This window comes from Mustela lutreola, chromosome 6, assembly GCF_030435805.1.
Source record: "Mustela lutreola isolate mMusLut2 chromosome 6, mMusLut2.pri, whole genome shotgun sequence".
In the NCBI taxonomy this organism is placed as follows: Eukaryota; Metazoa; Chordata; class Mammalia; order Carnivora; family Mustelidae; genus Mustela; species Mustela lutreola.
Genome location: NC_081295.1, coordinates 47,418,829 through 47,563,007, shown reverse-complemented (window position 1 = coordinate 47,563,007; position 144,179 = coordinate 47,418,829). Strand labels below are relative to the sequence as shown.

Genomic DNA, 144,179 nt, shown 5'->3' with positions numbered 1-144,179 from the left:
AAAGGCTGATATCCAAGATCTATAAAGAACTCCTCAAACTCAACACACACAGAACAGATAAGCATGTCAAAAAATGGGCAGAAGACATAAACAGACACTTCTCCAAAGAAGACATAAATGGCTAACAGACACATGAAAAAATGCTCATCAACATTAGCCATCAGGGAGATTCAAATCAAAACCACATTGAGATACCACCTTATACCAGTTAGAATGGCCAAAGTCAACAAGACAGTAAACAGCAAGTGTTGGAAAGGATGTGGAGAAAGGGGAACCCTCTTACAGTGGGAATGCAAGTTGGTGCAGCCACTTTGGAAAACAGTGTGGATATTCCTTTATAAATTAAAAATAGAGCTACCCTATGACCTTGCAATTGCACTACTGGGTATTTACCCCACAGATACAGATGTAGTGAACAGAAAGGCCATCTGTACCCCAATGTTCATAGCAGCAATGGCCACAGTCACAAAACTGTGGAAAGAACCGAGATGCCCTTCAATGGATGAATGGATAAAGAAGATATGGTCCATATATACAATGGAGTATTGTGTTTCCATTGGAAAGGATGAATACCCAACTTTTGTATCAACATGGACGGGACTGGAACAGATTATGCTGAGTGAAATAAGTCAAGCAGAGAGAGTGAATTATCATATGGTTTCACTTACTTGTGGAGCATAAGGAATAACACAGAGGACCTTGGGAGATGGAGAGAAGTGAGTTTAGTGACTCACTTCTGATAACTGAAATTCTGTGTAAGTAATGCTGCATGATTTCCAGTACCAGGTCATAATGTCAATAGAGTTTCAGACTGATGTTCTCCTCTACCCTGAATGACCAAATATGAAGCCCAGCTACTATACTGGAGATATCATGATGAGAAATCATGTAGAGATAGAGGGAGAGGCCTAAAGTCCAGCTTTTCCAACCCTAATAACTTCTGTCTAGGCACCAGATATATGAATAAGTCACCTTCATATTTTTTCAACTCCAAGGCTTTGAGCTAAACCTATGGTGAATGGAGCAAATAGAAACATTCTGATGAACTGCCTAGCATGAAGATTCATGAGTAAAACATAGGCCATGGACTTGTGGGATAGTTTGCTACACAGCAAGGAGAAGTAAAATAAGTAGTCATACAAAACCTAGCTGTATTAAACTATTTTAAATTCCCAGGTGTTGCTTGGTCTATTTTGTGTACTTCATACCTGGAACATTCTCTTTTTTTCTCTACCCTTTTAGCTATATAATGCTTCCTTTTTCCTTCAGGATTCAGTATAGAAATTGCTTTTGAGCCTTTTCTAATTCTATCAAGATTGTGTTGGTTAATTCTATGTGCCTTTATAACATCTATATTTACACCAAATATTAATTATAATTCTAAAAGATATTTAAATTGCTTTAGTTCTTTTAAGTCTGTATGTTCCATGAAGTCTGGGACATCACTGTATCTCTAGAAACTAGCAACACTGCCTGAGACCAAAATTATTGTTGGATAAATAAATGAAAATAGATCACATGTAAAATTGGGTTAAGAAATTCAAGTAATGCTTAATACCAAGATGAAGATTATTGCAAAATTAATAAGTTAATAATAACTCGCATCACCAGTGGAACACCTGCTACAGATAAGTTGCCATTACAAAAGCACCTTATAGGAACTATCTCATTTAAATTGTAATTTGATCCTATAAAAAGGTATAGGCTCAAGTATAGTCTTTGTTATCTTGGTTCAAATCCCAGTTTCACTCAACTTTTTTATCTGCAAAGCACTGATCAAATCAGTTTAATTCTCTTAGTTTTCTCATCCATAATACAAAAATAAAACCATTTTAATATGAGAACTAAATGAAAGCATGTATATATTATGCCCAGTATATGATAGATACTCCATGAATTATATTTACTATCATTCTCATTTTTCAAATGAAGAAACTGAGACAGGCAAAGATATATAGAAAGTTAAATAACTTTCCCAAGGTCATATGGCCAGTAAGAGGCACAGCTAGAATTTCATCCTAAGTCTATCAGACCTAAGTGCATGCAACAAGCCAGTATGCTGTACATTACACTCATTCTTTCCCAATTTAGCACTTAGACATTTACTCATTACATGCCCTATTCTGGCAATTCATACTTTTAAATGACAGCCTTATTGAACTTCAAGGGGAGGAGAGAACAATTAAAGAGGAAGATGTTAATGCAGAAGCATTAACTCACTGAATGAGGGACTCTAAATAAAAGTATCGTACTAAGGTAATGTACCCATTGGCTAAAAAGTAAACAATACTTGAATATTATAAAAATTTATTTATTTTCATTTTTTTCTTTCTCTTTGTTAAGGCATATTTTTATTTAAATTCATTATTTAACATAATGTATTATTAGTTTCAGAGGCAGAGGCCAGTGATTTATCAGTCTTTTTTTTTTTTATTTTGTTTAAGATTTTATTTATTTATCTGAAAGGAAGAGAGAGAGAACACAAGCAGGGGGAGCAGCAGAGGCAGAAGGAGAAGGAGTCTGATATAGGACTCCATCCCAGGACCCTGGGATCATGACCTGAGCTGAACACAGAAGCTTAACAGACTGAGCCACCCAGGTGCCCCCCATCAGTCTTATATAGCACCCAGTGCTCAACACCTCATGTGACCTTCTTAATGTCCATCACCCAGTTACCCCATCCCCCAACCCACCTCCCCTCCAGCATGATTCCTATGATTCCATCATGATTCCCATGATTTCTATGGAATCAAATCCAGTTTGATTCCTATGATTAAGAGTCTATTACAGATTGTCTCCCTCTCTGATTTTGCTTATTTTATTTTTCTCTCCCTTTTCCTATTATCCTCTGTTTTTTTTTCTTAAATTCCACATATGAGTGAGATCATATCATTTTCTTTCTCTGAGTGACTTATTTCACTTAGCATTATACCCTCTAGTTCCACCCACATCCCTATAAATGGCAAGATCTAATTTTTTTGATGGCTGAGTAATAATATAGCATGTGTGTGTGTGTGTGATATATATATATATATATATATATATATATATATATATATATATATATTATCCATTCATCTGTCTGTGGACATATGGGCCCTTTCCATAGTTTGGATATTATTGTGGACATTGCTATTATAAACATTGGAGTGCAAGTACCCCTTCAGATCACATTTCTATCTTTGGGGTAAATACCTAGTAGTGCTATTCTGGGTCATAAGGTAGCTTTATTTTCAAATATTTGAGGAACCTCCATAATGTTTTCCAGAGTGGCTGCATCAGCTTCCATTCCTACCAACAGTGTAAGAGGATTTCCCTTTTTCCACATCCTCACCAACATCTGGCATTTCCTGACTTGCTAATTTTAGCCATTCTGACTGCTGCAAGGTGATATATCATTGTGAGTTTCATTTGTATTTCCCTGATGTTGAGTCATGTTGAGCAGTGTCTGTTGGCCATTTGGATGTCCTCTGTGGAGAAATATCTGTTCATGTCTTCTGCTTATTTCTTGACTAGATTATTTGGGGGTTTTTGGGGTGTTGAGTTTGATAAGTTCCTTATAGATTTTGGATACTAACCCTTTATCTGATAAAGTATTTGCAAATATCTTCTCCCATTTTGTCTGTGGTCTTTTGGTTTTGTCAACTGTTACCTTTGCTGTGCAAAAGATTTTTATCTTGATGAAGTCCCAGCAATATATTTTTTTTTTCCTTTTTTTTCCTTGCCTTTGGAGATGTGTCTAGCAAGAAGTTGCTGTAGCCAAGGTCACAGCTGTTGCTGCCTGTGTTCTCCTCCAGGATTTTGATGAATTCCTGTCTCATACTTAGGTCTTTCATCCATTTTGAATCTATTTTTGTGTATGGTGTAAGTAAATGGTCCAGTTTCATTCTTCTGCATATGGCTGTCCAATTTTCCCAACATCATTTGTTGAAGAAACTATCTTTTTTCCACTGGATATTTTTCTTGCTTTGTTGAAGATTAGTTGACCATAGAGTTGAGTGCCCATTTCTGGGCTCTCTATTCTGTTTCACTGATCTATGTGTCTGTTTTTGTGCCAGTACTGTACTGTCTTGATGATTACAGCTTTGTATAATAGGGCTTGAAGTCTGGAAATATGGTGCCACCAGCTTTGGTTTTCTTTTTCCACATTCCTTTGTCTTTACAGGGGTCTTTTCTGGTTCCATATAAATTTTAAAATTATTTGTTCCAACTCTGTGGAAAAAAAAAGTTGATGATATTTCAATAAAGATTGCGTTGAATGTATGGATTGATTTGGGTAGAATAGACATTTTAACAGTATTTCCAATCCATAAACATGGAACATTTTTCCATTTCTGTGTCTTCTTCAGTTTTTTTATGAGTGTTCTATAATTTTCTGAGTATAGATTCTTTGTCTCCTTGCTTAGGTTTAGTCCTAGTTATCTGATGGTTTGGGGTGCAATTGGAAATGGGATTGACTCCTTAATTTCCTTTTCTACTGACTCGTTATAAGTGTATACAAATGCAACTGATTTCTGTGCACTGATTTTATATCCTGCCATTTTGCTGAATTCCTGTATGAGTTTTAGCAATTTGGGGGTAGAGTCCTCTGGGTTTTCCACATAGAGTATTATAGTATCTGCAAAGAGTGAGAGTTTCACTTCTTCATGCTGATTTGGGTACTTTTATTTCTTTTTACCATACAATTGCTGAGACTGCTTCCAGTATTATGTTGAACAACAGTAGTGATAGCGGACATCCCTGCCATGTTCCTGACCTTAGAGGGAAAGATCTCAGTTTTTCCTCTTTGAGAATTATATTCACTGTGGGCTTTTTGTATATAACTTTTATGATATTAAGCTATGTTCCCCTATCCTATACTGTGCAAATTTCAATGAAGAAAGGATGTTTTATTTTGTCAAATGCCTTTTCTGCATCTATTAAGAGGATCATATGGTTCTTGTCCTTTCTTGTATTTATGTAGTGTATCACATTAATTGATTTGCAGATGTTGAACCACCCTTGCTAAATCCAGCTTGATCATGGTGAATAATCCTTTTAATGTACTGCTGTATCCTATTGGTATTATCTTGGTGAGAATTTTTGAATCCTTGTTCATCAGGGATATTGGTCTGTAATTCTTTTTGGTGAGGTCTCTGTCTGGTTTTAGGATCAAGGTAATGCTTGCCTTATAGGAAGAGGTTGGAAGTTTTCCTATCCTTTCTGTTTTTTGAAACAGCTTCAGAAGAATGGTATTAATTCTTCCTTAAATGTTTGGTAGAATTCCCCTGGGAAGCGTGGCCCTGAACTCTTGATTGTTCAGAGATTTTTCATTACTACTTCAATTTCCTTGCTGATTCTGTGTCTGTTCAGGTTTTCTATTTCCTTATGGTTCAGTTTTGGTAGTTTATACCTCTCTAGAAATGCATCTACTTCTTCCAGATTGCCTATCTGTTGGCATATAGTTGCTCATAATATAGTCTTATAGTTGTTTGTATTTCTTCACTGTTGTGATCTCTTCTCTTCCATTCATGATTTTATTTATTTGGGTACTTTCTCCTTTCTTTTTGATAAGTCTGGCTGGGGGGTTATCAATCTTGTTAATTCTTTCAAAGAACCATCTCCTAGTTTCTTTGATATGTTTATTGTTCTTTTGTTTTCTGTTTCATTGATTTCTGCCCTAATCTTTATTCATTCTTTTCTTCTGCTGGGTTTAGGCTTTATTTGCTGTTCTTTCTCCAGCTCCTTTAGGTGGAAGGTTAGGTTGTGTATTTGAGATTTTTCTTGTTTCTTAAGAAGAACTTCTGTTGCTATACACTTTCCTCTTAAGACCATCTTTGCTGCTTCCCAAAGGTTTTGAAGAGTTGTGTTTTCATTTTCATTTGTTTCCTTGAATTTATTAAATTATTCTTTAATTTCCTGGTTGATCTATTCATTCTTTAGTAGGATGCTCTTTAGCCTCCATGTATTTAAGTTCTTTCCAAATTCCCCCTTATGACTGAGTTTAAGTTTCAAAGCATTATAGTATGAAAATATTCATGAAATGATCCCAGTCTTTTGGAACTGGTTGAAACATGATTTGTGGCCCAGGATGTGATCTGTTCTGGAGAATGTTCCATATTCACTCAAGAAGAATGTTTATTCTATTGCTTTGGGATGAAATGCTCTGACTATATTTGTGAAGTCCATCTGATCCAGTGTGTCATTCAAAGTCCTTGTTTCCTTATTGATCTTCTGCTTAGATGGTCTATACATTGCTGTGAGTAAGGTGCTAAAGTCTCCTACTATTATTGTATTATTATCAATGTGTTTCTTAAACTTTGTTATTAATTGGCTTATATAATTGGCTGTTCCCAAGTTAGGGGCATATATATTTATAATTGTTAGATATTCTTATTGGATAGACTCTTTAATTATGAAGTGTCCTTCTTCATCTTTTATTACTGTCTTTGATTTAAAATCTAATTTGTCTGATTTAAGAATTGCCACCCCCAGCTTTCTTTTGATGTCCATTAGCATCATAAATGACTTTCCATCCACTCACTTTAAGTCGTTGGGTCTAAAGTGAGTTTCTTGCAGATCACATATAAATGGGTCTTGCTTTTTTGTCCAGTCTGATTCCGTGTCTTTTAATTCAGCATTTAGCCCATTTACATTCAAAGTAACTATTAAAAGATATGAATTTAGTGCTGTTGAATTACCTGTAAAGTCACTGTTTCTGTATATTGTCTCTGTTCTATTCTGGTTACTTCGGGGCTCTCTCTTCACTTAAAGGATCCCTTTTAATAAATATTTTTTGTAGGGCTAGTTTGGTGACCAAAAATTATTTTAGTTTCTGTTGTCCTGAAAGCTTTTTATCTCTCCTATTTTACATGACACCCTAGCTGAATAAAGTATTCTTGGCTGCATATTTTTCTCAGTTAGCAACCTGAAAATATCACACCAGTCCTTTCTGGTCTGCCAGGTCTCTGTGGCTAGGTCTGCTGCCAGTCTAATGTTTCTACCCTTGTAGTTTATGGGCCTCTTGTCCTGAGCTGCTTTCAGGATTTCCTCTTTGTTCTGAGATTTGCACATTTCACTATTATATTTTGGGGTGTTGACCTATTTTTATTGATTTTGAGGGGGCTCTCTGTGTTTCCTCAACTTGAATGCCAGATTAGGGGAGTTCTCTGCTATAATTTGTTCCAGTATGCCTTCTACTCCTTTCTATCTTTCCTTTCTCCTGGATCTAGTTATTCTAATATTGTTTCACTTTATTGTATCACTATCTCTCAAATCCTCCACTCGTGATACAATAGTTGTTTATCTCCATTTTTCTCAGTTTCTTTATTCTCCATTATTTTGCCTTATATATCACTAATTCTTTCTTCTGCCTCATTTATCCTAGCAGTTAGAACCTCCATTGTGTATTGCATCTCATTGATAGTCTTTTTTATTTCAACTTGGTTAGATTTTAGGTTTTTTATTTCTCTAGAAAGGGATTCTCTAGTGTCTTCTATGCTTTTTCCAAGCCCAACTAATATCTTTACTATCATTTATTCTGAATTCTAGTTCTGACATCTTACTTATGTCCATGCTGATTAGGTCCCTGGCAGTCAGTACTGCTTCTTTGCCTCTTGTTCTCTTTTTTGAGGTGAGTTTTTCCATATTGTCATTCTGTTCAGAGAAAATAGATGAACAAGAGAATAAAATAGTAAAATGGCAATGACCCTAGAGAAATATACACTAAACAAATCAGAAGAGACCCAAAAATGAAAAAATAAAAATAAATACATTAAAATTGCTTTTTTTACATTGTTTAACCTGTTTATTTTTTTTAATTTTTTATTTTTTTATAAACATACATTTTTAAAAACAGAGAATATAAACAGAAAGGTGAATATAATAAAGCAGTAAACTAGGTCCTGGGTTAGTACACTAGGTTAGAAGGAACTGTATCCCAAAATTGTAAAGAAGGAAAACCTTACATATATACAAAAATAAAATTTAATTCTATGAAAGGATAGAATGTAACAGTAAAAATGAAAATTAACACATGTTTTAAAAAAGAGTTGATAAAATAAATTGGTTTAAAAAGGAAAGAGAAAAATTAAAACAAAGAATAAAGAATTATGGGGGGGACATGAATTCTAAGTGCTGTATTCCCTTAGCACTGTAGTTTTGCATTCTCAACTATTGGTAAATTTGGCCTTTGCTACATGTTCTTGTTGATCTTCTGGGGGATGGGCCTTTTGCACTGGTTCTCAAGTGTTTTTGCTATGGGCACTTGAACCACCATTGCCAGGGGGCAAGGCTAAATAATCTGTTCTGCATTGCTCTCTGTGGCTTTTGTTCCCTAAAGACTTTCTGTACAACTTTAGAGGATGAGAATAAAAATGGCAGCCTTCCAATCTCCACCCCTGGAGCCAAGAGCATGGGGCCCCACTCCTCAGTGCACTCTCAGGGAAAAGCTGTCAATCATTCCTGCCTCCTTGGTCTCCATCAGCACTCTGTGCTCACCCAGCCTGTGACTGAGCATTTGTGTCTCAGGCATAGGACCCCATTTCCATTCTCTAGATCCTGCAGACTCCTGTAGTGCACACCCTTGCCACTCCTCTTGGGAGACAAAGGGATGTCTCAGCAGTTCTGCCACTTGTTTGGGCCTATGCTTGGAGAACAGTCACCCAACTATGTAGTGGTTCATGGTTTATGGCACCCCCAAGCTGAGAGTCCACTGAGCTCACTGATTTAAGCCAACTTCCCTGCTTTGATGTCTGGGAACTCTGCCATACTCAGGCATCCCCAGTCTTCCTGTGACCCCGAGTATCCCGAGACCACACTGTCCCTCCTAGAATTCCAATCCATTTTTTCACCTGAGTGCCTTTCAGGCAAGGACATCCCTCAACAGAGCAGACTTTTTTTTTTTTTAAGTTGTGATTTTTGTGCTTCTCTGCTATATCACTTTCTGGCAGCCAGCTTATGGAGGCTCCCTCCCTCTGTGTTTTCTCTTCCTATACATCACCTCAGATTTACTTCTCCAAACCTCCCACCTTGCTGAACATGGTCACTTTTCTATTTATAGAGTTGCAGCTATACTTTTCTGAGATCTTCTGTTGAGTTTGCAGGTACTCAGAATGATTTGAAAGCTATCTAGCTGAAATCATGAGACTGGCTGAAACAAAGGTCTCCCTCCCCTCCATCATCTTAGACTCCTGAATGTTTTAAAAATTTAAACACTAATTTGACCCAACCAAAATTCTAATACTGCTATGTTAAGAGGAGATGGTGCTAAGGGAATGAGAAGTATTTCAACATGATAAGCCCTCTCTGTCATGGAAGGAAGTCAACATATGATTTCTAAAGTCAATAAACTAAGAAATAGCTATACATACATATTTTTTAGAAATAAAAGTTAAGGATGTTTCCAGTCCAAGGCAATGGTATATAAGGTTCCTGAACTTACCATTTCCAAGACACACCAAATTTATAACTAGATTTGAATAAATTCCCTCTGGAAAAGCCCAGAAACTGCTAAGTGATTCCTACACATTGGAATTCTAGAAAAGCAATTCTACCATGTCCAATCTCTCAGGCTTCTTTAGAACTTAGATTAATATAAAAATAGTCATTGGATGCACACCCAATTTTAGCTGACCTCACAAAAGGATCTTTTGGGCTATTAAATGTCAGACAACTGTATATTTCTCAATTTAGTGTCCAAAAGACATTCATGTGGCAAATCTCAATGTGTATATACTGATTGACAAGATACAATTACTTTTTGTGTGGAATCAATTTAATAGATAACTGAAGATTATATTACCCAAATAGTCATTAGATAATACCATAGTGCTAGAAGGTAATATAAGCTGTGCCAGTGGTTCATTCAAGTTTTCATCCATAGGAAATCTAAATTTATTAGGTCATTCTACACATACTCTCTCCAGGCCTTTGCCTGCAGTTTCAAATTAAAAAGAAATTTAGGTTGTTAAACTCAATAATCTTCATAACTTTACAATAATAAGTGCAATTTCTATGATAAATCTAAATATGTGTATAATCTGATGGGTCTGAAATATCCATACATTTATGAAACTATTATCACAACCAAGGTAATAACACAACCAATAACATCCAAAAGTTTCCTTCAGCTAACATGGAAATCTTAAAAATCAAAAATTTGTATTATCTTGGAGAATTCAGGTAAGTAAAGGTACAAAGGGGATGGTTAACATTTCTATGATTTCACAGTACAAGAGAAACTCTTTGTATTTTATAGATTCCAGAAACCCCCTCATTTGAAGGATGTGGGGAATATATAATTATAATTTATCATTAATCTCATAAGAAAGAAATATCCCCTAGAAAAAATCTTTTGATACAGCCTTGGCATCTACCCAAAATGGATAAATGAAGCATTCCCAAGCTGCTTTAAAAAACTAATCCTAAAGAGATGGTTAAGTATAATTTCCTGCCTGATACCAAAACGTGAATTCCTTTATCTTCTCAAATTAAAAATATCCAATCTCTAAGCTTCCTGCAAAGGATTAGTTGATCTATGAGAATTCATTGTCTCAATTTTAATTTCATTTTATAATATAGATGAAAAAACAAACACATACAATAAAAACTAAGATTTCTAGTTAAGCTGTTGCTTTCATATACAAAAAATTTTAACTAATTACAAAGACAATGAGCTGATTTCAAAAACAAGCACTCAGTTATCTGTGTTTTATTTCATTAAACATAATGAATCTGCAAACTTGAGAGTAGGCAAAAAAAAAAAAAGAGAGAGAGAGAGAGAGAGAGAGAGATTCTCTATTCTCTATTCTCTATAGATTCTCTATTGTCTATTCCCCAGCTCAGAGAAGCACACATCCATTAACCTGGTAAGTGAGCAGTGCTTCTCTATCAACGTTTAGCCAAATTTCTGAATCAGCCAAAATATCAATTCTCATCCCATACCACACTCCTACCCAGTAAAACTATAAAAATACTGAGCAATTACAATGTGCATCAGAGAAATAGACAATGAAACAGAAGAGTTTCTATCTCATGCCAACAGAGCCTCATTAGAGAATTGTTTTGGGCTAGGCATTTGGTGTGTCACATCATCCTACAGCTAGAGATCTAAGAATCTACAACTCCCAAGTATTCAATGATTAACACACACATTGTGTAGCCAAAAAAAGAGATAGAGAGAGAAAGAGGGAGAAGGAGATTAAGGGGGAAAAAAAATCCCTGAAGCTCAAATGAATACTATCTGATTCTCCTTAGTTCTAAAAGAATAAACTTTAGATAATAAGTTATAAGATAAAAACCAGAAGAAATTTTTAGAAAAATGTTTGGATTCCATAATAAGGTGAAAGAAGATATGGTTTATATGATGAAAGAGTAGAAAGGGATAAGGAGTAAAATAGACTTAGATTTAAAGATAAGGGAGTGAGATATAACGAGTTCAAGTAAGAAAATTAAATATGCAATAAATAAAAAGTAGGTACAGCAAAAAAATGGCATAGTTTAAATAGAGTAATCAATGAGAAGAATAAACTTGAGAATATGTTTCAGAATGTAAGGGAGAATAGTAAATATTGAGTCAATATGGAAGAAAAATAATGTATGTATTCATTGTGTGAAGTCTAGATGTTCGTAAGAAAGTTATAAGAGTAGGAAGAAGTAAGAAGTTAGAAACAAAGAGTCACCAAAGGTACAGTGAAAAACAATCTTCCGAAACTAAAAAAAAAACAATGTGTGAATATACATTCATTTATTACTTACATAATTATTTGGGGTCCCATTCTACAAAATACACAGGATAAATTAAACAAAAGAGATATGTGCCACATTCTTGCCTTTGTCAGTAATTGGAGAGAAATACTGATAATCATATAAATAATGTAAAATTACAACCAGGTCAGAAGCAGATGGTGTATAAGAATATGTGATGGAAGGATTTGACCTAGTCGGGAAGTCAGAGGTTTCTCTGAAGAAATTTCATTTCATATGAGCCCTGAGAGGCAGTGGGAATTAACCAAGGAACTGGAACATCCCAGACAGAGAAATAAACTATGTAAAGTGTTTTAGTAAAAATGAGCATAACACGGTTGAGGGACCATAAGAAGCCCAATGAGACTGGGGCCAAGAGACTCAAGAGGAACATGTATAAGATGATAATGAAAAAGTAAGTAGGGTCTGCTGTAGATCAGAGACTTCAGCCATTTATTATTATTATTATTTTACCATTTTCTTTCTTAACAAAAAAAAATACTTTTTACACCATAGCCCAGTACACATACCCATATGTATATATATAGAAATCAATTTGCTAGTTCATGAAAGCATTAAAAAAACTATGAAATAGAACAGAATATGGCAGGACATATCAGAGTAATTTTTTCATGGTAAGAGTAGGCAACAGCTGATAAAAACTTTTGTTTAGATTTATGTACATTATGTTTTATGTGTGTGTACATACATTATATGTGTATATACATACATATATATACACATACATTCACATATGTGTATTTCATTGATATAATTATTTTCAAGCTCTTATAATTTAACAAATTGACCATGTTAGAAATTTTGCTTTTTCTTCAAAAGCCATTGAGGTCATTTAAGCAGATATGTGAGGTGAACAGATTTGAATTTGGGGGAAATAGTTTATCTTGCTACAATGCAGAGTTTTTTCTAAAGAATCAAGTCAGAGGCTCTTACAGTGAGAGTCCAGGTAAGAGATAAGAATGGCTCTTTTTGTTTTAACCTTGATGGGTAGCAGAGGAGACTGAGAAAGAGTCCAGAGATGATTAGGAGTGAAAAATCAACAGCACTTTGTGATAAAAGAAATGTGGACACATTTGTCAAAGATGACGGTTTGGTTGAAGTGGGCCTATAGTATTATTGAAAAGAAATCCAAGAGTAACAAAATATTGGACTTAGAAGAATAAACAAAACAATCTATGGGGCGCCTGGGTGGCTCAGTGGGTTAAAGCCTCTGCTTTCGGCTCAGGTCATGATCCCAGGGTCCTGGGATCGAGCCCCGCATCGGGCTCCCTGCTCCACAGAGGAGCCTGCTTTCCTTCCTCTCTCTCTGCCTGCCTCTCTGCCTACTTGTGATCTTTGTCTGTCAAATAAATTAAAAAAAAAAAAAAAAAAAAAAAAAAAAAAAAAAAAAAAACAATCTAACAAGAATAAATGAAACGATGGGATTGGGAGGGAGACAAACCATAAGTGACTCTTAATCTCACAAAACAAACTGAGGGTTGCTGGGGGGAGGGGGTTTGGGAGAAGGGGGTGGGGTTATGGACATTGGGGAGGGTATGTGCTTTGGTGAGTGCTGTGAAGTGTGTAAACCTGGTGATTCACAGACCTGTACCCCTGTGGATAAAAATATATGTTTATAAAAAATAAAAAATTAATAAAAAAAAAAGAAATTTTCCAGAAAGCACATGTTACTAACAAATACAGTGAAATTGGGTTGGCTTCAGACTATTCTTTTGTAATGTGAAATGCCAAGAGGTAATGAAAAAAAAAAACACAGAATAATTTTGAAGGAAAAAAAGTTGATGAGCTAAAGAGGTTATGCTAAGCCAACTTCCCATTCAGGCATGAAGGAAATAGAAAGTTATTATAAAATACAGACATATTGAGAAAAATGTATCATCCACAATCGTGAAAAGAAATTACTTGAAAATATGCTTCTACTAAGAAATAAATCCCAATTTAAAAATAAAGAATAAGAGTGGTGAAAGTGGCCTTCCTGTTGAGATCAGGAACAAGACAAGGATGCCCACTTTTACCCCTCTTGTTCAACATAGTATTAGAAGTCCTTGCAACAGCAATCAGACAACAAAGAGAACTAAAAGGTATCCAGATTGGTAATGAAGAAGTCAAACTTTCTCTCTTCGCAGATGACATGATTCTTTATATGGAAAACCCAAAAGACTCCACCCCCAAACTACTAGAAAGCATACAGCAATTCAGCAACATGGCAGGATACAAAGTCAATGTACAGAAATCAGTGGCTTTCTTATACAGTAACAATGAAAATACAGAAAGGGAAATTAGAGAATCGATTCCATTTACTATAACAACAAGAACCATAAGATACCTGAGAATAAACCTAACCAAAGAGGTAAAGGATCTGTACTCAAGGAACTACAGAACACTCATGAAAGAAATTGAAGAAGACACAAAAAGATGGAAGACCATTCCATGCTCTTGGATCAGAAGAATAAACATTGTTAAAATGTCTGTACTGCCTAGAGCAATCTATACTTTTAATGCCATTCCGATCAAAATTCCACTGGTATTTTTCAAAGAGCTGGAGCAAATAATCCTAAAATTTGTATGGAATCAGAAGAGACCCCGAATCACTAAGAAAATGTTGAAAAACAAAAATGAAGCTGGGGGCATCACGTTACCTGATTTCAAGCTTTATTACAAAGCTGTGATCACCAAGACAACATAGTACTGGCATAAAAACAGACACATAGACCAGTGGAACAGAGTAGAGAGCCCAGATATGGACCCTCAACTCTATGGGCAAATAATCTTCGACAAAACAGAAAAAATATACAGTGGAAAAAAGACAGTCTTTTCAATAAATGGTGCTGGGAAAACTGGAAAGCTAAATGTAGAAGAATGAAACTTGACCATTCTCTTACACTGTACACAAAGATAAACTCAAAATGGATAAAACACTTCAACATGAGACAGGAATCCATTAGAATCCTAGAGGAGAACATAGGGAGTAATCTCTTTGATATCAGCCACAGCAACTTCTTTCAAGATATGTCTCCAAAGGCAAAGGAAACAAAAGTGAAAATAAACTTTTGGGACCTCATCAAAATCAAAATCTTCTGCACAGCAAAGGAAACAGTCAACAAAATAAAGAGGCAATCCACGGAATTGGAGAAGATACTTGCAAATGACAGTATAGACAAAAGGTTGATATCCAGGATCTATAATGAACTCCTCAAACTTAACACACACGAAACAGGCAAACATATCAAAAAATGGGCAGAAGATATGAACAGACACTTCTCCAATGAAAACATACAAAGGGCTATCAGACACATGAAAAAATGTTCATCATCATTAGCCCTCAGGGAGATTCAAATTAAAACCACATTGAGATATCACCTTACACCAGTTAGAATGGCCAAAATTAACAAAACAGGAAACAACATGTGTTGGAGAGGATGTGGAGAAAGGGGAACCCTCTTACACTGTTGGTGAGAATGCAAGTTGGTGCAGCCTCTTTGGAGAACAGTGTGAAGAATCCTCAAGAAATTAAAAATAGAACTTCCCTATGACCGTGCCATTGCACTCCTGGGTATTTACCCCAAAGATATAGATGTAGTGAAAAGAAGGGCCATCTGTACCCCAATGTTTATAGCAGCAATAGTCACAGTTGCCAAACTATGGAAGGAACCAAGATGCCCTTCAATGGATGAATGAATAAGGAAGATGTGGTCCATATACACTATGGAGTATTATGCCTCCATCAGAAAGGATGAATACCCAAATTTTGTAGCAACATGGATGGGACTGGAAGAGATTATGCTGAGTGAAATAAGTCAAGCAGAGACAGTCAATTATCATATGGTTTCACTTATTTGTGGAGCATAACAAATATCATGGAGGACAAGGGGTGTTAGAGAGGAGAGGGGAGTTGGGGTAAAATGGAAGGGGAGGTGAATCATGAGAGACTATGGACTCTGAAAAACAATCTGAGGGGTTTGAAGTGGTGGGGGTGTGGGAGGTTGGGGTACCAGGTGGTGGGTAGTATAGAGGGCACGGATTGCATGGAGCACTGGGTGTGGTGAAAAAATAATGAATACTGTTTTTCTGAAAATAAATAAATTGAAAAAATTTTTTTAAAAAACAGGAAAAAAAAAGAATAAGGAGGTTATTGTAAAAAAAAAAAAAAGAGCAAACAAGATTAACAGTGGATAATGAAACCAATGTAAAATAGAATTGAATTTAAATGATTACTAAAACTAAGGTAAAACTGAACACAGAATAAGAAAAAAAAAAAAAAAACTCCTGAAAGAAAAAATGTATATTATAAAAAATAATGAAATTCCAACAGTTAGAGAATAAAGCATAAAATATATTAACAGATGGTTAAAAGTATGCTATATTCCTCATCAAACAAAAGAATAACCCAAAAGATGAAATTACACTAGACTCTGATGATTAGACAAAAAAACTTAGGGCATATTTTTGAATAAGTAAAAGTATAGCTACACATCAAATGTAAAACATAGTGGAAATCTTTAAAATATCTGAAATTGAAGTTTATAATAATAAAAAAGATAGTTTAAGATAGTGAAAAAATCTATAAAAAGAGAATGGGTGCATTAAAAAAGCAAATAAGGGAAAAACGAAACAAAAACACTTAACACAAGACAAAAAGCATCAAACATATCACCTACGAAAAGCATATCACCTAGAAACCCCCATTTTAAAGACAAGGAGACTGGGGGCACCTGTGTGGCTCACTGGGTTAAAGCCTTTGCCTTCAGCTCAGGTCATGATCCCAGGGTCCTGGGATTGAGCCCCACAGAGAGCCCAACATAGAGCCCCACATCAAGCCCCACATCAAGCCCTGCATAGAGCCCCACATCACGCTCTCGGCTCAGCAGGGAGTCTGCTTCCTCCTCACTCTCTGCCTGTCTCTTTGCCTACTTGTGATCTTGTCTGTCAAATAGATAAATAAAATCTTTAAAAAAAAAAGACAAGGACACTTAGGTTGTTCTAAATTCAGTTATAAACTCTTTACAAACTAACATAAATGAATATTTACAAAAATTAACTTTAAAAAATTACTGAGGTCCAAACAATTTACCAGTAAAATCTTTCAAGTATCCAAGTTATAAAGATTAACTGATTGCCCTTTTATGCATAATATTTGGCTGCATTAAAAAAATTAAAAAGGAAAAATCTTTCAATAAATTTTCTGAAGCCAACAAGATTTTTTGTGGCACAGTTTAATATGTCAACACTTTAAATCACTTGAGAAACTGATTTAGAAAATAGTGAGGATGGGGTGGCTGGGTGGCTCAGTTAGGTAAGCAACTGCCTTTGGTTCAGGTCATGATTTCAGGGTCCTGAGATTGAGCCCCACATTGGGCTCCGTGTTCAGCAGGGAGTCTGCTTCTCCCTCTGCTCCTTCACCCCCACACCCATTCATGTTATTTCTCATGCTCTCTCTCTCTCTCTCTATTTCTCAAGATGAATAAATAAAATCTTAAAAGAGAAAAGAAAAGAGGAGAAAAGAATGAGGATGGACATGAAAATAGAAACTTTAGATATATGACCAAATTTATTTATGAAGACAATGTCCAGGGTTTTATTTAAGCTCAAAAAGTCAGGAGAACAACAAAAGAGAACATAAGCAAAGTTGGAGAAAAAAAATTAATTAAAATAATTGCTTAAATTTGAAAACAATAGAAGTTGATTTTAAAATTTCAAAATTTGACTCTCTGTAAAAACTAACACTCTAATAAATTTTAGCAGAAGAGAACAAAATACAAAGATAATTAGAAATGAGGAAGCATACTGGAGGAGATGGTAAGGGAATCCTGAGCTTATTTTGTTCCACAGACATATGAAGGCAACAGCTACATTTATGCACCCAACTCTGAAAATGACCTGAAAACTGGGTGAAGAGATTTTTACATATAATCCTAGGGAGAAGCCCACACTGAAAGGAAGAGGAGAGGCAGAGATGTGGTTGACAATCAAATCCCCAGCATGACTAACAATAAACAGGAAGGACATCACAAGCATGGAGGAGTAAGAATATCAGACCCCATACTAGAAACCCTTGGTCCTATGAACTTGCACTGGGAAGACAAGTCTCCATAATATCTAGCTTTGAAAAGAAGTGCAGCTTAACTCCAAGAGCTTTGAAAATTAGTGAGATTTAGGTCTAGGAAATCTGAGGCCAACAGGAAAATGAGTCCCCACTTTTTTTTTTTTTTTTACATTTCAAATCTTGCTTTTATTTTATTTTATTTCTTTTTGGTGTTCCAGAATTCACTGTTTATGCACCATGCCCAGTGCTCTCTTAAAGAGCAAGTAAACTAAATAACTCAGGTCTGAGATAGCACAGAAGCAACAGTTTGAAACATGCCCAGGATACACATGAAGGTGATTTATTGACTAATTTTAGAATGTGTGCCAGAAGGCAGAGATCTGCAAGAGATTTTTTGAGATCATAGGTGCTAGTAAATGCCATTTTTCATGCCCTCCCCCAGCCTAGATATCAGGATGCTTGCAGGAGCCAGTTCTAACATGCTCCATCTACCCTGCCAGTACTGTGTGCCATTCCCCAGCAGACCCATTCATCCAACCCATGAGCCTAGACAAGCATCTCTCCTAAGCAGCCCCTACCCCACCACACTCAGACTGGGACTGGTGCCATTTCAATTACTCCTGCTCTAAGGAAAGGAAGAAACAACCTTACACCCAGTGCACCCACAGTTCCTGCAGGTAAGCCTCATAGCTAACTGTGTGGTGGCAAGCCCTGCCCTTTATCTCCAGATGTAACAGAAGCTAATTGCAGACAGTTTGAATGTTGACCCCTCCCACGAATTAGCTCTTAGTGACTGCAGCCAATCCTCTCAACTGCATAAAATAAACCCAGTATGCCCACAGCAGGCAAAGTGGGTCATTAAGGCAAGTTGGGCTAAAGTCAACTGTGGCTCAGCCACAACAGGAGGGCATACACAGTCCACACAGGGTTACCCCCTTGTTCTGGTGATTAGGTGGTATTGTGCTGTGGGGTACCTCAGTTCCTTTCAGTACATGGCTACTACTTTAATATCAGAAAACAGAGCTGACCCACCTAACAGAGCAGAGAAATTATAAAAAGTCAGGGCTAAAGAATACAATAACTAAAATGGAAAATATGTGAGAGGAAATCAATAGCAGCTTAGAGGATATAGAATGGATACATGATCTGGGAGAAGTGTGATGGAAAGCAACTAACCTGAACAGCAAAAAGAAAAAAAAAGAGTAACAAGAAATGAGAATAAGTAAGGGAACTCTGTGACATCATCAAGCATAATAACATTTGCATTATAAGGGTCCCAGAAGGAGAAGAGAGAAAGAAGGGGGCAGAACACACATTTGAAGAAATAATAGCTGAAAACTTTCCTAATCTGGAAGAAGAGACAGACACCAGGTCCAGGAAGCATGAAAAGCTCCTAACAAATGAATCCAAAGAGGTCCACACCAACACAAATAATAATTAAAATGGCATCAAGTAATGATAAAGAGAGAATCTTAGGGCACCTGGGTGGCTCAGTTGGTTAAGCATCTGCCTTCAGTCCAGGTCATGATCCCAGGGTTCTGGGATCAAACCCAACATCAAGCTCCCTGCTCAGTGGGGAGCCTGCTTCTCCCTCTCTCTCTGCTTTTCCCTCTGCTTATGCTCTCTTCCTCTCTCTTTCTCTCTTTCTCTCTCTCTAATAAATAAATAGAGAGAGAGAGAGAGAGAGAATCTTAAAATCAGCAAGAGAAAAGAAAACAATTACATATATGGGCAATCCCAAAAGGCTATCAGAGAGAGAGAGAGGAGGAAGCAGGCTCCCCACTGAGCAGAGAGCCCGACGCGGGACTTGATCCCAGGAACCTGAGATCATGACCTGAGCCGAAGGCAGCGGCTTAACCCACTGAGCCACCCAGGCGCCCCAAAGGGAATTCTTTAACTGAAAAGAAAAGCCCATAACTAGAAGAAAATTGGAAAGGAAAAAAAATTTACAGCTAAAAGCAAACATAGTAAAGGTAATAGATTAATTATGTATAAGTCAGTATGGAAGTTAAAAAAAAGTAGCAAAATCAATTATATCTACAAACATTATTCAAGGAATACACTAAATTTAAATGTATTATAGGTTATCAAATACATAAAACTTGGATGGGTAGTAAAAATTTAGTGCTTTTAGAATGTGTTTGAACTTAAGCAAACATCAGCTTAATATTGACTGCTATATACATTGGATGTTATTTATGAACCCACCAGTAGCCACAAATAAAAAAAATTCTGTAATAGACACACAAAAAATAAAGAGGAATCCAAGGATAATATTAAAGAAAGACAAACCACAGGGAAAGAGAACAAGAGAAAAACAGAGAAACAGAGAAGAACTACCAAAAAATTTTAACAAAATGATAGTAAGTACATACCAGTCAATAAGTACTTTAAATGTAAATGAACTAAATGCTCCAATCAAAAGACATAGGATGTTGAATGGATTAAAAGAGAGAATGTACTTCTGTGCTGCCTACAAAACACTCAATGTTAGACCTAAAGACACCTACAGACTGAAAATGAAGGGATGGAAAAAAGATATTCCATGCAAATGGAAGCAAAAAATAATTAATAATAATAATACAGAGTAGTGATACTTACATCAGAGAAAATAGCCTTTAAAATGAAGACTATAGCAAGAGACAAAGGACATTACACTATGATAAAGAGAACAATTCAACAAGTGGATATAACAGTTGTAAGTATCCATGCACCCAAAATAGGAGCACTTAAATACATGAACCAAATAGTGACAGAAAGGAAAAAACTGAAAGTAACACAATAATGGTAGGGGACTTTAACACCCATTTACATCAATGGAGAAATCATTCAAACAGAAAATCAACAAGGAAACAATGGCTTTAAATGACAGATAGGTTTAACAGATATTTACAAAATTTTCCATCCAAAAACATCAGAATACACATTCTTTTCAAATACACATGGAACATTTTACAGAATAGATCACATTGGACCACAAAACAAATCTCAATAAATTTAGGAAAATTAAAATAATATCAAATATCTTTTCTGACAATGGTATAAAACTAGAAATCATTTACAAGAAAAAACCTGGAAAAGGCAAACACATGGAAACCAAACAACATGCCACTAAGCACTCAATGGATCAATGAAGAAATCAAAGAGGAAATTAAAAAATACATAGAGAAATGAAAATGATAGTGCAATGGTCCAAAATCTTTGGAATGCTGCAAAGCAGTTCTAAGAGGAAAGTTTATAGCAACACAGGCCTACTTCAAGAAACAAGAAAAATCTCAAGCAATCTCAAACTAGAGATTGCTTCCTAGCTCTTTCTAGGAAGAGCTATAGTTCCTAGAAAGTTCCTAGTTCATAGTTCCTAGAAAGAGCACATAGTCAAGCCCAAAGTTAGTAGAAGGACAGAAATAATGACCAGAATGGAAACAAATAGAGACCAAAAAAAAAAAAAAAAAAAAAAAAAAAAAAAAAAAAAAAAAAAAGAAAGAAAGAAAGAAAGAAAAGAAAGGATCAATGAAAACAGGAGCTCGTTCTTTGAAATTGATAAAGCTTTAGCCAGACTCATCAAGAAAAAAAAAATGAAAAGAACTCAAAGAAAATCAGAAATGAAAAAGGAGAAATAACAATCAACACCATAAAAATATGAAGAATTATTAGAAAATGCTATAAAAAAACTATAAAAATTATGCCTACAAATTGGACAACCTAAAAGAAATAAATAAATTCCTAGAAACATAAGCTTCCAAGAATGAATCAGGAAGAGGTAGAAAATTTAAAGAGAACAGTTACTAATAATGAAATTGAATCAGTAATCAAAAAACACCCAATTAAAAAAAAGTCCAGGATGAATGGTTTCACAGGTGAATTCCACCAAATATTTAAAGAGTTTATACTTATTTTTCTCAAATTGTTACAAAAATAGAAGAGGAAGGAATGCTTCCAAACTCATTCAATAAGACCAGAATTAACCTGATACCAAAACCAAAGACACAACAGAAAAAACCACAAGTCAATATCTCTGATGAACAAAGATGCAAAAATCCTCAACAAAATATTAGCAAATCAAATTGAACATTGCATTAAAAGGATCATTTACCATAATGAAATGGGATTTATTCCTTGGATGCAAGTCCAGTATTCACAAATCAATCAGTGTGATACATCATATTAACAAGAGAAAGGATAAAAACCATATGATTTCTAGATGCAGAAAAAGTATTTGGCAGTACAGCCATCTATTCATGATAAAAACTCTCAATGAAGTAGGTGTAGAGGGAACATACTTCAAAATGATAAAGGCCATATGTGAAAAACTACCTCACAGCTAACATCATACTCAATGGTGAAAAACTAAGAACTTTTCCTCCAAGACCAGGAATAAGACAAAGATGTCTGCTCTTGCCACTTTTATTCAACATAATACTGAAAGTCCTAACTGCAGCACTCAGACAAGAAAAAGAGATAAAAGGCATCCAGACTGGTAATGAAGAAGTAAAACTGTCATTATTTGCAGACAGCATGATACTATATTTAGGAAACCCTAAAAACTCCACCAAAACACTATTAGAACTCAAAAATTTTATAAAGTTGCAGGATACAATAACAACATATAGAAAACTGTTACATTTCTATATGCTAATAACAAAATAGAAAGTGAAAATAACAATCCTATTTACAGTTGTATCAGAAAGGAATAAAATGCATAGTAATAATTTTAACCAAGGAAGTGAAAGACCCAAACTCTAAAAATTGATAAAATTTATAAAAGAAATTGAAGACAACTCAAACACATGGAAAGATATACCCTGCTCATGGATTAGAAGAATTAATGTTGTTAAAATGTCCATTCTAGGGGTGCCTGTGTGGCTTGGTGTGTTAAGACTCCACCTTCAGCTCAGGTCATGATCTCAGGGTCCTTAGATCAAGCCCCGCATTGGGCTCTCTGCTTGTCAGGGAGGTTGTTTCCCCCTCTCTCTCTGCCTGCTTCTCTACCTACTTGTGATCTCTCTCTCTCTCTCTGCCAAATAAATAAATAAGTAAAAATGTCTATTCTACCCAAAGCAATCTATGGATTTAATGCAATTCCTATAAAAATATCAATAGTATTTTTCACAGAACTAGAAGAAATAAATAATCCTTAAATTTTTATAGAACCACCAAAGACTTCAAATAGCAAAAACAATATTGAGAAGAAGAACAAAGCTGGAGATAGAAATCACAATTCCAGATTTCAGAATATACTACAAAGGTACTGGCACAAACACAGACACGTACAGCAAAAAGAACAGGCTAGAGAGTACAGAAATAAACCCACATTTATATGGCTAATCTATAGGAGACAAAGGAGACAAGAATATACAATGGGGGAAAAGACAGTCTTTTCAATAAACGATGATAGGAAAATTGGACAGCTGTATGCAAAAGAATGAAACAAGACCACTTTCTTTCACCATACACAAAAATAAACCCAAAATGAACTGAAGACATAAATGTGAGACCTACAACCAAAATACTTAAAGGAAAACATAGGCAGTAATCTCTTGGAAATCAACCTTAGCAACACCTTTATGGATGCCCCTCAGGCAAGGAAAACAAAGGCAAAAATAAACTATTGGGACTATACCAAACTAAGAAGATTTTGCATGGTGAGGGAAACCATCAACAAAGCAGAAAAGCAACTACTGAAAGAGAAAAGATATTTGAAATGATATATCCAATCAGGGGTTAATATACAAAGTATATAACAAACTCATACACCTCAAAAGAAAAAAAAATCCAATTTAAAAATGATAAAGTGAAAGACTTGACTAGACATCTTTCCAAAGACAACATACAGGAGGCTAGCAGACACATGGAAAGATGCTGAAAAACACTGTTCTTTAGGGAAATGTAAATCAAAACCACAATGAGGTATAATGTCACACCAGTCAGAATGGCTAATATTAAAAAGAGAAGAAATTACAAGTATTTGTAAGGATGTGGAGAAAAAGAAACCATTATTGATGGGAATGTAGGTTGGTACAGCCACTATAGAAAACAGTATGGAATTCCTCAAAAGTTAAAAATAGGGGCGCATAGGTGGCTCAGTGGGTTAAGCCTCTGCCTTTGGCTCAGGTCACGGTCTCAGGATCCTGGGATCAAGCCACGCATCGGGAACCTCTACTCAGTGGGGATCCCGCTTCCCCATCCCCTCTGCCTGCCTTTCTGCCTACTTGTGATTTCCCTCTCTCTCTGTTAAATAAATAGATAAAATATTTTTTAAAAATAAAGTAAAAATAGAAATATTGTATGACCCAATGATTCCACTGGGTACTGAATATTTACCCAAAGAAAATGAAAACACTAATCTGAAAAGCTATATGCACTCCTATGTTTATTAGAGCATTATTTTCAAAGGCCAAGATATGGAAACAACCCAAGTTTCCATTAATAGCTGAATGGATAAAAAAATATTGTATAGAAACAGATAATGGAATATTACTGAGCCATAAAAAAGGGATCTTGTTGCTTATTTGCAATAACATGGATGGGCCTAGAGTGGATTATGATAAGTGAAGTAAGTCAGGCAGAAAAAGACAAATGCCTTATAGTTTACTTACATGTGGAATCTAACAAGTGAAATAGATGAACAAATAAACAAAAACAGATTCTGAAGTACAAAGAACAAACTGATTGTTGTCAGAGAGAAGGTGGGTTGGGGGATAGGTGAAATAGGTGATGGAGATTAAGAAGCACAAACTTCCAGTTTTAAATAAATAATTCAAGAGGATGAAAAATACAGCATGAAGATATAGTCTATTATATTGTAACAGCATATGGTGACAGTTGGTGACTACATTTATTGTGATGAATAATATATTTTAATAAGACATTTATAAATATGTTAACAAAGAAATGTCATAAATTTCTATTGTTTTCATTTCTCACTACATTCCCATCTCATAACATAATCTGGTTCAGCTCCCGCTGCTTCACTGAACCTGTGCCCTTAGGACTGTAATTCAGCTCTTCATTGCTATCCTCAAAGGCCCTGTTTCAGCCCTTTTTTTCCTTATATTCTCTGTGGCTTTTAACATGTTTCCTCCTGAAGTAATCTGTCAGTCTCTGGGCTGAAGCAGCATTACCTTTATGCTTTGTACTCTGTCTTTTTGGTGACTGTTCTTATCAATCCTTTCCCCCCAAACACAAGTTTTTTACAAGTTTGCAACCTTTGCCCCTTCTTTCAACTAATACTTTCTCTTCTGAGAAACTTATCAACTCTTAGTAATACCGGAACTATCTATCATTTCTAGAAGGATAACTCCCATATTTTTGGCAATCATTGACTCTTCTATTAAGATGCAGGCCCACATCTTCAAAGGCCCAGTTGATGCTTCACATGAATATCCCACCATTGCTTCAAGGACAAGAGATTTAAAATAAAATCCCACATCTTTCCCAACCATGTGTTCACTCACCTGACTTTCAGTTCATAGGTCTTTCAAACCCCCAGACCTGAAATCTGAAACCTACTCTTCAAACCCTTAGGTCTAGCTCTTATCTTCAAGTAGGTTAGTTAACTTGGCTTCTTGAGTATTCTTAGTCTTGATTTCCTTACCCGCAGAATGCGGTTAAGGTGAAACTGAAATGAGACGAGAAGATGTGGTCATGGATGTTACTGTGATCTGTAAATTTAGACTGCTATGTGCATGCTATGTACAACTATTTTCTCACTCAGCCTAGAACATGGCATATAGTAGATACTCTGTAAATATTTGGTGACTTACTGAAATAGTGAATGAACAAATGGTTGAACTATTGCAACCTGTACTTCTTTTGAATGCCTATAACATTTACTGTATGCTGTATCATCCTTTTGGCTCAGATTATGTACTACCCAGTCTTTTGTTAGGTACATATTCACTATATGTGTCCTGACTTCTTGAGCAGATATTCAGATCCCTTGTCTTTCCTTATGTTACTCCCAGGGCCCAGCAATATCCATATACAGAGCAGATATGAACTAGTAATATTTGACTTTGCATCTCATTTATAAATCTTAAGTATATATCAACTAAATTTTTCCATTAAAGGGAATCGATGCATGTTATTTTGCAAGCCCATATTCTTCAGGATTTATTTATTCATATTTTAAATCTTGACTCATATCGTATGGTTCAGAAACTAACACTAAACGGTGATTTTAATGGCATGGTGAGATAGGATTTCGTCAAGGCTCCTCACTTTTCAGATTTGCTTCAGTGCGGTCATAAAATTCCTTCCTTGTTGACTCTCAGTGGCCAAGGGCATCTTCACTTTGATATGTGTAATTTAATCAAGCTGCTCAGGCTATGTTAAACTAATCTATGTGTGGAATTGCAACTACACTTTGTACCAGAAGTCGGAGCAATTTTCTTTCTTTCTTTATTCACAGTGGCATTTCCACACTCAAGCAATAACTTTGCTGTCTTTTCTCCCCTTTTCTTATGGAAACTTGTTCCCAGAGGGACAAACAAAGCAAAGAAACAGTCCCTGCACACTGACCAGCAGGGCAATTATGACAGAAGGGGAAATATGTTATGTCAAACTGCACAGCCTTTGGGTTATCTCGTCTCTGTGAAGAGGATTTTACAGCTGGATTTGAGTGGGTGAAATTGGTATATCACCCACAAAAGTATTTTTATTACCAACTTCCCAGCAGACTTTTACTCATAGCTCTGTCTTTATTATTCTGAATATTGGCACATTAAATGCACTAAGGTTTAATGAAATAGAAAGGAATGGGTGATGGACACTTCTTTGTCACATCTGAGCCAAACAGGGTTTTACATCTCATAAGTTATAGGTGACTGCCACAGGCTTGACTCATCAAATACAGATGAGATACATTGAATACAGATGTCATAGGCTAAAGGCTCAGTATATTTATTAGTCTGAATGACTCTTTAATTTCCCTTTCTCGAATAAACTCCTCCAGGGATGTGGCTTAGACAATTTTTAGTCCCTCATAACTTGTTTTAAAATCACCCAATATAGAATTTTCAATGCAGAATTCTCAAGGGTTTCACTATGAAAAGCATAGATTCTTAAGTTATAAACCTGTACTACTTTTCTAGGGCTGCTGTAGCAAAGTACTACAAACTGACTGGTTTAGACAACAGAAATTTATTTTCTCAGAGTTCTAGAGGCCAGAAGTCCAAAATTAAGTTGTCAGCAGGGCCATGCTCTAAGGAAGATTGGTTCCAGGCCTCTCGCCTAGCTTCTGTTAGTTCCCTGGCTTGGTGGCAGCATAACTGTGATGTTTACAATCCCTATGTGGATATATCTCTGTGTCAAAATATCCCCTTTTTATAAGAACACTAATGATCTCATCTTAATTTGATCATCTGCAAAGGCCCTATTTCCAAATCAGGTCACATTCACAGGTCTTGGTAATTAAGACTTCAACACCTTTTTCAGGGACACAATTCAACCCATAACAGCTTCATGCAGTCACTATAGTAGATGCCCTTCTTTGAGACAGAGCAACAAAAGTCAGCTTGAGCACCACAGGAATCCAGACAACCTTGGATTTGAAGCTCCAGAAATGGCAATACTTCCATCTTCCAAATCATAATTCATATTTTTAGGTTATATCACATATGGGTTTTTTTTCTTAAAAGGAAGCAAAATGTCCAGACGAGAAATGTTGATCTACAAATAACCATACAAACTAGCTTTTTCCATTTTTTTACCATGAGAAGAAAGATTTGGACATTACCAGCTATACCTAAAGGTTATATACTTTAAAGGTTATCTAAAGGTTAGATACTTTAGAAAACAAATAAGCAGAAAAGATGCAACTCTACCTGACATTATTTCTTAGGGGAAGGGGGCAAAGCCCTTCAAGTTAACAGGATGCACGCCAAAGTAGTAAAGGACAACATTTTGAAAAATGGACTTTTGATTTTTTTTTTAATTCAATTTAATTTTTTTCAGTGTTCCAAAATCCATTATTTATGCACCACACCCAGTACTCCATGCAATACGTGCCCTCCTTAATATCCATCCCCAGGGTTCCCCTCCAAAACCCTCAGTTTGTTTCTCAGAGTCCACAGTCTCTCATGGGTTTGTCTCCGGCTCCGATTTTCCCCCAACTCACTTCTCCTCTCCATCTTCCCATGATGTTTTTAATAAGTTTAACACTTAACATTGTGGAAACTTTCTCCTTTGAAACATGTAGTTTATTGTCTTTTTCATTTTTATGGCCTCTAGAATATTATATTCAACTCTAGAGCATATTGTGATTCAGGTGGTTTCCCAAGCTAAATATGTTTGTGATAACAAATACAATAATACAAAATAATTCAAAGTAATAATTAACATTTTGTTCTTCCCATGTGCCATGCTTAGTGATAAATTTTTTGCATGTATTAATTCACCTAATCCTCACTGCAACCCCCTAGATAAAGCATCAGTGTTTATCACCATTTTACAGAAGAGGCACAGAACTAACTTCCCTAGGGCCACACTACTACAAAAAAGTGGAACTGAAATATGAAGCTGGAAAGTCTGGCTCTGGAGAATTGGTATATTAACTTCCAAATCTGTAATTTTTAAATGTTCCAGTAAGCCAAATTACAAAAACTGAAGTTCTTCTTTTAATTTGCCTTTTGAAATTATCTTAGATCTTACTGCCACCTAGATGAAATTGTTCACTGAAACCATTACAATTTTTTATTAACCATGAGTATAAGGTTTCAGTTTGTTCATATTCACAATTTGGGTTTGTTTTTGTTTTTGTTTTTGTTTTTGACTTTATGGTACTCTTAACTGGGTAGACCTGACTAAAGTAAGGCTGTTTTGAGGTAGGTTGGTTACTCATATAATCCTCAGGGCAGGGGGAGATTTTATATATATGCATATATATATATATATATATATATATATATATATTTTTTTTTTTTTTTTTTTTCCCAATCAGAGAAGTGAAAACATACACACAAACACATGGACACAGATTTATTCAAAATAATTCACTTGTGTGATTTGGGTGGTTGGCTGAGTAAGTTCAAAATCTGTAGGACTGGGCATCAAGAAAGGGAGATCACAGAAGGTGGAACTCACAGCCTCAAGTTGAAGCAGCTGTCCACAGGCAGAATTCTTTTTCTCAGGGAATCCTTAGCCCTGCTATAGGATCTTTCAGGCACACTGTCTAGGATAATCTCTCTGAGCTAAAGTCAAATGATCATAGATAATAATTACAGCTGCAAACTCCCTTCAAAGCAACACCTAGATTAGTGTTTATTTAAATGGTTGAGGACTATAGCCTAAAGTTGACATGTCAACACACACATTTTTACATATTTATATACACATGTACAATATGTATTTGTATGTACATGTTTATAAAAAGAGAGAAAGTTACTTTTTCCATTTGAAATTGGGTTTTTGGACTGTATAATTAATAATACAAAAAGACGGTTTGGGCATTGTCAAGTGGAACCACTTCTTAATGAGAAAAGGGTGCTTTTTTTTTTTTTTTTAAAGTTTCCAAAGAGGAAGTTTTATCCAAAACTTTTTTTTTTTCAAATAAAAGTATTTAGATGAAGAGGACTCAGTTGTAAATTCTTCTAATAGAATTTTAAAAATTGCTGTTTCTCATATAATTTTACTTACAAAATCTTTTCCAGGAAAATATTCTACAATGCAGATAAATTTAAGTATTACCAGTTTATGGAATAATCTGGACTTGGTGGGACTCTGACAGAAAACAACTTTCTTTCACCTGTCTTTCCAAATCATCTCTTTTGGACCTCCCATCTACACCCATGGGTGATATCTCAGACAGACCTCATAGCTCTTCCAGTCACTTGCAGTCCGATTTTCTGATATTAAGAAAACCATTCCAACCTCTTGACCTCTCACCCAGTAGCTGCCTCCAGCAGCTCCTGGATGGGAAAAGAGAAAGAGTGAAGAAGTCTGAGATGACTGCTGCTATTGTTTCAGCAGATCTCCAGATGCTAGCTCTTCCTGTCATGGGATCCTTCATAGACCTCTGATGCTGTATTCCTCCAGGTAACAAGCTGCAATTTCAGTCTGGCTTACTTGGTTCTCCCTCACTTATACCCTAAACAATGTAAACTCCTATAACTGGGGTCGCTTCCCCTCATCTGGCAGTGCTCTAGGAAAGTGTCCTTTCGGGATGGCTCTAGTCCAATCAACTTCCATATGATCTACCTAGCTCATGGGAACATTCAGCATCTGGGGTAACATACCATCTCCAAAGTAGCCTTTCATCCTTGCTTTGCCATTAGCGAAAGCTACAGCCAGCCCCTGGATGATAGGCTACTGCAGACAAGTGACAAATACCAGACACTCCAAATTCTAGGACATAAGATTAGGTCCTCCCAAAACTTTCCAACAGTGTTCTCTTCCCACTTTCCCTTAAGCCCAGCAAGGGTTGAGTGGTGAGCTGTTGGCTCCTTTCTTATAGATAATCTCCATACATGGTGCTCCTAAAGCATCAACTGTTTGGCTTGTGGGGGAGGGGTGATAAGCACAGACCTTCCTACCAAGCCTATAGCTTTCTTCCAAGAAATCCACCCCTAGTCTATCACCTCTAGATCACCATTTTTCTTATTATTAAACTGGAGGTGAATGATAGATCACAGAACCACTCTCACCATCTCTTAGCAAGTTCTGTGTGCATAGTCTATCACTCTTTAGAATCCATGGATGTTTGACACTGTTGACTATTGCTTGGAGCCTCAAGCAGGACTCTGGACTATGGGATATTCCCACTTAACTTCCTTCCATAGTTTAAGGAAACAATTATATTTTGAATAATAAAAAGTATTTCTTTGCCAATTAATCTTTGATATATCAATACATATTGTATCTACAAACATAGTTCTGAAGTAAATCTTTCATGACATTATGAGGAGAAACTTTTGTCTGTTCTTTAGGAATAAAGTGGAATAAAATATGTTCATGCTTGGGGAATTTTTTATGGCACTTCTGGGCTTGTTATGGACTGAAAGTTTGTGTCCTCTAAAGTTCATGTGTTGAAGCCCTGACCCACAGTATGGCTGTAATTGGAAAAGGGGTCTCGAAAGAAGTAAGGATAAATTAGGTCATAAGTGTGAGGCCCTTATCTGATAAGATTAGTGGCATTATAAGACCAGAGAGTTTGCTTATTCTCTCTCAACCTGTGTGCACATAAGAGGTCATGTGAGTGTGCAGTGAGATCGCAAACACTTACTAAACCATAAAAAGGAGATTCATAATGAAACCTACCTTGATGACACCTTGATCTTAGATTTCCTAACATCCAGAACTGTGAGAAATAAATTTCTGTTATTTAAGACACCCGATTTATGGTATTTTGATATGGCAGTCTTAGAAGAACTTAGAGGGCAATTCGCAGCTCCACTTGCTCATTCATATTTTCTCATAATAATTGTGTTTCCTGGATCACAGATTAAGAGGTCTCCATCATCATACTAGACTAATCATAAATGTTTATCCTATAAATACAGTCTTGATGACACATTTCCTCTAAGAAAAAGTTATACATGTTACATGAAGAAGATCAAATAGCAAAGACTCATTTCAGAAAGTAAATCACTTACCAGTTAATCCAAACTGCTAGCAGTATATGAAAAAGAGACTTAATTTGGGAGCAGAGAAATCAAAGTACTAGGAAGAATAAAGTTAGGGCACATAATATTTGTGTGACTTTAAAGAGGCAACCATTCTGTGAGTTTTTTAAAAAAGAATTTATTATTACACAACCAAACCCATGGCACATAGTCTAGAAAAATAGGAATGTAGGCAGCTGCCTCCGTTGGCATCATTCTGTGACCACAGCCAAAGAGGGTGATGAGTAGTTAACTCCTGTTGTTATTTCTCTCTATCAAAATTAGTCCCACTAATGGTCCATCATACTGGACGATGATTCTAAAAGATTCTGTCAAAAGAGAATCTCCTCTACTACTCACTGAAAATACTACTCATCCTTTCTAGTTACTCAATGCCAAATCAATTCTGGTTCAAGACCAAAGCTAATATTAGAAGAAAAAAAGTCTTCAAGTGTTTGTTTATTTTAAAAGAACAAAATCTACCCTAGGGAATAGTGGAAAGTGTAATCCTTCGGTCCACAGGGGTGTGGTGGTAGGTGTTATGTGAGGCCAGGCCTGAGACAAAAGACAAGGAATGTTTTTTTTGTTTTGTTTTGTTTTGTTTTGTTTTTTCCCCCATTTTCAGACTAGCCATCTGTGACTTAGAAATAAAAATTTTTAAAAAGGGAGAGAGAGAAAGAAAAAAAAGTCTTTAGGAATCTTTGGCTTTCCTTTTGCCAATATCTTTGAGAGTTCACTTTCTGTTCAAAATGTAAAAGGGACATAATTATTTCCATGTCTGACTAATATGCACTTGTTTGTGAAGGGTTATAATTCTGTAACCCATGTGGATCATGGTCTTGGTGTGTACTGAAAGTAAAAAATGAGAGCTGTTTTCATCCTGGCTCCTCTGCTGACTGAGTCACCATGTCCTTGGGCAAGTTATTTCCTCTCTGTGTACTTGCTTTTAAAAACAGAGAGATAATCGTGTTCCTGACCTCCTTACTTCACTGAGATGTTGTCACCATTAATAAGCAATAGACCCATATTTTTAGAATAGTAATGAAATTGCTTAAATTTTAAAATACTTTCTCTCCCATAGGTTTATTTTGTACATTTTAAAATTCCTAAATGTATCACAGGGCAGATTTTGTGAAGCAAAGGGCCTCACAAAGGCAGAGTTATAGTTGACTTTGTGGGACAAATCACTGGAATCTTTTCAGTTTCCTTATGAATAGAACAAAGACTGATGACATTTATTTATTTTAAAGACTTTTTTTCAGAAAGTAACCTCCCAAGTAAATTTTAAAAATTAGAGAATGAGCTAATAAGAAAAAATTATCACATTATAGTAAAGATAACACTAAACTAAGAGTTGGGGGACATAAAAATCTAGATTCTAGATCTTGATTATTAACTTACTTAAGTCAACTTAGCTTCCTAACCTTGGTTATTAGTGTAAGAAATGAGAGCAGATGATAATAGTTATTAGGTCTAGAATACTAAATAGAACAAGGTACAAATGAAATAATATATGTTTCCTTAAAATGATAAAACATCATGTAAATGCTTTAGGTTTTGTTGCTGCTGCTGAGCCAACCAACCCCTTTCTCTGGTCACCACAGCATCACCTCATCTGCTTCAAGGACAGTGGTTACACCAATTTTCTTGGGCATAAAAACAGTGCCAACATGTTCCACATAATTGGAGCTCCCACCCAGCCATTTTTCACTTTGACAGGGGGAAAAAAAAAAAGGAAGGGAAGGGCCATGTTTCATGGTTAGGCCAACCTTTGATTCAGATGTAAAATGAAAGCTTTGAAGCAGAGGTGATGGGTCTGTGCTGGCTAGGAAAATGAACTGTCTCCCTCCAAGAAGCCTTAAGTTTACCCTATTTCAGGGTGTGTCACAAAGACATAAACAGACAGTCAATTTTCCATACAATAAGGTTTGGAGTATTGCCAGTCTAGTCAAGGGCCAAGGGAAAGATTTGTGGAAGAAGGGCTTTCAACATTTTCAAACATTGAATGGCAAGAAAGCATTTCTTTCTGGATAAAGCTCAATTAGTCTCTGAATCAGCAAATTAAAAAAAAATAATAATAATAATAAGGAAGAACATGAAGTCTCCTTGATTCCTTTGCCCTCTGTTTGAGACCCAAGCATTCTGAATCATCTCAGAAAATAACGTATTTTCAGTTCATCAGAGTCTGTCAGCCTGCCTTAGCCACTTTAGGCCATCCTTACAATTTTTTGTTCTTTATACTGCATTCCTCTAAATTGTACACTTAATGATCTCTTTTCTTATGCCATTGTCTGTTATTTCATGAGGACCCATCTTTGTAACCAGATTATAAAATCTGTGGGTGTAGGAATCATGCTTCTGGCTTTTCATATCACTTTGTAACCTTAATTCCCTGAGACTCAGAATTGGTGGACTCAACCCTTCCAGGGTAGGGCTCTGTGTGTTTTTGTCTTTCTTTTACTGTTCCCTGAACATCACTCCCCATGACTGACAGTCACACATTTCCTTTGGTGCTTTGTTCTCCATTCCCCTCCTCCTGACTATGTTTTATGCTTTCAGACACATAAGTGACATCCAGATCATTACAGAATTGCCCTCTGGGAAGTGAGCCCTGAGATGCTGGCTATGGTGGATCTAGAAAGAATAAAAATATACTCAGTATGGAAAAAGAATTCCAACAATCACCCCATGGTGAGAAATAAATAATGGCAACAGATATAGAAAGGAAAAAAGAAACTATCTCTCAAAACTTAATATTGAATGGCAACTGTGCATTATTTTAAGTATGAGGTGATTCCAAGAACAAACAGAGAACAGAGAACTTTTAGAAGTTGGGGTTTAGTCTACGGCCATACCACCCTGAACGTGCCCGATCTCATCTGATCTCGGAAGCTAAGCAGGGTCGGGCCTGGTTAGTACTTGGATGGGAGAAGTTGGGGTTTAACTCCCATATTTTTACCCTACCACTTTCTACAGTTGCATTAGGCTCTTCAGAGTAGATTACCAAGGTCAAAGAATACTCAGTAAGGGGTAGGAGAGTGTGAGAAAAGAAGAAGCAGAAATGAAGGAAAGATCAGTCACTCTCAGCTGTTCAAAATACTATGTATATCTTCTTTTCCACTGGAGCCAGGACAATGACAGCTAACATAATGCAAAAAGCCAAAAATTTTAGCCCTTGGATGGAATAGAGTAGATTAATAGTTCAGCTTTATGCAGAGTTACTGAGACAAGGATGCAGGTGTCTAGGACTAAGGACTAATTTAGCATAAGGATGTGCTAGACTGATGACTCCAAATGTTCACATCTTCTTGTCATCTGTGCCCTTTGCGATACGCCTTTGTACATTTTCCTTTTTATTAGGTGAGATCTATTTTTTCATCTCTTGAATCTGGGCTGACTTTGTGACTTGCTTTGGCCCATAAAATGGCATAGAAGTAAGTGATGGCTTGCTAGTTCTAAGCATAGGCCATAAGAAACCTTTGCTTTACCTCTTCCTCTTGGAATTGGCCTACCAGCAGAAGGATAAGACTGGGTTGGCCTGCTGGATGAGAAAAAAACACATAGCACAGTCTTCTACCACATCACCTGAACTATATCAGCTGACCACATGAGTGAGATCTTGCTAAAACATTCTATTCCTAACCAATCCAACAATATATGGAAGATGCATTAGTGAACCAAGTGATTAAGCAGTGTCCAGAACTACCTAGTTAGCCCCTAGATTCATGAGCAATAATGAATACAGTAAAAGAGGATACAGAGTCTTTCAATCAATAGTTTGGCCAGGAATTTTGCCTATAGGAAGAGGCACATACATAAATATGAACATAGCCAAGAGCCTAAGCAAGTTACTTTCAGAGTTCATACTTTTACCAGGAATCCAGAGTGGGTTGTTGCAAAGCAAACATTTTTAATAATAATAATAATAATCTTAAAAGCTAACAAATGCTTATTTCAAGGCCACCATGTTCTCTGATTTCTACAGACATGAGATGCTATTACCCTGGTTTTAGGAGCAGAAGCTGAGGGTAAGAGAAGTAGGTGGGTACCAAGAGCTAAGATGGAAACTGTGGTTGTCTGATGACAAAGCTCAGTTTAGGAACACTACACAATAGTGTCACACTGGGGAAGTGACAGTATTGTCACAGCTTGGTCCTTGCCAACCAAGGACCAAGGTGTGAGGCAACTGTCCTATCCACGGTGGGAATGGGGTTTGGGGTAACTAACTAGGCTTATGCAAAATTCAAGGAGACAAGGGGGCAGCTGGAAAGAAGGCAGCTGTGTAACACCTGTCCGATATTATTGCAGCAATAAACAAGCCCAGCAAATCCTACTTCTCTCCAGAGAATATTTGTCTCCATGGTGAAATAATGCAAAACTGGGCAAGAGTCAGTCAGAACCCGGGAGGAGGGAGGACTCAGGGTCACAGAGGCTTAGCAGATTGCTCTTTACTCTCTGCCTCTGACTCATCAATCCCAGAGGAGTAGCACTTGCTTGCTATCAGCTTTCCCAGTCATCTCAATAGACAACAGGAGGGGGGAGCAAATCTGGAATAAATCTTATTCCATTGGAAAACTCTTTGATTTGGTTGGGGATTTCTCAGTCCCCCCTGTAAGCATGGCAAAATATATTTACCTGTTTTCTGTATGTTTAACCTTCACTCATGAAAATTACTATGTTGAGTGCTCTGGAATATCCTTTTTTCAAGAATCAAGTATGAATTTATTCCCTTGTATAAAATTAATAGCTAATTTTGCTGTTAGCAGCAACCCTGAGATATGCATTAGTATTCCCATTTTACAGATGAAGAAATTGAATTTTGGGGAGAGGGTAAGCAACTTGCCAAAAATCATAAAGCTGAGCTCCAGTCAAACCTATGTTGGCAACTGTCATAACTCATGCTTTCAACTCTTATCTATTGTCTACAATAACTAGTATGCCAATGGAACTTTTTTTTACTATGCCAATAAATATTCTGGATATGTATTCTGGAGTCAAGGATAAGACTCATTTTGAACTCTTATCTTTCTTCTCTTTAAGTAACAATTTGGAAATGGCACTGAAGATAGAATTCCAGAGTTGTCAGCACTCTGACAGGTAAGTCCTGTGCATCTCAAGAATTATTTCACTTCTAACATCATCACACTTCCAGATTGCTTATAGCAAATTTCAATTGTGGTGAAATGCAACAGCAAAACCATTAGATTTTTCTCAGGTGTTTATTTTTCAAAATTAATACTCAGGACACAGGTTCCCATTTATGAATCAACCCCACCATTGTTTCTTCTGAGCTATATTGGAAATCTGGGATATGACTTCACCCAGCCAACTTGCTGTTGCTTAGGACACAGTGACAGGGTGCACTCAGACAAATGATGCAGCTATGGGGGGAGGGGCCAGTCAAGAGACTAAGCATGTTCTGTGGATTATTTTCTTACACTCAATTCTGTTATGGTGAGTTTCTATGTATAGAATGCCTGGATGACAAGTGGAGGAATATGAATGCCAGATCTTCAGAAAACTCATCATTTTCTTATCATTTCCTTTTTCCTATGCCTTTGCACTTTAAAGTGTTTGAAGTTCATGTTTCTGTCCAACACAAGTCTCGCTGTATCTGACCAGAGCAGTGGCATCCAAGTCCTCTATTTCAATCTTCTCCAATGCATGGAGTCTACCCACTGCACTCTTTTAGGAGATATATAACTTTTGTTCAAATATTTTCAGTGACAGACAATTCATTAACTCACAGGAAAGTCCAGTTAATTATTTGAATCATTCAGTTTACCAGTGTGACAGATATTAAAGGTCTCCTCTATATGTCAGGCATTGCCCAGAGATGATAAAACATCCTATGTTCTGGAAATTGAGAGTCCAACATTAGAACCATAATCAGCCTCCCTTTAGCATCTAGCCCTTGTTTTTTTTGTTTTGTTTTGTTTTGTTTATTTGTTTGTTTTTGTTTTGTTTTTTTTGTTTTTTTTCTTCTCTCTTTTAAGGAGTGACAAGGTACGTTCAGCTTTAGACACCTGTCCCTGCAAAGTAATGATCCTTATGCCCCTGGGAGAAACTCAATGTGAAGTTAATATCCGTCACATACATCTTCCTGACAGTGAGTCGTAAAGCTTTTCCTTTTGACAGGGTGGAATAGGAAAATAGTTTCTGACCAAGAGAAAATAGGAAGGGAGATCTACTGGTGCTGAAAATGTTTATCATGGCTAGACTTTATTGATTTAGCATCAGTGTTAACTGTGCTACAGAATGTGAAAAGAATAGGATTTGTTATTAGCATACCCCTCATGCTAATGACCAGCACTGAATCTTCCATGACTTCTACTGACCACTTCTTACTTCTTAAAATTTCCTTTTCCTTTGCCTCTGTGATTGCTCCTTCTCAACTGGCTTCACTGTTTTTTTTCTGCTGTTTGGTTACTATAAAACTTAGTATTCTCCAGTATATTAAATTTGTCCCTATCTTTTCTTATACATAAGTTCTCTCATGTGGTACCCATTGCTTCCACCAAATCTAAAAGCTGACCATTCTACTCTTCAGTTTGTATCTGCAGCTCTCATATCTCTCGTGGGTTCCACAACTATATTTCCAATTTCCTAATCCACTGTATTTCCTTTAGGCTTATCAAGTTATTCCCTTTTCCTGTCTCCTTTTCAGTCTGGCAAGCTCATATTCATTTTCAAAATTCAATCCAAATGTTGTATCTTCTGGGAGACATTTTATGATCCATCCAGGCAGTTATTAATGTATTCCTATGCATTGGTGAATGGTCAGCAGTAGGTGCATCGGACATCAGACATGGTAGATGTGTGCTGAATAATGAATTTACCACATTTAGGAGGATCCAAAGTCTGTACTCCATAGGGTATATAATCCAGAAGAGAAGACAGAGGATGTACATGTTATTTAGGTACATTGATTTTTATAAGGAAGCTATGTGTTATGGTTACCTATACTATAGCTAAGACTATCCAATATCATATTCTGTATCTGTGAAATGTCCTGTATTTGCACAGTCCAATATGATAGCTACTAGCTACACATGACAAATAAATGAAACATGTCTAAGGCAAGTGAGAAATTAGATTTTTTAATTTATTTGATTTTAATTTATTTAAATTTAACTGTCCAGCTAGTAGCATCTATATTGGAAATGTAGTTCTATATGTTGAGGAAGTTTTCTCTGAAAGAATGAAATTTATTTTTGCACATGAAGGGATGAACAGATCTAAAGGGCAGTTAAGAGGTGGAAAGAATATTAGAGTGTAACACTGTAAAGGTCCCAGTCTCACAAATTCATGTTCCTCTATTAATCCCACACCCTACCCCCTAGCTTTTGTAAACTTAAGATAGTTCCTGACACATAGTAAGTGCTCAACATGTATTTGCTATTATTATTATTATTATTATATTGTTCTGGTTTATAGACTTCATAAGTTTTATTATATGAGTTCTCCATTTGTGTACTGTTAGTCTCCATCAATTTCATAAAAGTGGGAACTGTCTCAAATTCTTTTCTGTTCTGCCAAAGCATCCTAAAGAGTTCTGTGCAGGCAAATTCACTCTCCATCTGAAACATGGTACATTTTAAGGGAATTAAATTTCAATGAGGACATAAAAATTCAAGGGACGATCATCTCCACACACCAAGCTTCGGAGCCTTACAGCTCCCAAGGTCAAAACATAGAGTTAAGCTAATCAATTCTGAGAACTTTCAGTTAGTGCTTAAACTAAGTGTTATGCCTCATGTCCTCTGTAGTCTTGGATTCATCTGCAAGCTACTTTGCAGTGAAAATTTTGCCTCTTACAAGAAACGTAATCCCACCTCACACCCTGCTCCACATTGCCATTGAAAAGAAAGCATTCCTGTCCCTTTTGTACAGATACAATTTTACCTTGTTCCTGTATGCTATTTTATATATAACATTGGAAAGGTGTGGGCAAAGGAAGTGCTATTTTGGAATGCATGCTTATCAACATATAACAGGTGTACTATGAATGCTGGAGGAGCTGTTTTAACATAGTAAATTCTTGAGAGTACCTGCCAAAGCCAATAATGCAGGTGGCTTGGCCATCTGAGCAGCTGACTTCACAACCTCATCCCCAAACCTAAAGAAGGGCTTCAGCTTATTCTTATTCAAGATATCTGTATAAAATATCAAGAGCTATAGATAAATGAGAAGAAATTGGATACAGAGAACTGAAAAAGGGAATTATCAACAAACTGCAGGTGAGAGAGAGGCAGAAAATGACTGACAAGACCACAGCAAGGTCCTTCCCACTACCAAACCTGATTCTACCATTTGTGGTTAAGAGAGACTTCTCACCAAATTTTACCCAGTGTTTAAGACCTCGTTTAAATCCCATTTTTCCCTAAAGATCAATGAAGACCTGTTATTGCTGAAACACCAGGATATTTTTAATTTGTATGTTGGCATTTAATTATACATTGTCTTATATTATTCATTAAGATTTCATGGGCTTGGGTTTAGCTCCCCAACCAGAATATAAATTTCACAGGATGAAACAACTATGACATAACTATCCTGAATTCCCAATGTCCTAGCATGAATCAGGGACCTTCATGGAGCCCTTGATAAAAATCTTCTGATTTGTTCAATTATATGCTAGAAGGCAGACCAAGCAGTGAGACCAAAAAAAAAAAGGGGGGGGGGGGACAGGGTTCAGGGCTTGCCCTAATGAAAGCAGCTAAACTTTCCTGAGATGACTCATACAATAAGAATGCCAACACTAATGAGCGGAAGTGGGGTAAATGGCTTGGACACTTGAACTCTGCTGTTCTCTTATTATTGGCTGACATATGGATTACATTGTCCCCTGACAGTCTATAAGGGGCCAAGTTCTTGGAAAAGAAACATCTATTCCAACATTAAGAAAAAGTCTATATAAAAGGGTTTCTCACTCCAGAGCTGGTGAAAATTACTAATCAGGCAAGTTGTCTGACCTATGGTCCCAGAATATTAGAACTATAAAGAGAGTCAGATATAATCTGACCCCAGTCCCATTTCACCATCAAGGAAACTGAGGTCCAGTGATATGAAATGATTTGTTCAATGTGATATACCTAGTTAGTGGCAGAACTGAATCTAGAACCAAGGATTTCTGGTTTCTAAAACCAATGATCTTTCCACATCAGTTTCATGAGGAGAAACAGAATTCTACTGGCTTAGTTAAGTAAAAACTACCTATGGTTAGTCTGTTTTTCTCCTCACTTGATTTCTTTCTTTAACCAGCGTGGACCCCAATCACCTAAACTATTCTCCCACCAAATCTGGATATCAGTTTCCTCATCTACATGTCCTATTGTCCCTGCCCCCAAAACCCTACACAAAGTGAACCCAATAATCTTCCTGTTCCTGTACTTCCTATGGCTCCAACTCTCAGCAGCTATTCCAAACCTGGAGCTCTCTCCTTTGCTTCACATGCCTCACTCTCATTAGCAGCCTCACCTAGTACTTCACAGAAGAAATGGATATTTGTCATGTAAAATTCCTCAAACTTTAACCCAATCCACAAATTTACATTGTCTCCACTAAACCTTACTTCCTTCCCTCCATTTTACATCTTCAGGGCCAGGTACTATCAACCCCCTTTCTGCTATATAATCAACCTCTCTCTCTTTGTTGGCTTCTCTTCAGCACATAAATATGTTCAAATATGTCAACATGTCTTCGATAAACCCTGTCTTGACTCTGTATTATGCCTATAGCTGTCATCCTACATATCCTTTTATTCAGAACCCAAATCCTATGGAGGAGGCTATTCTTGGTGACTCTAATTCCTTGCTTCCCATTTTCCTCAGAGCACACTGTAAACTGGTGATTCTTGCCCTTAATTCTGAAAATTACTAGAAAAGATCACCTATAATATCTTAATGCGCAATAATCATTTTTATGCCTATTTTTAATTACGGCAAATATATGTAACATAAAATTTCTCATTTTAGTCATGTTTAATGTACAATTCTATGGCATTAAGTATATTCACAGTATCATACAAAGCATCACCACTATCCATTTCCAGAAGTTTTCATCATCACAAACAGAAATTCTAAATACATTATACAATAACTCCCATTCTCCTCTACTCACAGCCCCTTCTTCTTCTACCTTATGTCATTAGGAATTTTCTTATTCTAGATAACCTCGTGTAAGTAGAATCATACAGTATTTGTCCTTTCGTGCCTGGCTTACTTCATTTTGCATGTTTTCAAAGTAGACCCATGTTGTAGCACATTACCAGAATGTCATTCCTTTTCAAGGCTAGATTATTCCATGCCACATTTTGTTTATTGACCCATCAGTTGATAAACATTTGAGTTGTTTCCACCTTTTGGCTTTTGTGAATTATAGTTATGGACATTGGTATACAAGTATCTGTTCTGCTTTCAGTTGTTTTGTGTACATATGCAGAAGTGTAACTGCTGGATTGTAAGATAATTCTATGTTTAACTTTTTGGGAACTACCAAATTGTTTTCGACAGCAGCTGCACTATTTTGGTTTTGACCACCAATGCATACAACTTCCAATTTCTCCACATCCTTGCCAATGTTTATTATTTGGGGGAGTTTTTTGTGGGGGTCTTTTGTTATTTCTTTGGATAACAGCCATCCTAATATGTATGAAGTGTTATCTTACTGCTGTTTTGATTTGCATTTCCCTAATGACGAGAGATGTAGAACATCCCTTCTTGTGCTTATTGGCCATTTGTATCTTCTTTCAAGAAATGTCTATTCAAGCCCTTTACCCATTTTTGAATTGTATTGTTCAGTTTTTTGGTTGCTGAATATTGTCATTTTAGCCCTTTTCTTATTTGATCTCTCTATAGCCTTTGCCCGAACTCTAACTAGAATGACCCCTCCCTCTGACTATATAACTTCACTCTTTCCTTTTCTATCCCTACTCTGATCTTTCCATACTGATATCCACACTAGCTCTTGTAGTGTGGATATCAACATTTATTTAGCACTTTGTATGTACCAGACACTTTGCTAAGTGTTTAACATATATTTTCTCCCTTTATGTTTAAAATCCTGCATCAGGTATGTGGGATTACTAGAAACGCTATTCTATAGATATGAAAACTGAGCTCAAAGAAATAAAGTACTTTGCTTAAGTTTACTAAGGTAATTAGTGACAGAGCTAGTTTTTAAATCCGAGAAACTGATTCCAGAATTTGTAGTCTTTTCCTATCCACTTTTTTTTAAGTTTTTTTTTTTTTTTTTTTTTTTTTTTTTTTTATCAGAGAGAGAGAGGGGGAGAGAGCGAGCACAGGCAGACAGAATGGCAGGCAGAGGCAGAGGGAGAAGCAGGCTCCCCGCTGAGCAAGGAGTCCAATGTGGGACTCGATCCCAGGACGCTGGGATCATGACCTGAGCCAAAGGCAGCTGCTTAACCAACTGAGCCACCCAGGCGTCCCCCTATCCACTTTTATTAAAGCATTAACTACTAAATTAAGCTGATACAACCCTGTATATGTAAGTTGTGTAATTGAATTGTGTGGTTGCAAGCCAATAGAAACACTTTGACAACTTAAAGTGGAAAGAAATTTGTGGTAAGGTTATGAAGTAATTTGCATAATTGGAAGGAAAGCTGGAGAATTTAGTTTAAGAAGAAAAACCTGGATAGATTGCAGCACTAGGGTTGTAAGAAGTAAGGGACAGTATTCTCAGGGCCCAGTAACTTAAATGAGTTGTTCCAGCAATGGGGTCAAGACTGAAATTCTAGAGAATGAGCATCATATTGGTCTGGTTGGGACATGCGCTAACCCAGGTTACATGGGTAGGGGAGACAAGAATAAAACATGGTGATTGGCAGTCTAAACCTGGATGTGCCCTGTGCCCAAAGGGGAAATGTTCACACCCCCAGAGCAAAATAAGAAACAATGATTAAGTGGATGCAAAATCACACATCTACTATACTCCTAATCTTTTACTTTCGCTGAGACCTCTCTCATAAGCTCCAAACCTAAATATCTGATGATGATATCTCTACTTAAAAGTTGTTAACACACACTGATAACTACTTGCTCCTCCCAGCTGGGTAGAAGCCTCCCTTATAAATAACTCTCTTGCTGCATTTCTCACTCTGGACCAAAAATATATGTCCATTTCTCTCTCTCTTTCTCTCTCTCTCTCTCCTTCATGAGACTATGAGCCCCTCCATTGTGTTATATTCTTCTTTCTACCCTTAGCACTAAGCATGGTGTCATTAATGTAGCCAATACTCAATAAATTTTTCCTGCCTGATAAATGAACCTATAGACTTGAGGGGAACTAGAGTATCAGACATTTATGTAGCAAAAGATCTTGAACAAAAGAGACCTTGAAGTTTTAGTTAAATGCAGGTACAATACATACCAGAAATATATTATAAGCTGTCAAAGAGTGAAGCTGATGTTAATTGTGTCAATAGAAATATTATATATATATATATATATATGGTGTGTGTGTGTATATATATATATACACATATATATATACACAGACAGCATCTGCAGCATTATTACTATTTCTTGTCACCACATTATATGATGGATATTGAAAAACTTGAAATGTGTGGAAACTGTATCACATGAAAAAAAAGTTAACTGAATAGGGAATATTTATAATGGAAAAAAGAGGAATTAAAAGATTTGATCACTATAATTATTCAGCAGGCCCATGAAAAACAGAAAATTAGACTTATTCTGTATAATGCAGATAGAATCAGGATGAAAATGTAGAAAAATAATCTGCAAATAGTTGATAATAAATGGAATAAGTGGAGAAAGACAACTATCATATGATCTCCCTGATATGAGGAAGTGGTGATGCAACATGGGGGCTTAAGTGGGTAGGAGAAGAATAAATGAAACAAGATGGGATTGGGAGGGAGACAAACCATAAGTGGAATAATCTGTTTTATAACATAATAATACTTCTATAACTGGAAATACTCAGACAAAAATTATGTTGACAAACCTTAACATATTGTTTACATAATAACTTTATTGCTTAGTACATTGACTAGATTAGATATCACAAACTCAAATATCCTTAGAAACAAGGCAGCAATTAGTCAGCACAAATGAAATAAGTTGAGTATCAGACAGAAGATGGTAGGGATTGACAGGGGATTAAATAACGTGCCTACCTGAATGTGTTTGAATTTATACATTTTTATAGCATGAAGAAGGTCAAATAGGAACATAAAGAATAGCATGGAGGACATTAGGAGAAGGAAGGGAAAAATGAAGGGGGGGAATAGGAGAGGAAGATGAACCATGAAACTATTGACTCTGAGAAACAAATGAGAGTTTTAGAGGGGAGGGGAATGAGGGATGAGTTGCCCTGGTGGTGGCTATTAAGGAGGGCATGGATTGCATGGAGCACTGGGTGTTATACACAAACAATGAATCTTGGAGCACTATATCAAAAACTAATGACGTACTGTATGGTGACTAACATAACATAATTTTTTAAAAATGTGAGAACTAAATTAGATACTTAAACTGTCAATTTGTACTCCACTAATTTTTTAAGATAAATAAATAAACTTAATACTTAATTTTTAAGATAATTTCCAACTTGAAGATTCAATATTTTTTTTAGGGGGATAGGTGAGCTTGGTGGGTATTAAGGAGGGCACATATTGCATGGAGCACTGGGTGTTGCAGATAACATACTTCTTAAACAGATTATTATTGATGTTTAGATATGCAAAAATTTGTGAGGTAGAGAATACCACTGAGAAATGTAGTGGTAAAAAGAGAAGCTATTAGGTTCACTATGGATTCTTTTTCTTTGTTTTAGTTTCAGATTTTTATTTAAATTCTAGTTAGTTAATACAGAGTGTAATACAGGTTTCAGGAGTAGAATATGTAGTGATTCATCACTTACATATAATATCCAGTGTTCATCACAAGTGCCCTCCTTAATACCCATCACCCACTTAGCCCATCCTCCACCCATCTCCCTTCCAGCAATCCTCAATTTGTTCTCTATAGTTAAGTCTCTTATGGTTTTCCTCCCTCTCTTTTTTTAAAATTCCTTTTAATCCCTTCCTCTATGTTCATCTGTTTTGTTTCTAAATTTTACATATGAATGGAATCATATGGTATTTGTCTTTTCTCTGACTTATTTTTCTTGGCATAAGACACTCTAGCTCCATCCACATCATTAAAATGTCATTAAAAATGTCAAGATATTCTTTTTGGATAACTGAGTAATATCCCTCTGTGTGTGTGTGTGTGTGTGTACACCCCGTCTTCTTTATCCATTCTTCATTCAATGGGCTCTTTCCATGATTTGGCTGCTACTGATAATGCTGCTATAAACACTGGGATGCATATATCCCTTCAAATCAGTATTTTTGTATCCTTTGGGTAAATACATAGTAGTGCAAATGCTGCATCACAAGGTAGTTCTATTTTTAACTTGTCAAGGAATCTCATACTGTTTTCCAGAGTGGTTGCACCAATTGGCATTCCCACCAATAGTATAAGAGTGTTCCCCTTTCTGTGCATCCTTGCCAAACTTGTTGTTTCCTGTGTTGTTGATTTTAGCCATTCTAACAGGTGTGAGGTGAGATTTCATCATTGGTTTCATTTGTATTTCCCTGATAATAAGTGATGTTGAGCATCTTTTCATGTAGCTGTTAACTGTATGTATGAGAATGAAGACACATCAGTCCAAAACCTATGGGATACAGCAAAGGTGGTCCAAAGGGGGAAATACAGCCATCCAAACCTCACTCAATAAAACTGAAAAATCCAGAATTCACCAGCTCTCTTTACACCTTAAAGAACTGGAGAATCAACAACAAATTAAGCCAACCCCACACACAAGAAGGGAAATAATCAAGATTAGAGCAGAGATCAATGAGATAGAAACTAGAGATACAGTAGAACACATCAATGAAACTAGAAGCTGGTTTTTTTAAAGAATCAATAAAATCAGTAAATTACTGGTCAAACAAATCCAAAAGAAAAGAGAGAGGACCCAAATTAGTAAAATTATGAATGAAAAGCGAGAGATCATGACTAACACTGAGGAAATAGAAACAATCATCAGAAATTATTATCAACAGTTATATGCTAATAAGTTAAGCAGCCTAGACAAAATCAATGCATTCCTGGAAACCAAGGTCAAAGAGATTGCCGTCTGTGTTCTCCTCTAAGATTTTGATGGTTTACTGTCTTGCATTTAGGTCTTACATCCATTTTGAATTTATTTTTCTGTATGATGTGAGAAGGTAGACCAGTTTCTTTCTTTTGGATGTTGCTGTTCAGTTTTCCCAACACCATTTGTTGAAGAAACTGTCTTTTTTTCCAATGGATGTTCTTTCCTGCTTTATCAAAGAATAGTTGACCTTAAAAGAGCACTATGGATTCTAATGAAATTGCTAAGAGTTTGATAGATGTAAGGATGCTGTGGTAGGCAGAAAAATGGTGAAATAAAATGTGAATATGTTACATTAGATAACAAAAATCTTGTTAGATAACAACTTTTCAGATGTGAATAACTTGCAGCTAATTAACTCAAGTGGCTGGACTTTGATTATCTTGGACTATCCAAGTGAGCCCAGTCTAATCACATGAGTTCTTAAAGGTGGAGAAACTTGTGGCTATGGTCAGCAAGAAGGGGATGTGACTTAACAATAATCAGAGAGAAGAAAGATCAGCAACATTGTTGGCTTCGAGAGGAGGCCACAAGCCAAGGAAGATAGGGATCCCTAGAAGCTGGGGAAGGCAAGTAAGAAGTTTCTCCCCTAAAACCTCCAGAAAATAATGCATCCCTTTCAAATCCTTGAGTTTAGATTTGTGAGATTCCTGTGGTACATCTGACGCACAGAAGTGCAAGATAAAAAAATTTTGTTGTTTTAAGCCTGTAAGTTTGTAGTAATTTATTATAGAACCAATAGAAAGCTAATATAGACGCTGGAAGTTAAAAGGATAACACATTTGAGAAAAGAGTCATTTACTGTATAAATGCTTGGCAAACAAGACTTTAGGTTACACTTAATACACTGTTTTTATGTGGTTTTTTGATAGTGGATACATACCCAAGACTGGCAATAGCATCTAGTTGTCTAGAAAAAAATTTAACGAAATGAGTATAAAGTATGACGTCTGCTTTGCTCCCCAAAACCATATTTTTACATAATAGTTTATAAAACAATATAATCAAAGGCTAAATTATGTATTATAGCAAAATAAATGTGATTACTTAACATATGAGGTTTTTCAAACTAAGCTAAATTTAAAATGTCCTGAATGGCTATAGATACAACTTTAAAAAGGACTAGAAATTCCTCTGTTTTATACATAAAATTTACTCCTGCTCTGGAAATGACACACTGTTTGTCAGACATGTCCAGCTTTTTGGCTTAGAAGCTATAGTCATCAAAATGATAGGAAGGTGAGAGTGAAGTTTAATAGGACTGGAGATGTCAGAGAAGTGTGTGGGTGTGTTATGTATATATGTAAAAGAACAGAACTTCAGTACAGATTAAAAATTAATCTTTTGGAAAAGGAAATACACCTCCTTGCCTGATTTTTTTTTAGGAAACAGTGAGCTTTAAATGACTATAAGTAGAAGATAGAGTTGACTTGAAAAAGAAATACCTAATACAGTTTAGTAAGTGAAAATAATAATGAATTATGTTTGTGAATTTGCAATAGATTATCTTTTTTATTTATGAAATAGTAGGTTCCCTAAGTTGTAAGTCTACAGAACTGAAATTTTGAAACAGCTTGTTTGGATTTTTGATTAGAAGAACAGTAAATTTCAGCAAAATGAAAACAGAAGGATATGAATTTGTATTGAGTTGTATTATATGTTGTATATGTATTATATGTTGTATATGAGTTGGTATTATATACTGTAGGTTTCCCAAAGAATTGCGGAAGTTGAATGAGGAAAACATTGAAGTTTCCCACATAAGACAAAAAAGAAGGAAAGTAGTCCAGAGCTATGTAAAGGACCACGCTGACAGAGTTGATGCTGCTCCAGAAAGAGCAGAGAATATATATTAAGGAAAACATAAGGACCCAAACTTTGGAAAGTAAATGGCATTTAGGACTCTTGTAATCTCTAAAAGTTAATTGTAGAGTACAGAGTTCAGTCAAATCGCGGTTGTTAAGATGGACAAAATAACAAAGGATGTTTTCATTCACTTTAAGCTGGAGACTGTGCAAGTACTTGAAATGATTTCAAAATGATCTTTATTTCTGTTTAATTCCAGAGTATTACAGATGAAAGCATGATAGACACTAATTTTTAGTGAGTATTTAACCAAGAACTATTTAACTTGGTTTTCCACTGCATCTCCAGTCCTCATATTTGTACTGTCTAGTAATGAAAAGTCAACCTTGGTAGTCAGCTGGATATCCCTGCATCAATAAATCTAACTTTTGTGGATTGCTGTTGATCTTCAACTTGTCCTTCTTTGGCTATAACTAGTACTCACCTAGGTCCCCATTACTGAGTTATTCTTCCTCTAAGACTATGGATGTGCCACCACTTGCACAGACTGCCCTCTGCTCTGTAGTTCATCTCAACAACCTTGATCTTGGTGAACCCTCTCCCCTAAAATTAGTTTTTAGAGATCATAGGACTTGTGAAAGAAAAACTTAAAGTAAATGAAAATGCCCCAGTTGACACTAAATGAAAAGGGTGTGGGTCAGATTCAGAAAATTTCCTTGAATTGATCTATACTTGTGCAGTCAGAAGCTTTTTCAAAAATGCCATCCTACTCAACATTCTAAAAGCATGATTTTTTTCATTTTTTTAATATAATTTTTTATTTTTTATAAACATATATTTTTATCCCCAGGGGTACAGGTCTGTGAATCAACAGGTTTACACACTTCACAGCACTCACCAAAGCACATACCCCCCCCAATGTCCATAATCCCACCCCCTTCTCCCAAACCCCCTCCCCCCAGCAACCCTCAGTTTGTTTTCTGAGATTAAGAGTTACTTATGGTTTGTCTCCCTCCCAATCCCATCTTCTTTCATTTATTCTTCTCGTACCCACTTAAGCCCCCATGTTGCATCACCACTTCCTCATATCAGGGAGATCATATGATAGTTGTCTTTCTCTGCTTGACTTATTTTGCTAAGCATGATACGCTCTAGTTCCATCCATGTTGTCGCAAATGGCAAGATTTCATTTCTTTTGATGGCTGCATAGTATTCCATTGTGTATATATACCACATCTTCTTGATCCATTCATCTGTTGATGGACATCTAGGTTCTTTCCATAGTTTGGTTATTGTGGACATTGCTGCTATAAACATTCAGGTACACGTGCCCCTTTGGATCACTACGTTTGTATCTTTAGGGTAAATACCCAATAGTGCAATTGCTGGGTCATAGGGCAGTTCTATTTTCAACATTTTGAGGAACCTCCATGCTGTTTTCCAGAGAGGTTGCACCAGCTTGCATTCCCACCAACAGTGTAGGAGGGTTCCCTTTTCTCCGCATCCTCGCCAGCATCTGTCATTTCCTGACTTGTTGATTTTAGCCATTCTGACTGGTGTGAGGTGATATCGCATTGTGGTTTTGATTTGTATTTCCCTGATGCCGAGTGATATGGAGCACTTTTTCATGTGTCTGTTGGCCATCTGGATGTCTTCTTTGCAGAAATGTCTGTTCATGTCCTCTGCCCATTTCTTGATTGGATTATTTGTTCTTTGGGTGTTGAGTTTGCTAAGTTCTTTATAGATTCAGGACACTAGTCCTTTATCTGATATGTCGTTTGCAAATATCTTCTCCCATTCTGTCAGTTGTCTTTTGATTTTGTTAACTGTTTCCTTTGCTGTGCAAAAGCTTTTCATCTTGATGAAATCCCAGTAGTTCATTTTTGCCCTTGCTTCCCTTGCCTTTGGCGTTGTTCCTAGGAAGATGTTGCTGCGGCAGAGGTCGAAGAGGTTGCTGCCCGTGTTCTCCTCAAGGATTTTGATGGATTCCTTTCGTACATTGAGGTCCTTCATCCATTTTGAGGCTATTTTTGTGTGTGGTGTAAGGAAATGGTCCAATTTCATTTTTCTCCATGTGGCTGTCCAATTTTCCCAGCACCATTTATTGAAGAGGCTGTCTTTTTTCCATTGGACATTCTTTCCTGCTTTGTCAAAGATTAGTTGACCATAGACTTGAGGGTCTATTTCTGGGCTCTCTATTCTGTTCCATTGATCTATGTGTCTGTTTTTGTGCCAGTACCATGCTGTCTTGATGATGACAGCTTTGTAATAGAGCCTGAAGTCCGGAATTGTGATGCCACCAACGTTGGCTTTCTTTTTCAATATCCCTTTGGCTATTCGAGGTCTTTTCTGGTTCCATATAAATTTTAGCATTATTTGTTCCATTTCTTTGAAAAAGGTGGATGGTACTTTGATAGGAATTGCATTAAATGTGTAGATTGCTTTAGGTAGCATAGACATTTTCACAATATTTATTCTTCCAATCCAGGAGCATGGAACATTTTTCCATTTCTTTGTGTCTTCCTCAATTTCTTTCATGAGTACTTTATAGTTTTCTGAGTATAGATTCTGTGTCTCTTTGGTTAGGTTTATTCCTAGGTATCTTATGGTTTTGGATGCAATTGTAAATGGGATTGACTCCTTAATATCTCTTTCTTCTGTCTTGCTGTTGGTGTAGAGAAATGCAACTGATTTCTGTGCATTGATTTTATATCCTGACACTTTACTAAATTCCTGTATAAGTTCTAGCAGTTTTGGAGTGGAGTCTTTTGGGTTTTCCACATAGAGTATCATATCATCTGCGAAGAGTGATAATTTGATTTCTTCTTTGCCAATTTGGATGCCTTTAATTTCCTTTTGTTGTCTGATTGCTGAGGCTAGGACCTCTAGTACGATGTTGAATAGCAGTGGTGATAATGGACATCCCTGCCGTGTTCCTGACCTTAGCGGAAAAGCTTTCAGTTTTTCTCCATTGAGAATGATATTTGCAGTGGGTTTTTCATAGATGGCTTTGATGATATTGAGGTATGTGCCCTCTATCCCTACACTTTGAAGAGTTTTGATCAGGAAGGGATGTTGTACTTTGTCAAATGCTTTTTCAGCATCTATTGAGAGTATCATATGGTTCTTGTTCTTTCTTTTATTGATGTGTTGTATCACATTGACTGATTTGCGGATGTTGAACCAACCTTGCAGCCCTGGAATAAATCCCACTTGGTCGTGGTGAATGATCTTTTTAATGTACTGTTGAATCCTATTGGCTAGTATTTTGTTGAGTATTTTCGCATCTGTGTTCATCAAGGATATCGGTCTATAGCTCTCTTTTTTGGTGGGATCCTTGTCTGGTTTTGGGATCAAGGTGATGCTGGCTTCATAAAATGAGTTTGGAAGTTTTCCTTCCATTTCTATTTTTTGGAACAGTTTCAGGAGAATAGGAATTAGTTCTTCTTTAAATGTTTGGTAGAATTCCCCCGGGAAGCCATCTGGCCCTGGGCTTTTGTTTGTTTGGAGATTTTTAATGACTGTTTCAATCTCCTTACTGGTTATGGGTCTGTTCAGGCTTTCTATTTCTTCCTGGTTCAGTTGTGGTAGTTTATATGTTTCTAGGAATGCATTCATTTCTTCCAGATTGTCAAATTTATTGCCGTAGAGTTGCTCATAGTACGTTCTTATAATAGTTTGTATTTCTTTGGTGTTAGCTGTGATCTCTCCTCTTTCATTCATGATTTTATTTATTTGGGTCCTTTCTCTTTTCTTTTTGATAAGTCGGGCCAAAGATAGTCTCTTCAATAAATGGTGCTGGGAAAATTGGACAGCCACATGGAGAAAAATGAAATTGGACCATTTCCTTACACCACACACAAAAATAGCCTCAAAATGGATGAAGGACCTCAATGTGCGAAAGGAATCCATCAAAATCCTTGAGGAGAACACAGGCAGCAACCTCTTCGACCTCTGCCGCAGCAACATCTTCCTAGGAACAACGCCAAAGGCAAGGGAAGCAAGGGCAAAAATGAACTACTGGGATTTCATCAAGATGAAAAGCTTTTGCACAGCAAAGGAAACAGTTAACAAAATCAAAAGACAACTGACAGAATGGGAGAAGATATTTGCAAACGACATATCAGATAAAGGACTAGTGTCCTGAATCTATAAAGAACTTAGCAAACTCAACACCCAAAGAACAAATAATCCAATCAAGAAATGGGCAGAGGACATGAACAGACATTTCTGCAAAGAAGACATCCAGATGGCCAACAGACACATGAAAAAGTGCTCCATATCACTCGGCATCAGGGAAATACAAATCAAAACCACAATGCGATATCACCTCACACCAGTCAGAATGGCTAAAATCAACAAGTCAGGAAATGACAGATGCTGGCGAGGATGCGGAGAAAAGGGAACCCTCCTACACTGTTGGTGGGAATGCAAGCTGGTGCAACCTCTCTGGAAAACAGCATGGAGGTTCCTCAAAATGTTGAAAATAGAACTGCCCTATGACCCAGCAATTGCACTACTGGGTATTTACCCTAAAGATACAAACGTAGTGATCCAAAGGGGCACATGTACCCGAATGTTTATAGCAGCAATGTCCACAATAGCCAAACTATGGAAAGAACCTAGATGTCCATCAACAGATGAATGGATCAAGAAGATGTGGTATATATACACAATGGAATACTATGCAGCCATCAAAAGAAATGAAATCTTGCCATTTGCGACAACATGGATGGAACTAGAGCTTATCATGCTTAGCAAAATAAGTCAAGCAGCGAAAGACAACTATCATATGATCTCCCTGATATGAGGAAGTGGTGATGCAACATGGGGGCTTAAGTGGGTACGAGAAGAATAAATGAAAGAAGATGGGATTGGGAGGGAGACAAACCATAAGTAACTCTTAATCTCAGAAAACAAACTGAGGGTTGCTGGGGGGAGGGGGTTTGGGAGAAGGGGGTGGGATTATGGACATTGGGGAGGGTATGTGCTTTGGTGAGTGCTGTGAAGTGTGTAAACCTGTTGATTCACAGACCTGTACCCCTGGGGATAAAAATATATGTTTATAAAAAATAAAAAATTATATTAAAAAAAAAGTGAATGGTAAGGAATGGGAACCAAACAATGCAGACTGAAATACTCAGAAAGGAAATAGTAAGATAAACTAATGAATAGCACAAGACATTAGTAGGGGTTTGTGTTGGTGGTCGTCGGTATTATTATTATTTGCTTTTGCCTTTTGTTTTTTAAGTATAAAGGATATTGGAAACCTTGTATAGGTTGTGGAGAAAAGACACTTAAAGGATGATAAAAAACAGATATAAGTAAGGATAGGGTGAGAGAAAAGATGACTTACAAAACAAATAAATGTTCTTGATGAAGTCCCAAAAGTTCATTTTCACTTTTGTTTCCTTTGCCTTTGGAGACATATCTTGAAAGAAGTTGCTCTTGCCGATGTTGAAGAGGTTGCTGCCTATGTTCTCCTCTAGGATTCTGACGAATTCCTATCTCACACTGAGGTATTTCATCCATTTTGAGTTTATCTTTTTTTTTTTCTTACAGCTTTTCCTTGTTGATATGTATTTAAGAAAAATTTCTTTTTTTTAAGAGATTTATTTATTTATTTATTTATTATTTTTTTTTTTAGCATTTTTTTCATTTATTTTTTTTCAGCATAATAGTATCATTGTTTTTTCACCACACCCAGTGCTCCATGCTATCTGTGCCCTCTATACTACCCACCACCTGGTACCCCAACCTCCCACACCCCCGCCACTTCAAACCCCTCAGATTGTTTTTCAGAGTCCATAGTCTCTCATGATTCACCTCCCCTTCCAATTTACCCCAACCCCTTTCTCTCTAACTCCCCATTTCCTCCATGCTATTTGTTATGCTCCACAAATAAGTGAAACCATATGATATTTGACTCTCTCTGCTTGACTTATTTCACTCAGCATAATCTCTTCCAGTCCCGTCCATGTTGCTACAAAAGTTGGGTATTCGTCCTTTCTGATGGAGGCATAATACTCCACAGTGTATATGGACCACATCTTCCTTATCCATTCATCCATTGAAGGGCATCTTGGTTCTTTCCACAGTTTGGCGACCATGGCCATTGCTGCTATAAACATTGGGGTACAGATGGCCCTTCTTTTCACTACATCTGTATCTTTAGGGTAAATACCCAGGAGTGCAATGGCACGGTCATAGGGAAGTTCTATTTTTAGTTTCTTGAGGAATCTCCACACTGTTCTCCAAAGAGGCTGCACCAACTTGCATTCCCACCAACAGTGGAAGAGGGTTCCCCTTTCTCCACATCCTCTCCAACACATGTTGTTTCCTGTCTTGCTAATTTGGGCCATTCTAACTGGTGTAAGGTGATATCTCAATGTAGTTTTAAATTGACTCTCCCTGATGGCTAGTGATGATGAACATTTTTTCATGCGTCTGATAGCCATTTGTATGGCTTCATTGGAGAAGTGTCTGTTCATATTTTCTGCTAATTTTTTGATATGATTGTCTGCTTTGTGTGTGTTGAGTTTGAGGAGTTCATTATAGATCCTGGATATCAACCTTTTGTCTGTACTGTCATTTTCAAATATCTTCTCCCATTCTGTGGGTTGCCTCTTTGTTTTGTTGACTGTTTCCTTTGCTGTGAAGAAGTATTCAATTTTGATGAAGTCCCAAAAATTCATTTTCGCTTTTGTTTCCTTTGCCTTTGGAGACATATCTAGAAAGAAGTTGCTGTGGCTGATATCGAAGAGATTACTGCCTATGTTCTCCTCTAGGGTTCTGATGGATTCCTGTCTCACATTGAGGTCTTTTATCCATTTTGAGTTTATCTTTGTGTACGGTGTAAGAGAATGGTCAAGTTTCATTCTTCTACATATAGATGCCCATTTTTCCCAGCACCATTTATTGAAGAGACTGTCTTTTTTCCACTGTATATTTTTTCCTCTTTTGTCGAAGATTATTTGACCATAGACTTGAGGGTCCATATCTGGGCTCTCTACTCTGTTCCACTGGTCTATGTGTCTGTTTTCATGCCAGTACCATGCTGTCCTCGTGATCACAGCTTTGTAGTAAAGCTTGAAATCAGGTAACGTGATGCCCCCAGTTTTGTTTTTCTTTTTCAACATTTCCTTAGTGATTCGGGGTCTCATCTGATTCCATACAAATTTTAGGATTATTTGCTCCAGCTCTTTGAAGAATACTGGTGGAATTTTGATTGGAATAGCATTAAAAGTATAGATTTCTCCAGGCAGTATAGACATTTTAACAATGTTTATTCTTCCGATCCAAGAGCATGGAATGGTCTTCCATCTTTTTGTGTCTTCTTCAATTTCTTTCATGAGTGTTCTGTAGTTCCTTGAGTACAGATCCTTTACCTCTTTGGTTAGGTTTATTCCCAGGTATCTTATAGTTCTTGGTGCTACAGTAAATGGAATCGATTCTCTGATTTCCCTTTCTGTATTTTCATTGTTAGTGTATAAGAAAGCCACTGATTTCTGTACATTGACTTTGTATCCTGCCACGTTGCTGAATTGCTGTGAGTTCTAGTAGTTTGGGGGTGGAATCTTTTGGGTTTTCCATATAAAAATCATCTCATCTGCAAAGAGAGAGAGTTTGACTTCTTCATTACCAATTTGGATACCTTTTATTTCCCTTTGTTGTCTGATTGCTATTGCTAGGACTTCTAATACTATGTTGAACAAGAGTGGTGAGAGTGGGCATCCTTGTCGTGTTCCTGATCTCAACGGGAAGGCTGCAAGCTTTTTCCCATTGAGGATGATATTTGCTGTGGGTCTTTCATAGATAGATTTGATGAAGTTCAGGAATGTTCCCTCTATCCCTATACTTTGAAGCGTTTTAATCAGGAACGCATGCTGGATTTTGTCAAATACTTTTTCTGCATCAATTGAGAGGACCATGTGGTTCTTCTCTCTTCTCTTATTCATTTGTTCTATCACATTCATTGATTTGCGAATGTTGAACCATCCTTGTAACCCAGGGATGAATCCCACCTGGTCATGGTGGATAATCTTTTTAATGTGCTGTTGGATCCTGTTTGCTAGGATCTTGTTGAGAATCTTAGCATCCATATTCATCAGTGATATTGGTCTGACATTCTCCTTTTTGGTAGGGTCTTTGCCTGGTTTGGGGATCATGGTAATGCTGGCTTCATAGAAAGAGTCAGGAAGTTTTCCTTCAGCTTCAGTTTTTTGAAACAGCTTCAGGAGAATAGGTATTATTTCTTCTTTGAAAGTTTGGTAGAATTCTCCAGGGAATCCATCAGGTCCTGGGCTCTTGTTTTGGGGGAGGTTTTTGATCACCGCTTCAATCTCGTTACTAGATATTGGTCTATTCAGGTTGTCAATTTCTTCCTGATTCAATTTTGGGAGTTTATAGTTTTCCAGGAATGCATCCATTTCATCTAGGTTGCTTAGCTTATTGGCATATAACTGTTGATAATAACTTCTGATGATTGTTTCTACTTCCTTGGTGTTCGTTGTGATCTCTGCCTTTTCATTCATAATTTTATGTATTTGAGATTTCTTTCTTTTCTTTTGGATTAGTGTCGCCAGTGCTTTATCGATCTTATTGATTCTTTCAAAAAAACAGCTTCTAGTTTCATTGATACGTTCTACTGTATCTCTGGTTTCTACCTCATCGATTTCAGCTCTAATCTTGATTATTTCCCTTTGTATGTGTGGACTTGGTTTGATTTGTTGTTGATTCTCCAGTTCTTTAAGGTGTAGAGACAGCTGGTGTGTTCTGGATTTTTCAATTTTTTTGAGGGAGGTTTGGATGGCTATGTATTTCCCCCTTAGGACCGCCTTTGCTGTATCCTATAGGTTTTGGATCGAAGTGTCTTCATTGCCATTGGTTTCCATGAATTGTTTCAGTTCTTCCTTGATCTCCTGGTTGATCCAAGCATTCTTAAGCAAGGTGGTCTTTAGCTTCCAGGTGTTTGAGTTCCTTCAGAACTTTTCCTTGTGATTGAGCTCCAGTTTCAAAGCATTGTGATCTGAGAATGTGCAGGGAATAATCTCAGTCTTTTGGTATCGTTTGAGTCCTGATTTGTGACCCAGTATGTGGTCTATTCTGGAGAAAGTTCCATGTGCACTTGAGAAGGATGACTATTCTGTTATTTTAGGGTGGAATGTTCTGTATATATCTATGAGGTCCATCTGGTCCAATGTGTCATTCAATGCTCTTGTTTCTTTATTGATTTTCTACTTCAATGATCTGTCTATTTTTGAGAGAGGCGTGTTAAGATCTCCAACCATTAGTGTATTCATATCAATATGAGTCTTTATCTTGATTAATAGTTTTCTTATGTAATTGGCTGCTCTCATATTGGGGGCATAGTTATTTACAATTATTAAATCATCTTGGTGGATAGTCCCTTTAAAAATGATGTAGTTTCCTTCTGGATCTCTGACTACAGTCTTTAGTTTAAAATCTAATTTGTCTAATATGAGAATCGCTACCCCAGCCATTTTTTGAGGCCCATTGGCATGAAAGATGCTTCTCCATCCCTTCACTTTCAGTCTGGGAGTATCTTTAGGTTCAAAAGGGGTCTCTTGTAGACAACATATGGATGGGTCCTGTTGTTTTATCCAGTCTGCAACCCTGTGACATTTTATGGGCGCATTTAGGCCATTCACATTGAGGGTGATTATTGATAGATCCGTTTTTATTGACATCGTATTACCTTTGAAGTCTTTCTGTAGATTGTCTCTATCTTTCTGTTCAATGCTATCCTTGGGCTTTTTCCTCCTTTAAAGAAGACCCCTTAATATTTCCTGCAGTATCAGCTTAAAAGACTGCATAGTCTTTTAAGCCTTGCCGGTCCTGGAAACTCTTTATCTCTCCTTCCATTTTGAATGTCAGTCTTGCTGGATAAAGTATTCTTGGCTGCATGTTCTTCTCATTCAGTACCCTGAATATATCTTGCCAGCCCTTTCTGGCTTGCCAGGTCTCTGTGGACAGGTCTGACGTTATTCTGATGGGCTTTCCTCTGTATGTAAGGATCTTCTTTGTCCTAGCTGCTTTCAAGAGGTTCTGCCTACAATTACTTCATTCTTACTATTAGGTGTCTCGAGGACTTTTGAGAATCTGTAATCTTGGGGGGAAACCTTTCGGCCTCTAGTACATAAATGCTGGTTCCATTCACAAGATTTGGAAAATTTTCATGAAGAACTTGTTCCACTATATCTTCTAGACTTCTTTCTTTCTCCTCCCCTTCAGGGATCCTGACGTTGGAAGGTTTCATGGCATCATTTATTTCCCTGATTCTGTTTTCGTAGCTTCTAAGTGTTTGTTCCAGGCTTCCTCCTGACCCTTTCTCTCTATGTGTTTGTCCTCCAGATCACTAATTCTATCTTCTGTCTCAGTTACTCTAGCCTTGAGAGAATTTAGATTAGATTGGAACTCATTGAGAGCATTGTGAAGCTCATCCCTGGTAGCTCTTCCCTAATATTGAAAACATGATCTCTGGTCATTTTCAGTTCAGCCCTAGTCAATTCCGTTTGGTCACCTATGGCTTTCTCCAACCTAGCTATTGCTTGGATAATTGTTAGCCTGAATTCTCTTTCCAACATATTGTCTATGTTGATATCCATTAGCTCTGTTGCAGAAGGTCCATCCTCTGTATTTTTCTTCTGTTGGCCATTCCTCCTCCTAGTCATTTTGGTGAGAGATGGCTGAACGGGTGTAGCTGGGTGTATCGATTGTGGTGCAGTCAAGGTGCACCCTGGAATGCTTCTGAGCAATCAGGGTTCCCTACCCAAATGAGAGGAAAACCAAAAGGAAAAGAAAAAAAAGAGAGAGGGAGAGAGACAGGAAAGAAAGGTGAGATAAAAAAGAAGGTTTAGCCCAAATGGGCCCCAAGGAAAGATTTATGAAGTATCTAAACAGACACAGACAAACAAAAAGACTGTTAAAAGTATATGACAAGAGAAAAAAAATAGATATATATATATATGCAAATAAAGGAAGAACCTCGTCAAAAAGAACCCTGAGTGTAAGATTTATATATTATCAGGACAAACACAAAAACACAGAAATACTGGTGGAAGAAAAAGATGGGAGAGTGGTTGTAAATTCTCAGTGTGGGTGAGGAAGGTTGTTTTGATTCTTCCTGGATGTATCTTGATATCTTTGTTAAAGGACTCAACTTTCCTAAGATAAAGGGGGATTAGGAATTGGTTTACCTATAGGGGTGGCATTGATTGGGGAAAGGGGATTACCTTGAAGTTTAACTCTATATGAATATTAGAAAATAAAAATTTAAAAAAGGAATAAACTAAACTAAACTAAAATTTAAAAAAAAAGAAATTTAAAAAATAGAAATGCAAAAGGAAAACACAGGTGTATGTATCAAAAAGTTCAGGTTAGAAGGTTATTATGGAATTTGATGTACTAGACATCTTACTGTGACGGTAAATAGGTTAAAAATTATCTATATAATAATAAAAAATTAACTATATTAAAAAAATGAGCAGGAATAGCGGGATCGAATTAATAATAAAAATTGTCCTGTGAAGTAGTGGTGGTTGTTCTCTTGTCGTCTCTCTTTTTTTTTTTTTCCCCCCTTTCCCGGTTGGTTTTCTGGGGGAGGGGCCTGCCACGTGGGTTTTCAATCCCCCTGAGTTCTCTCAGCTAAGTCCTCCCACCCCCCTCAAGGGGGTGGGCTCTGAGGAAACTGTCTTTTTCAGGCTTTTGTTCTCTGGAGGTTTTTATATTTGTTCACTTTTGTTTTTCTCTCTCGCCTTGACCACTTTTGATAGGTTTTGTAGGTTTAGAGGAAAGCAAACTGCGCCCTGACCTCCCTTTCAGAGAGAAGCCTCTGTCTGGCTGCAGAGCCCATATAAATCCCCCCTTGGTCGCTGGCAGAGCAGGTTCCCAGTCGCGGTCCCTGGGGACTCAGGATTTTTTGCTTGTACCCAAAACCACAGCAGCAGCGGCTGTCTGGGCAGCTCCAGACTGCCAGAGAATTTCCAGGCCTCGATCACACACTGAGATTTTCCCGCTGGCCTGGGCTGGGAGTGGCTGGTCTTTCCAGTCCAAGAGCACCTGGCTGGCATTTGTGTGCACCTCTCTCAGGGGAGGGCGCGAGGCATTACTCGGACTCTGATGGCACATCAGGGCACTCACGTGGGGACTGCCAAAAGGCTGTGCTTCTTTTGGCTGGCGAGGCTCCCAGCCCCCTCACGGGAGCTGGGGGCCACGCACTTTCAGGCGCGCTGGTGGTTCAGGGACCGAGACCTGGTTTCTCTGCCACACTCTCTCTGGCTCTGCGCCAGGGGTGGCTGTCCTAGGTCTGGGTACTTAAGCCCCGACCCTAACACCCCGATTCCTGCAATTCTCTCCCTCCTCCTGTGATCCTTTGCTCTTTTTGAGTGCTTTCTACCAGATTCCCAAGTTAATGCTGGTTCCCAGGCGCAGGGCACTCTCGTATTGGGATATTACTTTCCAACAGGTCGCCTCTGGTGTCTCCCTCCCCCTTTTGTTTATCTTCCAATATCAGTCTGACTTTCCCACTCCACTTTACCTGCCCACTGGCATCTTCTGCTCCAGTAGAGATACAGACGTGTATAATTCTGATCTCGGGCTGATTTCGTGGGTGATTGGAGATCTTTGGAAGGTAATCAGCTCACCTTAGGGTGCAGGTTGAACGGGCGCCTCCTCCTACTTCCCCGCCATCTTGTCTCCCCTTGAGTTTATCTTTATGTATGATGTAAGCAAATGGTCGAGTTTCATTCTTCTGTATATAGCTGTCCATTTTTCCCAGCACCATTTGTGGGAAAGACTGTCTTTTTTCCATTGATTGATTAGTTTTCCTGCTTTCTCAAAAATTAGTTGCCATAGATTTGAGGGTCCATATCTGGGCTCTCTATTCTGTTCCCTTGATCTATGTGTCTGTTTTTGTGCCAATACTATGCTGTCTTGGTGATCATAGCTTTGTGATATAGTTTGAAATGAGGCAATGTGATGCCCCCAGGTTAGTTTTTCTTTTTCAACATTTCCTTAACAATTCAGGGTCTCTTCTGGTTCCATACAAATTTTAGGATTGTTTGTTCCAGCTCTTTGAAAAATGCCGGTGGAATTTTGATTGGGATGGCATTGAAAGTATAGATTGCTCTAGGAAGTACAAACATTTTAACAATGTTTATTCTTCTGATCTATGGAGCATGGACTGGCCTTCCATCTTTTCGTGTCTTCTTTAGTTTCTTTCATGAGTGTTCTGTAGTTCACAGATCTGAGTACAGATCTGAGTACAGATCCTTTACCTCTTTGGTTAGGTTTATTCCCAGATATCTTATGGTTCTTGGTACTATAGTAAATGGAGCACTGGGTGTGGTGCATAAACAATGAATTCTGGAACACTGAAAATAAATTTAAAAAGAAAAGAAAATTTTTTTAAAAATTACAACAAAAAGAAATAAAATAAATTAGAATTCACTCTATTGAATTATTCATAGAATTCACTTCATTGAATATGCTTGCAATGAAAAAAAAAAAAAAAAACAACCTCTCTGTCTTGAAAAAAAAAAGTGCTTTTTTCCTGAGGCCAAAAAAAAAAGAAAGAAAACAAGCTGAGGGTTACTGGAGGGGAGGTGGATGGGGGGATGGGGTAATTGGTTGAGGAGCATAAAGGAGGGCATGCGATGTGATGAGCACTGGGAGTGATACCCAGCTGATGAATTTTGGGGCACTACATTTAAGCTAATAATGTACTGTATGTGGGCTAACTGAATTTGAACAAAAAAACACAATCCAAGGTTCTATGTTTTCTTGTTTTCCCAAATAAATAAATAAATATCCAAAGAAGATCAGAAAACATGAGATAGAGCAAGTCATCAGAAAGGAAAAGTGATACTTATTCTAAACAAAGAAAGGAGACATTTTTATGTTAAAAAAAAATCAACATATCTTTGGAACATAAATCTTGAGCTAGATACAGAGAAATCCTGAGATGGAGAATTATATAATTATGTTGGCCTTGACTTCCCATGAAAGAAGGGAATGAGAAATTATACAGAGTTGAGGTTTGATGATTAAGAAGAGTAGGAATGATTAAGAAGCACTATCTTGGAAATACATTTAAGATTTATAATACAGAGTTATTAACCCTGAGGGCCATAGGTGATGACAAAGGACTTTGTGAATTGTAGGAGGTTCAATCAATGTGTTTTGTGACTTCCTCCATGAAACAGCTCAGGGATTTGTTAGACAGGTACATGCAAAGGTCACAGAATGAGGGGCCTCAGATCATTAAGGAGAGAAAGCCAATTGGTAATAAGAAGAGCTAGAATTTCTCAAAAATTAACTTTAATAATTACTTGCTTAGCAATGATCTCTCCCAGTGAAGTGTAAGCCCCATATAGGCAGGGTACAGTGCCAATTCAGAGTCAGCCCTCAAAATATAGTTGCTGAAGCACAGAAAAGAGACAAGAGGAGAGGGAGAGGAGAAGGGAGGAGAAAATAAGGAAGAGTATTAGGACTTTTAGACCTTTTGTTTAGAATGAATGGTCATGTTGTTCTTCATGTTATTTCAAAGAATGTTCCCTTTGTCAAGAGGAACACCCACTATACATTCAGAGCACAAAATAATGTGCTGAGAACTATTTTACATTCTTTCACTTACTTTAGAAGAAGAAGCTAAAAGCATGTTGAGTGTATATTAGCTAGAGAAAAGTCATATAAGGCAGTCAATAAGATGCCCATTAAGTTTTCATTCCTAAGAGAAAGTGAACTCCCTTTCTGACAGCAATATCAGATTAATCAAGAAGTCTGTTAGTGAAAATAACAAGAAAAATGGCACAATTTACTATTACTCAGGACATGTTCAAAAATAAGCCTATCTCACCAGATCTTTGAGTAATATCAGTTATCTACTATTGCAGTCTCAAATACTTGATAAAATGTGTCCCTGCCTCTCAAATATGTTTTCAGATAATTCTTCAGAGAAAAGTGGTGTTAGTTACTCAGATGATAACCACCTGCATAAGGGGACAGTTCAGTGAGTAATTTTTTACAAATACTTTTTAGCCAAGTTTGTAACTATAAAAAAATTTAAAAGTAGTCACATCCATAATTAAAGACTTATGCAGGCCAGAAGGTGTCTTAGTAATAGAAAAGGAGTGTGGAAGTAGCTATGATCATACGATCAGTAACATCATGGGAGGACTTCAGGTTTTCCCTGGGTCCCTGCATTTCTCAAGGTTGAAATCTTCCAAAATTTTCTGAGGGACATGTTATTTCTTTTGACTCATCTTCTAGTCCTAGAATCTCCCAGGAAGGACCTATGGAATATACCACTTTAATGGGTAGGTCTAGCCATCTAGTCCATAATTGATGCTAACAGTTGCAAGAGAAATAATGCAGATGATTAATAGTGACTTAGAAAAATCAACAGGTGCAATTCTACTCCAGTTCCTGAATTAAGAAATATAGAAACATCCTTGGCATACCCCATCAACTTGTCCCTCACCACATGACACTTTTGTCCATTCTGGCCATTCTGACTTAAAACTAGATGCCCTGGCCAGCACTTTAATCACAGTTGAACCTAGGCTATGGTAACAAAAGGCTGACCCCTAAGTGCCTCCTATGCTACTTTAGTAACAACTCAGCACACCCAACAGAGATCCCCATCCTAAGATCTTTCTATGTGACCACTTCAATATTTATTCTGATGCCTTCTTAGGGTTCTAGCTTCCCTGAGAGGACTGTAGTCCTGCCTTTATCTTTCCAACATTCCTTTCTCAGGGAGTAAAGATCTGACCCTCAATACCACCCAAGTGTTTGTGTTATTTATTACCTACCTGGATCACCAGAATTTAGCACAATGTCTGGCACATAGCAGCTACCTTGTAAATATCTGTTGAACAGAATTGAAACATGACCTGCTCTTGGTTTCCTAGGTCCAATGCCAATCATTTGTTTGAAGTGTGCCTGGGGACTATCACTTCCTACCTGCCCTCTGTGCTGTTTCTTGCTTGGCCAACTGCAGCTCTGCTGCCAGTCAGGCTGCCATTGAGTGTGGAAGGCCTAATGTCAGGTTTTAAACATCTGGTTGCCACATCCTACTTTAGGTAATAGTCAGGCCTAGCCAATAATTTCCAAAATTTGACAAGGGCAATCTACTCCCAGGTCCAGTGCCTCTTACAGATACTTTCCCATTAACAAAGAACCTATTTTGAACTTGATTCCCTAAGTCAAGTCAAATTTTATGTGATGCTCCTCAGATGACTAAGCCTTTAGGTATTTTCCTGTATTATGTATAGACTTAGTTCTTCTGGTATGGTATATAATTCTCACATGCAATGCATATGACAATGCATGTAACTAATATTTTAGTATTGACCCACATTCTGTCCTCTTCTAAAAGTTATCTAGTTAAAATGTACTAGGCTATTCCAGGACATTCTGAAATTTTATCAAGTAGACACAAGTCTTTCTTGGCAAGAGAAACTGTAGTCAACCTCCAGAAAAGGATGTTTAGAGAAAATATTCAATTACTGATCCTTGTGTAAAGTAAAAATTTAAGCAAGAAAATATGTGATAACAGTAGCTGCTCATCTACAGAATGGCATATGTGTCAAAATGCTTGTTATTTCACAATGTAAGAAATTTAAGATGTAATTATTATCAGATGTTTATACATGCATAGGACTTTAGTTTAAACTCATGCTTTCATCTTCTCTGTCAAGAAGAGCAGTCGTCAGCTTTAAAAGGTCAGAAAAAACAATAAGAGAGAACTAAAACCAAGATAAATGTAGAGATGATAAGTGTATAATTGTAAAAGAACTTAAGTCTCATGGTCTGGACAAAAATGTATATGGATATTTCAGGGGAAGGGAAGTAAGACGGGGAGATGTAAACAAATTCTCTGAATTAAATCTATGAGGAGCCAGGAAAAACAGAAGATGAGCCACTGTGGTTCACATTTCCAAAGAGGAGAGACAGATTTTACAAAACACAAACCAAAAGATTTGATAAGTGTTTTGGGCAAAATTCTTGACTGAATTACTAAAAACTGGGTTTGTAATACATGAAAATAAAACAGGGATAATGAAGAATAAATCATCCCAGATTAATTGTTGGTAGAGTTACTAAATTCGCAAGAAAGAATGATATAAACGTGGCATATCGTAATTGCAGCAAGATGTTAGACAATGTCTTTTATAAAACTTTTCTTGTGTTCAAAACAAAGAACTATAAACTGGATTACAGAAATTAGTTAGCTTTAAAATGGGGTTGAAAAACTGCAGTTAAAAAAAAAATCAGTGTCAACATAAAGGAAATTCCAAGAGGGTCTCTTGTATCTCATTCAGTGCTTTTAGCAGTGGTTTGAATAAGAATTCTCAGCAACTCTCAGAGTACCTATGCTGGGACAGATAGCAATTACCCACATGACAGAAACAGGGCATGAAAGAGCTCATTTGGCTTCAGTATCGAACCAAATCAAACAAAAATGAAACTTAGACAAAAGAAATAACTTTTCACATGGATTTGAAGGGCCAGAACATTATTATGAAAGAAGGTATTGAGAGAGATGGAGTAGGAAATAAAAAGCAGAGAGCTTTGGTAAAAGGACAGTGTATTAAGCATCCTAGGACAGCCATAACAAAGTATCAAAAACCAGGTGACTTGAAACAGAAATGTGTTGGTCTCACAGTTCTGGAAGCCAGAGGTTGAAATCAAGGTATCAGCAGAACCAAGTTCTGATGTCTCTAAGGGAGAAATCTTTCTTGCTTCTTCTAGCTTCCTGCCAAAAATCCTTGGCATTCCTTGGCTTGTCCATGTATCATCGTAATCACATGACAATCTTCTTCCTGCATCTTCACATCATCTTCCTTCTGTGTGTGTATGTCTCTTTGTCCTAACTTTCCCTTTTCATAAGGACAGCAGTCACATTAGATTAGGGCCTGCCCTAATGACCTCATTTTATTTAATTATCTCTGTAAAACCCTGATTCCAAACAAGGTCACATTCTGAGATATTGGGAGTAGGACTTCAATATATCTTTTATAGGGGGACACAATTCAACCCATAACAAGCCACTCAGTATGAATGAATAGCAATGTGGTTAACATGGAAAGCATGACTGCAAAGATCAGGAAGAAAGGAAGTTCTGCCTCCCTGGTCAGGGCTCACCTACAGAACTGAGATCGATTCTGGGCCCTTTAACAAAGTGATCAGGATGATGAGGATACTTAAAACCAAATTTTTGGACCATGTTTTAGAGGAAATGGGAATGTCTAGCCTGAGGAAGAACAGGCACAGGGGGAAATGAAAGCTGCTTTCAAATACATGATCAGCTGGCTGAAAGTAGAACTAGAGTTGTTTTTTATGGCTCTGAATTCAGAATTATATTACTAAGAGAGATTGATTCAACTGGATGAAAAGAAAATTCTAAAAGGTAGTGTGTCCAGAGGCAGTTAGAATTTTATAGAAATACTGGATTCTCTATCTTTGGATGTCTTCAAGAAAACCTTGAACACAGAGGGAGGGTTGTTTAAAGGGAATGATAACATTGGAAATTAGCTTGGATCATGAGTCTTCTGACTTTGATATTCAAGTAGTCTAAGAAAGAAGTTATTCTTTTAACTAAAAAATATTAACACCCAGTCACACATAATATCTTCTAAGGAAATGGAATATATAACCAAAGTTTAGGATTATCTTCTATTAAAAAATGTGAAGGAAAGAAAAAGGAAAGGGATCATATATTTTAATAGTATAAATAAAAAATAGATGGTGTAAGTAAATGAAATAAGATCAGTAAGAATATAAAAAAACCACAGAATCAAATAAGGGAAGCAGAAACCTTATCCAAGTCACAAGAATTTTAAAATAAAAGCATCATTTCAGTTTTTATAGAAGTAATGTAAAAGATGAAATATAGAACAAGAAACAGAAAATTCAATAAGGACTAACATTTTCTACCCCAATACCCAGGAGCATAGAGAAAACAGGTAGAATAGATACTCTGATGAAGTGAATTGATTTCTCTAAAGAGGTTGGGAGGGAGGAAGAGATCAGTGAAAATGAGCTAATAGAAGGAGGTCATGTGGGTAATGGTAATGGTACCAAGTTTGGAAATAAGTCTGAAGACCAGCTGATCTTGGCTTAGCCACCAACCATTGCACACAGTCATAAAAAAACACTTCTCTCCTCCTCAGTTTGCTCTGTTATTAAAAAACAAACAAAGAAGAATCAGACGATGTTTTAACAATTCCATCCAGCTGTAAGTTGTGACTCTGATGACTATCCACAGGTAGGGAGTGAGGAAATACTTTAATACAATAAAGACTTAAGAACATACAACTTTAAAACACTGAAAGCAAGAAACAGCAAATGTATCTGTGTAAAGGACTGGAATCCTTTACAGGATTGAAACAATAATAATGATTATTGCAAAGGACTGCAAAGGATTGAAACAATAATAATGATACTGTAAATGGGGATGTGCCAATAAGCCAAACATCTACATACAGAGACTCTTTGAGTTTCAAGGAAAATAAAAGGGAAGTCATTAAATAGTTAACGTCATAACTATTACACTTAAGTGTTAGCTTTGCACTACCAGTGAACTTATGAGTACCTTGTATATAAGTGACAAATATTTCTGTAAACTCACTCATTCCTAGTACATTGCTTTGTAAGATCCAAGATGTAATATACCCACAAACTGGAGACTATGTGTTTGGCTTCCAAGTCTAATAATGTCAATTTCTAGGGAGCATAATTTATAATTAAGTTCTCAGTTACTTTTTTTACAATAGCAATTTTGTAAAAATTCTTCACATTTGATATGAATTTAATGGTTACTATAACCCTTGGTTTTTAAATCTAAAGAAAGACATGAATCAACTAATATTCATTCATTCATTCATTTATATTATGTTCAGTTAGCGAACATATAGTACATCATTAGTTTATGATGTAATCTTCAATCACAGCATGTACCCTCCTTAATACCCATCTCCCAGCTACCTCATGCTCCCTCCCCGCTCTCCTCTGAAACCCTCAGTTTGTTTCCCAGAGTCCAGAGTATCTCATGGTTTGTCTCCCTCTCTGATTTCTTCCCCTTCAGTTTTCCCTGTGGTCCTCCATGATATTCCTTATGTTCCACAAATAAGTGAAACCATATGATAATTGTCTTTCTCTGCTTGATTTATTTCACTTAGTATAATCCCCTCCAGTTTCATCCATGTCACTGCAAATGGTGGATATTCATCCTTTCTGATGGCTGAATAATAATTCCATTGTATGTAAACAGTTATTTCTAATTCAGAATAAAACATACAATAAAACAAAAGGATTCAACATACAAAAAAGGTTTAAGTTGACAGTGTTACATTGGGATCTTGAAGGATAAGTAGGAGGAGTTTGGTGGGGGTTTTTTGCATTTTTTAAAATTTCTTTTCAGCGTAACAGTATTCATTGTTTTTGTACCACACCCAGTGCCCCATGCAATACATGCCCTCCCCAATATCCACAACCTGGAACCTCCAACTTCCCACCCCCTGCCCCTTCAAAACTCTCAGGTTGTTTTTCAGAGTCAATAGTCTCTCGTGGTTCACCTCCCCTTCCAATTTCCCTCAACTCCCTTCTCCTCTCCATCTCCCCATGGCCTCCATGGTATTTGTTATGCTCCACAAATAAGTGAAACCATATGATAATTTACTCTCTCTGCTTGACTGATTTCACTCAGCATAATCTCTTCCAGTCCCGTCCATGTTGCTACAAAATTTGGGTATTCATCCTTTCTGATGGAAACATAATACTCCATAGTGTATATGGACCACATCTTCCTTATCCATTCGTCTTGTGAAGGGCACCTAGGTTCTTTCCATAGTTTGGTGACCGTGGCCATTGCAGCTATAATCATTGGGGTAATCAGATGGCCCTTCTTTTACTACATCTGTATCTTTGGGGTAAATACCCAGGAGTGCAATTGCAGGGTCATAGGGAAGCTCTATTTTTAATTTCTTGAGGAATCTCTACACTGTTCTCCAAAGAGGCTGCACCAACTTGAATTCCCACCAACAGTGTAAGAGGGTTCCCCTTTCTCCACATCCCCTCCAACACATGTTGTTTCCTGTCTTGCTATTCTAACTTTGGCCATTCTAACTGGTTTAAGGTGGTATCTCAATCTGGTTTTAATTTGAATCTCCCTAATGGCTAGTGATGATGAACATTTTTTCATGTGTCTGATAGCCATTTGTATGTCTTCATTGGAGAAGTGTCTGTTCATATTTTCTGCCCATTTTTTGATATGATTATCTGTTTTGTGTGTGTTGAGTTTGAGAAGTTCTTTATAGATCCTGTACTGTCATTTACAACCTTTTATCAGTACTGTCATTTACAAATATCTTCTCCCATTTCATGAGTTGCCTCTTTGTTTTCTTGACTGTTTCCTTTGCTGTGCAGAAGCTTTTGATCTTGATGAAGTCCCAAAAGTTCATTTTCGCTTTTGTTTCCTTTGCCTTTGGAGACATATCTAGAAAGAAGTTGCTGTGGCTGATATCAAAAAGTTTACTGCCTATGTTCTCCTCTAGGATTCTGATGGATTCCTGTCTCACATTGGGGTCTTTTATCCATTTCGAGTTTATCTTTGTGTACAGTGTAAGAGAATGGTCGAGTTTCATTTTTCTAAATATAGCTGTTCAATTTTCCCAGCACCATTTATTGAAGAGACTGTCTTTTTTCCACTGTATATTTTTTCCTCTTTTGTCGAAGATTATTTGACCATAGACTTGAGGGTCCATATCTGGGCTCTCTACTCTGTTCCACTGGTCTATGTGTCTGTTTTCATGCCAGTACCATGCTGTCTTGGTGATCACAGCTTTGTAGTAAAGCTTGAAATCAGGCAACGTGATGCCCCCAGTTTTGTTTTTCTTTTTCAACATTTCCTTAGTGATTCGGGGTCTCATCTGATTCCATACAAATTTTAGGATTATTTGCTCCAGCTCTTTGAAAAATACCAGTGGAATTTTGATCGGAATGGCATTAAAAGTATAGATTGCTCTAGGCTGTATAGACATTTTAACAATGTTTGTTCTTCCAATCCAAGAGCATGGAATGGTCTTCCATCTTTTTGTGTCTTCTTCAATTTCTTTCATGAGTGTTCTATAGTTCCTCGAGTACAGATCCTTTACCTCTTTGGTTAAGTTTATTCCCAGGTATCTTATAGTTCTTGGTGCTACAGTAAATGGAATCAATTCTCTAATTTCTCTTTCTGTATTTTCATTGTTAGTGTATAAGAAAGCCACTGATTTCTGGACATTGACTTTGTATCCTGCCACATTACTGAATTGCTGTATGCGTTCTAGTAGTTTGGGGGTGGAGTCTTTTGGGTTTTCCATATAAAGAATCATGTCATCTGTGAAGAAAGAGAGTTTGACTTCTTCATTGCCTACTTTGATACTTTTTATTTCTCTTTGTTGTCTGATTGCTGTTGCTAGGACTTCTAATACTATGTTGAACAAGAGTGGTGAGAGTGGGCATCCTTGTCGTATTCCTAATCTCAACGGGAAGGACGTAAGCTTTTTCCCATTGAGGATGATATTTGCTGTGGGTCTTTCATAGATAGATTTGATGAAGTTCAGGAATGTTCCCTCTATCCCTATACTTTGAAGCATTTTAATCAGGAACGGATGCTGGATTTTGTCAAATGCTTTTTCTGCATTGATTGAGAGGACCATGTGGTTCTTCTCTCTTCTCTTATTCATTTGTTCTATCACATTCATTGATTTGCGAATGTTGAATCATCCTTGATTCATTACCCAGGGATGAATCCCACCTGGTCATGGTGGATAATCTTTTTAATGTGCTGTTGGATCCTGTTTGCTAGGATCTTGTTGAGAATCTTAGCATCCATATTCATCAGTGATATTGGTCTGACATTCTCCTTTTTGGTAGGGTCTTTGCCTGATTTGGGCATCATGGTAATGCCGGCTTCATAAAAAGAGTCTGGAAGTTTTCCTTCTGCTTCAATTTTTTGAAACAGCTTCAGGAGAATAGGTGCTATTCTTCTTTGAAAGTTTGGTAGAATTCCCCAGGGAATCTGTCAGGTCCTGGGCTCTTGTTTTTTGGGAGGTTTTTGATCACTGCTTCAATCTCATTACTAGATATTGGTCTATTCAGGTTGTCAATTTCTTCCTGGTTCAATTTTGGGAGTTTATAGTTTTCCAGGAATGCATCCATTTCATCTAGGTTGCTTAGCTTACTGGCATATAACTGTTGATAATAACTTCTGATGATTGTTTCTACTTCCTTGGTATTAGTTGTGATCTCTCCCTTTTCATTCATAATTTTATTAATTTGAGATTTCTCTCTTTTCTTTTGGATTAGCATGGCCAATGGTTTATTGATCTTATTGATTCTTTCAAAAAACCAGCTTCTAGTTTCATTGATATGTTCTACTGTATCTATGATTTCTACCTCATTGATCTCTGCTCTAATTTTGGTTATTTTCCTTCTTATGTGTGGACTTGGTTTGATTTGTTGTTTATTCTCCAGATCTTTAAGGTGTAGAGACAGCTGGTGTATTCTGGATTTTTCAATTTTTTTTGAGGGAGGCTTGGATGGCTATGTATTTCCCTCTTAGGACTGCCTTTGCTGTATCCCATAGGTTTTGGACCAAAGTGTCTTCATTCTCATTGGTTTCCATGAATTCTTTAAGTTCTTCACAAAAAATGGGGAAATATTCCAAACAGACCATTTAAAGCCATGGAAGTAGGAAACAAAATGAAAGATTCAGGAAATCACAACTGGCTAAGTATTTCTGAAACAAAGTACTAAAGTAGACAGTAAGCAAAAGGTGAAAGAGAAGGAGATAATTAGTTCACAAAGGACTTCCTGGATCACTCTAGCAGGGAAGGTCTTTCTTAAGGGCAATAAAAAGCCACTAAAAGACTTGGCGCATTTAAATGATAGGTACAACTGGTATTTTGAGGAAAATTATTCTGGCTGCAAAGTGGAGTGGTTATATGAGCTGGAGAAGAAGTGAGAGAGGCAGGGAAATGAACTGAATTAAAGCCATAGCCAAGGAGGTGGGGCAGAGAGGCTTTAGGAGTGAAATTGGTGGGATTTTGGTAACCAATGAGACATTTCAGACCTTCTATAGAGCTAGTCATAGAGAAAGAACCACAAAAAGAAAAACAGGTTTGGGGGAGGGAGGTCCAGTTTGGACCATATTGAATTTGAGATGTTCAAAAGACAAATACACACACCTCTATATCACCTTTTTCTTTTCTAGCCCAAACACATTTAAAAAGTCTAATTTTAGACAATACAAAACCTAATTATCTGATTTATTTTGTTAGTTAAATCTCTCTGTAAGAAAATAAAAGAGGGGTGCCTGGGTGGCTTAGCTGGTTGAGTGTCAGACTCTAATTTCAACTCAGGTCCTGATCTCAGGGTCATGGGATTGAGCCCCATGTCAGGCCCTACACTCAGTTTGTCCCTACCTGTCAGCTCCTCCTCTCTATCTACCTATATCTATCTCTAAAATAAATAAATAAAATCTTTAAAAAAAAATAAAAGAGAACTGTTTTCCTCCAGACTAAAATCAAACCCCTGTGATGCTCTAGGGAATGACAGTTTCTAAAACAAAACCTCCCCTAATGCTATAAAAGGTAATACCCAATCAAAGACCAGTTAATCAAATGCTTTGTCAATAAAAAGTAATTGTATATGTCACACCTGGATCATCAAAGTTTAAGGAATGGGAATGCAAAAGATATGCTTAATAACAAAACTGAACACAACCTCATCTTCCAGGATTCAAAGATTCTTCAAGTAAATGTGGTCTTTGCACCTTACTTAAAACTGTGCATAATGTGCAGAAATGTTTTTGCCTTTGCTGGATAGCCAAGTCAACTATCCTGCTCTGTGTAATGGCTTGCACTTGGTTTGGATAGAAGAATCTGAGGAGTGACAACATCTGTAAAAAGGAAGGGGACAGTAGGCCAAGTTTGCATTCTCTTTTGGCAACATAGGGCCAGACTCATAAGAATGTGGTCAAGACATAATGTAACATTTAACTAATATTTAACATGCCATAGTTGGGAAGGCCACAGAGTTGCTGAAGTGTGTGTCAATAAGCCCTATGAGAAAAACAGACTGTACAAATGTTATTTCCAAAAGTCACACACTGGCAGGGTGACAGACACTAACACATTTGGTTAGCAATAGCCAATCCAAGGTTTTCTTGCATAATTAGTAGATTTGGTACTCTTTAAAAAAGGACATTTTCCATGAAGAACTTGCTTTGAAGGCAGACTTTCACTGCCAGGTCTCCTGGGAGAATCATTTTTTCCAGCTCTCACTTTTGCTATCTCTGACTCATCTCTCAAAGTTTAAGGAAAAACATTCTTATGGGGGGAACATGTTGGGGTCAAGATAGAACTTTTTGAGTGTCTGCAAATATCCACTATTATCAGAGCCTCATGTAAGTTTGTGAAAGCTCAAGTGTGGTGACCCCAGTTTGGGGGTCCATCTTGGTTATAGGGGCAGCTTGACATGCAGCACCAATGGTGTGCCAATAATATTTCATATCATGCACCAATAGTCCCTAAGATCCACAAACCCTGTCATTCTTGGGAGGAAGTAATGATTTACTCTTGAAAGAAGAAATAGGGATAAAGTTCTGGATAATGTAGGGTAGACAGTCAGGAGGAAGAGGAGGAAAGGGAGATCATCCAGATCATCCAGACACTTTGAGAAATGACTAGAAAGTATCAAACAAATTTGGGTGGCCTTCCTAAGCCCCTGCAAAAATAATCCACCCCCCCCGAATTAGCTATGATAGAAACAAATATGGCCCAGAAGAACAAACTTTGGCTGCCTTGGCCTCTTGGATTGTAAAAGCATTTGAGGGAAATAAATTGACCCTTTGATGCTGTAGTGATTAAATATGGAATTATCTTGGACTTCTTGTTGCAACTGGTTCATCTTTCAAATTCTTTCTCATTCCTTATCAGTACCTCAGGTTTAAATTGATCAAATTGTGAGTAGGGGATATATAGGGGCAGATAATGGCAGCTAGTTCTTACCTGGTGTGTTAAATATGACCCACACTCCTAACCAGCGGACTCGGCTTCATACCATAGAGCAGTAAACTCTCAAGATCTTGGTTCAAGCTATCAGTAGCCTCAACTAAGAATGATTCCTTTTACCAAGGTTCAGGGAGATAATTAGAGTTCTCTCTGTCAGGTGAGCTTGGCAGAGACTGGCCAAAAATGTCCCAGCCTTGACATTGACAGTGTAGCCTGCCTCTGCCTCTGGAGGCCCCATCACTAGGGTTCACACAACTTTGGTACTACATAAGTTATATACAAAAAAATAAATAAATAAATAAATTCTTCTTTGAGGTGGGGACGGTGCTGATATTTTCTGATTTTTTTTTTTTTTGTAAGAACAATTCACCATTCTATAAGCAATCTTCTATGGCCCTGGTTTTATCTTAATTACATATATCCATCTTCATTTCGGTTTTTTTTTTTCTTCTCCCAAACCTGGGCAGTAAAGATTTACACATTTAAAGAAACCACATACAGACAGAAACCACATTCTTGGAATGAAACACCCTGAAATAGCATCTACATGTTTCTTTTGATGGATGTTGATGGCTTCCCCAGGTTTAAAATTACTCACAACAATTGGGGCAGCTTTTAGGGGGTTGGGAGACTGCCCACCCTTCTTCTGCAGGATCTGATATGCTTCTGACCTACTGTCTGTGAGCAAGGCAGGGCCCAGGAAATTTTTCTTGGGGTTCTGGTTTACTTCCTACCAAAATATAAAAGATTCTGATATCAAGTTTGTAAGTCATAAGAAAATGCATGTTCTTATTGGAGTCCAGGGATTGGAATGAAAGGCTGTATCCTCTTGAGTTCAATTTTACATATGAAAATTTATAAAATCAAATACATATGGACACACACACACACTTTTATGCTTTTTGTTAGAGTTAAACTTATTCATTCCTCAAAGGCCATTATAAAAAATATCTGATGAACATATTATTCCTATTTAACTAAAAATATAAATTTGAAATCAGAAGGTTCTCTCAGTACACCTCCTCGGGAACAGAGTAGTGACTGCCCAGAAAAAGCTTTTATTGGTAACACTTTAGGGGGCAAAATCCTTGGAGAACCATACCATGGAGGGTTGTAGCAGACAACTACAGGAGCCCCAAAAGGGATAAAATCTCCATATGGCATGGGTTAGAGTAACCCTTTATGCTCCCAAAAGGCTCTGGAAGAATGTACAACTTTGAGCTGTGACATTGCTGCACCTCTGGAGAGATGCCATTTCTAAGTGATGGTCATGGCCCTTCCACAAGAGACAGCCTGTGTCTCCCAGACCACCGCAATTATGCCTCTACTCTCCTGGCCTCTGCCCGCAGCATGGGTCAAGATGCCACTATCCACTTAGAGCACTCTCGTTTACAGTCCCAAGGGGATTGTGAATACTACATATGTGAATTTTGGGGACATGCACTAGGGAAAAAAACCCAGCTTGATTCAGAAATAGTACAACAGTAAAACCCCAATATATAGTCAGTATTTTTCAGGGGTTCTATATAAGTGAATGTTCCAGAAAAACAAAAATAACTTTTTAAATCTCAAATGCTTTTAAATGATTGATTTAATGAAACAAAATCCAAAGTACTATTATGCTCTTCCTTGTCTTCTCAATTTTTGGATATAACTTTACCATTATTAATAAACTGAAATCAAAATTTTCTATTATTAAATATACCTGATTCGGTGCCATATGCATTCTATTTTGGTCTCTTACCCCATCCTCACATAACTTGAGCTTTAGATAAAATGGACTATTCTCTGGTTGCCTTTATATTCATCACTTTTAATACTTCAGCCTTAATTCAGGCATGTTTGTTGAGAACGACTCTAGTTCTTCTCTGGTTCCCATTTCCACAGCTCTTCCCAACTTTCCTGACTTACTGCATTAGGTGGTCCCCTCTGATCCACCTTTTTGCACAATACTGGAAATAATATTTCCCTAATTTAATGTCAATTTTTGAAATTTTTGTTGTGACATTTGCTAGTCTTTTTCATGATTATTTATATACTTATTTATGTGAATATAAGTTGTTGAGATCAACAGGCATATTTTATAGACCTTAGTTTACCCTGTTGTGTTTTAAAACAGTACCTGACATGAACAGATATTTTAAAGCCATTTGCGGAATGCGTTTATAGTAAAGGTCTTGGCTGGCCAAAAATGAAATTTGTTATAGCTGGCAAGTGAAGCTAAGTGAACCTCCCTCCATTCCCAAACCAAATTCCTTTGTCTATTCTACAGTCATTGATCTAAGTAGAGGCTGAGAGTTTCCTTAAAAAAAAAAAAAAAAAAAAATAGTCTAACCCTATCCAGAATTGGAATCCATTTCTTACTTCTAGTGCATGTTCTAGTGCATGGAATAAAACCTGCCTCATGGTAGATGTTCAATAAATAAATAAACCAAATATTGTGACAGAGCCAGGCTTGCTGACTTTTCCTTGGCTAATTTTAATGAAGCATATCACCTCATCTTACAAGAGATTTTAGTCTTCACCTGCAGGAAGAATAAGGATATTGGTGACTGACAAGACTATCAAGGAGGTAAAGCACGGGCCTAGTGTCCACTATGGCCACTGTGTCGCCCTAGCCTGCAGTGGCAGCCACTATATCTTGACTCCTTGGGCTTCAGCTCAGGAGAGATAAAGGCACTTATGGAAGAGTATTCCCAGCTTTTTGGAGAAAAGAGCATCAATGAAGGAGAATCTCAGGCTCCCTCTATTCCTCGAATAGCAGTGGAAACAGGAATGATTCATGTGAATCATGAACCCACAGAAGAATCAGAATATATGGGCATGATTTACAAGAGCAGTTGCTACATAAAAAGACTGCTGTCATTAGCTGGTAAAATTTGGTCTTATCGTTTAAGATGATATTATTTTGCCCAAGGATAGGTAAGGAACCACTTTGGAAATGAATAACTGACTGACTGAAGGAATGAATGAATGATCACACATAATAAAACTGAATTCTTAGAAAACTGTTTCCCTGCCCCCAAATATGTTAAATATTTTACTAAATCCTAATAGGGAAATATTTAAAGTCAACAAGTATCAGAACTAATGGGGACCTTAGCAACCAACCAGTGTGGAGCTCTGATTTGCTGATGAACCTCCAGTCTTATGGCTTGTTGTTGACCTAGTTGGGACCAGTAGCCAGGCCTGCTGAGGCCTGGGACTGGAACTTTCTCTGTACCAGAATAGACACTCCCTAAAGCATGAGGAGGAGGCAGTTTTTCTTGGAGCCAAACTGGGATAAGGAAAGATGTCTATACTAAGAAGAATCAGGCTTTGAGCCCTAATGTTCAGGTCACACTGACCAGTATCAGTGGCTCCTACTAATGAACAAGCCAACTATTTTCCATTCCTATTAAGAGAAAGAACTACATAGTGTATCAAAAATTTGATCTTTTGTTTAATAAAAGCTACCACAAAGACCATACTTCCCTTGAACCATCACATCTCAAAGTAAAATGACTTTGAATTGCTTGAACTCTAAGAGTCATTTATTTCCATGGTTGTTTTTAATTCAGGAGTGGAGGGAAAAGAGGAAAAATTCATGGATAGCAATAGAATAAGGATAAGTGTATCTGGAAACTTTCCTTTAGCAGCTAAAATTCTGCTTAGAAACGTGTGTGTGTGTGTGTGTGTGTGTGTGTGGTTTGTGTGTTCAATTACAAAGTCTTTTTAGTTGTAATGATAGCCTTTCATCCATTCAGCAAATATTTATTAAGAACCAACATCTTGTCAAGAATTATGCTAGAGATAGAAAAATCACAAGGACCTAAGAGCCAAGTGCAGACCACATGGACAACTTACCTAAGGAACTGAGTCCTAAGTATTCTCAGCTTTTTGGAGAAAAGAGCAGACAATAGTTTTTAACTCCATGAGGCCTGGGAATAAGGACACTGCAGACTGGGGCAAAAGAGAACATAGTGTTCTTGGAATAGAAAGCTGTCCATGGAGCCTGGATTACTGAGTGGGGAAAAGCGTGCAGTAACAAAGGAGGCTGATGAGAAGGAAAGATCATCTTAGGGGTTTGAGCTGTGTCTCACAGGTGATGGGGAGCTATGAGAAATATTGAGGAAGTGTTACATGATCTGATTCATTTTTAAGAAGTCAATCTTAAATGGCCTTTAAATATAAGAGAATAAGCTCTGTTTAATTTAGAGATACTGCTTATTACCTATTGGATTAACAAAAACCAAAAATTTTACATAGGGCAGAGAAACAGGCCCTTACCCATATTTTTGGCAAGAGTAATAACAACTTGACTACACACACTAAAATTACAAGTGCACATACCTTTGACCCAACAATTCCAACTCTCAAAATCTATCCTGCAATTACTCTCATGCCAGTATAAAGTGACATGTGTAGGACTTCCTTCATTGTAGCACTGTTTGTTATAGCAAAATATCAAAAATTATTAAATGTCCATTAAAAGCTGACTGGCTAACTACATTTTATTATCTTCACATTATGGACACTTTGCACTTTAAAAGGATAAATAACTTCTTTATATGGAAAGGTTACCTAGATACATTGTATATTTTAAAAGACAAACACAAAACAGTGTGTAAGGCATGGCATCTATATGTAAATAGGAAAGACATATTAATATATTTTGTTGTATATGTATAGAATATCTATGGAATAACGTTAAAAAAAAAACAATCCTCACCATGATTGTGTGGAAGGAAACTGAGTGGCTGGAAGACAGAGTTGGGAGGGATGCAATCATTTGTGATCTTTGCCCAAAGAGTTTTCATAGAGTGATGTGGGCAGAACCCAAACCACAGATGAGGACTGGATAGATGAGGGGTGATGGATATATAAGACCACTTTCAAGAAGACTGGTTGTGGAGCGGCTGAGACCAACAAGTCAGGGTTCAGGGTGGGACTAGGAGAGCAATATCAGACCAAGAAATGTCTCTCTTGGACTAGAAAAACAGACTTGAGGTTGTTTTCAAATGCAGACACAGAGACCAAAAGGTGAAAAATATAGAATAAAGAAGGAGACATTGATGATATGAGGCAAGTGAAGAGACAAAAATATAATGAATTTCCAAACAAGATTTAAAACCACAAGTCCAAGGACAACACATTTTTTTCAACTTTTTTCATTCTTTTCTTTTGCTTTCTACTCTCTATGGTCTTTAGAATGGTTGTTTGTACCAAAAAAGACTCACTAAGTGTTTATTTACCATCCAATGTCATGGCGCCCAAACTTGTGTCTTATAATGTTTCTTTTCACTGAACATGGCTGCCACATGGCACATCCAAGAAGATACTCTATAGCCAACAGTATATGCATGTATTAAAGCAAAATCAAAGTGACATGCACCCACTTTAGAAAGTATAGGCAGGAATCCTACCAACCCTACATCCCTACCTGTCTCTGGAAGAATGAAGAACACTGCTCTTCCCTCCATCTCCCTGGCCTCCACTGTCAATCCTGCATAGAGCTCCTAGCTCTGTGTGGGTCCTCCACCACAGGCTGTTTTCAGCAGGTCCAGACCCACATTCAGTGTACAAGTCAGGATAAAGCTCCACAAATTCCTTGCTAAGTTTTTAGTGTTTTCTATACCCCAGCCTTCCAACTCCCCCTTCCTGACTTTTTTCAAAGTGAAAAATTTGACTTATACTCCCCCTAGTGACAGCCCCAGGAATGCCTTTCAGTGACCTAAAGCATCTCAGGCTGGCATTGCTTTCTGTGATTGGAAAGAAATATTCAGCAAACTGAATAGTGAGAAACAATAGATAGGAGAATGACTTTCAGTCACGGTGTAATGAATACATTGTGAAATCTTCCTTGTTCTGTGAAGAGGAAAGTATTAGAAGCAGAAAGGCTCTGGATATGCAAAAAGTAGAGGAGAGAAACATGGAATATGCTGGATGTACCCAGTCTGTTTTTTATCACTGCCACACACAGGCTCAATGGAAGAAGACAGAAATCATAAGGCTTAGGGCAGTGAGGACATACAGCCTGTAGAAAAGACAGCTTAAGAAGACAGTGATAGCAGTGATTAAATATGTGCAGGCTGACATGTGGAAAATTAAACTTTCTTGTTCATAACAACTCAAATTAGTGGCCCTCAAACATTTAAGGGTCAGTTTGAGAACTTGTCAGTCTATGAACTTTCTCTCCAGAAAAGCATACTTTCATAATTCACAAAGAATCATAGGGAAAAATTAATGGCTAATAAACATAGAGACAGGTGTTAAGTCTATTTAAAAGTCTGGGCAAAAATATCCGGGATATACTATTTTTTACCTGTCAATTTGGAAAAGATCAAATAATTCAATAATGCAAAGTGTTGTCCAAAGTGTTGAGAAACAGGCATTCTTACACTATTGATTTATTATAAACTGGCACCATCTTTTTTGGAAGATGCTCTATGTGTTAAGTATCTCCCCATGCTATAATTACAGTTCCCATCTTTATGCCTATGGTTCTCTAATTTATATCACCGATGCAGTTCAGGCATCTCTTTGAGCTTTAAATATGAATAATGAATTGGCTTCACTTGACTGTCTCAAGGTTCTGCAAACCCAATATGTGCAAAGCAGGATTAAAAACTCCCACAAACATGGTCCCCTGGTACTGTTCCCTGCTGCTCTTTAACACCCCCATCCACTTAGTTGTATTAGTCAGAAATCCCAGAGGCACCATTGACATTTTCTGCAACTACTTCGGCCTACTTGCCATGTCACCACACCACTTTAAGCCTTCATCATGTCTCACCTGGAATAACTGTAATAATCTAACCTGTGTCCTGACACCTACTTTGTTCCTCTGATGGCTACAGTCAGAGTAATCCTTTCAAACCTTAAATCTAATTATGATAATCCCCTTGCTTAAAGTCCTGCAACTGCTTTTAAGATAAAGCAATCTACATTTACAGAATCCTAAATGTAGCCTGGAGACTCTATAATGTCTCACTTCTTATTACATTTCTAGGTCCCTTTACCCCATACGCTCCTTTATTTCCGCACTCCTGCACTCTGACACACTCCAGCCCTCTGACTTCTTTCTCTTTCTTTAAAACTCCTTTTTTCTCCTTTATTATATGTGCTTCTTCTATCTCAAATGATGTTCTCCTCTCTTCACCTAGTTAAGTTTTACTCAGGATATAATCTCAATCTCTAAAGAAGTCATCCCTGTCACCCCTGCTCAGCTCAGTTTTCTTTTGTTATTTTGTATGTAAGAGCATAGAACTTTGTGGGTTTTTTTATGGCACTTATAACAATTTGTAATTATGCTCTAATCTATGTGATTATTTTAGTTCTATCTTTTCCTGCAACTAGACTGTAATCTTTACAACAGCAGAACCCTTGTCTTTCCCAAAGTGTGTTAGTGTGTCTTGAAATAGCAAGACATTGTGTGTGTTTTGGCACTGTGTGTGAGTGTGCATTTGAAAATGTGAGGAAGAAAAGATGCAACAATGTTAACAGTGGTTATTTCTAGGTGATGGCCTTATGCATGATTTTTGTCCTATTTTATTTTTCTGTTTTTTAGTATACTTTATACAATGGGCATGCATTTATTTATAACCAGACAAAAATCAGTATTGTATTATTAAAGGCCTAATCAACTGAATTTCAGAGGAAATGCCAAATATGAGTAGATCATAAAAGATTACCAGAAAAAGTATGGAAAACTAACAGCATAAAAGGGAGTCTAAAGGGGCACCTGGGTGGCTCAGTGGGTTAAGCCACTGCTTTCAGCTCAGGTCATGATCCCGGGGTCCTCGGATCGAGCCCCGCATCGGGCTCTCTGCTCAGCAGGGAGCCTGCTTCCCCCTCTCTCTCTGTCTGCCTCTCTGCCTACTTGTGATCTCTGCCTGTCAAATAAATAAATAAAATCTTTAAAAAAAAAGAAAAGGGAGTCTAAAATGAAATTGTTAAAAAAAAAACTAACTTTGGGGTAAGCAACAGAACAAAAGAGGTTGTTGTTATTTTTTTTTTAATCTGAATTAGCATCCTCAGAGACATTTGAAGAATGCTACTTTTATCATAAAAAACGGCTATGAAAAAAGAGGGCAATCAGAGAACAAGAACAAGATTGATATAATTAAAAATATATTTGCAAAAAGTAAGTGAATAAGCTTCATGATAAAATATACACAGCTGAAGTTCGTGAGCTAAAAGATAAATCAAGTCAGTCTCTCAAAACAGGAAATTTAAAGTGCTGGAGACTATGAAACAATTGTTAAAAGACATGGCAGGTAATCTAGGTGGTTCAATCTATGTAGAAGGTTAAAAACAGAAATAGTAGAATAAAATTTATCTGAGCTAGAGACAAAAGGGATTTTAAAACTGAGTTCTAGAATGTACCTATGTTTAGAAATCAAAGACATAAGAAGAAAAGAATGAAGAAAACTGAGAGGTAGTAATAGGCAGAAAATCATGGGAGTATCATGTGCCAGAAGCCAAGGGGAAAACATGCTTCAAGAAGAAGAGGATAATCAAAACTGCTGACGGGACACATAAGATGATCACTGGATTTAGCAACATGAGTGTAGATAGTGACCTGGACACAAGTGGTTTCTGTAGAACCATGGGAAGAAATTGGAGACAGTGAGCGAATATAAGTAAGGCTTTAGATTTTTCTTACTATAAAAGGAAGAAAGAAGTGAAAGATAACTGGAGGGGAAAGTAAGGTCAAGAAACAATTCGTTATGAAAAATAACAGCGTCTTTGAAGGTTAATGGAAAATCCAGTAGCGAGCAGGAACTTAAACTTGATGAAGCAGGAATGAAAGGGGGAATAACCGGAGCCATGTCCTTGCACAGACAAAAGGAGATGGGATGCAAGGCCGAAAGAGAGAAGCTGGGCTTGGCAAGGAGCTTGGAGAGTTTAGTTGAGAGCAGCAACAAGAACTACTTCAGGAGATGCGGGGTGAGCAAACGAGGTCCCGGGAGCCTGTGGAAGTGAGAGTCTTCTCTTTCCACAAAGCCTTTGACTTAACAATAAGGACAGAAGAATGGAAAAGAGAAAACAGTAGCATCTACGTGTGACTCAGAGAAGACCAGAGATAGCAAGAAAATCCACTTCGCCTTGATGCTTACAATAATCTCCTTCAATGAACTCAACTGGGACAGCAGTTGTTTGTGTAAAAACTCACTTTTCCTTTTCTGTGGGTTTAAGCACATGACTTGCTTCTATAGTGATACTATTACTATGGAATATTACTATACACAGAGGTTATAGGTATGTGTATTTTTTAAATGTCATTCAGTAGTCTCAACATTTAGAAACCATATACAAAACCTGAAGCCAAATATAATTAAAGAGCATAATGAAACTATTATAAACCTTGATAATATAAAGACAATATGATAAATAGAATCAGGGCAAGGGAATGAGGTAGATGTAAAGTATGCTAAAACTCTCATTTCTGTGTAGAGTTAATAGATGCTGTGTAGAATTTATATATCAAAGGGGCGCCTGGGTGGCTCAGTGGGTTAAGCCGCTGCCTTGGGCTCAGGTCATGATCTCGAGTTCCTGGGATAGAGTCCCACATCGGGCTCTCTGCTCAGCAGGGAGCCTGCTTCCCTCTCTCTCTCTCTCTGCCTGCCTCTCTGTCTACTTGTGATTTCTCTCTGTTAAATAAATAAATAAAATCTTAAAAAAAAAATTTAGCCCTTAAGGCAACTACCAGAAAAAAAAAACCTGAAAATAATAATATAACACACTTAGGAAACAGAAGGAAAGATAGAAGTTGGTTAAAGTTCTTTAAATTCCTCATCTTATAAATCACTGGGTTAATATATCTATATACTCTAGCTTCATAAATCAAGAAATTAAAGTGTAGTTTAAAATTATATTGGTCAATTCCCAAAAAAGTGAAGAGCAATGTGACTACTTCTATAGTATCATTAATTGGAGAGGAGATAGTAAGGAAGACTTACTTCTCATACATTTCAGTATCATTCGATTTACCTGTGCATTAGTACACATGGATTATTTTCAAGATGTTAAAAAGATTAAGTAATTTCAGGAGCCCTGAATGCTATTTTTAAATCAAGTAGGACCTCCAAAAGATTATATAACTAAATATTGGTGAAATCTAGCTCCTTTCAGACTTGACTCCACCAAGTACTAACATTAATGTGCTAGCTTTCATCAAAGGGTTGCTTTGAAAAGTAATCATTAAAAAATATTTCCTGTTTATTTTAAAGCTGTTGTTGAGGTCATTGTTTATCATATGATGTAACATTCACTCTAGAGACTTTCAAGTTAGTGTCTTTTAATTTCAGTGCTAAATAAAACTAAATAAAACTTTGCTTCTGCTGAAAGTCTGTCTTACTTTTGTTGGTTGTTGGTTTTGTTCACCTTTTTGACCAACAATAAGACTGGAAGCCTTATCCCAACAATTGTGTTACTCTGTATAGGTGGCATATTTGTATTTTCCTTCTCCTTGGTTGTTTTCTGTTTATATTTTATCTTTTAATTTTACCTATTTGGAACTGTATGATGTAACATCATTTGTAAATTGAGGTAGGGCAAAATAAGTAAAGTTTGTTACATAATAAAATATACTGTGTTTGACCATTAATCAAATGCCGTAGTCCTTCTACTTTCCCAAACTGCCAAATCATACACGAGAGGTTTCCATCACCCTAGAGGTTCCACTGGCTAAATTTAGGTGCAATTTTACGAAGTACAGACCAGTATGTCTTCAAAGTTTTTCAAATAAACTGGACAAAATTTTCAAACACACATACAGAGAGAAAGCTTAAATACAATGAATCTAAATACCAAATATAAAAGAACATTTCCAAGTAGTCAGAGCCATTCAAAGATGGGAATGGACTACCCTATCTTCAGCAATATGTCCTCTCCTAGGACTCCATATTTCTTTCTGCTGGAGTAAGGGAAACACATGTTTAGGTTCCCCACACCAGGAACACTGTCCAGTATTCTCACCTCTGATGATCTCAGTGTTGGAAAACATCACTGGATTATATATTCAGGATAGGAGACTTGATGTCTAAATCTCTGCCTTGTCCTTTCCCTATCCCTGAATCGAAGACAAGTATTAGTTTCATTGGCCATTGGCTCAGTCAGTCTGAGTCACCATGAAGGAATGTCGACTTCACCTGTAGCCTTGGTCCCTTTGGAGACAGTTTAGTTTTTGGCCTCCTCCCATTAAATGAATTAGTAAGAAGATGACTGCAACGGACAAAAGTACTAACTCAGCAGCCTTAAATGTAGTTTGGGAAGCTACAATGTAAGCATATACAACATTAAAATTGCCACTCCATGAGCTCACCTCATTGTCAGATTCAGCTACAGAGCCAACACCAATGCTGGGGTGCCTGGATGTCTCAGTCAGTTAAGCAACTGACTCTTGATCTAAGCTCAGGTCTTGATCTTAGGGTTGAGAGTTCAAGCCCACATTGGGCTCCTATCTAAAGAAAAAGAAAACCTAATACAGAATCCAGCTACTTTGTAAGCAAGTCATGGTAATCATCTAATACTTATAACCATGGGAACAATTTGTAATCATCTATTTTCATACATTGCTGAATCATATACAGTACCCATTTTTCCATTATTTTAGGGATTAAGCAGACATGGTTACTCAGCATTACAAACCAGAATCTTTTCTGAGGTTTTGATGAGTTGGGAAATACTCAGGGAACAAATTTCAGAGGACTTGAATCATTTAAAGAATTATGCAGAGCAATACCATATAAGGTCATATAACAGAGAGTGCCTGGATCACCACTGACTTTAATTCTCTGAGGGTAGAAACTTTAAAGACTCATTCAAACCAAAAGGGGCTTCAGTGTCTGATGTCCATAATATCTCCTCAGAGCTCAAATTGCAACCCTGTCCTTGGGTAGAAGTGAAAGAGCCAAGGAAAGAAGACAAGTTCTGGGTTAAAAATGAAATGAAGGAGGGAAACTCAGGACTTAACAACACCTACATTGTCACCTAAACCAGACACATCTAGATCTGTGTTCAGATCGCATCAAAAAACGGTCTGCAAAATTTCATCCCTTTCCATGATTTAGCTATTTTGTAACTTTTTCTTAGTTCTATGTAGAATTGTCATGGTAAAACACTAAAAAATTATAGATATTACACAAATGATAAATTAGAGGGTGAGTCTCCACTTTACAAAAGGATTATTGGCTTCACAAAAGAAAAAGTCGTAGCATTTTAAAAATGACTACCTCCCATTTTAGACCTAAAATATATCATTTCGATTTAGTCAAGATCCCAACAGAAAACACCACACTCAAACCAGGATCATTTATTATGCAAAATCTCTGTAGCTCAAGCTCAGCTCATTATTACCTAAAGTCTTGACCTAAAATACGCTCAGTGTTATGCTAGATGCTGGAAGAGATTCAGAAGTATACAATATTCCTTTCTTTAACTCCCTTAAAGTTTAATGAAGCTTAAAGTTTTGTTAGAAGGACAAGACATATGTATATGAAGTAGTAATAACCACTATAAACAGAACTTGTTTTAAATTTTGTGGTGTGTTTTGCAAAAGCTGTGGAAGACTGCAGAAGCTATGATGGCTAAAATGATCTAGGGAGACTTCATGGAAAAAATAAGAAGTGTATAACCAGAATGGGACAATTTCTCCAGCTAAAGAGAAGAAATGGAAGTAACACAAAATGGGAACAGGTATATATGCTAACAAGATAGTCTGCAGACTGAGAAAATAAGTTCCGGAATACGAGGGAGATCCTCAATACTAGTGCTTCTTTTAAATGATGGGCCATATTTTATATCTAAGCCCTATTTTAGATCCAAAAAGATCCAAGCAATGTGAGATGATAATCCATGCCACCTCTACTCACTCACATAGACCTCCCTCCAATAGTTCTGAAGACAGATGGATGAAGTTAGAAAGTTAGAAGGAAGTTAACTGATAGATCCTATAAGACTACAGCTGCTGACTAGACATGCAAAAAGAAGCCTCCCATTTCACCAGTTACATAATTGTCTCCCTTTTCTCCACTAGCAACCAAATCAACCCTGATGGCAGGTCACAGCAAGTTTCCTGGCTATGGTTCACAAAGATTAACTTCTGATTGTGTATGAGTTGAAGAGATACTACGTTTGAAAATGAAAAAATATGTTTTTCCCTTACCTATGATATCAATTTAATGCTTGTTTGTTTGTCCAAAATACCATTTCTTGCTAGGTGAAGTGAGTCCTTACTGGGTGGCTCAGTCATTAAGTTTCTGCCTTCCACTTAGGTCAGGATCCCGGAGTCCTGGGATCAAGGCCCACGTCAGGCCACCTGCTCGGCGGGGAACTGCTTCTCCCTCTCCCACTCCCCCTGCTTGTGTCCCCCACCCCCCGTCAGATAAATAAGTAAATAAGAAATAAGAAACATCACATCATCAAAACTGTCCCACTAAAGTGCCCTGAGGCTTCCCTGCCCTGTAGATAAAAATCTTAAAAGAACATTTTGACCTGGAAATCAGGAATATACAAGCCAAACCTGCATGTGGACAAATAGTAGGGTGATAATGTAACTTAGTCTCCATCTTTCCTTTCTCCTCCCTTTCCTTACTCACACTCCTATTTTTTTTAAGTGGCTGTTCCATTGCCAGTAAAATCAAGGATGATGGAGAAATCTCTTTGGGGGTATTCCCAGTTACTGACCTCACTGAAAAGGAGTGGGTGGGAATCCCACAAAATGCTGAAAGGAGCCCATAATCCTAAAGGAATTCTGTTCTCCCCAAAGCAAAAGTTTGCATGACTCACCAGGGTAAAGTCGAAACCGCCATCTTTCTTTCCATAGCTGATGTAGTCACAAAGAAAACTGATTGGAACTACGCTCCAGGATAGGATAGAAAGTTTGATGTTTTATGTACCAAGATAAGATCTTGAAAATTGATGAATTCGTATGCTTTCTTCCTATCCTGAGATCTCTGTTTTTGATTCCTGTAGTTCTCAGCCTGGCTATACCAAACAATCATCTGGGAAGCTTTTCAAAAATGCTGACCTCTCTACACATTCACACACAAAAACACCCCAAACCTTCTTTCAGGGTTTGTTCTTAATCCTTGATTTTCTATGGTTTGAAAATGAGATGCCTATGTGTAGTTTTTTGGCATTTATCCTTGCTTGGTGTTCTCTTAGATCTGTGGTTTGGTGTCTGACAATAACTTAGGGAATTTTCACTCATTATTGTTTGAAATATTTCTTTTGCTCTTTTGTCTCTTCTGATGGTATTGCCGTTACATGTATGTTATACCTTTTGTAGTTCTATCATCCTTGGATATCCTGTTCTAGTTTTTTTTTTTTTTTCAGTTTTTATTCTCTTTGCTTTTTGGTTTTTATGGACTTTATTAATCTATTGTCCAGTCTACTAAGCCCATCAAAACCATTCTTCATTTCTATTACAGTATTTTGCTTTATTTTGTTTTTATCTCTAGAAACTTAGGGGGTTCTTGCTTAAAATTTGCATCTCTCTACTTACATTGCCTGTCTGTTCTGGCATGCAGTCTGTCCATTAGACACCTTAGCATATTATTAGCATATTAAATAAAATTAGCATATTAATCATAGCTGTTTTAAATTCCTGGTCTGACATATTTCTATGACGTTGGACATTTTTCTCATGTTCCCTTCCAGCCAATCACCACATTCCATAAGCAACAAGTTGTGACTTAAATCGTATGGCACATACTCTTGTATATGATTGCTTATGCTCAAAATAATGTTTTTGAGATCCATTCATGTTAGTGCATATAGAAGTCATTCATTCCCTTTCCTTTTTAATATACAATTTGCTGACAGTCACTGCATTTGTTGTTATGCAACCACCACCTCAATGTAGTTCCAAAATAAGTTTTATTACCTCAAAAGAAAGCTCCATATCCATTAAACATTATACCCCATTCTCTTCTTCTTCCATCCCCTGGCAATCACCAGTCTGCTTCTGTCTGTATGGATTTACGAATTTCATATAAATGGAATAATATAGTATATGACTTTTCACGTCTGCCTTATTTCTCCTAGCATAATGTTTTCCAGATGCATCAGCATTGTTGTATGTATCAGTACTTCCTTCTTCTATGGTTGACTAAATTCCATTGTATGCAAACACCACATTTTGTTTATTCATTCAGTGGTTGATGGACATTGTTTCTACCTTTTGGCTATTGTGAAGAGTGCTGCTATGAACATTCATGTACAAGTATTTAAGTATCTATATTCAGTTCTGTTGGGAAATATCTAGATGTGGAATTGTTAAGGTAATTCTATGTTTAACTTTTTGAGGAATTTCCAAACTGCTTTCCACAGAGGCTGCACCATTCTACATTCATACCAACAACATACAAGTATTCCAGTTCTCCACATCTTCACCAACAGTATTCATTCCCACTTATTCCTGTGAGTGTTCCATTGCATAAATATACCACAATTTGTTTATTCCTTTTCTAATTGATCAACATTTAGGATATATGGGTATTATGAATAAAAATACTCTGGACTTCCTTGTATAAGTCTTTTTGTGAGCAAATATTTTCATCTCTTTTTGGTAAATACGTAGCAGTGGATTTGCTGACTCATAGGATAGGCATATGTATGTATAACTTCATAAAAAATTTCCCAACAGTTTTCTGAAATTGTTATTCCATTTTACAGCTCTGTCAGGAGTCTATGATAGTTCTCAATTCTTTATATTATGGCCAACATTTAATGTTGTCAATCTTTTTAATTTTGGTCATTCTAGTTGGTGTAGAATGTTATCTGTGGTATCTCATTGTGGCTTTAAAATTCATTTCCCCAAACACAAACAATGTTGAGCACCTATTCTTCTGCATATTGGTCATTTGTATATCTTACTTTGTAAAGTGTATAAGTTTAAGTTTCATCCATTTTTCATGAGTTGTTTGACTTTTTTTATTGATTTGTAAGAGTTCTTTATATTTAATTATTTTTGAATATGCATTTCATAAATGTGTTTTTCGGATCTGTGGATTGCCTTTTCATTTTCTTAATGGTGTCTTTTGACGTTCAGAAGTTTTCTATTTTGATCTTCAAATTTTTTTTTCTTTATAATTTGTGCCTTCTCTGTCCTAAGAAATTTATACCTACCGCAATTTTGTGAAAATATTCTCATGTTTTTAGAAACTTTTTTAAAATTTAACTTTTTTTTTTTGCTATTTTTTTTAAATTTTCTATAAAAGGTTTAATTGCTTCCTCTGAATTTCAGTGCTACCTTCATGTTGCTGTGAGTGCTGTGAAGTGTGTAAACCTGGTGATTCACAGACCTGTACCCCTGGGGATAAAATTTAACTTTTTATTTAAATCTATGATACTTATCGAATTGATTTTTGATTATTTTATGGAATGGTGTCAATAGAGTTTTTCCATAAAATTAGACATTTATTCTAGCACCATCTGTTGAAATGGTCCACTAAGTTATTGATTTCTCTAATTCCTTCTTGCTCTCTTGGGATTTCAGGAGCAATTGTACCATATGCTAGGAATGGGCAATAAACCCACAGTATCTTCAAGGTATTCCTGTATCTCCTTCTAGATGGCAGAGTGTGTGTGTGTGTGTGTTTTCAAATGTCCTTGACAATGTTGGTGCCTATAAGCTCCTAGCTTCTCTGTCCTATCCAGCCTTTTCCTGACCCCTCTGAGGCCAAGACTGGTAATATAACAGTAGGCACAGTTCCCACCAACTGGTGGGATCTGGAACTCATCTCATTACTGTGGTTATGTGATAGCCAAGATGAGCCTTGGCCTCCTGTGAGTATATGGAGTTACAGCCTTCCCAAGTCCCACTGGGTTTACACAATCCACAGGACTGGGCAGTTGGACTGCCTGAGTTTTCTGATAGGTTTTTGTTCTCCATCCAACCTTGGGAATGCTGTTCCACTGAAACTCCTCAGTGAGGTCCCAATAGTCAGCTAGCTCTTGCCAGTGTTTCCCTTCCTACGGGACTCTAAATTGGATCCTCAGCCCTTGGCTGCTGTGCCCATCTGCCCAAAAGCATTCCCCGGAAATTTCAAGCATAGCAATCCACCATCAAGATCAAACTCCCCCGGGGTGCGAAAATCACCAGGCATTGTCGACACTGGATTTGGGTCACTTTCATCAGCAATCAAGCCTAGAATGGTTTCCCCCACCTTTGAAGTACCCTGGTCCCAGGAGCTCCTCTTCCCACCATTCCACCTCAGTCAACTCAACATCTGGTTTACTGCATATTTACATGTTCAGCTGTTTTGAACCACTTCTTTTCTTCTTTTGCTTAAAACTAATTACCCTTTACTGAGCACTGAGTTTTTTAAACTGCAGTAGGGGGTGACAAGATTTTAATTAATTTACTTACCAATGTTTCAAAACAATGAAAACTTACTTTTCTGCCCACCCTTTCCTATGGTTGGCTCAGTACCCCTTGCTGTGAATTAACTCTCACATTATAGCCCATTCGTCCTTATCAGAAGGAAAAAGAAAAGAATGGAGAAATAACCAAAGGAAATTTATTTATATCATGTGTACTCCTTTCAGGGTGGAGAGGGTAAGATGAGCAGTATCCTTTAATCCACTGATGTCAAGATGTCTGCCTTTCTTTTTTTTTATGTGTGTTTTCATTTGATCTAAACAAGTGTGCTGGGCTACATCTTGTTGCTTTCATATATCAGACAACAACCCCTCTGTAGTAACAAGGTGGAGAAGCCTACAGTTCTACTTTGCCCAAAGTGACACATATAGGAGATTATTTTTATTTTTTTATTTTTTATTTTTTTTTAATTTTATTTATTTGACAGAGAGAAATCACAAGTAGGCAGAGAGGCAGGCAGGGGTGGGGAGGTGGGGACAGGCTCCCCGCGGAGCAGAGAGCTCAACTCGGGGCTCGATCCCCGGACCCTGGGATCATGACCTGAGCTGAAGGCAGAGGCTTTAACCCACTGAGCCACCCAGGCACCCCTAGGAGATTATTTTTAAAATGGAAAGGCATAGTTGCCTAATAAATAATCCTGGGCAAGTTTAAGTGGCAGGCTTGTCTTTCAAAGAAGGAAAATCATCAAAAATATATTTTATGACATGCTGAGCCATTATTCCCTAATGTCACATTTTTTTTTTCTCAAAGACAACAGTATTTTTGATATCATGTAGCTAATGAGCACACAGTATTGGAGGGCAATGAAGGAATTGTGCACATTGTCTCAATTTCAGCTGCCACCTCCCAGTTTGAAGGAAGCCATGTATCAAGCTAAAAACAAAACACATTTCATAGGCTGAGAAGAAGACTGGGTACAAAGCAGGAGAAGAAATGGAGCCTTAATCACCTTGGGTTTTGCTATTATATGTAATAATTAAGGTAGAAGAGTAAAATTCAGAAGACAAAATAAAATTCATAAAGGCAATTCTCCTTTATATACAAGCCAGACCCTACATATAAAAAGAGTGTAAAAAAAAAAAAAAAAAGAGTGTGTAACTAATCAGTTGAATTGAACATGATTATGTATTCCTGTTTTTCTAGCAGTTTACAGTGCTGTCAAATTCCTACCATAGGAGATGGAACAGAGGAGCAAACAAAGCAAACCCAGCCCCTCCAGCACTGGGCAGGGTGAGGTGAACCCATTGGGGATGCTGGTAACCATGAGGGCAGAGTCCTTTTCTACTATCTGATAGGCCAGCTGCTGCTCAGCCCCAGCCTAGCAAGGCCATATGGGAATGCCACCCCAGTGTTGACAGATACTCCAAGGCTTTTCAAGAGAAGTCAGAAATCTGGGTATTTATGAGAATTCTCTAGATTTCTAAATATTGGCAATTGGCTTAAAGAATTTTCAAGCCCCCAGTAAACCCAACAGTAAACATGTGCACACCAGATGCTACTTTCAGACTTCTGGTTTGTGTGCTGTGTTCTAGAGCATGGGAAAGAGTGGGGAGGAAGAGGCATATGTCAGGCTGGGTGAAGTCCTGCAGAGGTGAGATGAGCACAGCCCTTTAACAAAATCATATGTGTTTAATATTTTATTTATTTTTTAAAGATTTTTTTTTTTTTTTATTTTTTATATACATATATTTTTATCCCCAGGTCTGTGAATCACCAGGTTTACACACTTCACAGCACTCACCAAATCACATACCCTCCCCAATGTCCATAATCCCACCCCCTTCTCCCCAACCCCCTCCCCCCGGCAACCCTCAGTTTGTTTTGTGAGATTAAGAGTCACTTATGGTTTGTCTCCCTCCCAATCCCATCTTGTTTCATTTATTCTTCTACCCACTTAAGCCTCCATGTTGCATCACCACTTCCTCATATCAGGGAGATCATATGATAGTTGTCTTTCTCTGCTTGACTTAAAGATTTTATTTATTTATTTGTCAAAGAGAGAAAAAGCAAGCACAAGCAGGGAGAGTGGCAGAGGCAGAGGGAGAAGCAGACTCCCTGCTGAGCAAGGAGCTGATCCAGGTGGGACTCCATCCCAAGACCCTGGAATCATAACCTAAGCCTGGGAACTGACTGAGCCACCCAGGTGTCCTATTTAATATTTTAAATTTAATATATTATATATATATATATATATATATATATATATAAATGTTTAAGCCTTTTGTATCAATGAATATATATATACATATATATATATATATATATATATATACCCATATATATTTATAGAAATGGTCTTTCATTCATTATTTATCTATGTATACAACATCATTCACATTGCCTTGCATATACAAGGGAGCTGTTAAATGTTTGTTCAAAATGTACTTATTGAATACCAATACATGCCAAGAACTGTTCTAGGATCCTGAGACAAATTAGTGAACATAGCAGACAAAGATTCTAATTCTCAGGAGGGGTCAGTTTCAAGGGGTGGGCAGTCAGGTAATCAATGAACATAATAAGTCGATTATATTTTGTGGTAGGAGGTAGGAAGTGCTACAAAAAATGAAAGTAAAGTAGGTGAAGGGGGCTAGGATTACTGGGAGTGGTACAGCTTGCTGAGATTATGCTGAGTGAAATAAGTCAAGCAGAGAGAGTCGATTATCATATGGTTTCGCTTATTTGTGGAGCATAAAAAATAAAACAGAGGACAGGGGGAGATGGAGAGAAGGGAGTTGGGGAAAATTGGAGGGGGACATGAACCATGAGAGACTGTGGACTCTGAAAAACAATCTGAGGGTTTGGGAGGAGCGGGAGGTGGGAGGTTGGGTGAGCCTGGTGGTGGGTATTATGGAGGGCACATATTGCATGGAGCATTGGGTGTGGTGCATAAACAATGAATTCTGGAACACTGAAAAGAAATTTTAAAAATGAATAAAAATTTTAAAAATATATATTAAATTGGTTAAATTTCTTTTTATTCTAAAAAAGCTAAATGGGTTTTTCTATTTTTATTTTAATTCCACTATCTTTAACATATAGTGTTCTATTCATTTCAGATATGCAATGTGGTGATTCAGTAATTCTATATATTACTCAGTGCTCATCATGGTGAGTGTACCTTTTAATTCCCATTACCTGTTTTAACCATCCCCCACCCACCTCCCCTCTGGAGTCATCAGTTTTTCTCTATAGTAAAGAGTCTGATTCTTGGTTTCTTTTCTTTCTCCCTCTTTCTCTCTCTCTCTCTCATTTTTCCCTTTTGCTTATTTGTTTCTTAAATTCCACATATGGGTGAAATCTTATGGTATTTGTCTTTTTCTGACTGACTTATTTCACATAACATAATATACTCTAGCTCCATCAAGGTTATTGCAAATGGCAAGATTTCATTCTTCTTGATTGGCTGAGTGCCATCTTCTTTTGTAGATGCACCATATTTTCATCATTCATTCATCAATCAGTGGACACTTGGGCTGCTTCTATATCTTGGCTATTGTAAATAATGTTGCAATAAACATAGATGGGAATGTATCCCTTTGAATTCATGTTTTTGTGTTTTGGGGGTAAATACATAGAAGTGCTATTACTGTATTGTAGAGTATTCTGTTTTTAACTTTTTGAGGAACACTCCATACTGTTTTCCACAGTGGCTGCTCCAGTTCCCAGTCCTATCAACAGTGCATGAGGGTTCTTATTTCTCCACATCCTTGTCAACACCTGTTGTTTCTTGTGTGTTTTTTTTTTTTTTTTTAATTTTAGCCTTTCTGACAGGTGTGAGGTGATAGCTCATTGTAGTTTTGATTTGCATTTCCCTGGTGTTGAGTGATGTTGAGTATCTTTTCATGTGTCTACTACCCATCTATATGTCTTCTCTGGAGAAATGTCAGTTCATGTCTTCTGCCCATTTTTAAAAAGATTTTATTTTATTATTTACTTTATTTTAGAGAGAGAGCACAAACAGGAGCAGAGGAGCAGAGGTGGAGAGAGAGGGAGGGGGTTAGAATCTCAAGCAGACTTCACACACAGCGTGGAGCATAAAGTGGGGCTCAGTCTCATGACTCTGAGATTATGACATGAGCCAAAATCAAGAGTCAGATGCTTAACTGACTGAGTCACCCAGACAGCTCTCTTCTGCCCATTTTTAAATTGGTCTATGTTTTTGGGGGGGGTTATTGAGTTGTATCAGTTCTTTATATATTTTGGATACTAACTTTTCATTGGATGTGTCATTTACAAATATCTTCTCCCATTCAGTAAATTGCCCTTTAATTTTGTTGTTTCCTTCATTATGCAGAAGCTTTTTATTTTGTTGTAGTCCTAATAGTTTATTTTTGCTTTTATTTCCCTGGCCTCAGGAGTCATATCTAGAAAAATGTTGTTAATGACCTATGTCAGAGAAATTACTGCCTATGCTCTCTTCTAGGATTTTTATAGTTTCAGATCTCACATTTAGGCCTTTAAATAGATTGTTTTTATGTTAACCTAATGGTAAAGCAGGATAGGAGACATCCATTATATCCACTGATAATTCCAAAGTTTTATGTCAGTGATTATGCCTAGTTTTTCTTCCACCTTTTTTTTTTTTAACCAAGGACTATGTAAAATTACAAAGTGAATTTCTAATTTCACATTTTTTTAATTCTTTTTCTATTCATATACTGCTTAGTCATTTGTTTATTTGTTCAGCTGTTATTTAATGAACACCCACTATATGCAAAGCCCCAAGTCAGGGATATGACAGAGAAAGGAGGATATGACAGAGACAGAAATTAAAAGAAAAAAAAAAAACTTTGGTAAAACAACCTCAGGGACAAAAACAGTACAGGAATAATGGCCTTATTTCTGCTCAGTTCCCCAAGAATGATATGCCTTTAAGGATCAAATCGGTTTTCATCACTGAAAATAGTGAATAGTTCCGTCTCTGAGGGAACGAGAGCCATGTCTATCCATCTGTAGAGATGTGGGTGGCCTCTTATATATTTCACACCATTTCCGCTGCTTCCCCTCTCTAATCAGACACATGACCATGGTAAAAATTAAATCAGTGTGGGCTCCCCGTGTAACCTCAGGAGCCAATGCTCCTACCTCTCTGTGATTCTTTCTTGTAAATACTCATGCATTTTTAACTTATCTATAGGATGATAGAGTGTACATAATAGGCAAGACATGGTGATGGTGAGACTACTGGTTTGGGAGGTGGCATTTATGTGCATACCACCGGTATGCACAAGTTACCACCGGTAACTTGTAAGATTTAATCTCTCCGACTGCAAAATGAAGTAGACCTGTATATCCTTTACATTTCACAGGATTCTTGGGAGAACCAAATGAGTCACTGGAAGAGCCCCCTGTAAACTGTAGTTAATAATAATAAAACAGAGTTCATGCTTATTGAGCGCTGATCACATGTCAAGCATAGTCTTACTTTACATATATTAACTCAGTTAATGCTCACAACAGTCACTGAAATAGGTGACATTATCTTCATTTTCCAGATAAGGAAACCCAGACACAGGGAGGTCCAGTGACTTGCATAAGGTTAAACAGCAGTCAAATGGAAGAGCCAGCTATCTATCCAGGCTATCTGACTCCAGAAACAAGGTCTTTAACCCCACTTGTAAACATTGCTATACGACTCATAGAAACATGATCCATTCACTGTGTTCACCATCTTCAATATGCAAAGTGCCATGTTAAGTAAGATGATGAATAGAGGATTTAAAAAAAATGTTCCTGCCTTCAAAAACCGAACAAATTAGTAGGAGAGCCAAAGCAATCTATTTCATGCTGAAGTCCTTAAAAGCACATGTGTGTGTTCTCATAGAGATCACATACCCATCCCTGTCTTATGTCTTGACTCAAACTCCTTACCATCAGTAAAACTCACATGTGAGTGCTTAGATCAAAGGAGAGATCTTCCCACATATGAAAGAATGGAGCCAAGCTCAGTGGTGGTGATGGGGTTCTTGGAAACAGAGTAGGTGTGGTGGATGTTATATGGCTAGGACCTAAATTCTTTACCACCAACAGCTACTCCAGGGATGTCCTTTCAGTTGGAGACAGATGTGGACAGCCCATTTTCTCAGTGTCATGTTTTAAGAATGGATCAATATCACAACCTCCCAAGTGATATCAAGAAATAGCACATGCTTAAAGGAGACAGTTTCCTATGGAGAGGACTGAGGGGAGGCTGTAGGAGACCCTTACAAATATGTGTTACATCATAACTCAGCAGTGCTTACCTCCACTTTTCAAATATTCTCTGCTCCAACATGTTCTGGGGCCTTTTGCTCATCTTTGTGAAGTGGAAGCAAGTGCTGAAGACCTCTAGGTCTTCAAGGATTCATTTAGAATTAATTCCCTCACAAAATAATCAAGAGCTCATTTTTTAAAGCACCATTACATTTTCATTACTTTGTTCTATTTTATTTCTCAACATCACAGTGAAATTTCTATTCTGCTTGGTCTCCTTCAGTGACCCACTGCTTAATTCTTTGCACAACCCAAATTTCATAAAAATGCAGATCCTAGTGTTTCTTTATTATTACCTACATATCACAATAAGGAAATTAAAAATGATCTGCTTTAATTTCATAGACTTCTGATGACACATCACATTGAGAAGTGATTAGAAAGGTAGCTGGCAATAGGAATTGCACAGCTCAAGTTTGGATCTTTAAAAGGCACATTTAAAGTGGGGAAACCCTCAGGATCTGGCCTCATTTAAGACTCTTCCAGAAAGATGAAGTATGAAAACAGATAAAGAAATCTTAGTGCCTTCAGTATCCACTCTGATTCTTAATTTCTTCGTGTGAAGGGAGTCATTTAACTTCTGCCTCTTGCCCTGAAGGCTTAGGAAAATAAATAAAGAAATAAATAAATAACCTCTTTTACAGAAACCAATTCAGATTTACCCTCCAAGATAAACATAAACTGAACCTCCCAAATCTTTGGGGGCATTAATTATAGATTGAAAACAGACAGCAAATGAAACAAAACAACTAAAATAATCCAGAGAAAGAGGGGATGGTCCCAAGAGGCAGAAACCAAGTTCTAGAGAGGATGCATTTATCCCCAGAAGCATTTGCTTCCCCCCTGATCTATTCCCATGAAAATGAGAGAAAGCAACCAAGTAGTTGATGATTTCTGTGCCATTCATACCAGGGTAGTTAAAATATTTCATTTAAAAAAAATTTTTTTAATGACGTTTTTGTTATGTTATGTTAGTCACCATACCGTACATCATTAGTTTTTGATGTAGTGTTCCATGATTCATTGTTTGCATATAACACCCAGTGTTCCATGCCATCTGTGCCCTCCTTAATACCCATCACCGGGCTCACTCATCTCCCCAGCCTCCTCCCCTCTGATTCCTGGAGTCCATAGTCTCTCATGGTTCCTCTCCCCCTGTGATTTCCCCCACTTCATTTTCCCCTTCCTTCTCCTAATGTCCTCCATGCTATTCCTTATGTTCCACAAATAAGTGAATCTGTATGATAATTGTCTCTGTTTGACTTATTTCACTTAGCATAATCTCCTCCAGTTCCAACCATGTTGATGCAAATGTTGGGTATTCATCCTTTCTGATGGCTGAGTAATATTCTGTTGTATATATGGACCACATCTTTATCCATTCATCTGTTGAAGGACATCTCTGTTCCTTCCACAATTTGGCTGCTACGACATTGCTGCTATGAACATTGGGATGCATATGGCCCTTCTTTTCACTACATCTGTATCTTTGGGATAAATACCCAGCAGTGCAATTGCTGGGTCATAGGGTAGCTCTATTTTTAATGTCTTGAGGAATCTCCACACTGTTTTCCAAAGTGGCTGCACCAACTTGCATTCCCACCAACAGTGTAAGAGGGTTCCCTTTTCTCCATAACCGCTTCAACATTTGTTGTTCCTTGTTGTTCAATTTTTGCCATTGTAACTGGTGTAAGGTGATATCTCAGTGTGGTTTTGATTTGAATTTTCCTGATGTCTAATGATGTTGAACATTCTTTCATGTGTCTGTTAGACATTTGTATCTCTTCTTTGAAGAAGTGTCTGTTCATGCCTTCTGACCAGTTTTTGACTTGATTATTTGGTTTTTGGGTGTTGAGTATAAGAAGTCCTTTATAGATCTTGGATACCATTCCTTTATTGTAGCGCCATTTGCAAATATCTTCTCCCATTCCGTGGGTTGTCTCTTTGTTTTGTTGACTATTTCCTTTGCTGTGCAGAAGCTTTTTATCTTGATGATGTCCCAAAAGCTCATTTTCACTTTTGTTTCCCTTGCCTTTGGAGAAGTGTTTTGAAGAAGTTGCTGTGGCTGCTGTCAAAAAGGTTACTGCCTATCTTCTCCTCTAGGATTTTGATGGATTCCTATCCCATGTTGAGGTCTTTCATCTATTTAGAGTTTATCTTTGTGTATGGTATAAGCAAATGGTCGGGTTTCATTCTTTTGCATATAGCTGTCCAATTTTCCCAGCACAATTTATTGAAATGACTGTCTTTTTTCCATTGGATAGTTTTTCCTGCTTTGTCAAAAATTAGTTGACCATAGATTGGAGCATCTACATCTGGGCTCTCTATTCTGTCCCATTGATCTATGTGTCTGTTTTTGTGCCAATACTATGCTGTCTTGGTGAATCAGCTTTGTGATATAGCTTGAAATCAGGCAATGTGATGCCCCCAGGTTTGTTTTTCTTTTTCAGCATTTCCTTGGTGATTCAGGGTCTTTTCTGGTTCCACACATATTGTAGGATTGTTTATTCCGGCACTTTTGAAAAATGCCATTTTCATCGACATGGTTGGAGCTGGAAGGGATTAATGGATGGAGAGATGAAGAGCTTCCAAGACCAGAAGAAGCTCAAAGAATATGTCTTCTTCCATTCTTCCTGTATAGGACCCTCAGACATTTTATGACCAATTCTTATCCTCAAAAAATCCCTAAACTCCAAAGCATGTTTTAGCTTCCAAGAGCTCTCACAAAAATCACAAAAAAAAAAAACTTTTATCTCTCATCTAAACCCAAATCCTTACTCAAAGAAATCCTTACTCCTGAGTATTTTTTGATTTGTGGCTAATATTTCCAAATCAACTGTAGGTGTTACAGTACATGCTTGTTGCAGACTGCTTTGATTGACTAACACCAGAAGCAAAAAAAGAATTGACCAAATCTGTTAAGTCTATTCTTATGTCAAAACAATAGCTTTATTGGGCCAGGGAAGAATGATGAAGAGTGTTGTTTCAGTCTGGTGTTCAACAACATTCTACATGCAAAGAAGGAACCCTTATACACCAAAAAGCAATTGCTTGAACTTCAGTATTTACTAGCAATGTCCACAGATGAAAACAGAGGAATGTGTTATATTGACTTTTTTCCAATATATATGTACAACTGCAAACTTTTAGTCACAAACCAGTCTACTTTTTCTCTTTGTCTCTTAATTCCTACCTTGAAATTTTTCACACTATCCCATTTACAAGTTGTGTCCTCTACAATCTTTTAAAAGCTACATTTTTTATTTCTTTTGGTGGCATGTAGGAAAGGATAAAGCCTGTCATTGCAGGTAAGCTAATATTTCAGAAATTAGATGTGTAAGAAAGGGAAAAACAAGCATGTTATTTCACCCCCCAAAATTGACATGATTTAAAATGACTAATTATTAAGCTAAAAGATTCTTCTCTATATGTTCATTAGTCAGTAATTTGCTGAATTGCATTTGATTAACCAAACTGAATTTATTTTTTCCTTTGTATACCTTTATTGTTGGTACTGATTTCCAACTATTAAGCAACAAATATCTTCATTATTGCAAATTAGCCAAAAAGTTATTAATCAGAACAAAAAAATAAGTATAAAAATTCATAAGTTGGAATGTATTAAAATATGGGAGAGGTTGCTAAAAAGCACAAACTTTTAGCTATAAGATAGTAAGGTCTGAGTATCTAATGTATGACATAGTGATTATAGTTGATAGACTTGATAGACTATAGTTGATTGACTATATCATATAGCTGAAATTTGCTAAGAGTAGAACTCCAATGTTCTTACCAAAAAAGGGGGTAGGTGGGGAATATGTGAAATGATAGATGTGTTAAGTAACTTCATGGGGGAATCCTTTTACACAATGCTTTTTTTAAAAAAATGTGTCCATCAAAAGGAATGATAAGAGAAAGAACAGGAAAGCTTCAAGTAGAAGACACTAGCAATACATGAAGAATTTCTACAAATCATTACCAAAAAAAAAAAAAAAAAAAACCAACCCAACCTAATAGAAAATTGAGTAAAAATTTGAACAGATATTGCAAAAACAGAATATCCAAATGGTCAATTAATAAGTGTAAAAGCACTCAATCTCATTAATCTCCAGGGAAATATAAACAAACCTACTATGAGATATAAGTAGATATAAACAAGAATGAATAAAATAATCTAGAAGGGAAATAGCAACTTTTGGTGAAAGAAATGAGTGCAGGAATTAAAATGTACTCTTGGTGGGAAAGGTAGCTGGTTGGGAAACTGGCAGTATCTGTGAAACTTGAACATGAACTACCTTACAGTCACCAAAAATATGTCCATATGTTCACCAACAACAGTGCTAGAGAATATTCCTAGGAACCATATTGATAATAGCCCCAAACTGGAAACTACCTAAATGCCCATTAAAAGTATAATGAATAAAGAAACTATGGTATATTCACACAACAAAATATGACACAATCCTGAGAATAACCACACTGTGACTCCGTATAACAGTGTGGCTGATACTCATGATCATATCACAGAAGCAGCCAGACACGAAAGAGTATATATAACATTTTATAGTTACATAAAGTATAAAAATTGGCTGTTAGAAGTGGTTACTCTTGGGAAAAAGGACTCAAGCACAACAGAGGCCTTCTGAGTGCTGGTAATATTTTGATTTTTTTTGTCTGGGTGCCACTTATAAGAGGCAGTTGTTTTGTAAGTGAAACCAGTAAGTTACGTACTTATAACTAGAGCACTCTTCCGTTCTCTAGTACACTTCAAAAAGGTAATAAACAAAAAGCAAATTCGACATAACTAACTTGCCTTTTCACGAAAATGCTCTCAGTCTGCAAACAATGCTGTACATTTTAATAGATGAAGATTGCCTGCCTTTTTTAAAATTGACCTTTGTAATCAAGAAAATATATTCCTTGAAATGTTTTCTTCTATCACAAAGAGCAACAAGTACCAAAAATTTACAAACAATACCCATTTTTCTTAAAAAGATGCAATAATTGCTTTCACTAAGCTAAATAAATAAAATAAACTAAGAAGTTTTTGTGCTGATTATGATACTGTTTTGGTGTACCTGATGCTTTATGGTTAGTAAAATACTTTCTACTTTCACACACAATATCTGTCCTCTGAGCCACATCTTAAATAGAGCCAATATTATTATTATCCATTTTATGGATAAGGGAAATGAACCTCAGAGAAGTATTATGTGTCCATGATCATAAAAAATAATAACTTATCATATGGGTTCAAATTTGATGGAGAATTAATGCAATACACTACAGTTCAGCAAATAGTCTTATTTTAATTTTTCCTGTACTCCTCATAATCTGCCTGAAGTGAAGCAATCCCCCTGATAATTCTAGATTCATCATTCCTCCACTAAAGCTGACGTGTTCTTTAATGCAGAATTGCATAAAAGATTAATAGAAATTTCTTTTTTCTTTTTAAAATATTTTTATAGCTGGTGACAATTTTTGTTTTTAGTCTGAAAAACCTACCTAAAACTCCTCAGTGTGTTTAAAATGAGTTCACTTATGTTCCTTATCTTTGCTTCCAGGTAATTAAAATGCTACAATACCTGGATCACCTTTGACTTGGTCCTTGTTGCCTTTGGCTTGAAAGTTAGAAAGGTAATAAAGGGTTAGATGACAGAGGTAAGTCCTCAGTTATATTTTGTGACTTTTCTATGTATTATAAAACTAAAAAATGCAAGAACCTGAACTTTAAGTCTACTTAGCACCTAGTCTGATTATTAACTTTACAACAAAATATCTTGCATACACATAGACTAAGAAAAATAAGAAAAATATATGTTTTTAAAAAGAAAAAAAAAAAGAGACACACTTTTTTTCAAATTTTATATAAATTTAAAATTTTATTTATTTATTTTTATTTAAATTCCAGTTCGTTAACATACAGTTTTATTTAAATACAAGTTATTTAATACAGTGTAATATTAATTTCGGGTATGGAATTTGGTGATAAACCACTTGCATACAATACGAATTTGCAAGTGCACTCTTTAATTACCATCACCTATCTCACCCATCTCTCCACATACCATACCTCTGGTAACTCCGTTTTTTCTCCATAGTTAAGAGTCTGTTTCTTGGTTTGCCTCTCTTTTTTCTCCCCCATGTTCATTTGTTTTGATTCTCATATTCTACATATAAATGAAATCACTTATTTGGGAAAAAAAGAAAAGAAAAATAAGAAGAATTCAAAACACACTACCTCCTAGATGGACTGACAGTTAGAAAATAGAATGTGTGAGGACAAACGAAATAAATAAGGGTTGTGTGTCATAAAGCAGAGAAACCTCAATGGCAACCTACTAGTTTTCAAGATTGAACTGCCTTATCAGCCCCATAAGACAGAAGAGAAGAAAAGGAGGTGAAGTAAATATGTAAAATGGTGTGGCTTTACTCACGGACTCTAGATTGACTTATGAGCCACTGAAAGCATCTCTTTCCAGGGTGGATCTCCAGATTTACACATTTTTCCTTACTCTGAATCTTAAGACTCAGCAGTCATTCAAGTTCCTAGAATAATAGGAATCCTTTCCTTTTTAAAGTGGTACTTTTGAAAAAAAATGACATCAATATTATTATTATTATGAGGTATTACTTTTGAAATATATTTTAACATGTTTTAATAATCATCATACCTTCATTGTATCCTTGGCCTCTTAGTAATAGATTCAAATCAACTTTAACAGTTGAAAAATAACAAATAAGATTACCACAAGAAAAGGATACCTTATGTGTAAGTGGCTAATAGAATAAGTAACTGATTTTGGTGCTTGAAATTCCTATAAGCTTTTATCTTCTCTATCCATTCTGCACTATATTGAATAATAATATTCATAGGGGCCCCTGGGTTGCTCAGTGGGTTAAAGCCTCTGCCTTTGGCTCAGGTTATGATCCCGGGGTCCTGGGATCGAGCCTGGCATCGGGCTCTTCTGCTCAGCGGGGAGCCTGCTTCCCCCCCCCCCGCCCCATCTCTGCCTGCCTCTTTGCCTACTTGTGATCTCTGTCTGTCAAATAAATAAATAAAATCTTTTTTAAAAAATATTCATAGATGAAAAGGGCTTTTCAATAAATGTTAAATAAAGAAATTTTATTATGTTAAAATATCACCATTGAGGCTAATTCAGTTATTCTCAAGGTTGATCACTAAATTGGTGGCCAGGTTGCCTAAACAGCATTGGCATTACACCACACTTATATGACAATCAAATTCTTAGGAATGTGAAACTTCAAGGTTCTTTCATATGCTGACCAGAAAAGCACAGCATTTCAAATGTCTCTCACCTCTACAGGCAAGCATATGGCATGATGGAGACTGAAAACAACGTTAGGAGCTTCTTCTTGTCATGGCCCTAAAACCAAGGTGCCACTTTTTTTTTTTTTTTAATAAGGAATATTATAGCAGAACTATGGGATTGAGTCTCTGTGTAACTCCTGAACTTCCCAGGTACTCCCACCAACTTATACACCTAGTGTTGTGCATTACTTACCTATACTCCCAATCCAGTCAGTTTGTCTGTCAAGGTCTCTCCTGACTCTCATAGAAATATGGCAAAAGCCAAACTTTACCAAAACAATATAACTGCTTTCAAAGAACAGAATGCTACAGTAATTCTTCACATGTATCTGATGGTTCTAAAATGGTGCTAAAACAAATTCATTTATTCTCTTTGATTAAAAGTGAAGAATTTTTCCATGTTTGAGTGACATCTGGAATTTAGAGACTGAGGACTTCAATTCATAACCAAATATTAGTTCTTTATTGCTGCAATAAAGAATTACAACATAACAAATAACCCCAAATTTAGTGGCTTGAAACAGTACAAACTCTAAATTTCTCTTAAGTCAGGAAGTCAGTACAAGTCTCACTGGACTAAAATCAAGGTATTGGTCAGCCATACACCCTTTTAGAGTTACTAGGGTATGATAATTCCTGCTAATTTGGGTTGTTGGTAAGAATTCAGTTGTACTTAATAGGTTAAAGGCTGAGGTCCTTGTTTCTTTGCTGGCTATCAGCTGAAGACCATTCATGGCTTCTAGAGGCCACCTTTCTGCATCTTCAAAGGCAACAAGATGGGTTAAGTCCTTTTAATGTCCTTTTTTTTTAATATAATTTTTTATTTTTTATAAACATATATTTTTATCCCCAGGGGTACAGGTCTGTGAATCACCAGGTTTACACACTTCACAGCACTCACCAAAGCACATACCCTCCCCAATGTCCATAATCCCACCCCCTTCTCCCAAACCCCCTCCCCCCAGCAACCCTCAGTTTGTTTTGTGAGATTAAGAGTCACTTATGGTTTGTCTCCCTCCCAATCCCATCTTGTTTCATTGATTCTTCTCCTACCCACTTAAGCCCCTATGTTGCATCACCACTTCCTCATATCAGGGAGATCATATGATAGTTGTCTTTCGCTGCTTGACTTATTTCGCTAAGCATGATACGCTCTAGTTCCATCCATGTTGTCGCAAATGGCTGCATAGTATTCCATTGTGTATATATACCACATCTTCTTGATCCATTCATCTGTTGATGGACATCTAGGTTCTTTCCATAGTTTGGCTATTGTGGACATTGCTGCTATAAACATTCGGGTGCATGTGCCCCTTTGGATCACTACGTTTGTATCTTTAGGGTAAATACCCAATAGTGCAATTGCTGGGTCATAGGGCAGTTCTATTTTCAACATTTTGAGGAACCTCCATGCTGTTTTCCAGAGAGGTTGCACCAGCTTGCATTTCCACCAACAGTGTAGGAGGGTTCCCCTTTCTCCGCATCCTCGCCAGCATCTGTCATTTCCTGACTTGTTGATTTTAGCCATTCTGACTGGTGTGAGGTGATATCGCATTGTGGTTTTGATTTGTATTTCCCTGATGCCGAATGATATGGCGCACTTTTTCATGTGTCTGTTGGCCATCTGGATGTCTTCTTTGCAGAAATGTCTGTTCATGTCCTCTGCCCATTTCTTGATTGGATTATTTGTTCTTTGGGTGTTGAGTTTGCTAAGTTCTTTACAGATTCTGGACACTAGTCCTTTATCTCTTTTAATGTCCTTTTAATGTTACATCTCTCTGACTCACTCTTCTTCCATCCTATTCTACTTTTAAGAACTCCGTGTGATTAGATTGAGCCCATTTGAATAATCCATGATAATTTCCCCATCTCAAAGTCTATTACAGTTACATCTCTTTCAATTACATCTGTAAAATGCCTTGTGCATTATAAGAAAGCGTACTCCCAATACCAGGGATTAAGACATGAAATTCTTTGGGGGGGGGCTGTTATTTTGTCTACTCTCCCAATCTTATATGTCCCTGGATGAATAGTTTTCTCTTTTGAAAAGAATAGGCTTACTAAATGAGGAAAATGAGGAAAATTTGCTGATTGACAAACTGATATTATAGAACTTAAATAGGAAGGTCTTCTTTGCTTCTCATTTGTTCTATGATCATATGTTATCGGTACAATCTACATGAAGAGATGAAACGGGTGAGCAAGGCTATGGACTGAATTATGTTGAAGCCCTAACACAAAATGTGATAGTATTTGAAGATATAACCTATGAACGTCATTAGGTTTGAATGAGGTCATGAAGGCTTATAATGGGATTAGTCCCCTTATAAAAAGAGATACCAGAGAGCTTGCCCTCTCTTTCTCTCTGCCTTTAAGAACACAATGAGAAGGCAACCATCTATAAGCCAGGAAGAGAGTTCTCAACAGAATTTAATCATGCTGGCATCCTGATCTGACTTCTAGACTCCAGAGCTATGAGAAATAAATTTCTGTTGTTTAAGCTACCTAGTCCATGATAGTTAATTTATGGCATCCCAAACTAAGATAGTCAGAAAAGTGGATATAATCCAAAGAGACTTATCTCCATATTTTCAATCTAAGGAAATGTAGTATCATAATAAAGGTGAAAAACATCTTCAAAAAGCAGCAAACTTTATATTCCATTCAATATGCTTTTATGTTATCACAGAAAGTCTTACTCAAATATGTTGGGATTTTTCTAAAAACCAATTATCGTTGGAAGGCTTGAGACCTTTTTTTTTTTACTTAAATTCTTTTTCTTTTTTTTCTAATTTTATTTTATTTTTTCTGTGATCCAAGATTCATTGTTTATGAATCATTATTTATAATAATGATTTCCTCTTGTATGTGGTTATAGAGAAGATCTCTATCAGCTAACAATAATAATGTCAAAGAATAATTTCTTTGAATATGAAACTATATAAAATTTGAACCAATTATTAAGAGGTTCGTTACCAGTTACGAAGGCTTACCAATGGATTTCTCTCACCCCACTGTAGATATAGCAGGTTTCATAAGCTTAATGCAAAAACATTGAGGATTGTTAGCGAACTGATTTATCTAAACGTTTCTAATTTTATAATCTTAAAATATTGCTTATATATTTGCCTTTTTTAAGATCAGAGAACCTCCTCAATAACACAATGGCAGAATGAAAAGAAATCAACACAAAGATAAAGCTGTTCATTTTGGTGAGCAGCCATACCATGGTATGATATCAAGGACCCAGGAAGGTCCTTTTGGTAGTCTCTAAAGATGGTTACCATAAGTCTCTTCCCTCCCTATACAAATATTCTACCCTCCCCCCAAGTCTTCCTCCTCTTGAATTTAGATTGCCCTTGAAACTACTTTGACTAAAAGATTACAGTAGATAGTATTCTCATACTTCTAAGCCTAGACCTTAAGAAGACAGTCAGCTTCTACTTTATTCCTCTTATAATTCTCCTTCTTGGAACTCAGCCACCAACAAGTAAGGAGGCTCAAGAAGCTAAATAGAGAGGCCACATGAAGGAGAACAAAGCCCCTTGCCAATAGTTCCAACTGAACTCCCATCTGGCAGCCAGAAATTACTTCCAGCCATATGTCTGAAGCCATTTGGACCTTCAAGCCATCCGCATCCTAATTCCCCAGCCGACACCATATGAAGCAGAAGAATTGCCCGTTCAACCAGAATGGGAGAAAATGGAAAATAAAAGCAGGGTGAAAAGGAAGATGAGCATTACAATTTTTAATTGAATAACTAGAGAAAAATTCACGAGGATGTAACATGAGGGAGTAAGCCATGTTGATATGTGTCCTAGGCAGTGGGAATGGCCAGTGAAAAGGCCATAATCCATGAGTACCTGGCATGTTTGAAAGAGTCAAGGAGTCCAGTATGGTTTGCAACAAGGTGATGAAGGGGGAGAGTGGTAGAGAGGTCCAAGATAATAGGGGTCCATAATAGATGGGGCTCTGGAGTGGCTTGAATGGTAGCTCCCAAAAGTATATGCCCACATCCTAACCCCTGGATCCTGTAAAAGTGATCTTACTTGAAAAAAAAAGTCTTTGCCTATGCAAATAAATTAATGATTTCAATATAAGATTACCATGGATTATCTGAGTGGACTTAAATGCAGTAACAAGAGAAGAGAGAAAAGTCTATATGAAGATGGAGGCAAAGATTGGAGCCATGCAGCCAAGGAACACCTCGAGCTCTTAGAAGCTGGAAAAGACAAAGAAGCTTCTTCCCTAGAGCCTTCAGAGAGAGTATGCTGCTATCTTGATTTCATACTCTGGCCTCGGGAACTTGAAAGATTAAACTTCTGTTGTTTTAAGCCACCAAGTTTACGGTACAATCCTAGAAAACAAATGCAGTCTTCCTAGAACATTGTAAAGATGTTATTTTGCAACTAGACAAATATGGGAGCCATTAAAAAGTTAAAGCAGAGAAGCAACATGATCTAAATTACATATTGTGATGGACTGCTAGGTTGACAATAAAGTGTTAAGGCCTAAGAGTAGAAGTCAGGATACCAACTGGGAGTCCAATACAAACAAGAGAAAAAAGCACAGGCAAGTATTGCTGCAGTGTTAGGGACCAAGAGTGGTTAGATTCTGGATATTTTTTCACGGTAGAGAGAACAGAGTGTCTTGATAGGTTGGACCTAGAATATGAAAGAAAGGGAAGAGCCAAGGATGACTCCAAGGTTTTGGATGTAAGCAAATGGAAAAATGGAGTTCTCATTAACTGAGATGGGAAATCTTGAACGTAGACAAGATTTGGCGGGGGGGAGATCAAAAGAAATCAATTTGGAGCATGTGGAATTTGGGGTTTTATGAAATGTCCAATTGGAGATGTCAGGCACCCCATTGTATATCAAAATATGAAGTTAAGAATAGACTATGGGAACGAGGCAGGATGCATTGGCCGGGTAAACCTGGTGATTCACAGACCTGGGGATAAAAATATATGTATATAAAAAATATATGTTTATAAAAAATAAAAAATAAAAAAAAAAAAAAAAAAAAGAATAGACTATGGGGAAAAAAAAGAATAGAGTATGGGCTGGAAATATTAATTAGGGTACGCCAGCACGTAGATGATATTTAAAACCACAGAACTGGATGAGAACAAGAAAGTAAATATAAAGAAGGGAAGAGGACTAAGAACAGAACCCAGAATGCTCTAGCATTAGGAGTGAAAGGAGCCGAAGGACAAGAAAGGAGACCAAGAAGGAGTGATTGATAAGAAGAAATCCAAAAAGTGTGGTATTCTGGAAGTTTAAAGGTATGTCAAGAAAGAAGGAGTGATAAAACTGTCAAACATGCTGTTGGGACATGTAAGATGAGGACTGAGAATTACCCAATGACCCTAACAACTTGGAGGTCCCTGGTAAATTTAATAGTCCAGGTGAAATATGAGGGCATAAACCTGGCTAAAGTGAGCTTAGTAGGGCATGGAGAACATGAGCACGGAAAAATCATTAGAGGAGCTCTAACACAAAGAGAAGCAAAGAAATGAAGTGGCAGCTGACAACGGAAGGAGGGCCAAATGAAAGGGTTTTTGAAATTGAAATTAAAAATATCATGCTAATGGTAGCCGTTGAAAAGAAAGAAGAAGGAGGAGGAGGAGGAGGAGGAGGAAAGACAAAGAAAGGGAAGAGAATTGCTAGAACTATGTCCAATGCGATGGGATCTAATGTGCAAGAGTGAGAGGATTGGCACAGTGAGTTCTTCTCCAGTGTAGCCCGGAGAAAGAGGATGTGGTTATTGGTGAGGTAGGGTAATAGTAATCTGTGGCTGTTCTTCTTTCTTTGCCTCAATATGATTGGTGAAGCAGGAAGTGAGGCACCAGCTGAGAATCAAGATGGGAAAGAGGGTGTTGGAGGTTGGAGCAAGGAGGAGAAGATATGAAATAAATGTCCAGGACAGTGGACAGGTAAATAGCTAGGAAATTAGACTGATTGTCTAGCAGCATTGAAGACCCATTAGAGATTTGTAGTGATAAGTTTAAGGTGCAACCCGTCAGCACTGCCAAGTGTTTTCTCCAACTAAGTTCACCTGTACTGTGGCAGTCATAGGGCAACCAGCTCTTGGGTTCAACCAGGGCTCCAGGTTTACTAAGAGATTCCTACAACATGAGAGAGGCAAAAGATAGCCCAGGATGTGCACTGAGAGTGGCATGATGGTTGGCTTTGGAATTTAAGCTGATAAGGAAGGGAGAGATGCCATCAGGGGGATAAAGAATAGTGAAGAATGGAAAGACTAATGGATAGATGGCCGGGAAGTTGGGGGATCAGAGTTCTATTGAAAGTACCAGAGGCAGTAAGCCGGACATGAGAAGAAATCCAAAAGAATTTAATGTTGTAAATATTGAACACCAGAACAGACCAGAAGGCAGAAGCCCTCCCAATGGACTTTGAATCACATTAGGAGAAAAGAGAACTTCCCTATCTATTATTTCCTCTGCTAAAAATGTCTTTTACTTTAAAAGCTCTTTATTTGTTCAAGTTTACAGAAAAGCAGGTAGGCTGTATTTTTTTCCAAGCCAGTTTCCAGCTGTCCCATCTTCAGAGGTGACTCACTGGATTCACAATACACTTTTCACTTTACCTGTTGTATGTGTAGATGCTTCTTCCCCACACCAATGACTAAGATCTCTACCCGTCTTTCCCATCCCATTTTATAACCTATAGTTTCTCATTCTTTTATTCTCCTCATCACTCATCTCTCCTAAAATTAGAATATAATGTTTAACCTCGAATGAAACAGAGCTGCCACACCATTGCCAAGAATAGTGAAAGGACTAACTTGCTATCCTTTTATGTCATTTACTTTCCCAGTGTCATGTCACTGTTGGGTTCAGTGTTTTTCAGGAAATAGACACCCACCTTCTCATTGAGTAAGTGCAAAGGGTGAAACATGTCTCACGGAGCCATATTGCACCTGGAGATCTCTCAGAGGGAGATATGCAAAAATAAACAACAGCCCCAGGCAAGTAGGACTCATTATATTTTTATTAACACAGTAACTCTTTTACCCAAGCAATATCCCTAATTGAATAATTACCTCCCACATTGCTTTCCCTTTGGCTTTGGAGCTAAACACCAGGCTCTTCCTTAATTAGTGTTCTGAGCTTTGAGTCAAGTTCCTTATGTTCTGTTACCAGCTGCTACACAACTACCCAGATGTTGCACGAGGCCCTACCTAAATATAGCTCTTTAAGCACATTCAGAATCCTCCAGGAAAAAATAAATAGCATTAGTATAAGATTTTATTGACAAGAATCCATGTCTACCACTTAAAAGTGCTTCTTAAAAAAATAAAAATAAGTCAAATAAGCAATATATTATACTGACTGTAAAATTTCAAACTACTGACCTGCTCAGGTAAAAAGATCATCAGGTAATAAAATGTGGTGCAAGTTCATTAAACAGCACTTTCATCCCGTAATATATAATTACTAAGTAAATGTAATTTAGCAGTAAAATGGTAAGGATTAAATAAGGTATGTTGGGGGGGAATCTACTTATGTTTTGCATTTAAATGTTTTAGTATTTAAATGGAAACCAAGGAGGCAAAAATATTCTGAAGTAAAAACAGAACTGGAATTTCCATCTTCCATCCACATCATAAATGAGATCATTCCACAGCAGTGCCTCCTTGCACACCACTTTGAAATGAGTGCACTCAGACAGCATCTGTGGCCTGGGTCCAATGCACAGAAAATCTATCCTATACTGACTTCTGAAGGATGCATCACACATGTGTGCGTGTTGAACATCCAAACACACATACACATACAGTGTAGATTTACAGCTCTACCAAAACTCACATAATTTATGGTTATGTCTTTAAAATTTATGACTACACTACTAAAGTAGCCTCAAGCAGAAGTGGCAGAAAATATCGCTCCTTTTTTATCATTTTGGAAATAAACTTCATTTATTTGGAAAGGTAACAATATATGACACTTTGACATCAAAAATAATATTTAAGAATATAGTTATCCCCTAGAGCATCATTTTATATCTCCAAAAGAGTTAACATCTGAATTTAGAGAGCCATTCATGCCGCCCATGTGGCTCTGTCCACTCATGGAGCTCACAGTGGTACAGCTTTGTCTGAGCAAGTCACCAACCTGCTGTAACTCTTCTTTGTTGACTTTTTACTTACAAGAGATGTGTTATCAACACAGAATATCAAGTGCATTGGGCAACACTTGCCTTCCTTCCGGACACCATGCCAACTTGCCGAAGAATTAGCAGATGGAGCTATGGGCAAGGGTACAGAGGTGGATAGATGGCACTGCTCTGCAAAGGGAAATATTTAAGGGAACTCACAGCTGGAAGGAGAAATGAAGTAGGTTAATTATTTCAGTACGGTGAATAATGGGCATTGTTTTCACTGAAAATGGGGCCCTGTGGGAGTGTGTACACCCTGTAGGGGCAGCCCACTCCTGTCTGGCACCTACCACCCTACCTGCACTGTAGTCTTTGGTGGCTTTTAGAGAAGCTTGAGCTTCTGGGTTTCCAGGTAATGACCAGCCTGCCTTCCACTGCTCTTAGCACATCTAGGGCAACCTATGTCCTACAGCTCATTTGCTCATGTCCAAAATTTGAAAGAGTAGAACTGCCATGAAATTTATACCACACAGGGCTCATTTTTGTTTCCTTCAGAATACTAGAGAAATCAGACATAAAGGATAAACTAAGGGGCTGGGTCTGAAGGAGACTGAAGAAACAGAAGGAGGAATGCCCCACTGCATGTCTGAAATTGAGGGAGATCAGGGGTGGGGAAGGAGAGAAGGAAAACAACTTTTTAGAGGGGGAAAAACCCACCTGAATTCAATGAAAGGAATGCTAGGTAACTTTGGAAATAATTTCTTCAAATTCTTCAGTTTCCTCCTGCATTTCCCGTCAGCTGTCTGGCTATCTACCAGGGAAAAGAAAAATCTCCTAATACTGTTCCAGTGGGAATTTGAATTGTTAAGTATGAAAAATAACAATGGCCCACAGGCTGGAGAAGGAAATGGCAAAATTCCTAAATAACTTGAGGTGGAGGATCAAGAGAAGTGTAAACTTTTGTGTTTTTCCACTTTTCTGTGTGGTAATGCACAAGATAAATCTCCCTGCCATGAAGACTGGTGATGAATCGATATGGAGTAGCAGCACACTCTGGCAGAATTACACATCCACTAAGTATTTTGCAAATAACTAACATTGAACATTCAGTAAAGTGAAAGTTAAGGATTTGGTTTCTCCAGCCAGACAGACTATACTTATGTCCAAGTTCCTTTCTATCTTTGTGACACTGGCAAGTGATTTATACATGTTGAAACCCAGTTTTCTCATGTAGAAAACAGGAGCAATAACAGCACTTCTCTCACAAAGTTGCAAGTGTGAAGTTATTAATACATGTAAAGTATTTGTAACACCTGGTACACGGTAAGTACACAATCCATGTTAGCTATTATTATTATGACTATCATTACATCAACAATAGTTACTTCCAGGGGCACCTGGGTGGCTCAGTGGGTTAAAGTCTCTGCCTTCGGCTCAGGTCGTGATCCCAGGGTCTTGGGATCGAGCCCCACATCAGGATCTCTGCTCAGCAGGGAGCCTGCTTCCCCCTCTCTCTCTGCCTGCCTCTCTGCCAACTTGTGATCTCTGTCAAATAAATAATAATATTACTTCCAGATGTAATAACAAATATTAGGTATTTTTAAATAAACTTTCCTAAGTTCTGGTGAAATTAATCATCCAGTGTTTATGATATGACAGAAAATTTCATGAAAATAATGATATTTTACTTTTCTATTTATTCCTCAATACATACATATAAATGTAATTACATACCGTAATTACTTGTGTATGTACTATAAATATACATAATATCTTGTATATTTTTAATATATTTAATTATACATATAGTTTTAATTTTATATTGCCAGTCTATATATCCTAGTGGAGTTGACAAAAAAAAAAAGGTGTTGTAGGGGCGCCTGGGTGGCTCAGTGGGTTAAAGCCTCTGCCTTCAGCTCAGGTCATGATCCCAGGGTCCTGGGATCGAGCCCTGCATCAGGCTCTCTGCTCAGCGGGGAGCCTGTTTCCCTTCCTCTCTCTCTGCCTGCCTCTCTGCCTACTTGTGATCTCTGTCTGTCAAATAAATAAAAATCTTTAAAAAAAAGGGGGGGGGGTTGTAGCCTTATTGCAAAATGGCAATAAACTAACTATTGTAGAGCTGAGGTTAAGTATAGCTCTAGTTTTTTGCCATTCCACTAAGAAATAGGGAACAGAGGCCAGTGGGATCTATTACCCTGCCTGGCAAGCATTAAGCAATGTTATGGGTGGGTAGATGGACAGATGGATGGATGGATGGATGGATGGATGGATGAATTGCTCCCAATATGTTTTCAGGATATCCTTCTATTAATATCATTTCCCTCTGCTTTATCCTTTAAATTTCCCTTTCAAATATTGATTCACATGTAAAAAGCTTTTGAGTTGATCACAAGACAAAGGTAAAAAGAAAACACATATTCACATGCCATCCACCATGCTTGTCATAATGCTCTCCTATGCCTCTTTTTCTTCAAAAGTTGCCAATTCTCTCGTGCAATTTACCTCAAATAAATTAAAAGCAGAGGTATTTTTGCACCTACCATAACCAGTATACCTTCCACACCCTGCAATAGAGGATGAAATAAATGTGAAAAAGTATCATATAATAGTCACCCTGTCCATCTGTTTTCTTAGAATTTAGGCTCCTACAGAACCAAAACCATGTCTTCCAGAAACTGTAAATGTCCAATAAATATGATTTGAAGCAGTCTGTCTGGGAGGACTCAGGTTCTGTATGTGGTTGTCCTTATTCCAGTTTACCACTGCCTGCATGATGCTTATTCCTCATTCTATTTCCACTTGCTTCTGTTTCTTGTCTTCTTCCAGACTATGGTCAAGGCCAGAAAGCTCTTCAGTCTACCCTTTGCTCAGCTAGGGGTGTCTCCTCCCTTCTTCAACTTGCCTGCTATTTAACGGAGCTTTTTATAATACCCAGACTATGTCAGCCCTCTCAGATGAATTACTTTTTCTTTAAAAAAAAATAAAATAAAATGATTCATGATCTTGACCCTGGGGCTGGAAAGTAATGTCTCATTGAGCGAAAAGGCAGCATAAAACTTTTGAGAAACTAGTTTATTTTTCAGCTCATACCTGTTAACTTTCCAGCAGTTGCTGGAAATTATTGTGAAGAATACAAGAAAGAATTTGGCCATGTTGTATGGAAATAGCAATAAAAAACCTGTTCTGTATATAAAAAATTAAGGAAAGCAATTATTACTAGTCCAGCTACTAGTAGAATTCAGTCATTGTTTCATGTATCATTCAGGATATAATAATCTCTTTGGGAAAAGTTTATTCCAAAACATTACTACTAATAACTTTCTTGTCATCTTATTTATGTGGGGTAAACTTAACTGATCTTAGCACCAAAAGAAAAAAGTGTGAAAGTAAAACATATCAGATTAAATCAGAGTGTCAAATTACTAATTTGCATTGGTAGTTCTGAATTATTCTGAAACACTAATTAAATAGGGAATAAGAGGAACCAAAAAGATTAAGTCCAGTTGCTCTACTTATTTTTTTGCATTTAAAAAAATGTATGTCATACATTATTTCAATAAGAAAAAATAGTTGTATTTTTTATTTCAAATGTAGCTGAACTCTTTCCATTTTGTATCTTTAGAATTCTACTCCTTTGTCCATTTACAAATAAATATTTACTTAAAATATATTTTGTGCAATACAACAATATAAATAAAACACAATTCCTGACCAGAATAAATTCATATTTCAAAAGGCAAATGAGTAAACAAGAACAGCAAAACTATATATTAAAGAGTAGCAATTTCATCATAAGATGACTCAAAGTAGCAGTGGATAATTCTCTCAGGAGAGTTAGTAGGTAAAATTATAGAGAATATATCAGACAGACTAAGGGGTAAAGAACATTCTCAGAAGAAAATAAACCACATGTGTGAAGACACGGACACATGAACCAGCATGAAGTGTCTCAAGAACTGCAAGCCAAGCGTCATGGCTGGAGCATGAGGAGAGAAGGTAGGTGGTGAGGTGGCAGTTTGCCAGGGCTAGAGTCATAATGGGTTTGAACGTCATGATAAGAAGCAGAACCAGCTCTTTGTGCCTGCACCTGTGCAGCTACCGAGGGCCTCATGCGTAGAAGGGCTCCATGCCTGGTTTAATGTTCCACTGTCTCCATCTTGAAGTTTTTAATTTTGAAGAAGAGGTCCTGTATTTCATTTTGTACAGGGCTCCACAAACTATGGCCATCCTTATGTTTAGTAGTTTAAACAGGAAGTATTTCTAGAGAAAAATAAAATATAGATGGAACTAAATTGTCCTTAGATTATTTGTGGTTCTCTGTCTTTAGCAAGTGTCAGTCAGTATACACAAATGCCAATAATTCTCAAAAGAAGGAAAAAATTTTCTAAAAATATTGCTCCTGACCAAAGCTGTTCACTGAGGAAGCCAGTTAGATGACTGCGATTGTTAGCCTTTTCTGCTGATTCTTTCTCACACTCAGGTTTGAAAATATCCTCCAATTCATTACTCTACAAAGTTTTAAATATTCTCAGGGATTATCTTTATAAAAACAAATCCTTTAAACAGCATGCATGAAATCATTTGGCATTCCCTTTGCCAGAATATACAGTGTTTAATTCTCAGCCCCCTAACTCAGCCTACTTTCCACTTAGAATCTTAAACAATGGTATAGGGGCGCCTGGGTGGTTCAGTGGGTTAAAGCCTCAGCCTTGGCTCAGGTCATGATCCCAGGGTTGCTCAGCAGGGAGCCTGCTTCCTCCTCCCTCTCTCTCTGCCTGCCTGTCTGCCTATTTGTGATCTCTATCTGTCAAATAAAATAAATAAAATCTTTTAAAAATTTAAAAAAAAACAATGGTATATAAGTTTATAGATGAGCTTCGGTTTACATTCTAGTTATACAATCATTTATATTATTGCTTATCTAGAGAATAACAAATTAAGTTATGATTGTCAAAATTATTCATAACTCATTTATCTGTCTTTAAAATGAAAGTCCTTGGCCCAATAAGCAATGCTTAATTCAACTCCAGTAGTCATATTGAAATGAATCCATTTCCAGTATCCTTCTATTTGAAACATCACATTGATTCAGTTTACCATCTGTTTCAATAAGAATGACTTCTTCATTTTTTCCACCAAACCCCTAGATCAACACAGACAACATGTTTTAGTTTTTCATTTTGCTTTGTTTTTATTGAAATACAAAATGTAGGAAGCACAAAAATCTTAAGAGATTAATAAATATATACATGTATATGCATTATAGTATATACATATACATGTACACACCCATGAATGTAATCACCAACCAAGGCACAGAACCAACCAGATCAAGGTACAGAATATTTCCAACACCCAGAAAAATACTTTATACCCTTCTTAGTCACTACTCTCCTAGAGTCAACCATCAGTTTGACTTCTATCATCATCTTGCCTATTCTTTTTAAATTCTAGTACTGTTAACATAGTGTTATATTATTTCAGGTATGCAAGAGAGTGATTTGATAATTCCATACAATACCCAGTGCTCATTACAAGTACCCTCCTTAATCCCATCACCTATTTCGTCCATGCCACCACCCACCTCCCTCTGGTAACCATCAATTTTTTCTCTATAGCTAAGTCTGTGTCTTGGTTGCTTTCTTTCTCTCTCTTTTTTCCTTCTGCTGGTTTTGTTTGTTCATTTGTTTGTTTCTTAAATTGCACATATCAGTGAAATCAGATATTTGTCTTTCTCTGACTTATTTCACTTAGCATTATACTCTCAAGCTCCAACCATGTCATTGCAAATGGCAAGATTTCATTCTTTATTATGACTGAAAGAAGATGTAGTGTATACACACATAATGGAATATTACTAGGCCATAAAAATGAAACTTTGCCTATTCTTGAACTTCATATAAATGGAAATTTTGGTGTATTTTACTGATTATTATGTCTGTGCAGTTCATTTTTATTGTGTGTAACAGTATCATATTTTTATTAGTGTGTGAATATACCACAATTAATTTATCCATTCCACTATTAATGAGCATGTATAACTAAGTCTCACTAATGAATCTTTCATTAGTTTTGGAAAGTTTTTGGTCATTATTTAAGCATTGCCTCTCTTCCAACCTGCCTTCCCTGTTCTGAGGTTCCAATTACGGGCTTATTAATTTTTTGAATGGGTCCCACAGGTCTATATACTTAATTCTGAGCATTTCCTTGCCTTTTTCTTTCTGTACTTCAATAAGATACTTCCTGTGGACTTCCACTTCATGCATCCTTTCTTTCTCTGTGCCTGATCTGCTCTCAATCCCATCCAATGAGTTATTAATTCTGAAATTAACACTGTATAAATTGCATTTTCCTACATCTTCATAGCCTAGCCTTATTTTTTTATTGTATGTAATACATCATATATAAAAGTACTGCAGAAGCTACAGATGATATTTTCTTCCAATGAGGATTTATTCTTTCCTCTGTTAGGTTGCTTTAAAATACAGGTTTTATTATTATTATAGGTATGGCAAGTAAAACATCAGGAGATGACTGACATTGAAAAGATAATTTGTTATACCCACAGATCCTAAGAGAAGGGAGCATGCCACACCAGAGGAGGTCACATGAGAAATTTCCAGATTGGTCAGGAGACAGAGGGAGGGGGAAACCATAAACAAGAGCCTTTATAGTGGTTCCTGTGGAAAGGAAATGACAAGGCAGGGTAAACAGGCTTAGGATTGGCTCGTTTGAATATGCGCAGGCTCTGGGACATAAGGGCCCTTGTTAGGACCTGGTCATGGAGTGATTAGGACAAGGGGATAGTGGCCTAGAGTAAGAAAGTACATTAAAGTTTGTGGTCAAGAGTATGGACTCTGGGGGTGCCTGGGTGGCTCAGTGGTTTAGGGCCTCTGCCTTTGGCTTGAGTCATGGTCCCAGGGTTCTGGGATCAAGCCCCGCATCGGGCTTTCTGCTTGGCAAGAAGCCTGCTTCCTCTTCTCTCTCTCTCTGGCTGTCTCTCTGCCTACTTGTGATCTCGGTCAAATAAATAAATACATAAAATCTTTTTTTAAAAAAAGTATTGGCTCTGGATTGGTTGACTTGCATTTGAAAGGTGTGCTCATGGGCAAGTGCTTACTCTCTCTATGAACTGGTCAGTCCTGGGAGGGGGCAGTCCCTCCAGAGTCAGCAGGGTCCCAAGATAACAAAGCGTCAGAAAACAAAAAAGACATGTTTAATACATTAATGAATTGATAACTTCAATAAAAATTTGTACTAGCTTGAAGGTAGGTTAAAGTATTAGTAAGAAGACTCTGGTTTGTTCTTATTCTCAGGCATTGCTCCTTGAGGCTTTCCTTTGGTGGTTTTAGTATTAACTTGATGGCCTCCCATCCTACATAGATTCTTGATTTGCCAAGTGTCTTAGGGAGAGAACTTCCGTGTTTGTTTTTCAGGCTATTTCCCCCCAGAAGGACTTTTTTTCCTCGGCACCCTTGGACAATGGGAGACTTCCTTTTGCCTTCATGGCCAGCAACACAGACTCCAGCACCACCACTGAAACTTAGTAAATGGCTTATAGAGAAAACTCAGCTTGTGTTCTGGCCTCTCCTTCTTCTTCCTATTTGTTACACCAGCCCCGTGGTACCTCGCTAGCTTCTCCTTTTCCTAGTAAAACTCCTCCACTTGGGAAAAGCTTAATCCTTAGTTCATATTGCAAATTGTTGATGTTCCTGGAAACAAAACTGCTAGATGACATCGGTTCATGTCAGAAGAGCTTTTTTGCTCTCTGGAATATCATTTATTTAATCCTCATTATTTTCTCAGCTTTTCAGTGCCATTAATAGTATTGTTTTTGCAACCTACTCTATTTTTATTAGTTTCAGTGAGGGAGTAGCCTGACATAATCTACTATATCCTACCCAGAAGTAAAAATGAGTATAGATCATGTGTTTTTAAGGCTTATCTTCTATTTCAAAGAAGGAGCAAAAGTAAGAAAATTTTTTTAAAAAGATAGATGAGAAACACATAATGCATTAGAGGGTACATGAATCACTATTCAAAATATTGAGAAAAAATGCACATTACCTGATTTTTTAAATTTTAATCAAATGTATATATGGGCTTTCCAAATAAGTATTCCTAGCTGTCTTACTTTGTTGGTTGACACAGTTCCTCATGATTCAAAGAAAACAAAGACATTGAAGCCACAAGCAGGTAGACTTACAAGGGATTCACAGTGAAGAGAGAAGTCAGGAATTATCATTCTCACTATACACACGAGGAATAAAGAACTTAAGAAAATTGTTCAAAATAATTTGGAATAGGGATGCCTGGGTGGCTCAGTTGGTTGGATGACTGCCTTCTGCTCAGGTCATGATCCCGGAGTCCCAGGATCGAGTCCCGCATCGGGCTCCCAGCTTTATGGGGAGTCTGCTTCTCCCTCTGACCTTCTCCTCACTCATGCTCTCTCTCACTGTCTCTCTCTCAAATAAATAAATAAAATCTTTTTAAAAAAATACATTGGAATATATGAGAAAATACTATACTAAACTTTAAGAGATTTTGTTTTATTTTCTAGAGAGTGAGAGAGTACAAGCAGGGGGAGTAGCAGAAGAAGAGAAACTCAAGCAGAATCCCCACTGAGTGTAGAATCCAACATGGGGCTCAATCCCACAACACTGAGATCATGACTGAAGCCCAACGAAATCAAGAGTCAGAGGCCCAACCAACTGAGCTACCCAGGCGCCCCTAAACCTGAAGAGATTTTAAAGGAATGTTGGCAAATATCCCTAAACACATGTAGTACCACATCTGTAATATAATAGACATTTTTTTAAAAAACGATTTTATTCATCTGAGAGACAGAGAGAGAGAACACAAGCAGGGGGAAGAAAAGGGAGAAGCAGACTCCTGCTGAGCATAGAGCCTGACCAAGCTTGATCCCAGAACTCCAAAATCATGAAATGAGTCAAAGTCAAACACTTAACCAACTGAGCCAACCAGGCTTCCCAGTAGAATTCAATAATTGCTTATTCAGTTCAACTTCTAGCAGAATGAATAGATGAATGAATGATGACTTTTAAATATTTCTTACTGGGTGCCTGGATGGCTCAATTGGTTAAGTGTCTGCCTTTGGCTCAGGTCATAATCCTGAGGTCCCAGGATCTAGTCCTACATTGGGCTCCCCACTGACCCTCCCCACGATGTGTTCTCTCTCTCATGTTCTCTCTCAAATAAATAAGTAAGATCTTTTAAAAATATATCTTTCTTTTACTTTTCTAAACAAATTAGCTGTAAAAATAATAATGTTTGGAAGATCTAGTGGTGGAGAATAAAACCAATAACCAAAAAATTAAAAATTTCAATTAAAATGTCATGATGACGTGTTTCTAAAGTCCATTGAAAACACACACACACACTCACACAAGATTCTGAATAATGGCAACTGAAATTATAATCCAATAATTTAATCTGGCACAATGTTGGCAAAAGCTCCTCTTCCTTGAAAGAAAAATGAATCACCAGTAACCTTTAAAGTTGACACAACAGCTAAACCAAGTCTAAAGCTAATATTAATGTTGGAATCTATAATGTCTATCACAGACTGGCAAATAAAACAGACTTTGACTCTCTAAAGGTCAACAACTGATTTGTAGTTATTAACAATGTCTGCTATCCCCACCATGACTACATTCGTTTAGCAATAACAAGTCAGTGTAGCATGGTGATTAAGAGATCTGGAGTCAGGGGCACCTGGGCAGGCAGTTGGTTAAACATCTGTCTCTTTGTTTCAACTCAGGTCAGGAACCCAGACTGGGGCTCTGAGCTAAGTACAGAGTTTGCTTGAGACTCTCTATCTCTTCCTCTGCCCTTCCCCCTCTATAAGGGCTTTCTCACTCTCTCACTCTAAAATAAGTAAAGAAATCTTAGGAAAGAGAGAGAGAGAGAGATATCTAGTCAGTTTGCAGGAATTTGAATACTGGAAAGCTATTTGACCTACTTAAATCCTGGTTTCCTCATTTGTATAATAGGAACAATCATAGAAAGAATTTCATAGAGATTAAATAAAATAATACAAATTACCTGTTTAAGATAGTGTCTAGCACATGGTAGAACCTTAAGAATTGCCAGCTACTATTTTGTCAATCTATCTCATATTATATATACATACATTTATATGGTTATTTTTATATGTTTATGAAAAAGCATATAGCACATATAAAGTGTGTATATAGTATGTATTTGCCATTTCTACCACCAACACCCTGGTTCACATCCTTATCACCATAATGTATGGCAATGTTTTCTTAACTGTTTATAATGATTATTGTGAATATGTTGTATGGCTAGTAGTGGAGCAAAAGAACATGTAAGGATAGTACAGTTGACTATATATGTAGTTAAAGCTCCAACTTCCATTCAACCCCAGATAATTCATCTGAGCCACTCATGGAAATTCCATTCCCCTTGCCAGTAATTAGTTCCAGAGTGGGCATCTGACTCAATTTCCAGCAATGAGAGAGTAAAGAATGACCATGAAGGGTTACTGGCTTACTCTTAAAAGAGAACCACAGAATGATTTAATCCATTTTCCCTTGGATATCATGTAAGGAATTGTGATAGCCATCTATCTACCAGCCAGAGGAAGACATCTTCAATAGACATGACAAAGAAATATAAAAAGAATCTGAGTTTGTGGTGAAATTGTTGAGACACTGAGCCAAACTTTGTGTCTAACCTACCTCATAACTTCCTGTTACATCTGGTATTAAGTGCACTTATTTAGTCACTATGAGCCCCCATACTAACACTAGTGACTTTTAGTTAGTGGATGCTCAGCAAATATTTCTTAAGGAGATTTTTAAAAATCAATAGAAGGATATTATCCAAGGTGAGATAATTAGAGCAATACTTATCTATAAAACAAACTATTTTTAAGGCATTACTAAGAGGATCCCTTAGTGGAAAAATAAAAACTAAAATCTAATCAGGTCAAAATCAAAAGGATATTACTGAGCTTCAGTTAAAAAAAAAAAATGAAGGCTCTATCTGCTGGGAAAAATGAGGCAGAAGAGTCAGTGATATAGAAGACAAAATGATGGAGAATAATGAAACTGAGGGAAAAAAAGAGATAAACAACTACTGGATCACAGAGGGAGGATTTGAGAGATCAGTGATACCATAAATTGAAACAATATTAGGATAATTGCTGTCCCAGAGGAAGAGGAAAGGCCGGGGGCAGAGGGGAACAAGGTATATTTGAACAAATTATAGCTAAGAACTTCCCTAATCTGGGGAAGGAAAACAGGCATTTCAGTCCAGAAGGCACAGATAACCCCCTCAAAATCAATAAAAAATGGGTCAACACCCTAACATAAAATAGTGAAGCTTGCAAATTTCAAAGATAAAGAGAAAATCCTGAAAGCAGCTTGGAACAAGAGGTCCATAAACTAAAAGGTTAGAAACATAAGTCTGGCATCAGACCTGTCCTCAGAGACCCAGCAGGCCAGAAAGAACTCAGATGATATATTCAAGGTGCTAAGTGAGAAAAATATGTAGCCAAGAATACTTTATCCCAAAAGACAATCATTCAGAATAGAAGGAAAGATAAAGAGTTTCCAGGACAAACAGAAACTAAAAGAATTTGTGATCACTAAACCAGCCATGCAAAAATATTAAAAGGGATCCTTTAAGCAAAGAGAGGACCCAAAAGTAACAAAGAACAGAAAGGAACAGAGACAATCTACAGGAATAGTGACTTTACAGGTAATACAATGGCACTAAATTCATCTTTCAATATTTACTCTGAATATAAATGGATTCAATGCTTCAATCAAAAGACACAGGGTATCAGATTAGATTTTTTTAAAAAGACCCATCAATTGCTATCTACAAGAGAATCTTTTTAAACCCAAAGACAACTCCAGATTGAAAGCAAGGAGGTAGAGAACAATTTATCATGCTAATGGACATCAAAAGAAAGCTGGGGTAGCAATCCTTACATCAGACAAATTATATTTTAAACCAAAGACTGTAATAAGAGAAAAGGAAGGACACTAAATTAAAGAGTCCATAACTAAAGGGTCTAGTCTAACAATTGTTAACATTTATGCCTCTAACTTGGGGGCAGCCAATTATATAAACCAATTAATAACAAAATTAAAGAAACACACTGATAATAATACAATAATAGTAGGGAACTTTAACACCCAACTCACAGCAAAGGACAGATCATCTAAGCAGAAGATCAATAAGGAAACAAGGGCTTTGAATGACACACTGTACCAGATAGATTTCACAAATACACTAAGAGCATCTCATCCCAAAGCAACAGAAAAAACATTCATCTCTAGTGCACATGGAACATTCACCAGAATAGATCACATACTAGGTCACAAATCAGGTTTCAACCAGTACCAAAATGTTGGAATTATTCCCTGCATATATTCTGACCACAATGGTTTAAAACTTGAACTCAATCACAAGAGAAAATTTGGAAGGAACACAAATGCATGAAGGTTAAGGAGCATCCCACTAAAAAGTGAGTAGGTCAACCAGGAAATTAAAGAGAAACTTTTTTAAAATTCATGGAAGCAAATTAAAATGAAAACAGAACTCTTCAAAACCTTTGGGAAGCAGCAAATGTGCATTCCAAAGATGGAAGTACATAGCAATACAAGCCTTTCCCAAGAAACAAGAAAAGTCTCAAATACACAACCTAATTTTACACCTAAAGAAGCTGGAAAAAGAACAGCAAATAAAGCATAAATCCACCAGGACAAGAGAAATAATAAATATTAGAGCAGAAATCAATGAACTAGAAACCAAAAGAACAGTAGAATAGATCAACAAAACTAGGAGCTTATTCTTTGAAAGAATTAATAAGATCAGTAAACCCCTAGAGCAAGACTTATCAAAAAGAAAAGAGAAAGGACCCAAATAAATAAAATCATAAATGAAAGAGAAGAGATAACAACCAACACTGAAGATATACAAACAATTATAAGAACATATTATGAGCAACTATATGACAACAAATCAGGCAATCTGGAAGAAATGGATGAATACCTATATAAACTTCCATAACTAAAACAAGAAGAAATAGAAAACATGAACAGACCCATAACCAGCAAAGAGATTGAAGCAGTAATCAAAAATTTCCCAACAAACAAGAGTCCAGGACCAGATGGCATCACAGCAGAATTCTACCAAACATTTAAAGAAGAATTAATACTTATTCTTCTGAAGCTGTTTCAAAAAATAAAAATGGAAGGAAAACTTCCAAACTCATTCTATGAGGCCAGCATTACCTTGATCCCAAAACCAGATGAAAAGGAAAATTACAGACAAATATCCCTAATGAAAATGGATGTAAAATTTCATACCAAGATACCAGCCAGTAGGATCCAACAGTACATTAAAAGGATTATTCATAGTATTCCATTGTGTATATATACCACATCTTCTTGATCCATTCATCAAAAGAAATGAAATCTTGCCATTTGCAACAACATGGATGGAACTAGAGCGTATCATGCTTAGTGAAATAAGTCAAGCAGAGAAAGACAACTATCATATGATCTCCCTGATATGAGGAAGTGGTGATGCAACATGGGGGCTTAAGTGGGTAGGAGAAGAATCAATGAAACAAGATGGGATTGGGAGGGAGACAAACCATAAGTGACTCTTAATCTCACAAAACAAACTGAGGGTTGCTGGGGGGAGGGGGTTTGGGAGAAGGGGGTGGGATTATGGACATTGGGGAGGGTATGTGCTATAGTGAGTGCTGTGAAGTGTGTAAACCTGGTTATTCACAGATCTGTACCCCTGGGGATAAAAATATATGTTTATAAAAAATAAAATATTTTTTAAAAAAAAAAGGATTATTCACCACAACCAAATGGGATTTATTCCTGGGCTAAAAGGTGGTTCAAAATCCACAAATCAATCAATGTGATACACTACACTAATAAAAGAAAGGACAAGAACCATATGATCCTCTCAATAGATACAGAAAAAGCATTTAACAAAATACAGTATCTTTCCTTGATTAAAACTCTCTGTGGTGTAGGGATAGAGGAAACATACCTAAATATCATAAAAGCCATATATGAGAAATCAACAGCAAATATCATTTTTAATGGGGAAAAATTGAGAGCTTATCCCCTAAGTCAGGAATATGACAGGAATGTCCACTCTTACCACTGATATTCAACATAGTACTAGAAGTCCTAGCCTCAGCAATCAGGTAACAAAGAGAAATAAAAGACATCTGAATTGGCAAAGAAGTCAAACTTTTACTCTTCGCAAAAACATGATGTAATGCAAAAGATGCCACCCCAAAATTGCTAAAATTCATACAGGAATTCAGCCAGGTGGCAGAATATAAAATCAATTCACAGAAATCAGTTGCATTTCTGTACACTAACAGTGAGACAGAAGAAAAATTAAAGACTCAATCCCATTTCCAAATGCACCCAAAACCATAAGATGCCTAGGAATAAACCTAACCAAGAGGTAAACGATCTGAACTCTGAAAACTATAGAAAACTTATGAAAGAAATTGAGGAAGGCACAAAGAAAGGAAAAACATTCCATGCTCATGGATTGAAAGAACAAATATTATTAAAATGTCTATGCTACAAATTCAGTACAATCCCTATCAAAATAACATCAACTTTTTTCACAGAGTTAGAACACATAATCCTAAAATTTGTATGGAACAAGAAAATACCCTGAATCACCAGAGAACTGTTGAGAAAGAAAACCAAAGCTGGTAGCATCACAGTTCCAGATTTCAAGCTATATTATAAAACTGTAATCATCAAGATAGCATGATACTGACACAAAAACAGAAATATAGATCAATGAAACAGAGTAGAAAACCCAGAAATGCACCCTCAACTCTATGGTCAACTAATCTTCAACAAAGCAAGAAAGAATATCCAATGGAAAAAAGATAGTCTCTTCAACAAATGGTGTTGGGAAAATTGGACAGCCATGTGCAGAAGAATGAAACTGGATGATTTTCTTACACCATACACAAAATAAACTCAAAATAGATGAAAGACCTCAATGTGCGACAGGAATCCATCAAAATCCTAGAGAAGAACACAGGCAGCAACCTCTTTGACCTTGGCCATGGTAACTTCTTGCTAAACACATCTCCAAAGGCAACAGAAACAAAGGCAAAAATGAACTATTGGGACTTCATCAAGATAAAAAGCTTTTGCACAGCAAAGGAAACAGTCAACAAAAACCAAAAGACAACCTATAGAGTGGGTGAAGATATTTGCAAATGTCTCATCAGATAAAGGGCTGGTGTCCAAAATCTATAAAGACCTTATCAAACTCAACAGCCAAAAACAAATAATCTAGTCAAGAAATTGGCAGAAGACATGAACAGACATTTCTCGAAACAAGACATCCAAATGGCCAACAGATACATGAAAAAATGTTCAACATCACTCAGCATCAAGGAAATACAAATCAAAACCACAATAAGATATCACCTCACGCTGATCAGAATGGCTAAAATTAACAAGTCAGGAAACAACAAATGCTGGCAAGGATGTGGAGAAAGGGAAACCCTCTTACACTGCTGGTGGGAATGCAAGCTTGATACAGCCACCCTGGAAAACAGCATGGAAAAAAAGTTGAAAACAGAGCTACCCTATGACCTAGAAATTGCCCTCTAGGTATTATCAGAAGGATATACACATCGTGATCCGAAAGGGCACCTGTATCTCAATGTTTATAGCAGCAATACTCACAATAATTGAACTGTGGAAAGAGCCCAGATGTCCATCAACAGATGAATGGATATAGAAAATGTGGTATGTATACACACACACACACACACACACACACACAATGGACTATTACTTAGCCATCAAAAAAATGAAATCTTACCATTTACAATGACATGAATGGAACTGGAGGGTAGTATGCTAAGCAAAATAAGTCAATCAGAGAAAGACAATTCTCATATGATCTCACTGCTAAGTGGAATTTAAGAAACAAGACAGGATCGTAGGGAAAGAGAGAGAAAATTAAAATAAGATGAAACCAGAGAGTGAGACAAACCATAAGAGACTCTTAACCATAGGAAACAAACTGAGGGTTGCTGGAGGCGAGGTAGGTGGAGGGATGAGGTAATAGAGTGATGGGCATTAAGGAGGGCACATCATGGTGATGAACACTGAGTGTTAGTTGCAACTGATGAACCACTAAACTCTACCTCTGAAACTAATAATAGATTAGATGTTAATTGAATCGAAATAAAATCTTTTTTAAAAGAACTTAGATTTCAAGTAATGAAGGTATAAACAGTTTAAGCAATTCCTCCTGAAAGTAACTGGGAAAAATTAGTGAAAACAACTGTTTGAAGGTATTGAGAAAATGACCAAAGGCTAGCAGAAACTTCAAAATAATTTTATCTTGAATAGTGTTACTGAATTCAGTAATAACTAAATCTGTGGCATTCATACATGGTGGATTCTCCCCAGTAACTTCTCCTCAATCCCAGAAACACCTGGCTAGAGGTGGCAGATGACAGACTTAAGAGGCATGGATTAGCTATTGCTTTAAGGAGTAAATTTTGAAAGCACAAAAACTATAGAAAGGCTAATATCTAAAATCTAACTTTAAAACCTATATAGCAGATCAATACAAAAAAAGTTGTGTTTCTTTTTAATTTATAATGTATTCCCCTAATCATTTCATCATGATACCATTTTACTATGAAAATGTCTGGACACTAATAACTCAGATATATTACTCCTTTCTTTCCCACTCTAGAACTCCCAAGCAGCCATTATAGAACTTATAAAATCAATCCAAAATTTTTAAAGGAATATATATCTATACTTCAATATGATTATAACTTTTCTAATCTAAACATAACAATTGTCTTAAATTAACGATAGACTATGTTTGTGCCGTTCTAACCTGATCGCCTCCTGTCTTGAAGATTGAGAAAGGAGGGAAGGAAGTAATGGAAGAAAAGGAAAGGAAGAAAAGAAAAACTTGTTAGTTCTATGGGCAAGTTTATCAAAAGAATGTTTCTTAATTATCTGTAGGAATACAAGTGCAGGCCCATGGCCTTAAGGATTTTATTATTAAGAAAGCAGATTAATGTTTGTTTAAGGAATAATTAGGCTGGGGGCTAATGTTTAAGATCATATCAGAGATTTTTATTACTGTTATAATAGTTTAATTTTAATAACACTATTTCCTACAACTGAGTAACTGTTTAATTAATCAAAGTGAAAATAAATATTTGTCCTTGCTTCTCCCTCTCTCTGAATTCAAAATGTGGTCACAGGAGTTGCCAAGATAACAAAGTTTATTAGTACGTATTTTATTTGCTCTTACTGTTGAAAATTGTTCCAAAAGTATTTTGCACGAAAGTTTTCTTTCTATTCCAGAAACGATAATTATTCTTGAGGCATAATTTTGCTTCTAAAATAGAAGAATACAACTTTATTGGCAACAACCATCCATTCCTCTTGAGGCTGTGGTGTATTTTAATAATAACAAAACCAAGGACGCCTGGGTGGCTCAGCGGGTTAAGCCTCTGCCTTCAACTCAGGTCATGATTCCGGGGTCCTGGGATGGAGCCCCGCATCAGGCTCTCTGCTCAGCGGGGAGCCTGCTTCCCGCCCCACCCCCCAACCCTGCCTGCTGCTCTACCTACTTGTGCTCTATCAAATAAATAAATAAAATCTTAAAATAATAATAATAATAATAATAAAACCACAACACAACTCTCGGGAAAAAAGTTAAAAACAAACAAAAAGCCACTCCTGTGAATACGGCAAGTACCCTCTTTTCAAAATCTCTTTTTTTTTATTTATTTATTTGACAGAGAGAGATCACAGGCAGGTAGAGAGGCAGGCAGAGAGAGAGAGAGAGAGGAAGGGAAGCAGGCTCCCCGCCGAGCAGAGAGCCCGACGTGGGACTCGATCCCAGGACCCTGAGACCACGACCCGAACCGAAGGCAGCGGCTCAACCCACTGAACCACCCAGGCGCCCCTCAAAAATCTCTTTTTAAAAATATAATTTAGTTTGAGTTTAACAAAACGAAGCACTCTGAGTTAAGCTTCAAAGAGAAAGCGTGCCAACGGTGTCTCTCTGTCCGTCTTAGGTTAGTCACCAAGGGACAGAGAGCCCAACAGGCAGCCGCCAGTCACTGCAGGAGTCTCAGGGGCCTGCCCCGGAGCAAGAGCCCAGAGGGCGCCCCTGAAACTCCAGGACACAAGCCCAGGGTCAGAACTTGCACACAGCATTCTTTGCTCCCTTCCTTTCCTTCTCATTGGTTAGACACATCCAGAAGCTTTTATTGAAAAAAGTCTGGTTCTCTAGGGATTTGAAGCCCACCAGGGGACTGCCAGATTCCCTGCCCTTTGTGGGGCCCGCAGCCCAGCCAGGTCAGCAGAGATCCACCGTAGGCACCCGTAGTGTCCACAGCTGCTGCAGGCTTACGTCCCTACGGGAAGAAGCCGAAGGTTGATGCATGCGGGGATCACCTGTCCTGCTGCATGGAGTCCGGCTTCTTAACGTCAGCTGTTCACCAGGGGCCGAGCGGCGGCTCCCACCCTGCCCATGGGACGCGTGGCTGGCCAAACAGCGGGATGGGAGCGGCTAGTTCCCATGGAGCTGCGCCGGCCAGACCGCGCCACCCCACCCCGCGCAAGAAGCCGTCGCCCTCGGCGGCCGGGAGACTCCGCCAGGCGTTACCAGTTTAACCAGTGCTCTCTCACGAGGATCTGCTCCTTGCATCCAGCGCATGGCTAGCCCGGGGCGGCGTGGCTCTCTCCGGGAACGGCCCCAGCAGCGGTCCACTGCCTTTGCACCAAGACAGTGCCTTCAGCGTCCAGCCCTTGCCCGCACAGCACCCATGGCCTAGAAGTAATTGTCTCTCTGCTTTCCTGGTGTCAGCAGCCAAACATGAGGGGTGGTGCTGTGTCCTCCAAGAGAGCTTGTTCGGGAACCGCCTGTCTCCTTCCCCACAGGGGGTGGCCGTGGCCTGGCAGGGCAAGCCTTAGGTTTTGCGGTTTTGCGGTTTTGCGGAGGCTACCCAGCAGGAGGCCCCCGCTATTTTCTATTCCTTCCTGTCGTCAGTGGGCATCTGAAGGAAGACCTGCTGGGCGTGTGCGTCCCTGAATAAAGCGCTTTCAGTTCTATGCTCTGCTTTTCCACTTAACCTCCTTCCCAGCTCAAAAGTTCTTTAAAAATCTGTTTTCAGTTAGAGATTTTTGTCTTGTGTACATCATCATAAGTTTGGTCCAAAGACGTACATACCAGAACCATCCTTTTCACGGAGTGAGCAGCTCTTGCTCCCACAGCCTCAGATAACCTGTCCTGGAGCACAGAGTCTGCACGAAACTCTTGGGAGAAGACAGGCTGCAGAAACAGGAAGTTGCTCGAGTGATTATGATTCCGTTAGTGAAGTGCTTGTTAGAGCCCATCTGCCCTGTAACTTGGTGTCAAGACCGTAGACCAATCTTAGGAAGGTCAGCTGGGACATGAGGACTGTCAGACACTTTTTGTCATTTGATTTAATTAAAATGGAATGGAATATAATGGAATTATTGACTTGAATGGGTTCTTGTTGGCTGGAGTTCACAGGAACGATGGAAGAGCCTTGAATTACTTAGTTCAGGCTGACTCTAATTATCTAAAGTAGTTTGAGGACCACCTTCTCTTTCTCCCAACCTCAGGCAACTCAACATGGCTTTACTTTCTTCTCTGGGATTGCTTTTTAAGTATTCCCAATTTCCTTTTCCTGAGATCCTTCCACTAGCCCTGCCTCAGCCCTCACCCCTCAGACCTTGCCTAGCGTCTCTGCCTCCCAGGGAAACACTGGTACCTCAGAGTCTATGGCATTTCCTTGGCCTTGCGCTGCTGCACTACCCCAAGACCTGTGCACTGAGGGCCAAAGGTGGCGGGGAACGGGACAGATGGTTCATAGCTTTCAGCTCTTCCTGAGCGGGCCAGGCATTCATACCCATTATGTGGAAAAGTAGTCTTTTCTTCTACGAGGGAGCTCTGTCAGGGCCCTCAAGTAGCATAGCACTCGGCTTGCCCGAGGTTTTCTTAGAATGAAGTGTGCCTAGGACCTCCATCCTCATAGCAAGTTAGAGACCAGGTGTTTGCCCCATTGGTGTTTTGGTGAGCAGTTACTGCAGCAAGGAGCTCAACAGGTAGGTAGGCCTCCCTTGTGCTGGGAGAGGCTGGCCTGACCACCCAGGGCAGCCCTGTGTTTTGGCCTTGCTATGGGAAATGCAGTGTAATTGACCTGGCTGTCCTGACCCAACCCTGGTCCCAGTGACACTGGGGATTTCTGTTCACCGCGAGGCAAGAGAGCAGCTGAGGCAGCCTCTCAAAGAATAGCAAAAGGGAGCAGGAGTTTGTGGTGCTGATCCCCCTGTCCTCTTGCTCTACAACCAGCTGGGCTTCCATTCCGGGCCAGAGTGGGAGTGGATGGAGCAGGTTACCCCAGCAGGGCGCTCACATGTTGCTGGATTTCGGTCCATTGTCTTCCTGGGTGGCTCAGCAGAGCCGTCTTCACCCAGCGGTGGGCAGTACCTGTCTGGAGGAAATCACCCTGCTTCGGTCTATTGCTTTTCCTCTTGCTTTTTGGTGCAAACTTATGTTAACTTGTGTCCGGGATAGAAGGGGCCACAGCAGGATGTTCAGATGTGTCAGAGACCTAGCGGGGCCCCCCAGGACCTCCGCCTCCCACGCTGTTCACCTGGTCCCTTCTGTCTTCTGTGCCCAAGCTCTGTGGCTGTCCCGGGTGCCCAGGCCTGGCCTGAGGGAGCCAGAGGCCATAAAACATGGTCAGTGGGTGTGGTCGCAACCCCTGGGAAAGCACTTGGTACCGGGCTGAGAACAGGACAACTGAAGAGTTTAAAAGGCTCTGCGTGTCTAGATCCTCATGTTCTCCTCTTGGCTTAAAGTTCCAGGTATGTGAAACAGACAAGTTCATGGGTATTTAGTTTCCTGGCTAAGATGTGACCTGCTTGCCCGAGACCTGCCTGTGGGCCCACATGTCACAGTGCAGTCAGCTTCTAGGACCCTCCTCAGGTGGAGAGTGCCAGAGATGGTGGCCACCTACCTGTCTGTCAGGTCTTACTCTGGGGACCGGGAGTCAAGACACTGGCTCATTTGTTCTCACATCTTTCTCTCGGGAAATCCTATGGCACCCTTTTTGCTGTTGACACTAATTTGTTGGGAGAGTCTGAGAATATCTCCTCTATATGAAATGAGAGTTTAGAAAACATCCAAAGACTCCGCAATAAATTGTAAAGACATAATGCTTTGTATTGTCCAATGAACTAAACTGCTGAAACTTTGTACCATATATGATTTTCCTCATATGAGCAGCAGCTTCTAAATAAACCAGATGATTTCTTGCCTGAGGAGAGAGAGAGAGTGAGTGAGCACTAGCTCTGATAACTGCAAGTAAATTCATGTAAACCATCTTTCTATAGAGTAGATGTGAAACCTTTCAACAGGTGTGAGCTGAGCCTCACAGATGAGCTGAGCACTCCCCTTGACGCTGCAGGGAAGGCAAGGTTCTTGGCCTCAAGAACTCATCCTCCGGCTGAGGCATAATAAAGACACCTATGAAAATCTTACCACAATAAAAGTCTATCTCTTATACCATACTATCTTCAGTATCTTATATCTATATATCGTATATCCTTATATCTAATGTATGCCTATATCTTGTCTAAAATATTCCAGTTTATTAAAAAAAAAATTTCCCAGTTTCTACACCAAAGAAATATCCCAGCTTGCTATCCTCCCCTTTCCTTTTCCTACAAAGCTCTGTTCTGGATCATAGCTGCCTCGGTTCTTGAATAGACCTTTCTCTCGTGCCTTTCTTCCTTCAACCCACTTCCACACGCACTGGAAGATAAAGTGTACTTGGAAATAACAGATCCTCTTCAAAAAAGAGCATAGTGTGTTCTTTAAAATATACTTCATGTCCCAAGTTTGGTACAGTGCACTTTAATATTGTTGATTTTTAAATACAGAATCATCAGCCAACTCTCTCAAAGACTATTCAATACTACCCTGCTTTCATTTTTTTAAATAAAACATAAATAGCCCCATGAATTAATAAACATAGGAGCTATACATAAAAATTAGCAGAAGTGGAGAAGTTTGCAAGGTTAGATCCAAACCACACAGAGCAAATATTTTCTAAATGGGCAGTTTTCAATATCTATAAACGCTTCGGCATATGCAGTTTGACCTAGAGTGTATGTTCTATTTGGGGTTGGACGATGCACTGGTGTTCCAACCATGAAGGCCATAACCCAAAAATGGTGGTACAAAAGATCTCTGCATCTTGTTCAACAACCAATGCTTTGCAAGTTCGCCTATGCAACTCCAGAAATGGGTTTCTATGAGTGAACATAATGATATGTTGCCTAGCATGATGAAATATTGGAAACTGTCTCCATTCATGAAAATGTGAATTGTCTAAAATTATTTTAGAGACATTCTCTATCCTTAAATGAACCAGGTGAATGAACCCAACAAGGCCTGTACTCTTTCTCCTCAGGTATAAGACTTAAATACTGCTGTATCCAGATATGACCTCTGGAGAATTCTGTTTCCTGATAGGTCACAGAGGACCAAGGTGATTGCTCAAAATTTAAAGAAACAGATGATCTGTAAGGGGGCAGAATCTTGCCTCGGGAATCTGGGCATTAATCTTGAACGAGCCTCCCTATGTTAGAGCATCAGAACACCTTTAAACACCTTTAAAAGAACTAAGAACTGGAATACTTATGAGCCTACAGAACCTGTGTATGACGTGTTCCACTGATATTTAGGTCTTTTTCTTTGGCTACAGCACAAGAGGGTGGTTTGGTATGGTACTGTATAGTTTGGTAAATAAAACTACTAAGAATAGCTCATGCTTTGAAAGCAGTCACCATGTATCAGGCAGTTCTTTGCTGGGATCAGTAAACTTATTCCTAAAAGACCAGATAGTAAACATTTTAGGCTTTATGGGCCAAGAGACAAAATTGAGGGTAAAATGTAGGTATTTAAATAACCATTTGAATGCAGTCATTTAAAAATGAAAATAAAAAATTCTAAGCTCACCGTACAAAGAGCTAAGGTCAGACACTTGCTAACAATTGAACCTGAGAAAGCAAAGAATCAAAGGCCCCTATTCCCTGGGGTTGGCAGGCAGGATCTCTTGTTCCTTCTGTAAAATAATGAAGCTTTTATCAAGGGCCTCCCAATGCAAATAACATTTATGGTTCCAGATGGCACATTTTAGCCATTCATCTTTATGTAACCGGATGATTAGTACAGAGCAGCGATTGTAGCTAAATAATCTGTCAGTTTGCCTTTAGACCTGATATTATCAGCCCAATATTTGGGATAACTGATGGCATGTACTTAGGCATGGAAGAGAAGATTACTATCTCTAAAAGGAAACTCAACAGACAAGAAAGCACTAAGATTGCTTTGGGTCCCAAGCCTCTGGCACCAATGAAAGGCCCTTTTTGGCCAATATCCTGAAAACGGGAGGTGTTTTTCTGGCTAATGGTTCAGGGATTCTCTGATATGGGTGTCCCCCTTTTTCCTGGCTCCTTAATCAGCTGCAAAATCAAGGGGAAGTGGTTTTGTTATGTGTAGCTTCAAATCAGGGAACATTTCAAAACATCAGGACTTGGGACTTTGCAGTTCTCTGAACATCCCTTACTTGGCACAGTGCGGCAATGAAGGTTCTAGTCAAATTACAGAGAGTGTTCTGCATGTAATAGGCAGTTACTGTATATCCCGTATGAGGATTTCAAATGCTAAACCATTGCAATTCATAGACGTCTAGAAGGGCTTGAATGTCTCCTGTGAGCAAAAAGCACTCAGTATCCTTGTGCAGTATAAGACTCGATGACCTACTTCCTGCCCAAAGATAAAATTAGTTCTAAAATTGTACTTAAGTCATGAATTCTTTCAGGGTTCAGCTGATACACAGGATTATCTAAATGAATGGTTATATGCTAAGCGTGTGTGAGTTTTATAATACTAGAGTCATCAGAATCTATTTTTCAGGTAGAACAACTGAATATTGTTCCACTTACTATAAATTAATAGATTTCTAACTGCCCATATGGAATGTTTGCTATGTTATTATTAAGTTACTCTGTCATAGGAAGCTTACTTTCCTTGGATATTTTGATTATACCCAGCCCGTTGGCAGCTAAGCTACTTAAGACTTTGAACCCTTACCACCTCCCCTAAAACAAAGTTGTGTTTGTTTTCTGGGTCAGTTTTGTGATTTCCCTGCTGCTTAGGAACAGCTTGTCCTCTTAGTTTACATACCTCTGCTTGCTGCTAAGGGACAGCAGACAAATTACGGCTGGTGAGGAGGCTTGTGGGCGTCTTTGCTGAACACCTCTAGGAGCCCCAGAGAACCCACAGCCACATGGCTTCTAGAGAGGGAAGCTTTCAGACAACAGCAGACTGGACCCTACTTGTGGGGAGTCCTAATCTCCACTTTTGCAGCCTGGGAAATTAGTGCAGAGAAGCACAAAATGGGAACCTAATATCCCACAGTCACACATCCAAATTAAATTATCTTGAATCCATTATTATCCTGAATATGGTATTCATCAAATTATAAAGTAACAAATATATTCTTCCATTCTGGTAGATAGCAAGTATTTAAGTGAAGTTTTTGTTTTGTTTTGTTTTGTTTTTTTAGCACACAGAATAAATGCTACTTTAATACCCTTAACAATAAATATTTATTAGAAACCTTCTCTGACCCACACTGTGCCACTCTCTCTCATATGTCATCTCTTTTCCTTCCCACAACCCATAAACAGCAGGGCAGGAATTATAACCCAGCTTTTCTGAACCAACACAGCGTACGAAGGTGCTCCATTGGCTTTGTGGCCTTACGTGGAAATCTTTCTCAGGACTGTTTAGTAGACATTATGTAATATGTTTTTTAAGAGGAACCAATGTGGTAAAACTGAGAATGAGAACAGTTTGCTTTCAATTTCTTTCAGAGGGATTGTGTGAAATCAAAAGCTCCTACATTGAGCACAACGGGACTTTTCACTTAGGCAGTCAGTAGAAGCAACCTCGATTGGAACTATCCAAAGCGACTGTTTTCTTAAGAAGGAGAAACAAGACAAAGTTCATGATAACACTCTCCTAATGGAACCAAACTGAACCACCCAGCTTAACTTCCCTAGGGGAACCTGCGTCAAATTGAACACAAATATTTACCTAGATGTACTGGAAGAGGAACCCAAGACTCCTTCCGTGTGTGGATTGCTAACCTGCTCCAAAGAGCCAAGCAAGCATTAGATTTAGTCCTAAGTTATGATTTATAGAAATATGTTATAGTCCATACATTATATAATGTATTTATACAAATATAAATGTGTATATTTATTAAAATATATTAGAAATAAATATAATATAAACACATTATATAAATGCATATAAAATATGTATAAAATATATCTAGAAACATGGCACCAAACATGTCACTGATTTTTTTTTTCTCTCTCCTATTATAATATTGGGTATTCTCTTGTAATTCTACTTGTCTGGGGAACTCTGCAAAGACTTGTTTGCATTTTCCCTGCACTCAGTCTGAGGAGTGGTAACAGAAATTTTGCTTATACCAAATAACAGTTTCATAAGGGTGTTGAGGGTAGAGGAGAGAGGCCTGGTCAAAATCCCTTTAAGTGCCTGAAGTGGATGAGCTGACCCTTCACAGAGCCAGAGAGAGACACCAGCCTCCAAGCCAGCTCTCAAGTTCTGTTGTTTGGATAGAGTAGGTATACACTCAATGTTCTGTTCCTGGCAAGATGGTATAAAACCGTGTACCTCCTTCAAATACCACAGGGCCAATGAAACCTTTATTAGAAAGGTTTGATTTGCAGGGTCCAATGAAAGATATAAAGTTATAGATGCTTATGCACAACGTAAGAAAATAGCTTTTTCCTTGTTACAGCCTGTCAGGGTGTTTTTTTTTTTTTTTCTTGCTATTTAATGTACCATTCCCTCAGGCAGGAAGGTACTCGCTGGACAGGTATAGGCCTTCATTGCCATGGGGCTCCCTAGTCTCCCCCAGCTCAGCACATGAGGTTTCCTCCAACTGTCCTTTTAGCTGCACCCAGCCCTACCGTGAGGCAGAGGAGGATAGCAGCTACTGGAACAACACAGGGACTAGGCAGCCAAGAATCTGACCCTGGGAAGCAGCAATGTAGCAGGAAGACAAACCGTGTGTGAAGCAGCCTCCAGGCCCAGTCACATACTCTGTGGTCCCCTTAGACTTTACAAAACACAAATTCAAACATAAAAGTTTTGACCCCAGAACATTCAACCTCAACCTCAGAGTGTGGAGCCCTTCCGAGAGTGGAGCTTGCTTCAGTCACACTAGTAATTCCCATGAAACCGGTCCTGGCTAGCCCGGAAGTTCCCTCAGAGCACCTATTTGCTACAAGTAGGTTCTCCGGTCCCAAAATTGGTCATGTGACAGCAGTCTCCCTAAATAACAAGCAAAGAGACTCCTAATGCTAATCAAGGCATCCCTGCCAAGAGCAGCTCTCCTAATTCAGGATTTAGCAATAGATAAAAATTGAGTTCAGGGATCTAAAACCTTTGTTGCAGTCTCAAAAAATTCTAACTAATCATTAGGATGAACTTGTAAGTAGAAAAACTCGCCAACCTTCTTTACTGATGGGCCAAGGGGAAGGTAGTTAATGAAGAGAGCCCTAATCAATAGCACAGAAGCCACCAAATCACGAAAATCCAAACAAACAAGAAAGCATTATCTTATCAGCCGGGCCAGAAAAACAGACCGTGAGAGAACAAGCTCTGGGCGCCTGGCAAAGAAGATCTTAGGAGAGAAAAATAGGAAAGAAAAGAAAAGCACCAGGACAGTTAGGCTTGAACTCTGAGCTAGTAATGGAACAAAACCCAGATTTGCTTAAAAGAAAGACCATCGTGGGCCTTGCATTTTCCCAGAGTTCCTTCCTATGTCAGCCTCAATGGGTTATAAACCTCAAATATAACTCAGGACTATTTTGACACAGAAACTATGTAACTGGGGCATTGGGCTCAGTCCTTTGCATTGGCTCTCATGCTACATCGTCAGACCACTCTTTTAGCCTCATTTGCAGCAGAAAACCAGGGCTTACAGAGGTCCCTTGCCCACAGCCACCCAGCAGCGCACAGTGACAGAAGTGAGGTATGACCCAGCTGCCTGCCTCGATACCTGTTCACTTAGCCCTGTCCTTCCTGCTCCTAACACTGGCTGCCTTGTATTCCCTCAGGGGGCATAAAAGGCACTTTTTAAAGCCCTGTGTCCCTCTTTGTGTTTTGGAGATTGTAATCACTAGAGCAGAAGAACTCAGAGCAGCTAATGAGAAGCAACTCAAGGAAATAAAGGAAATCTTCAAGCTCCTCCTCTTTTCTCTCTTCCTTCTGGTATGAATCACCCCTGCTAGACTTTCTATGCACCCACGTCCTCCTTGTAAAATAAAAATAATAATGAAGTCTTCATCATAGCATTGTGGTTAAGAGCCAAGACTGGAGATCCATGCAGATCACCTAGCGTATCCCTCAGTAAAATTTGCCATCGTCAGTATAAACATTCATGTTAGTGTTAGTGTCAATTTTGGAATGGGGAAGAATGTTGAATGCGTATGGGCAGGCACTGTTAGTCTCTTTCCATAGACTAAAAGTATGAAAAAGCAGAGCAGTTTGTACAAAGTGGGTGACAGGGAATTACGAATTTAGAGCCCACTGCTGATTAAAACCTGTGTTGTGTTATAACTATCAAGAAGCACACCTAATGGAGTTTATTTTCCAATCTGTGTTCTCCTAATTTCCTGAAAATTCTTTCAGAAGCTCCTCATATCCTGTGTATGGCCAACTTCTTAGTCAAACAGGAAAAAATCTAAGGAAAAACTAAATCTCGATGTACTTACTGGAATCCCAATGTTGCCAGTTTATATCTGCTCCAAAATTTATTTCTGAAAAATTTCACATCAACATGAGTTACTTGGCTTATTTATTTTGTATTTTACCATTTTATTACATATAAATGGCTTAGGGATTGCATCTTCTTATTTATACACTTTACTGGTTACCTTACATAGAGTAAAAGTTCTCTGCTTTCTAATTCCTAGCACTGCAATACACAACAAAGTAAGTATAATAAAGGCTCAGCTACTAATAAATAAGGACTGTTCTTATTAAGCTAAAGAACACTTCCTAACATTCTCTCAGGAAATTCTTTCTCCAGTCCCCACAGACTGGATCTCTGTAAGTTTAGAGTTTTGGATCCTAAAGAGGGAACACACCCACCAGGAGACCTAGCAGGAATCCCATTGTACACTAAGGCACACCGTCTCCCCAACCACCTGGGGCAACTCAGACCAAACTACTGGCAGGTAAAAAGAAGAATCCCCCATCTTGGCAGGGGTAATCCATCCAGACCACCAGTCAGGAGAAGGAAGAACTATTGTTCCCAGAGAGCAGAGAGGAATATGTTTGGCACACAGGTGTTGGACTTGGGCTTGTCTCAGAATTCCCTTGCACAGTTACGAGACTCATTATCCATACACCATGAACCCAACAGCCACAGCCTGAGAAAGGGGCCAGAACCCTCCTGGATTTCCCATCAAGTAAGTGCCAAAGACCAGCGGAGAAGCTGGCCAAGGGTGAAGGGAGTTTTGAAAGGTTAATGAAAGAAGGAGAGAATGAGTAACACTTGTGGCCTTCAGACTAACTGCAGTAGTGAGGGAAGCAGTTTATCTCGCTAATCATCCTCCTATGAGTTTCCCTGAGAGAAGACAAGGCCCACCAGAATCCTGTAGGAGCTGGTCCCCAAATTCATAGGGAATAAGTAGATCCAAGCAACACAAGGAGAAGGCTCTCGTATGACTGTGTCACAGTCCTAACCTCCCTTCAAGACATAGATGCATCCTCTTACCCCCTTGGTGGAGAGGTTGTTGCCAATGAGCACTCTTTGGGAATCACCTTAGTGGAAGAAGGGCCCGCTTCAAGTCACAGGCCCTTCAGGCAGACCACATGTAACGGCTGCTCAGTGCAAGTTAGGACAACTCTAAGGGGCTGTCCAGCTTCAGATCCCTCCGCATACATACACACACAGAGAGAGACCTTATTAGGACCACACATCAGCCCAGCTTACCCTTCTGCCCAAGTTTTCTTCCTCTTTGGCCCCACTTTAATGAATTTCCTCTACACTAAGCTCCATCTCAGAACCTGCTTTTTGGAGAAGCCAACCCAGAGCAGTCGCTGATACTTAGATTACAGGGAACTCTTTTATCAGATCATCGTGCTGCTTCATCTTCAGACCCTACTTTATCTGATAGGTCAGAGGAGCACCAAGGAGGATGGCAGGCTTGATCTGCTTCACTAATGATACCCATCTGAGGGCTTTTCACTGGCAGAGAACATAGGAGCAAAGACTGAAAGGTTTTTCTTCCACAGGCTAAAATGAAGAAGCAGGGCAGGAGCTTCCCACTTTAGTAACTGTGGCAATAGACAGTCTCTCCAAATATCCTCAAAATATAACCCCCGTCAAGAGACCAGCATCACGTGTCTACCACAGAGAAGGTACCACTCACTAGCCAGAATGGACCAAAGATGATACACAGAGGACTGCGGACAGTGGTGTTCTGGCAAAGGTTTAACAACCAACAAGCAATCCAGAGGGGAAAAAAGCACTGAATTATAACATTTGCTTATTTCTATGATGTAAAGACTCCCACCATGGCTGATTTTAAGTTACCAATAGGACATCACTGATTGTGAAGTCAGAAAGAAATGTACAATAACATACCATCACAGAGTATCTCCACCATACAGTTGCAATACATATAAATAACCTTAAGGGGATAGATAATAGTAAAATATATACAACAATGAAGAAGTGACAAGTTTTGAGTATTACCTCTTTTTAATATAATTCATTTCCATAGTAATTTTATATAATTCAGTTTGATGTAATGGCATATTTAACAATTGGTCCATAAAATTCCTGAAAATGTAAGTCAGCTCTAACAAGCAGGTACAGACCAATTCCAACATATCATCTGATACAGGAGCAGTTGAGAAAAAGACAGCCCCTTTTTCTCACTCCTGTTACCAGTCCTCAACACAAAAAAGCTAAAAGAAGAACAGGGAGGAGGAAGAAAGAAAGAAAAAGGCATGTTCCCCTCTCTCTCGGTCAGGCAGACACAGAAGTAGAAAATGTTCCTGTTTTCTGTTGATGCAGAATAAACCACCACAGAATGTAATGGCTCAATCTCATGGTTCTGAAGGCCATCTGGTCTCCTCTGGGTGGTTCTTCTCCATGAAAAGTTAGCTGGAGCTACACTCATCTGGTGCCTTGACTGGTCTCTCATGTCAGAGACAGCCCATTTACAAGTCTGTCACCTTGGCAGACACAGCTGGGAAGCTGGGTGACATTACTGGGCCTCCCTCTCTATCCGTGCAAGGGCAGGGCCTTTCCTTCTCTATGTGGTATCTCTACATACTATGTTGACATGCCAGATTTCTTACATGACAGCACAGGGTTTCCAAAAACACAAAAGAAGATGCCAAGCCTACTTATG

At 37.7% G+C, this 144,179-nt stretch overlaps 2 long non-coding RNA genes across 2 annotated transcripts; both read left to right on the top strand.

Moving 5' to 3' along the window:
* The first annotated feature begins 36,421 nt into the window (after positions 1–36,421).
* On the top strand, positions 36,422–93,073 carry LOC131833655 (uncharacterized). The gene is made up of 3 exons (XR_009354563.1): positions 36,422–36,483; positions 53,810–53,903; positions 92,983–93,073. It is a non-coding gene; the product is annotated as an uncharacterized LOC131833655 (long non-coding RNA).
* Positions 93,074–94,896: 1,823 nt separating this feature from the next.
* LOC131833654 (uncharacterized) lies at positions 94,897–121,410 on the top strand. Its single transcript, XR_009354562.1, has 3 exons — positions 94,897–94,950; positions 103,659–103,755; positions 120,987–121,410. It is a non-coding gene; the product is annotated as an uncharacterized LOC131833654 (long non-coding RNA).
* The last annotated feature ends 22,769 nt before the right edge of the window (positions 121,411–144,179 follow it).